General features: G+C 45.6%; 2 protein-coding genes across 8 annotated transcripts; one reads left to right on the top strand and one right to left on the bottom strand.

Moving 5' to 3' along the window:
* Nucleotides 1-78,289: 78,289 nt before the first annotated feature.
* Nucleotides 78,290-83,641, bottom strand: PPP1R11 (protein phosphatase 1 regulatory inhibitor subunit 11). Its single transcript, XM_077286319.1, has 3 exons — nt 83,417-83,641; nt 82,933-83,041; nt 78,290-79,708 (listed from the first exon to the last, which is right to left on the bottom strand). The coding sequence occupies exons 1-3, from the start codon at nt 83,492-83,494 to the stop codon at nt 79,536-79,538; spliced, it is 360 nt and encodes a 119-aa protein (XP_077142434.1). The 5' UTR covers nt 83,495-83,641; the 3' UTR covers nt 78,290-79,535.
* Nucleotides 83,642-83,757: 116 nt separating this feature from the next.
* On the top strand, nt 83,758-116,492 carry MGAT1 (alpha-1,3-mannosyl-glycoprotein 2-beta-N-acetylglucosaminyltransferase). Of its 7 annotated transcripts, none has more exons than XM_077286311.1 (5): nt 84,053-84,324; nt 96,913-96,976; nt 106,509-106,686; nt 110,785-111,678; nt 115,204-116,492. In XM_077286311.1, the coding sequence occupies exons 4-5, from the start codon at nt 111,085-111,087 to the stop codon at nt 115,954-115,956; spliced, it is 1,347 nt and encodes a 448-aa protein (XP_077142426.1). In that variant the 5' UTR covers nt 84,053-84,324; nt 96,913-96,976; nt 106,509-106,686; nt 110,785-111,084; the 3' UTR covers nt 115,957-116,492. The 7 variants fall into 7 exon arrangements, with proteins under 7 accessions (XP_077142431.1, XP_077142426.1, XP_077142430.1 ...); XM_077286312.1 differs by having other exon boundaries at nt 84,143-84,324; nt 96,913-96,980; XM_077286316.1 differs by lacking the exons at nt 84,053-84,324; nt 106,509-106,686 and adding an exon at nt 83,758-83,896.
* Nucleotides 116,493-144,179: the final 27,687 nt, after the last annotated feature.

Here is a 144,179-nt window from a genome sequence, read left to right as displayed (position 1 = left end):
ACTTCTATCAATATTGCAACAAGCAACACACCGGCCACACGGAACGCATCCACTCCTACGACTACCCTGATTTAGAAATGTTACCCTAGGTACATCCTCATAATGGGTTTTAGTGAGGAGATCACGTAAATTTTTGGATCTCCTGAATGTTATTGGTGGTCTGTCAGGTAGAAATTTGGCCAAGGTCGGATCAGCCTGTAATACATGCCAGGATCTAGTGAGGGCCGATCGTACTGATGCAGAGTAACAATTAAAGTTAGTAATACATCTACTCTGATTATCCGAATGTCTACTATTATTGGTATGTTTATACAGTAGATCATTACGAGGAGAGTATTTGGCCCTATTATAGGCCCTCTTCAGAGTACGACGACTGTATCCCCGCTCAAGTAATGTATGCTGCTCCGTGTACAGGGTGTAATGTATGCTCCTCCCTGTGCAGGGTGTAATGTATGCTCCTCCGTGTACAGGGTGTAATGTACGCTCCTCCATGTACAGGGTGTAATGTATGCTCTTCATGTGCAGGGTGTAATGTACTCTCCTCTGTATACAGGGTGTAATGTACATCGCTCATCTGTGTACAGGGTGTAATGTATGCTGCTCCGTGTACAGGGTGTAAGTATGCTCCTCCGTGTACAGGGTGTAATGTATGCTCCTCCCTGTGCAGGGTGTAAGTATGCTCCTCCATGTGCAGGGTGTAATGTACGCTCCTCTGTATACAGGGTGTAATGTATGCTGCTCTGCGTACAGGGTGTAAGTATGCTCCTCCATGTGCAGGGTGTAATGTACGCTCCTCTGTATACAGGGTGTAATGTACATCGCTCATCTGTGTACAAGGTGTAATGTACGCTCCTCCGTGTACAGGGTGTAATGTACGCTCCTCTGTGTACGGGGTGTAATTTATGCTCATCCATGTGCAGGGTGTAATGTACGCTCCTCTGTATACAGGGTGTAATGTACATCGCTCATCTGTGTACAAGGTGTAATGTACGCTCCTCCGTGTACAGGGTGTAATGTACGCTCCTCTGTGTACGGGGTGTAATTTATGCTCCTCGGTGTAAGGGTGTAATGTACGCTCCTCTGTATACAGGGTGTAATGTACGCTCCTCCATGTACAGGGTGTAATGTAGGCTCTTCCGTGTACGGGGTGTAATGTACGCTCCTCTGTGAACAGGGTGTAATGTACGCTCCTCCATGTACAGGGTGTAATGTACGCTCCTCCGTGTACAGGGTGTAATATACGCTCCTCCGTGTACAGGGTGTAATGTATGCTCCTCCATGTGCAGGGTGTAATGTATGCTCCTCCGTGTACAGGGTGTAATGTATGCTGCTCCGTGTACAGGGTGTAAGTATGCTCCTCCATGTGCAGGGTGTAATGTACGCTCCTCTGTATACAGGGTGTAATGTACGCTCCTCCATGTACAGGGTGTAATGTACGCGCCTCCGTGTACGGGGTGCAATGTACGCTCATCTGTGTACAGGGTGTAATGTACAGTACGTCCTCCGTGTACAGGGTGTAATTTATGCTCCTCGGTGTAAGGGTGTAATGTACGCTCCTCTGTTGTTATGACCCCAATGGCAGAGGGTCTCAGGAATAAATACCAAGTCTGCAAACATAAAAAACCAGCTCATAGGGCAGTGGTAACTGGGCTGACCATATATCTAATCCTAGCACCACAAATAGAAGTAGCCGGGGAACGTGCCTACGTTGGTTCTAGACGTCTCGCGCCAGCCGGAGAACTAACTAACCCTAGAAGGGAAAAGAAAAGACCTTTCTTGCCTCCAGAGAAAAGACCCCCAAAGTTGGATACAAGCCCCCAACAAATAATAACGGTGAGGCAAGAGGAAAAGACAAACATAAGAATGAGCTAGGTATTTAACAAAGAGAGGCCCACTAGCTAATAGCAGAATATAGTAAGATGACTTATATGGTCAGCAAAAACCCTATTAAAATATCCACGCTGGATATTCAAGAACCCCCGAACCGTCTAACGGCCGGGGGGAGAACACCAGCCCCCTAGAGCTTCCAGCAAAGTCAGAAATTACATTTAGTACAAGCTGGACAAAAATAGAAGCAAAGCAAGTAACTCAAAAAACAAAGAAGCAGGACTTAGCTTAATTTTGCAAGAGCCCGGACCAGCAGACAGGAGCAACAGAAGGATCTGATTACAACGATGCCAGGCACTGGACTAAGGATCCAGGAAGTTTATATAGCGACACCCCTGGACTAACGACCCAGGTGAGTGCCAAACTGAAGAAAGACAATCCCAGAGTCATATCACTAGTGACCACAAGAGGGAGCCAAAAAGTCTAATTCACAACAGTACCCCCCCCTTAAGGAGGGGTCACCGAACCCTCACCAAGACCACCAGGACGATCAGGATGAGCAGCGTGAAAGGCACGAACTAAATCGGCCGCATGCACATCAGAGGCAACCACCCAGGAATTATCCTCCTGACCATAGCCCTTCCACTTGACCAGATACTGAAGCCTCCGCCTAGAGAGACGAGAATCCAAGATCTTCTCCACCACGTACTCCAACTCGCCCTCAACCAACACCGGAGCAGGAGGCTCAACAGAAGGAACCACAGGTACAACGTACCGCCGCAACAAAGACCTATGGAACACGTTGTGAATGGCAAACGACACCGGAAGATCCAAGCGAAAGGACACAGGATTAAGGATTTCCAATATCTTGTAAGGACCGATGAAGCGAGGCTTAAATTTAGGAGAGGAGACCTTCATAGGAACAAATCGAGCAGACAGCCATACCAAATCCCCAACACGAAGTCGGGGACCCACACCGCGGCGGCGGTTGGCAAAACACTGAGCCTTCTCTTGTGACAACTTTAAGTTGTCCACCACATGATTCCAGATCTGCTGCAACCTATCCACCACAGAATCCACCCCAGGACAGTCAGAAGGCTCCACATGTCCCGAGGAAAAACGAGGATGGAAACCAGAGTTACAGAAAAATGGCGAAACCAATGTAGCGGAACTAGCCCGATTATTAAGGGCAAACTCAGCCAGCGGCAAGAAGGTCACCCAATCATCCTGATCCGCAGAAACAAAACACCTCAAATAAGCCTCCAGAGTCTGATTAGTTCGCTGCGTTTGTCCATTAGTCTGAGGATGAAAGGCAGACGAAAACGACAACTCAATGCCCATCCTAGCACAAAAGGATCGCCAGAACCTGGAAACAAACTGGGATCCTCTGTCAGACACAATATTCTCAGGAATGCCGTGTAAACGAACCACATTCTGAAAGAACACAGGAACCAGATCGGAAGAGGAAGGCAGCTTAGGCAAAGGCACCAAATGGACCATCTTAGAAAAGCGATCACATACCACCCAGATGACAGACATGCCCTGAGACACCGGGAGATCTGAAATGAAATCCATGGAAATGTGTGTCCAAGGCCTCTTCGGGACAGGCAAGGGCAAGAGCAACCCGCTGGCACGAGAACAGCAAGGCTTAGCTCGAGCACAAGTCCCACAGGACTGCACAAACGACCACACATCCCGTGACAAGGAAGGCCACCAAAAGGACCTAGCCACCAGATCTCTGGTGCCAAAAATTCCCGGATGCCCTGCCAACACCGAGGAATGAACCTCGGAAATGACTCTGCTGGTCCACTTATCAGGAACAAACAGTCTGTCAGGTGGACAAGAGTCAGGTCTACCAGCCTGAAATCTCTGCAACACACGTCGCAAATCCGGAGAAATGGCTGACAAGATAACTCCCTCTTTAAGAATACCAACCGGTTCTGCGACTCCCGGAGAGTCAGGCACAAAGCTCCTTGAAAGAGCATCAGCCTTCACATTCTTTGAACCTGGTAAATACGAGACCACAAAGTCAAAACGGGAGAAAAACAATGACCAGCGGGCCTGTCTAGGATTCAGGCGTTTAGCAGACTCGAGATACATCAAATTTTTGTGATCAGTCAAGACCACCACACGATGCTTAGCACCCTCGAGCCAATGACGCCACTCCTCAAATGCCCACTTCATGGCCAACAACTCCCGATTGCCAACATCATAATTCCGCTCAGCAGGCGAAAACTTCCTCGAGAAAAAGGCACAAGGTCTCATCACAGAGCAACCAGGACCTCTCTGCGACAAAACGGCCCCTGCCCCAATCTCAGAAGCATCCACTTCAACCTGAAAGGGAAGTGAGACATCAGGCTGGCACAAAACAGGCGCCGAAGTAAACCGGCGCTTCAACTCCTGGAAAGCCTCCACGGCTGCAGGAGCCCAGTTAGCAACATCAGAACCTTTCTTGGTCATATCCGTCAAAGGTTTAACAATGCTAGAAAAATTAGCAATAAAACGACGGTAGAAGTTAGCAAAACCCAAGAACTTCTGAAGACTCTTAACTGACGTGGGTTGAGTCCAATCATGAATAGCTCGGACCTTGACTGGGTCCATCTCCACCGCAGAAGGGGAAAAAATAAACCCCAAAAAGGGAACCTTCTGTACTCCAAAGAGACACTTTGAGCTCTTAACAAATAAAGCATTCTCACGCAAAACCTGAAACACCATCCTGACCTGCTCTACATGCGAGTCCCAGTCATCAGAAAAAAACAGAATATCATCCAGATAAACGATCATAAATTTATCCAGATACTTCCGGAAAATATCATGCATAAAGGACTGAAACCCTGAAGGAGCATTAGAGAGCCCAAAAGGCATCACCAAGTACTCAAAATGACCTTCGGGCGTATTAAATGCGGTTTTCCATTCATCTCCTCGCTTAATGCGCACAAGGTTGTACGCACCACGAAGATCTATCTTGGTGAACCACTTGGCACCTTTAATTCGGGCAAAGAAGTCTGACAACAGAGGCAAAGGATACTGAAATTTAACAGTGATTTTATTCAAAAGCCGATAGTCAATACAAGGTCTCAAAGATCCGTCCTTCTTGGCCACAAAAAAAAATCCCGCACCAAGAGGGGAAGAGGAAGGACGGATATGCCCCTTCTCCAGAAATTCCTTGATATACGAACGCATTGCGGTATGCTCAGGTACAGACAGATTAAATAGTCTTCCCTTAGGAAATTTGCTACCTGGAATCAAATCTATGGCACAGTCACAGTCCCTATGAGGAGGCAAAGCACTGGACCTGGACTCGCTGAACACATCCTGATAATCAGACAAATACTCAGGAACTTCCGAAGGAGTAGAGGAAGCAATAGACACCGGCGGGGAATCACCATGAATACCCTGACAGCCCCAACTTGACACAGACATTGCCTTCCAATCCAAGACTGGATTATGAGTCTGTAACCATGGCAAACCCAAAACGACCAAATCATGCATCTTATGCAGAACAAGAAAACAAATCACCTCCCGATGTTCAGGAGTCATGCACATGGTTACCCCCCAAAGTTAGATACAAGCCCCCAACAAATAATAACGGTGAGGCAAGAGGAAAAGACAAACATAAGAATGAGCTAGGTATTTAGCAAAGAGAGGCCCACTAGCTAATAGCAGAATATAGTAAGATGACTTATATGGTCAGCAAAAACCCTATTAAAATATCCACGCTGGATATTCAAGAACCCCCGAACCGACTAACGGCCGGGGGGAGAACACCAGCCCCCTAGAGCTTCCAGCAAAGTCAGAAATCACATTTAGTACAAGCTGGACAAAAATAGAAGCAAAGCAAGTAACTCAAAAAACAAAGAAGCAGGACTTAGCTTAATTTTGCAAGAGCCCGGACCAGCAGATAGGAGCAACAGAAGGATCTGATTACAACGATGCCAGGCACTGGACTAAGGATCCAGGAAGTTTAAATAGCGACACCCCTGGACTAACGACCCAGGTGAGTGCCAAACTGAAGAAAGACAATCCCAGAGTCATATCACTAGTGACCACAAGAGGGAGCCAAAAAGTCTAATTCACAACATCTGTATACAGGGTGTAATGTACGCTCCTCCATGTACAGGGTGTAATGTACGCTCTTCCGTGTACAGGGTGTAATGTACGCTCTTCCGTGTACAGGGTGTAATGTATGCTCCTCCATGTGCAGGGTGTAATGTATGCTGCTCCGTGTACAGGGTGTAATGTATGCTGCTCCGTGTACAGGGTGTAAGTATGCTCCCCCTTATGTGCAGGGTGTAATGTACGCTCCTCTGTATACAGGGTGTAATGTACGATCCTCCATGTACAGGGTGTAATGTACGCGCCTCCGTGTATGGGGTGTAATGTACGCTCATCTGTGTACAGGGTGTAATGTACAGTACGTCCTCCGTGTACAGGGTGTAATGTACGTCCTCCATGTACAGGGTGTAATGTAGGCTCTTCCGTGTACGGGGTGTAATGTACGCTCCTCTGTGAACAGGGTGTAATGTACGCTCCTCCATGTACAGGGTGTAATGTACGCTCCTCCGTGTACAGGGTGTAATGTACGCTCTTCCGTGTACAGGGTGTAATGTATGCTCCTCCATGTGCAGGGTGTAATGTATGCTGCTCCGTGTACAGGGTGTAATGTATGCTGCTCCGTGTACAGGGTGTAAGTATGCTCCTCCATGTGCAGGGTGTAATGTACGCTCCACTGTATACAGGGTGTAATGTACGCTCCTCCATGTACAGGGTGTAATGTACGCTCCTCCGTGTACAGGGTGTAATGTACGCTCTTCCGTGTACAGGGTGTAATGTATGCTCCTCCATGTGCAGGGTGTAATGTATACTGCTCCGTGTACAGGGTGTAATGTATGCTGCTCCGTGTACAGGGTGTAAGTATGCTCCTCCATGTGCAGGGTGTAATGTACGCTCCTCTGTATACAGGGTGTAATGTACGCTCCTCCATATACAGGGTGTAATGTACGCGCCTCCGTGTACTGTACGCTCATCTGTGTACAGGGTGTAATGTACAGTACGTCCTCCGTGTACAGGGTGTAATGTACGTCCTCCATGTACAGGGTGTAATGTACGCTCTACCATGTACAGGGTGTAATGTACGCTCCTCTGTGAACAGGGTGTAATGTACGTCCTCGGTGTACAGGGTGTAATGTACGCTCCTCCGTGTACAGGGTGTAATGTACATCGCTCATCCGTGTACAGGGTGTAATGTACGCTCCTCCATGTACAGGGTGTAATGTACGCGCCTCCGTGTACGGGGTGTAATGTACGCTCATCTGTGTACAGGGTGTAATGTACAGTACGTCCTCCGTGTACAGGGTGTAAGTATGCTCCTCCATGTGCAGGGTGTAATGTACGCTCCTCTGTATACAGGGTGTAATGTACGCTCCTCCATGTACAGGGTGTAATGTACGCGCCTCCGTGTACGGGGTGTAATGTACGCTCATCTGTGTACAGGGTGTAATGTACAGTACGTCCTCCGTGTACAGGGTGTAATGTACGTCCTCCATGTACAGGGTGTAATGTACGCTCTACCATGTACAGGGTGTAATGTACGCTCCTCTGTGAACAGGGTGTAATGTACGTCCTCGGTGTACAGGGTGTAATGTACGCTCCTCCGTGTACAGGGTGTAATGTACATCGCTCATCCGTGTACAGGGTGTAATGTACGCTCCTCCATGTACAGGGTGTAATGTACGCGCCTCCGTGTACGGGGTGTAATGTACGCTCATCTGTGTACAGGGTGTAATGTATGCTGCTCCGTGTACAGGGTGTAAGTATGCTCCTCCATGTGCAGGGTGTAATGTACGCTCCTCTGTATACAGGGTGTAATGTACGCTCCTCCATATACAGGGTGTAATGTACGCGCCTCCGTGTACTGTACGCTCATCTGTGTACAGGGTGTAATGTACAGTACGTCCTCCATGTGCAGGGTGTAATGTACGCTCCTCTGTATACAGGGTGTAATGTACGCTCCTCCATATACAGGGTGTAATGTACGCGCCTCCGTGTACTGTACGCTCATCTGTGTACAGGGTGTAATGTACAGTACGTCCTCCGTGTACAGGGTGTAATGTACGTCCTCCATGTACAGGGTGTAATGTACGCTCTACCATGTACAGGGTGTAATGTACGCTCCTCTGTGAACAGGGTGTAATGTACGTCCTCGGTGTACAGGGTGTAATGTACGCTCCTCCGTGTACAGGGTGTAATGTACATCGCTCATCCGTGTACAGGGTGTAATGTACGCTCCTCCATGTACAGGGTGTAATGTACGCGCCTCCGTGTACGGGGTGTAATGTACGCTCATCTGTGTACAGGGTGTAATGTACAGTACGTCCTCCGTGTACAGGGTGTAAGTATGCTCCTCCATGTGCAGGGTGTAATGTACGCTCCTCTGTATACAGGGTGTAATGTACGCTCCTCCATGTACAGGGTGTAATGTACGCGCCTCCGTGTACGGGGTGTAATGTACGCTCATCTGTGTACAGGGTGTAATGTACAGTACGTCCTCCGTGTACAGGGTGTAATGTACGTCCTCCATGTACAGGGTGTAATGTACGCTCTACCATGTACAGGGTGTAATGTACGCTCCTCTGTGAACAGGGTGTAATGTACGTCCTCGGTGTACAGGGTGTAATGTACGCTCCTCCGTGTACAGGGTGTAATGTACATCGCTCATCCGTGTACAGGGTGTAATGTACGCTCCTCCATGTACAGGGTGTAATGTACGCGCCTCCGTGTACGGGGTGTAATGTACGCTCATCTGTGTACAGGGTGTAATGTATGCTGCTCCGTGTACAGGGTGTAATGTATGCTGCTCCGTGTACAGGGTGTAATGTATGCTGCTCCGTGTACAGGGTGTAATGTATGCTGCTCCGTGTACAGGGTGTAATGTATGCTGCTCCGTGTACAGGGTGTAATGTATGCTCCTCCATGTGCAGGGTGTAATGTACGCTCCTCTGTATACAGGGTGTAATGTACGCTCCTCGGTGTTCAGGGTGTAATGTACGCTCCTCTGTGAACAAGGTGTAATGTACGCTCCTCGGTGTACAGGGTGTAATGTACAGTACGTCCTCGGTGTACAGGGTGTAATGTACAGTACGTCCTCCGTGTACAGGGTGTAATGTACGTCCTCGGTGTACAGGGTGTAATGTACATCGCTCATCCGTGTACAGGGTGTAATGTACTCTCCTCTCTGTAATGATCAGTGTTGGGTGGGGAAACTTTGTCTCAGATTTGTCTCCTGCACACTATAACTTATTACAGGTGTCTATTATAACACAGCAGAGGTCACACCACTGTCGCTGTCTATTACACACTTGTGTTGTGTTCTCACTATGGCGCACATGACTTGCAGCTTCCCTGGATTTTTGCATCTCGTAGATGACAACGTACAGATATATAAACTACAAGGACGACACATGACATAGACAAGACGGAATAACAAGGAATATAAGGTACAATCACTGGCCGCCTCCATACTCACCAGAATACACCGCAGACACATAGAGGAGCAGCACAGTGAGGGGCGACATCATCCTGCCCTGATACATGGGCCCTGAGGAGAAGGCCTCAAGTATCACGAGAAACAAACACGATGTAACAGTGTCACAAGCAATGTGCATCGGAGGGCTCAGCTCTGATTGGACGGGAGGTGCAGCTTCCTCCAATAACAAAATGAATCTGCATGTGGTCAGCAGTTACTGGGCGGAAAGTGAGACACCGGAGAAAGTGAAAGTTGTGAGAGCTGTAGGGCTCCTTCCACATCACAGTTTTCCAAGAAGCATCGTTTTTCCTCGTGGAGATTGACATGCTAAGCATGCCGAGATGAGGAGACTTAAAGCCGCAATGCTCCTCTGGGAAATATGCTAATTATGCAAATTGTCTCTTCAGAGAGGAAGAGAACTAGAGCTCTAGTGCCACCTATTGGAAGGTAGCAGTCCTGTAGGATTGTTACCTTCCAATAGGTGGCACTAGAGTTCTAGTTCTCTTCCTCTCTGGAGACACAAAGTTCTGTAACTTTTGAAACCTTCATGTTTTTATATTGTAGACACAAGAAAATGATCTGTTGTAAAAGTGATGCGAACGGATGGATTTTGAAGCAAGTATATCTGTTTATTTTTAACATGTTGCATTCGCTTAATCTTCTTAAAACGCATTCAACTTTTTTTTAACCCCTTCATGACCCCAGCTTTTTTCAGTTTTGCTTTTTCATTTTTCACCCCCCTCCTTCCCAGAGCCATAACTTTTTTATTTTTCCATCAACATGGCCATGTGAGGGCTTATTTTTTGTGGGACAAGTTGTCCTTTTGAACGACATCATTGGTTTTACCATGCCGTGTACTAGAAAACGGGAAGAAATTTCCAAGCGCGGTGAAATTGCAAAAAAAAGTGCAATCCCACACTTGTTTTTTCTTGTTTTTTTGCTACGTTCACTAAATGCTAAGGCTGACCTGCCATTGTGATTTTCCAGGTCATTACGAGTTCATAGACACCAAACATATCTAGGTTATTTTTTATCTAAGTGGTAAAAAAATTCCAAACTTTTCTTAAAAAAAAAATAAGCGCAATTTTCCAATGCCGGTAGCGTCTCCATTTTTCATGATCTGGGGTCGGGTGAGGTCTTATTTTTTGCGTGCTGAGCTGAAGTTCTTAATTATACCATTTTGGTGCAGATACTTTCTTTTGATCGCCCGTTATTGCATTGAAATGCAATGTCGCGGCGACCAAAAAAACGTAATTTTGGCGTTTCAAATTTTTTTCTCATTACGCCGGATAGCAATCAGGTTAATCCTTTTTATTATTGATAGATTGGGCGATTCTGAACGTGACGATACCAAATATGTGTATATTTGATTTTTTTATTATTTTATTTTGAATGGGGAGAAAGGAGGATGATTTAAACTTTAATGTTTTTTTTATTTTTTTCATATTTTTAAAATATATATATTTTTTTGCCATGCTTCAATAGCCTCCATAAGAGGCTAGAAGCTGGCACAACTCGATCAGCTCTGCTACATAGGAGCGATGCTCCGATCGCTCCTATGTAGTAGAATTACTGCATTGCTACGAGCGCCGACCACTGGGTGGCGCTCACAGCAATATGGCATCAACAACCATAGAGGTCTTCAATAGACCTCTGATTGTCATGCCGACCCATCGCTGACCCCCAATCATGTGATGCGCTCATTCCCAGCCCAATGGCCAGAAGCACTAGTTAAGTGCTGCTGTCAGCGTTTAACAGCGGCATTTAACTAGTTAATTGCCGCGGGTTGGTCGCGATTCCACCCAGCCCTATTGCGAGCACATCAAAGTGGAGGTTCTGACCTCGGACGTACTATCCCGTTTGAGATCAGAAACAGGTTAAGACTTGAAGGGGTTTTCCACGAACAAAAGTTCATTTTATTCACTAGTTCTTGTAATAAATATAAGTTTCACAATTGGATGTGATTTAAACAAATGTTCCTGTGCGGAGATAATCTTATAAATGTGCCCAATTGGATCAGAGTCTTACTCCACTTTTACAGATTCACAATAAAACATACAAAAAATGAAAACAAAATGGATTTTCCTGTGAAATATGTTAAGAAACATCCTTTCCAGGGTAATGACTTGTATATAAGACAAAATAACCAAAAATGCTCCTCCACACCTTGGGCTATGCTCACACGTAGCATTTTTGATGGGTTTTTGAACTTTAGCATTGCTTTAAAATCACATCATCAGACACATCCTGTTTCATTTATGAAGGAGAAACTCTGAAAGTCATAAAGCCTATTTTTATAGGGGCATCAGTCAGCCTTTACTATCCTTAAAGGGCCTGCAATCTGCCCTCACTATTCTTAGAGAGCCATCAGCCGGCTATGCTTTGTTGTTCCCATTATTAAACAGTGGGTCTCCTATACTGTTATTGCGTATGCAGTGAGTAGAGGGCTGACCAAAATTTGGACGAACCCCAATACCCCTTTGAAGAGACATATGGAGCGCCCCCACTGCCGCAGGGCCGAGGGGTACCCGGTACCGGGCCTCTGAGTCTCTGCTCTGGGGTTGTCACGGTGGCTAGACCCGGTCCGTGACCCTGCTGAGGGGCGTCCAGTGAAAGGTGGTGGTAAATGGTGGTGATGTTGCGGTGCCGCGTAGGTCGTAGTAATAACAAGGACACCAGGTTGCAGTTTCTTTACCTCTTTACTGAAGGTTTTAGAATCCTCAGTCCAGAGCGCTGTCAACAGGGCTGTCTGAGACCGGCCGGTCCAAAGGCACATCAGGAGTTCTCTTTACAGGTGGGAATCAGTGTCTACCTTCTAGCGCTGTGTATTGTAGTCCTTCCCTGCTGAGCTCCCGGGATAGTCCTCACAACTGATTCTGTCTGTCTCTGATGTTCATTCTCTCCGTCCCCCAGATGATATGGTAGGACGCACCCGTATGACGGGGTAGGCCTGGAGTTCTTCCGGGACCCTAGAGTCGCCCCTCTCCCACAGCTGCCTCCGTTGTCTGCTTAGGTGATTTGTGTGGGACAGCCAACCTAGAATTGGCTGTCCGGCCGTGGTTTGCAGTAGTACTTAGAGTCTCTTACTTGCTCGGCGTTCCGGCCACCGACTGTTTGCGCCTCAGAAGGATGTTGCCTCGGTCTAACAGCACGACTCCTTCTGGTCCTAATTCCTCTTTACTGTATTCCCGTTGTGCACTGGTTAGTTCTGCTCTTAGGAGTCTGCCAGGATCCCATCCCTGACAGGTCCTCTCACTAGCTCTTCCCAGTTACTTCTCTCTCTGTCTTCCTGTCCAACCCCCAGTTTTACCAGAGTGTGAGGAGTGGCCTACTAGATAGAACCACCCCCCCTGGTGGCCGGAGTGTGAAGTGTAGTGTGAGTGTTACCTGGTCAGGTGAACTCCTTTAGTGCAATCAGACGTAACATCACTCCCCTTAGTGGCAGAGCGACGTTACTGCAACGACCAGGACTCTGGGGCGCTGCACATACAGGAGGGTCTCCTGAAAACAATGTTCCCATTATTAGGAAGTGGGTCTCCCATACTGATTGCTAATTCAGGGAATTCAAGGGCTGCCAAAAATTTGGAGGTACTCCAATGTCCCTTGGAAGAAACATGGAGAAGGGCCTCATAAAAAAAATGTTCCCATTAGAAAGGAGCGGGTCTTCTAGATTTGTAATGCCCATGCACTAAGTGTATGGGCTGACAAACATTTACCCCTCGGAGATATACATGAACATACTGTATACCAATTTTTTTTTTACAGGCATCATAAACACCCTTTAAAAAAATTATGTGGGTGTTGCATAGCGGACCATGGTCACCCTGGTGATATGGTGGTGGAGGAGGAGGAGGACTGCAAATAGCCAAAATCAGGAAGCGTATACCCATGTGTGGGTGTGAAGACGTGCATGGGAATAGACCTCCCCAAAAAAGACCCTGGATTTGAGTTTATGTTATGCTGCTATCATAAGGTGGTGTTGAGAAGTCTGGCCCAATCCAGCCTTTCCTCATTTCTATAACAGGGGATTGGCTTGCACACACAACAGCGGAAGAAACAGTGGTGTCACCTGCAGACACTGTTCCTGGACCCTGGGGTTCGGCCCACAAAGTCGGGTGCTTTGCTGCCATGTGCCTGATCATCCTGGTGGTGGTCAGGCTGGTAGTTTTGCTACTGCTGCTGATGAGTGCATGGCAGGTGGTGAAAATGGCCTTTTTGGGGTTATCGGAAGAGTCTTTAAAAAACAACCAGACTCGGGAAGACCTAACAGTTGTACAGGCAACCTCCGTCGTGTTGGTGTTACAGGGAATGGTTGCCCACCTTCTGTCTACGGCCACCACACTGCTTCTTCCTGCCTTTTGGGGTGCTACGCCTCCTTCCCCTGTGTGCTGCTGTCCTAGCTCTGCATATCCTCCTGCCAGGTTGGGTTACTATATCATCCACCACCTCGTCTTCCACTTCCGCACCCTCGTCCTCCTCCTTACTTTCTGGCAATTGTGTCTCTTCATCAAACACCTCTTGTGACGCTTTCCCACCGTCGCCTTCATGTGACCATGGCTGCTCAAATATTTGGGCATTGCTACATGCAATCTCCTCTTGCCCTGCTTCAAGTAGATCAGACAGGAGGCCAGAATCTATAAATGGAAAAGTGAACAGCTCTTCGGAGTGTCCAAGTGTGAGATTAGTTGTCTCCGGGCACTCAGCATAGTGGGAGGAAGGAGGATCATTTTAAGGAATATGCGGTCCAGACTCATGGCTACTGAGACTTGACCGTGTGAAAAACAGGGTGGTGGTGATGGTGGCAAAGTGACTGGAAGCATTGTCCGCTATCCAACCAACAACGTTTTGACACTGCTCTGGGTTCAATAGTGGTGTGCTGCGGTCCCCTAGTAATTGGGACAGGATGGTCAGGCGAGAAGATGTGGATACTTGTCGTGGCACAATTTCAGCTTACCCACAGCCTCGGCCTCTGCATGCATCATCACCATAATGTCCAGTTCCCCATCCCTTGCCACATGCCTTGCCCATTTTAAATGGAGGACAATATTTTCCACGTTCACTACAAATGGCTGAATTTCGAGCATATGTGATCTATGTGACGGAAAACCACAGTTTTAAACAGCTGGCCTGTAAGTAACTATTTTTAACAGCAAACTGGTGTCAATAACTTCGCTAACACACTGCAATAAAATTTAAATGGAGGCCAGAAATGGCAGAATTTTGAGCACACGTTTATGTGATCCGTGTGACAGACAAACCACAGTTTTAAATATCTGGCCTGTAGGTAACTATTTTTAACAGCAAACTGGTGTCAATAACTTCACTAACACACTGAAACAAAATTTAAATGGAGGCCAGAAATGGCAGATTTTTTAGCACACATTTATGTGATCCATGTGACAGACAAACTACAATAAATAGATGGATTTTTAGCACTGTAATAAGGAAAGGATCTGGCTGTATTCTGCAGTGCCAACAAGCAAATGGAACAGAAAATGGTGTTCTCTGGATTGCTTTTTAAGCAAATAATCAGGATTAAGATCCAAAAAAAAATTATTCCTGGCCCCTGATACCTGGGGCTATGTCTAGAAATATCTGTAAAAGCAGCAGCAGCAGCAGACAGAACTGGAATAGACCCTCTTGCTATATGCACTGCAGTCTGCCACATACACTGCCTGCCTGCCTAGCACTGATAAGTATGCAGCTGGATTAGTCCTCAGAAGGACTGTTAGATGAGATGATATGTGTCTAATATATTGTGGTATACCTACACTAACTAAGACACAAGCAAATCTCTTGCTAGCTCAGCAGCAACTCTTCCAACATTGCCTGATTCCAGAGTAGACTGTGACGAGCATGGCGGCATCAGGTCTGGTATAGACCTGATGATGCTGTGCGGCCGGCCAATCACTAATATAAGGTACAAATGTGGTGGCGGGAGTATGATTCAAAAGTTGGAAATGTGGTCACCAATAGGAGGACTGAGATCCCTCATTCAGACCCCATTTCCAATGAAACAATCGGTACCGGAATTATCCGTGTCCGTGTGCCCCTACGTTTCTTGTGTACATCAGTGTGTCACACTTGCGGCACACGTGTGCCGACCATGTTCCCACTGGGTACCACACGCACCGTGCTGGGTACCACACGTACCAGCATCTGGTGCTGAAGCTGCGATTCATATCTTCTCTCCAGCAGCGTTTGCTGCAGAGAAGATATGAATAATAGTGTTTAAAAGACAGATCTATGTGTCCGCCGCCCTCCCACCCCCTGTGCGCCCCCCCCCCCCGCTGGTCCGAAAATACTTACCCGCCTCCCTCGCTGCTTCCTGGTCTGGCCGCGGCTTCTAGTGTATGCGGTCACGTGGGGCCGCTCATTTACACTCATGAATAGGCGGCTCCACCCCTATTGGAGGTGGAGCCACATATTCATGAGTGTAATCGGCGGCCCCACGTGACCGCATACAGTAGAGAAGCCGCGGCCAGACCAGGAAGAAGCTACAGCCAACGAGGGAGCGGGTGAGTATTTTCAGGACAGCGGGGGGGCGCACAGGGGGTGGGGGGGCGGCGGACACATAGATCTGTCTTTTAAACACTATTATTCATATCTTCTCTGCAGCAAATGCTGCTGGAGAGAAGATATGAATCGCGGCTTCAGCACCATGTGGGGGGGACAGCGCTTACTGTAGCGCTGTCTCCTGCACGCAAACGGACTGCAGACGGAGAAGGTCCGTGTGTGGTCCGTGTTTTACACGGACCCATTGACTTTAATGGGTCCGTGTAATACGTGTGCTCCCACAAACACTGACATGTCTCCGTGTTTGGCACACGGAGACACGGTCCGCAAAAAATCAATGACATCTGCACAGATGCATTGATTTTAATGGGTCTACGTGTGTCAGTGTCTCCGGTACGTGAGGAAACTGTCACCTCACGTACTGGAGACACTGACGTGTGAAACTGGCCTTAGACACACAGAAGCAAATACCTGTGGTGAGGACAATAATTGCTTCCGTATATACACTAGTGATTGAACCCAGGTTAATAAGACAGTGTACCAAGATGTGTTGAAGGCTGTAAAACATCTATCGGAAAAATAGTAAGGAAATGAAGGAGTAAATGTACATTTGGCATAAACGGAAAACAAATGAATAATACTTGGTGCGCCCATAAACCTGGTCACATATGCGTTCTCCCAGAAGGAGTATTCTTAGTTTGCGGACATCGTGCCTGGGTAAGCCCAGACATAAGAGGGTTTACTCTTGCCAAACTAACTCCAGCCACTTTCACGGTATGAGCACACTTTGCAGATTTGCCTGTTGAATTTTCTGTGCAGAGTCTTCCCTCTCTTGCCAGAAAACGCAGGTGCGGATTTGCTGCGTTTTTTGTGCGCTTTTTTCATGCATTTTTTCATGCGGATTTGTCTCCGTTTTTGTAACCTAAATAAAGCTAACATACTTAAAAAAAAATGTGATGTAATTTCTTCATTTACATACTCAAGTGAAAAATACTGTTTACACAGATAGATAGAAACATAGATAGATAATAGATAGCTAGATAATGGATAGATGATAGATAGATAGATAGATAGATAGATAGATAGATAGATAGATAGATAGATAGATAGATAGATAGATAGATAGATAATAGATAGATGGATAGATAGATAGATAATAGATTGTGATGAGCGAGTATACTCGTTGCTCGGGTTTTCCTGAGCATGCTCGGGTGGTCTCCGAGTATTTGTTAGTGTTCGGAGATTTAGTTTTCATCACCTCAGCTGAATGATTTACAGCTACTAGCCAGCCTGAGCACATGTGGGGGTTGCCTGGTTGCTAGGGAATCCCCACATGTAATCAAACTGTCTAATAGTGATGAGCGAGTGTAGTCACTGCTCGTACTGATGAGTATTTGTTAGTGTTCGGAGATTATTATTATTTATTATTATTATTATAGCGCCATTTATTCCATGGCGCTTTACATGTGAGGAGGGGTATACATAATAAAATCAAGTACAATAATCTTGAACAATACAAGTCACAACTGGTCCAGGAGGAGAGAGGACCCTGCCCGCGAGGGCTCACAGTCTACAAGGGATGGGTGAGGATACAGTAGCTGAGGATAGAGCTGGTTGTGCAGTGGTTTAGTCGATCGGTGGTCACTGCAGGTTGTAGGCTTGTCGGAAGAGGTAGGTCTTCAGGTTCTTTTTGAAGGTTTTGATGGTAGGCGAGAGTCTGATATGTTGTGGTAGAGAGTTCCAGAGTAGGGGTGATGGACGAGAGAAATCTTGTATGCGATTGTGGGATTTCCCTAGCAACCAGGCAACTCCCACATGTACTCACCCTGGCTAGTAGCTGTAAATCATTCAGCTGTGGCGATGAAAACTAAATCTCCGAACACTAACAAATACTCGGAGACCACACGAGTAACGAGTACACTCGCTCATCACTACTGTCTAAGGCCATGTGCACACGTTCAGGATTTTTCGCGCTTTTTTCCCGTTTTTTCACTATAAAAACGTGATAAAAACGCGAAAAAAACGCTTACATATGCCTTCTATTATTTACAGGGTATTCCGCATTTTTTGTGCAAATTTTGCGATTTTTTCCGCGAAAAAATCGCATCGCGGAAAAAAAGCAACATGTTCATTAAAAATGCGGAATTGCGGGGATTCCGCACACCTAGGAGTGCATTGATCTGCTTACTTCCCACACGGGGCTGTGCACACCATGCGGGAAGTAAGCAGATTATGTGCGGTTGGTACCCAGGGTGGAGGAGAGGAGACTCTCCTCCACGGACTGGGCACCATATAATTGGTCAAAAAAAAGAATTAAAATAAAAAATAGTCCTATACTCACCCTCTGATGGCCCCCAAAGTGTTCCCGCCTCTCCGGTGCATGCTCTATCTTCGGTTCCTACAGATGGTGTGGTTCAGGACCTGTGATGACGTCACTGTCTTGTGATTGGTCGCGTGACCGCTCATGTGACTCACGCGACCAATCACAAGCCGCGACGTCATCACAGGTCCTGAACCACATCGGCATCTATAGGAACGGACGCCGCTGAGGAGATCGTCTGGGTGAGTATAACCATTTTTTTTTTTTTATTATTATTTTTAAACATTCTATCTTTTACTATAGATGCTGCATAAGCAGCATCTATAGTAACAAGTTGGTCACACTTGTCAAACTGCATGTTTGACAAGTGTGACCAACTTGTCAGTCAGTTTTCCAAGCGATGCTACAGATCGCTTGGAAAACTTTAGCATTCTGCAAGCTAATTACGCTTGCAGAATGCTAAATAAACGCAAAAAAAACGGGAAAAAAACGCAAAAAAAAAATGCGGATTTCTTGCAGAAAATTTCCGGTTTTCTTCAGGAAATTTCTGCAAGAAATCCGGACGTGTGCACATACCCTTACAGTCGCAAATCATCCAGCTACTGCGAGGACAACTAAATCTCCTTGAAGTCATAAATACTCAGAGACCACCCGAACGTGCTCGGGAAAACCAGAGCAACGAGTACACTCGCTCATCACTAATAATTAGTGTTGAGCGATACCTTCCGATATTCAAAAGTATCGAAATCGGATTGGATCTGCCGATATTCCAAAAATATCGGATATCGCCGATACCCGATACCAATGCAAGTCAATGGGACAAAAATATCGGAATTAAAATAAACCCTTTCTTTCCTTGTAGGTTAATTCTACATGAAGGAAAACAACTAAGAATAATGTAGAATGTATTGGGGGAGGTGGAGGAGACATTAAAGGCATAGAGGTTTAGGCAAATCAAATGGAATAGCAGGAATGTTTTTTTTGTTTTTTTAAAAGACGTTCGGAGTTACAAAGATATTGACTATGTTAAGATTTTTTATATTTTGTTAGATATTTATGTTTCACTACTTCCATGCTCTTCACCTTCTTTTTTACTTCTCCCACACTTTCTTCTTCATCATCCTCAGCAGCAGAATCTTTTTCATCAACTTCTTCTTCACCTTATTCATCTTCTTCTTCTTCTTCACCTTCTTCCTATTATTCTTTTTTTTACATTCTTCATATTCTTTTTATTCAACTATTATTCTTCTTCATATTCTACTTCTTGATCTTCTTCATATTCTTCTTCTTCATCATATTCTTATTTGTGACAGGCATTCCTGTAGTTGTTATCTATAAAAGTTTGAAGATTACACCTTCCATTCTGCCTGTCACAAAAGATTTACGACAGGATTTGTCCGCATTCAGTTTGGCCTGCAGCAGCAGGTCTTTTCCAGGGGCACCACGAGGAGGGACGGACTCACCCCATACACTGCTTAGTCTTCTTCTGCCTATAATTTAGATAATATCTTTTGCTCTGATTTTTTGTCTTATGCTTAATGTTCTTCTGCTTTTTGTTCTGCAGCTTCTTGTCCTTCTGCTTCTTGGTCTTCAAGGTCGTCGTCTCCAGGGTCGTTGTCTCCGGGGTCGTCGTCTTCTTCGGGGTGGTCTTCGGGGTCAAAGTCTCCAGGGTCGTCGTCTCAGGGGTCGCTGTCTCTGGGGTCGTCATCATCTATGGGGTGGTCTTCATCTTTAGGGTCTTGAACTTGGAAATGCAGCAGAAGGTACAAGAAGGCTGAGGAACGGCCGAGAACCAGCTGACGGTACTGGAACCCAGATGGCTACCCGAAGGTACAAGAACCAATGGAACTACCGAGGACCAGTTGACCGTACTGGAACTTGGTTACTAAGCAGGAGGTACCCGTGCCAGAAAGCACTACCAAGGACCACCAGACGTTGGTGGAACTCGGATACCCAGAAGGCGGCACCCAAGCCAAAGGCTCTGCCCGGAACCAGCTGACTGTACTGGAACCAGGATGGGGAGCAGAAAGTACAAGAGCAAAATACACTGCCGAGAACCAGCTGACGGTACTGGAACCCGGATGGGTAGCCAAAGGTACAAGAGCCAATGGAACTACCGAGGACCAGCTGACGGTACTGGAACCCGGTTACTAAGCAGAAGGTACCCGTGCCAGAAAGCATTACCAAGGACCACCAGACATTGGTGGAACTCGGATACCCAGAAGGAGGCACCTAAGCCAAAGGCTCTGCCCGGAACCAGCTGACGGTACTGGAACCAGGGGGACCTATTCAAGCTTGTCTTTCTAAGAACCAGGTAATGGTGCTGGAACTCAGATAGGCAGCAGAAGGCCCACAGGATAAAAAAAAATTGCTAGGCCGCAAGCCGCCGTAGTTACCGAAAAACCACAGTCCTACAGGGGGAGCTTGTCCTATTGGCACTACGGAACCAGCCTTCACTGCCAGTTCCCACAGCCCACATAGGAAGCACCTAAACTGCAGGCACCATAGAGTCGGCTAACCCGACCGCAACACGACAGGACAACGTATTGGAGGCAAAGTGACCTTGACACTACACGGAAACAGCTGGCGTGCTGGAACCGGGCTGGGCAGGAGGGAGTACCCGTGCCAAAGACACTTCTGAGCAGCAACTGGCGGTGTTGGAGCCCAGGGAATAAAGGAGAAGCAGAGTGTAGGCTGAGGCCTAATTGGAGCAAGTTGAAAGGGAACCTTTAACCCCCCCCCAGGTGTTTGCAACTAAAAAAGCCACCTTGTGCAGCACTAATGCTGCACAAGCAAAAGCTCTTTTAATTATGCTCCTTGCACACGCTGAAGTTAACACTAATAAAATGTGTCCCCTCATACCCTGAAACTGTCCCAGAGGCGGGACTTTCCTTCTTAATGAGACGCAGCACAGCCGTCATTCGCACCCCCTTGGCGCCGTGCGCCGACTCCTCAGCAATATTTGAATCTGTCCAGGAGCCTGCGCTGTTATGTTATCCCTTTGCCATGCGCAGTTAGCGCTGCCCGTCTTTAGACATCATTTGTTGTCAGGCTGGCTGCGCCTGGGCGGCCGCCCTGCCAGAGATCCCACCACGCAGTGTCTTCTGATTTTTTCACACTGAGGAGCTGGGATTGATGGGCATGCGCAGTGCATGTCTTCACCTCTCACTCCTCTCCTTCTGCCTTCTTCAGAGTGTGCCGCGTCAGCTGATCCCTAATTGCATGCCACGGCCGTGACGCGGAACAGTGTGAAGAAGGTGGAAGGAGATGAGTGAGAGGCGAAGATATGCTCTGCGCATGCCCATGAATCCCAGCCCCGCAGTGTGAATAAATCTGAAGACACTGCGGGGCTGGGATTCATGGGCATGCACAGTGCATCTCTCCGCCTCTCACTCATCTCCTTCCGCCTTCTTCAGACTGTGCCGCGTCAGCTGATCCCTAATCTCATGCCACGGCCGTGACGCGGAACAGTCGGAAGAAGGCGGAAGGAGATGAGTGAGAGGCGAAGATATGCACTGCGCATGCCCATGAATCTCAGCCCCGCAGTGTGAATAAATCTGACGACACTGAATTTTGGGGCTGAAAGTGCCCCTCTTGGCTTTTACTCGAGTCATGGTCGGCGGGTGAGGGGGAGAGAGGACTGTCACATACTCACCTGCTCCCGGCGCTCCTAACGCTGTCCCAGCCTGTCCCATGGTCTCCCGCGCTGCAGCTCTTCCTCTATTCAGCGGTCACTACGTGGTACCGCTCATTAAAGTAATGAATATGGACTCCACTCCCATAGGGGTGAAGCCGCATATTCATTACTCTAATGAGCGGTACCATGTGACCGCTTATTACAGGAAGAAGCTGCGGTTCTATGGGACAGGCAGGGACAGCGTCAGGAGTGCCAGGAGCAGGTGAGTATTTCATAGTCACCTGTCCGCGTTCCATCCGCCGGGCGCCGCTCCGTCTTCCCGTCCTCTTGCTGTGACTGTGCAGGTCAGAGGGCGCAATGACGTACTAGTGTGCGCGCCGCCCTCTGCCTGAACAGTCAGTGCGGAGAGACGGGACGCTGAGGTGCAGCGACGAGAGGTGAGTATGTGATTTTTTTTTATTGCAGCAGCAGCATTACATAAAGAATTGCATGGAGCATTATATGGGGCATCTATGGGGCCATAACTGCATGGAGCATTATATGGGGCCATAACTGCATGGAGCATTATATGGGGCATCTATGGGGCCATAACTGCATGGAGCATTATATGGGGCATCTATGGGGCCATAACTGCATGGAGCATTATATGGGGCATTTATGGGGCCATAACTGCATGGAGCATTATATGGGGCATTTATGGGGCCATAACTGCATGGAGCATTATATGGGGCATCTATAGGGCCATAACTGCTTGGAGCATTATATGGGGCATCTATGGGGCCATAACAGGATGGAGCATTATATGGGGCATTTATGGGGCCATAACTGCATGGAGCATTATATGGAGTATCTATGGGGCCATAACTGCATGGAGCATTATATGGGGCATCTATGGGGCCATAACTGCATGGAGCATTATATGGGATATCTATGGGGCCATAACTGCATGGAGCATTATATGGGGCATCTATGGGGCCATAACTGCATGGAGCATTATATGGGACATCTATGGGGCCATAACTGCATGGAGCATTATATGGGACATCTATGGGGCCATAACTGCATGGAGCATTATATGGGGCATCTATGGGGCCATAACTGCATGGAGCATTATACTACGTGGCTGGGCAATATACTACGTGACTGGGCAATATACTACGTGGCTGGACAATATACTACGTGGCTGGCCAATATACTACGTGACTGGGCAATATACTACGTGGACATTCATATACTAGAATACCCGATGTGTTAGAATCGGGCCACCATCTAGTGTATATATATATATATATATATATATATATATATATATATATATATATATATATATATATATATATACCTATACTATGTGTAGACATTAATTTTATCTGTTCTATTCTAACCTTTCAGTGTGATTTTCCTGTACACCGCACTGAATTGCCGGCTTTGCTATAGAACACCGCTGTGTATTTCTCGCAAGTCACACTGATGGTCCATGTGTAATCCGTATTTTTGTCGCACCCATAGACTTGCATTGGCGATTCTCGGCCGAGATACGCTGACAATCACAGCATGCTGCGATTTCACTTGGATCCTGAATACGGCTGAGAAAACAACGGATAATAGGAGCTGCCCCATAGATTAACATTGGGACAAGTGCTATGCGATTTTTTATAGCATTGCACTCGTCCGTATTATGGTCTAGTGTGACTCCGGCCATAACAGAAGAATTTTTTGTGGCCTCTGGATCAGGCCTCTACAGCTTAACTTCAACCCAACCAAATGACAAAGTGTGCAGGTTGTCAACTAAAAAATTATTTTTTAATGTGCCTTAGGTCTGCAGACAGGTTCATATCACCGCCACAAAATGACATTGTGAGATGCAGCAGGCTGTTTCACATTTAGCAACAGAAAAAATTATAACTTTTTTTCAATGTCTGTCTGCAGACAGTTTTATATCACCACATCAATAAATTACAAGGTGGAATACAGCAGGCTGTTTAATATTTTTTCACTAGCTACATGTGAATTATTATTTTATTATTATTATTATTTATTTATATAGCACCATTAATTCCATGGTGCTGTACATCAGAAGGGGTTACATCAAAATACAAATATCACTTACAGTAAACAAAACTAACAACGACAAACTGGTACAGAGGGAAGAGGACCCTGCTCTTGCGGGCTTACATTCTACAGGATTATGGGGAAGGAGACAGTAGGTCGAGGGTTGCAGTAGCTCCAATAGTGTTGAGGTGGCCGTGTGGTCTTTACAGGCTGTAAGCTTCTTTGAAGAGATGGGTTTTCAGGTTTCTTTTGAAGGATCCAAAAGTAGTGGATAACCGGATGTGTTGGGGCACTGAATTCCAGAGGATGGGTGATATTCGGGAGAAGTCTTGGATGCGATTGGGTGAGGAGCGAATAAGCATGGAGGAGAGGAGGAGGTCTTGGGAGGACCGGAGATTACGTGAGGGAAGATATTGAGAGATTAGTGTGGAAATATACGGAGGAGAAAGATTGTGGATGGCTTTGTAGGTCAGTGTTAGTAATTTAAACTGGATACGCTGAGAAATTGGGAGCCAGTGAAGGGATTTGCAAAGAGGGGAAGCAGGAGTGTAGCGAGGAGAGAGATTAATTAGTCGGGCAGCAGAGTTAAGGATGGACTGGAGGGGTGCGAGAGTGTTAGAAGGTAGGCCACAGAGGAGTATGTTGCAGTAGTCGAGGCGGGAGATGACTAAGGCATGCACGAGCATTTTGGTAGAGTGTGGGTTGAGGAAAGGACGGATTCTGGAAATATTTTTGAGCTGGAGGCGACAGGAGGTGGCGAGAGCTTGGATGTGTGGTTTGAAGGACAGGGCAGAGTCAAGGGTTACTCCGAGGCAGCGGATTTTGGGGACAGGGGAAAGTGTGATTTCATTTATTTTGACAGATAGATCAGGTAGGGAAGATATGCGAGATGGAGGAAAGATAATTAGTTCAGATTTGTCCACATTGAGCTTGAGGAAGCGAGAGGAGAAGAAGGAGGATATGGCTGATAGACACTCTGGGACTCTGGAGATCAGAGAGGTGACATCTGGGCCAGAGAGGTAGATCTGAGTGTCATCGGCATATAGATGGTACTGGAAGCCATAGGACCTTATGAGTTGTCCCATGCCGAGTGTATATATTGATAAGAGTAAGGGTCCTAGGACAGAGCCTTGAGGGACACCAACAGAGAGGGGGCGAGATGAAGAGGTAGTATGTGAGAAGGAAACGCTAAATGTGCGGTTGGCAAGGTATGAGGAGATCCAAGATAGGGCAATGTCTTTGACCCCAAAGGAAGAGAGGATCTGTAGTAGGAGGCAGTGGTCAACTGTGTCGAAGGCAGAGGACAAGTCTAGGAGGAGGAGTATAGAGAATTGTCTGTTAGCTTTGGCTGTAAGTAAGTCATTAGTAATTTTGGTCAGGGCAGTCTCAGTGGAATGGTGGGGACGGAAGCCAGATTGTAGGTTGTCGAAGAGAGTTAGATGCAAAGTGAGAGGAAAGTTCAGCATGGACGTGCTGCTCAAGGAGTTTGGATGCAAATGGGAGCAAAGATATGGGGCGATAGCTGGACGTAGCGCTTGGGTCAAGGGATGGCTTTTTGAGGATAGGTGTGATTGTGGCATGTTTGAAGGCAGAGGGGAAGGTACCAGAAGTTAGTGAAAGGTTGAAGAGATGGGTTAGGGATGGGATTAGTGTGGTGTTGAGGTTGGGGAGGAGGTGGGATGGGATGGGGTCAAGTGCACAAGTGGTGAGGTGCGATTTGGAGAGAAGATGAGCAAGCTCCCCTTCAGAGATTTTGGAGAGTGAAGTTATGGGGTTTGGGCATTGGTCTCTCATACAAAGGGGTTGTGGTGGTTGGACAACAAAGACTTGCCTTGTTTGGTCTATCTTATTTTTGAAGTGCGTGGCAAAGTCCTCGGCAACGATTAGGGGAGTCGGAGGGGGCAGTGGTGGGCGGAGGAGGGAGTTAAAAGTGTTGAACAACTGTTTGGGGTTGTGGGATAAGGAAGATACGAGGGTTGTGAAGTAGGCCTGTTTAGCAGAGGTGAGAGCTGATTTGAATGCCAGTGTTGCTTGTTTGAGTGCAGTGAAATCATCTTGTGAATGTGTTTTCTTCCAACGCCGTTCTGCAATTCTGGACACTTGCCGAAGCTTTTTAGTGATGTTATTGTGCCAGGGTTGTCTATTGGTTCGTCGCACTCTGCTATGCATGACAGGGGCAACTGTGTCAATAGCTGATGCAAGAGTGGCATTGTAGAAAGCAGTGGCAGTGTCTGTGTCGTGGAGTGAGGATATAGAGGACAGTGGTAGGATAGAGTCAGAGAATGTGTGGGTGTCTAGGTGTGCGAGATTCCTGCGTGGGTGCGCATGGTGCTGGACATGGGTGACAGGTAAGGAGGACAGAGATGAGAAAGTGAGTAGATGGTGGTCAGATAGAGGGAGAGGGGAGGTGGTGAAGTTAGATAGGGAGCATAAACGGGTGAAGACCAGGTCTAATGTGTGTCCGTCTGTGTGGGTGGCTGAGGAGGACCACTGAGTAAGTCCAAAAGATGAAGTAAGGGACAGAAGCTTGGAGGCTGCTGACTGGTGGGTGTCAATGGGGATATTGAAGTCACCCATGATGATGGTAGGAATGTCAGCAGAGAGAAAGTGAAGGAGCCAGAATTGGTCAATAAAGGCAGTGGTCGGGCCCGGAGGTCGGTATATGATGGCCATTTGGAGGTTGTAGGGGGAGTAGATGCGGACAGAGTGGACTTCAAAAGAGGGGAGGATAAGAGAGGGTAGAGGTGGGATTGGGTTAAAGGTACAGTTGGAAGAAAGGAGAAGGCCCACTCCTCCACCATGTTTGTTGCCAGGGCGAGGAGTGTGGGTGAAGTGGAGGCCACCGTAACAAAGTGCAGCAGGGGAGACTGTGTCAGAGGGTGTCAGCCATGTTTCAGTGATGCCCAGAAAGAAAAGATTACGAGAGGTAAAGAGGTCATGAATCACGTGCAGTTTATTGCAGATGGAGCGGGCATTCCATAGTGATCCAGAGAGAGGGTGCAAAGGGGTGGGCGTCATGGGCACGGATTTGAGGTGGGCAAGATTTCGGGTGTTTATATAGGGTTGGGAGCGATAGGAGGGGGTAGTAATGGGAGGTATGAGCTGTGGGGGTCCAGGATTGGGAGATATGTCTCCAGCACTGAGGAGAAGCAGAGAGAGACAGAGCAGGTGGGAGAAGGAGAGTGGGCAGCTTGTTTTGTGTGTTATTAGGAGAGATCTGAGGTTGAGGAGCAGGTCAGCAGAGGAGGTCAGGTGGGGAGGCAGGAGGGAAGGAGAGATTATTACTTGGTTAGGGGGTGCTGGAGTTTGAGGATAGCGAAGGAGAGTGAGGAGCAGGGGAGCCAGAACTGTTAGAGCGTATGTCAGCATGATGAGAATAAGTATGGGGAAATGGAATGAAATTTAGTTCAGTTATTAACAGTGGTTAGTCTTACCTTCTGTTCATTTCTGGCATATTTCTGCTAGAATATTTGCAGTTATCCTTTTAGCGACATCCTTCTAGAGACAGACCAAGGTCCAGACAGACCAGTGTCTCTGAATTTATAACAGGCTAAGAGCTCAGGAAATAGGCCAGGTGTGATCAGGAGGGAGGGGCAGCAGGAAGACTGGTCACAGACACAGGAGGGGATTAATTAGAAGTCAGAAGGGAAAATGCAAGGGGAAATAGATCAAAATGGAAAGATAAAGCCAAAACTGTGTATTGGCATCAAGGAATTAAAATGAGAAAACATGCAGGGGAATGGAGGAAAAAAAAACAAAAAAAAACAGTTAAGCAGCCGTTATGAATGTTAGAATGCTATACTCACACATTGAGCACTATACAGTAGAAGCAGTGCACAACACACTTGTAGGACACGTGCCCTGTTGGCTTTGTCTCTGGACCTCAGTATTGGGAAAAAAAAAAAATTCCGGAAGGTGAATTTTACAGCCACACTGGACACTAGCTAGCTACACTATCTGACTGATATACAACCGCCTAACTAGCTAGCTAAAATCTTGCTGTTATCAGTGTCAAAATGGCGCTAAAACAAGATGTCTGCTATTTATATGGAGAGGAACATGTGATTTCAGCAGCCAATGACACAAGCCGTAGTGTCAGGACATTGTGGGTGATTGGCCAGCCACAATGTGCACACATAAAGTTAGGGAAAAAAAAGGCTGCTGTGCTGTGCTTACAAGAACACCACACCTCTGAGCTCTGCAAACCCCCTCCCCTCATCAAACACGTGCCAAACGCTCATGATACCCACCATTATCGGTGATAAAGTGCTGAAAATATTTTTGTGGCAATGCAAATATTTTCACTTTTGCTGAATGTTACCGATTTTTACCGATTTTATAAAATTTGGCTTGAGTTTCCGATCACGAATCCGAATGTGCCATATTCGTGCCGAAATAATGTTTGGCAATCGCTTTCTGAACAAATTCGCTCATCATCACTTTTGACCAAAAGGAATTTTTTTCCTTTCCCCACAATCCATCATCCAAAAGTTTTCAATTAGTAAAATAATTGGAAAGACTGATTAATAGAGACAGAGATTTGCGATCTCGTAGCTTTATTATGTCCTTAAATTAAAAGTATAAAAATAAATAGATCCCAGATATATCAAAAGCGTGGAGAGGAGAGAGGGCGCCCCCTGTCATTATACAGAAGCATTACTACTGACATCCATGAGCAGCGACCTCTGTGTCCGCATACAACAATTATATACAGTACAATGAGTAGAGAAGAGCAAACAGAGTCTAAGCAAAATGATTTGTTGCAAATTTCTTAATAAATTAAGATTCTAATGAATATGAAATTTTGGGGATTCAGTTTTTGCAAATTCACTGAAATGACAGCCAGTTTGCAGCTATTTTGCTGACTTTTCACAACCAAGAAAGAGTTTTTAAAAGTCACTAAACTGATCTGTTGTACTCCTCTGTCTTTGGTCCCCCTTATTTTTGTCCTGTCTTGCCGCTCAGTCCTCTAATTGTTCCTTTTCGGCTTTTTTTTTTTTGCTCCAGGTCTCTGCTCCAGGTCAGAGTTTTGGGTTTTTTGTGGATTCAGATTCATTAATATCTAAATTTTGGGGGGAAATTGGCAGCAAAATCAGTTTGTTTGAATTTATTCAATGTGAGTCAATTTCAATTAATTAACCCCCACAATTGGAATCGAATTTCAGGAGATTAACACAACTCTAATGGTAAGACATGATAACAGTAAAGTCAGGAGGATGGAATCGGGTCATGTAAAGGAGAAAGCTTCCTATATTGTCTTCCACCTCTTCCTTATGTTCCTGAGTAGTTTCCTCATTAATTATTAGACCAGGTACATGAAGGTGACCACCACCTCGGGGCTTAGGTATCAAGTCGTGGTCACCTACTAGAGCAGGACTTCATCTCTACCTCCTTCATACTTGCTCAGTGTATAGGAAGCATGACATCACAACAGGTGGTGATATCATCCATACATAATTTCCAGGAAAATGTCTTAAGTATTTACAAAAAAAAAAAGGAAAAAAATTCTCTAAAATTCAGAGATTGTCCTTCTACATCACCCCCTGTGACAAAGTCTCCATCATTATTTCTGTCCAGTTGTATCCAGATTAGAGGGTAACAGACTACACAAATGACATTAGTTCTTGGTAGATGATCCCGTCTGTCCCCTGTGAGTTCGTCGTCATCCAATCTCATGACCGATGTCTTCTCGGTCTTACTCATCTCTGGGGATGTACCACTGTGGGCCGGTGATCGAGTCGGTGTAATCTGTGTCATGAAGGTTTCTGCAACACAAGACAGGAAGGTGAACAAGGATCAGAAGTAGGGATGGGGTCACAATGAGTTTACCTACATGAGCAGATTCCCCTCAAAATCCACATCAAAGAGTATCTGAATTGGTTCCATGGGAATTTTGAAGCAGATTTCTTGTGATCAAATGCTAAAGCTATACACACACGCAATATTTGAGGGTTTTTTTTACGTCAGTCTGCTCCTAAATCTGTTTTTCAAAAACTGTTCTATATCATTTCTATGGGAAGTCCACACTCCTATTCACATGATAAGTTCCTTACCATTTTTTTTTCCCCTAAAAAAAGTATTGAAAAAACGTTCCGTGGAACAAAAAATAAGTTCACTTCACTCCTTTGACAATAATCCTGATGGAATATGCTCCAAATGAGGCACCGTCCAATAAAAAATGCAGCAAAAACTTCCAAAACGCTTCAAAGCCACAAAGGGAAAAGTAAAACTCCCGAAAAAGTCAACACTACAAGCGAGCACAAACCTAATATGGAAGGATGAGGGACCCCTACAATTTTGTATCAAGGACCTGTAGATGATGTTTGTGCCACCTTATGGTGCTTCTGTAAGACAATATATCCTGTGCTACAGGCAATGATCTTACCAGGCCCAGACTATGGAACAAGAAACCATACGGCACAACACATTGACGTCTTATCTGGGTCTTAGCTTGGTGTTTTCATGTTGACTGCCAAGGAGATATTCTGAGATACCCCATCCTCTCCAGAGGCGACTTCATAGCCATCTGGAGCTCATGCTTGCTGTACACCATACCGTAGGCCTTTGCACTATCCAATCTTCCCCTCCCTTCCTTAGCACATCATCCTATACTGCAACATATCCATCTTCTTCATGGAACATCCAAACCCCAATCGAAGAGCACTTGTTGGCTTTCACCCGCACTGTATGGGTACAACCCTTTGGTCAGACTGGTAGGTTGGGAGTAATAATGGAAAATATTGCAGGATCGTTCCCTGACACCAATTTTAATGACTGCATAAAAGGTCTCCAAGATCCAGTCTTGAAGAACAGGTTTCGAGTTTCAGAATTTTTTAAAGATAAACATAAGAATCTTTGAAGTATAAACGTTGGAAATACTTTTAGGAAATTCATAACTAAGACCCACCGTGAACTTATCTCAGCCTTCCCACATTTACGTAAAGGTATTACCACCAGGACGATCACAAGGATGATGAGGAGCACAGCTAGAAGTGTGGAGACCCCTCCGATAACCCCCGGTCTGTTGATCCGAGTCTGACAGTCGTTTCCAAAATACCAGAAATGTTTGGTATCGTGACATCTACGGACAGAGGAAATGATGACAGAGAGCAGGAATTACGATTGGTGATGTTGTGGAAGATCTTTCAAGGTTGTTGGGTTTAGTTTACAGATATTCAAAAATTTCTGTAAATGACTGAGCCTTTACGTTCCAGATGGAGCGGCCTGATAACATTTCTGCCCATCTCTCAAACCCCAAGTAGCCTTCCTATATCATCTACCTTCTCTATACTAAAGATCTTTTGTTGCTCATAGTTGTACTTATCATATTTTTTGTAGCCATTTTTTATTATGATTTTTTATCTTCATCGTCCCTTCCATATCTCTGCTGTATCACAGCGCATTTATATTGTAATATTTGTACTTACACACACTCGGGACCTGTTTGTGGTAACCTGCAGTCTCCGTAGTGGCAGTTCATCTCTCCAGGCGCTCCTGGTGTACAGACGGACACACAGCGAAATTTTGAGTCTGTATTATCGGGGAAGTAGTATTTAGAAAACCCAGGAGGTGCAGCCGAATGGCAGAAATCTGAAATAAAATCAAAGTGAGAGAATCCACCATCAAATGTGAAAAAGATGACAGAAGTAAAATCATAATTATATATCCCCCAAAGTAAGTATAACATAACAATGGAGCCATAAGTCCCAGTGCTTCTAGTAATCACAAACCTTTCACATGACAGTGTATGGCCCAACACTTTCCACTGAAACCATCCCCTATATTAATTAATTAATTTTTCTCCTCACAGTCTCCCATACCCCTTAACTTATAATAATAATACACAGGAGACTTTATTTTCTGGATATAATTGGCCACAGCGGCCATTTATTAACAAACAACAATAACCAATGAAAGAATTGGGGGAGGTCCTTGGGGCTCCAAGATCCGGCACATACAGTTAGGTCCATATATATTTGGACAGAGACAACATTTTTCTAATTTTGGTTATAGACATTACCACAATGAATTTTAAACAAAACAATTCAGATGCAGTTGAAGTTCAGACTTTCAGCTTTTAAAATTATTGAATCTGTCCAATTACTTTTGGTCCCTTTAAAAACAGGGTGGCACATGTTAAGGAGCTGAAACTCCTAAACCCTTCATCCAATTTTAATGTGGATACCCTCAAATGAAAGCTCAAAGTCTGAACTTCAACTGCATCTGAATTGTTTTGTTTAAAATTCATTGTGGTAATGTCTAAAACCAAAATTAGAAAAATGTTCTCTCTGTCCAAATATATATGGACCTAACTGTATATGACAAAGTATGTTAATAGAATAATTTTACCCTCAACCGTAACCCCAAGCTCGAGGGGTACACCCTGTATTATACCCCAGAGCTGCACTCACTATTCTGCTGGTGCAGTCACTGTGTACATACATTACATTACTGATCATGTACTGATCCTGAGTTATATCCTGTATTATACCCCAGACCTGCACTCACTATTCTGCTTGTTGCAGTCACTGTGTACATACATTACATTACTGATCCTGAGTTACATCCTGTATTATACTCCAGAGCTGCACTCACTATTCTGCTGGTCACTGTGTACATATGCAGCGCCCCAGAGACCTGGTCGTTGCAGTAACGTCGCTCTGCTGCTAAGGGGAGTGATGGTACGTCTGATTGCACTAAAAGAGTTCACCTGACCAGGTATCACAGTCACACATTACACTTCACACTCTGGCCACCAGGGGGAGCAAAAGGTTCTATGTATTAGGCCACTCCTCACACTCTGGTAAAACTGGGGGTTGGATAGGAAGTTAGGGAGAAGCTGACTGGGTTTTGCCCAGGTAACATCTAGTGAGAGGAGAGCGTTACTTGGGAAGAATCAGGGGGGTCCCTGTCAGGGGTGGGATCCTGGCAGAGGCCTAGCAAAGGACAGATCGTTACGGAGCCGTGCCTGCACCTCATTGCAGCGGCATCTTAAGAAAGGACACGAAGCGAAGGATATTGTGGAGAAGTGAGAAACGAGATCACAGCACAAAGGAGATAGGACCAGAAGGAGTCGTGTCCCGAGATCGGCAACATCCTACTGAGGCGCGTAGCCGGCGGCCGGAACGTCGAGGAATTAATAGGCTCTACGCATTACTTTGAACTACGGCAGGGCAGTTAACTTTAGGTTGGCTGTCTCACCTTTAACCTAATGAAGACAACGGAGGCAATTGTGGGAGAGGGGCGTCTCTAGGGTCCATATAAAATAACTCCAGGCCTACCCCGTCATACGGGTGCGTCCTATCCATATCATCTGGGGGACGGAGAGAAAGAACAGAAACATACACGACAGTTGTGAGGACTATCCCGTGGTGCTCAGCAGGGAGGTACTACAACACCCAGGCACTAGTAGGTAGGCTACTGATTTCCACCTGCAAAGGGAACTCTGGATGTGCCTTTGGACCGGCCGGTCTCAGCCAGCCCTGTTAACAGTGCTCTGGATTGCGGATGCCGAAGCCTTCAGTAAAGAGGTAAAGAGACTGCAACCCTGTGTCCTCGTTATTTACTGCGACCTAAACCGTCACCTACATCTTTAATTGGACGCCCCTTAGCAGGGCCACGGACCGGGTCGGGCCACCGTGACATCCCCAGAACAGAGGGACCCGGTACCGAGTACCCCACTGCCCTGCGTTTGGGGGCCGCTCCAAACTCATTACATTACTGATCCTGAGTTACATCCTGTATTATACTCCAGAGCTGCACTCACTATTCTGCTGGTGCAGTCACTGTGTACATATGCAGCGCCCCAGAGTCCTGGTCATTGCAGTATTGTCGCTCTGCCGCTAAGGGGAGTGATGTTATGTCTGATGGCACTTAAGGAGTTCACCTGACCAGGTATCACAGTCACACACTACACTTCACACTCTGGCCACCAGGGGGAGCAAAGGGTTCTATGTATTAGGCCACTCCTCACACTCTGGTAAAACTGGGGGTTGGATAGGAAGTTAGGGAGGAGCTGACTGGGTTTTGCCCAGGTAACATCTAGTGAGAGGAGAGCGTTACTTGGGAAGATTCAGGGGGGTCTCTGTCAGGGGTGGGATCCTGACAGTGGCCTATCAAAAGGACAGATCGTTACGGAGCCATGCCTGCACTTCATTGCGGCGGCATCCTAAGAAAGGACACGAAGCGAAGTATATTGTGGAGAAGTGAGAAACGAGATCACAGCACAAAGGCAATAGTGCAGCGCCCCAGAGTCCTGGTCGTTGCAGTACTGATGCTCCGCCGCTAAGGGGAGTGATGGTACGTCTGATGGCACTGAAGGATTTCACCTGACCAGGTATCACAGACACCAATACACTTCATAGTCTGGCCTCCAGGGGGAGCTAAGGGTGCTATGTATTAGGCCACTCCTCACAATCTGGTAAAACTGGGGGTTAGATAGGAAGTGAGAGAGAAAGCTGACTGGGTTGGAACCAGGCAACATCCTGTGGCAGAGGGTGTTGCAGGGGAAGATTCAGGGGGGTCCCTGTCAGGGGTGGGATCCTGACAGAGGCCTAGCCAACAGAAAGAACGTTACGGGACCATGCCTGCACTTCATTGCGGCGGTACCCCAAGAAAGGACTAGAAGCGAGGTTTATTGTGAAGAGTGAGAAACGAGATCAACGCAACAAGGAGAAAACACCAGTAGGAGTCGTGCTGTAAGATCGAGGCAACATCCTACTGAGGCACGTAGCCGGTGGCCGGAAACGCCGAGGAAGTACTGGCTCCAAACCTTACTTCAAACCAACGGCAGGACAGTCAGTTATAGGCGGGCTGTCTCACCTAAATCACCTAAGCAGACATAGGGGGCAACAGTGGGAGAGGGGCGACTCTAGGGTCCCGGAAGAACTCCAGGCCTACCCGTCATACGGGTGCGTTCTATCCATATCATCTGGGGGACGGAGAAGATCATCAGAATCAGTTGTGAGGGAACATCAGAAATAGACACAACAATAGTGAGGACTATCCCGTGGTGCTCACCAGGGAAGGACTACAACACACAAGCGCTAGAAGGAAGGCACAGATTTCCACCTGCAAAGGGAACTCTGGAGGTGCCATCGGACCGGCCGGTCTCAGACAGCCCTGTTAACCGTACTCTGGATTGAGGATCCTGAAGCCTTCAGTAAAGAGGTAAAGAGACTGCAACCCTGTGTCCTCGTTATTCATCGCACCCTGCACCACACATCATCATTCTCAACTTTTACTGGACGCCCCTTAGCAGGGTCACGGACCGGGTCTTGCCACCGTGACAATCCCAGAACCGAGACAGAGAGGCCCAGTACTGGGTACCCCTCGGCCCTGCGTCTGGGGGCGCTCCAATAGAACCAGAAGGAGTCGTGCCACGAGATCGGCAACATTCTTCTGAGGCGCGTAGCCGGCGGCCGGAACGCCGAGGAAGTAATAGACTCCACCCATTACTTTAAACTACGGCAGGGCAGTTAACTTTAGGTTGGTTGTCTCACTTTTTTCACCTAATGAAGACAACGGAGGCAATTGTGGGAGAGGGGCGTCTCTAGGGTCCCTATAAAATAACTCCAGGCCTCCCCCGTCATACGGGTGCGTCCTATCCATATCATCTGGGGGACGGAGAGAGAAAGAACGGAAACATACACGACAGTTGTGAGGACTATCCCGTGGTGCTCAGCAGGGAAGTACTACAACACCCAGGCGCTAGTAGGTAGGCTACTGATTTCCACCTGCAAAGGGAACTCTGGATGTGCCTTCGGACCGGCCGGTCTCAGCCAGCCCTGTTAGCAGTGCTCTGGATTGCGGATCCCGAAGCCTTCAGTAAAGAGGAAAGAGACTGCAACCCTGTGTCCTTGTCATTTACTGCAACCTACACCACCACCTACACCTTTTATTGGGCGCCCCTTAGCAGGGCCACGGACCGGGTCGGGCCACCGTGACATCCTCAGAACCGAGAGACCCGGTACCGAGTACCCCGCTGCCCTGCGTCTGGGGGCCGCTCCACATACATTACATTACTGATCCTGAGTTACATCCTGTATTATACCCCAGAGCTGCACTCACTATTCTGCTGGTGCAGTCACTGTGTACATGCATTACATTACTGATCCCGAGTTACTTCCTGTATTATACTCCATAGCTGCACTCACTATTCTACTGGTGCAGTCACTGCATACATACATTACATTATTGATCCTGAGTTACATCCTGTATTATACTCCAGAGCTGCACTCACTATTCTGCTGGTGCAGGCAATGTGTACATACATTACATTACTGATCCTGAGTTACATCCTGTGTTATACTCCAGAGCTGCACTCTCTATTCTGCTGGTGCAGTCACTGTGTACATACATTACATTACTGATCCTGAGTTACATCCTGTGTTATACTCCAGAGCTGAACACACTATTCTGCTTGTTGCTTTTGGTAACATACAGTGTCCACTCCTGTAAGGCAGGCGGTCAGTTGGGTTATTCCACATGAGATAACTGTACAGATCCCAGTGTACAGACACTCATCTAATAGTACATGTTAGGATGGATATTTTCACTCTGGAGCCTGCAGAATGTGATTTAAGCTCTGCAGTATAATGCAGCTCATATTGGTTCATTGTTCAAGTGTATTTTATTTAGAAAAAAGTAAATTGCTCATAAAACAAATGCCACTTTCTAGAGGCTCTGCTGTAGGTTGGCCGTGATGTCCGTTACTTGGCCGCTGCTGAACTTTGTTCTGGCCAAGACTACATGGCCTCCCAACAGCATCGTCATTAGTCTCTTTATAGCCTTTATTTGAAGTATCTGAACGGTTACCACTGGTGACCGTGAATATTGTGTGGATGTACGTGGAGACTACCCCAATGTATAGAAGGGCTTCTCCACGGTCCGTCCACCAATCGCACAATTTTGCGAAGAACCTCGGCTCTCACCTGTATAATTGATTTCACCCGGAGTTGCACGAATAGAGGAATTACGAAAGCAGAGCAGATCTGGAGAAGATGGAAACCATGAGTTTGTTAATGTTCCACAACATGGAGGGACAAGCTTTGTTAATTAATACAACACTTACAGATAATATTTAATTACAGTCTATAAAATACTGGAGAAAGTTCTAGAATTGTTTGTGGGCTTTAGAAGAAATCAACTTTGCTTTACACCAGCTAACTGGCATTGGGCACCACAGAGGAACCAATTGTGAAAAATCCACCATAAATGTTCCCCAACAACAGTCATCTCCCAATATATGTCAACCTCCAATGATTATAGCATTACTCATGTGATAGATACCGTGATGTTGCTGGTGCTGGTCACATTCTGGTTTGGACTCATTGGCGGCGCGGAGAGTATGTACCATATCGTTCACTGTTGTGTTCAGGTTGTGGCTCAACACCTGCTGGGTGCCAATGGGGAGGGTGATCAGAGCCAAGTAGCTCACATCTATGCTTCCTTTCCTATCACAAAGAGAAAAAAATGATGATGTTCCTTCCTTCATATACAGAGCCACACCAGTCCACAGGTTGCATGTGGTATTGCATATCAGTTACATTCACTTCAATGAAACTGAACTGTGATACCACATACAACCTGTGGATGAAAAAATGAAAAAAATCATAAGAAATTTATTTTCTTTTTTTTATATACGGAATAGCATGAAAGTTTTTATTACTAATTTCCCAGATAATGGAGCAAAAAATAATCAAAAAATCATATGTATCCAAAAATTGTACAAATAAAATCTTCAGCTCGAAAACTTAAGCCCTCAGACAGTCCATCGATGGAAAAGTGAGAAAATTGTGGGTCTCAGATTATGGAGACACAAACTAAATTTTGCAAAAAAAATTGAGAAGAAATAAAATGTAAATGAAAAAAATAAATTCAGCATCATTTTTACCAAACAGTCATATTATTGGTGGAATTCAAAACTCCAACTCGTCCCGTAAAAAAAAAAAGTCCTTTTACATTTTTCTTGCTGGAAAAATAAAAAAGGGCTACAGCTCTTAGAGATAAAGGGAGGGGAAAAAAAAGACGGGATCCAGTTTTAACCTACAAAAGTTGTAACCTAAGCAATCACTTTCTGAAATTTCTCTACTTTTGATTTGTGTTATTCTTCTGTGCACAAAACTACAGAATTTCGATCGATCGTCATTCCTCACCTGAAAACAATGTTTGATAATCCTTTGAATTCTGTAACATTTCTGAAAATCCCACGTATCTAAACCAACAAGGAGAAATTTGGTCAACAATTATCTTTTTCAAAAAAAAAATTTCTGATAAATATTTATGTAACTTGAGATCAATATCTGAACAAAAATAATCTACGGCAAGTGGGAAAAATACCCCGACCACATCCTGAGGTCAATAAGTTTTGTTGCTGTTATTTTTCATTGATGATGAATTCTTTCTAAAAGAGATGCCTAAAGAAAAATAGTGTAACCTATTTTATAAAACTAAAAAACTCCAAACCTACAGCCACCAAGGTCCTATACCAACGATTCCCAACCGAGGCCTCTGTGGATCCCTGAGGTTTTTACAAACAGGGTTATTGGTTTTCAGGAGAAGCGCAGCACCGAGATATATCTCTTTTACAGTAACAATTACATTGTTGTAAGGGTTCGTCAAGAGAGGAACATCTTTTCCACAATTTGAAGAATGTCGACAAATTTTTTCACCGTAAAGAATCATCAGAACAATTGAAGGAACAAGACAAAGAGGAAGACCAGCAGCCTGATGGCTTGGCGGAGAAGACACTGGTGGACCTGTCTACGCTTGCACAAAATCGATCTTCCTACAGATCATTCATCTATCAAGTCACCATGGCTCGAGAATGAGATGTAGGCAGTTAAATAATAAAGAATCATATAAAACATGGGAAAGAGACCTAAGAACCACCACAAGTGATTAACGAAGCTGCCAAAAGTCAAATTAGTCAGTTCATTTGAGTTTGACCAGGAAATTCGACTCCTATTGAAATACTTCGATGCAAACCAAATGTTCAACCTCAGGCAATGTACTTTGCACATCCAGGACGGATTCCAACACATTTTCAACAGGGTAATTACCATACGAAAAAAGGAAGTGAGGAGAAAGTAGTAGTAAAAACAATATATTTATTAATGAAATTTGTTCTAAAAGGTATATAGACATAACATAGTGAACAATATTTTAAACAAAAAACGGGGAACGGAAAAACCTCCAAATACCAAGGAGGCTTACCCAGCACTATATCATATCTTATTTAAGTACAATAGTGTGCGGTGCGCCAAGAAGACTATCCCTATTGCAGTGTATATGTTATAGGGAGAAGGTATGTATATCTCCTATGTATATTGTAATGCCGGACCGGATATATCCAGGGAGGTGGCAGCAATTTGCCCTAAACCCTGGAGAGTGACAAAGGCACTATGTATACCGGAAAAAGTATGGCAGTCAAAGTTACCATAAAATCAATTACCTGCAATGTGAGTCTTTGTTCTGTGCGCTCCGGTCTTAGTGCTGTGAGGGCCTCCCGCGCCCGACTAGCGCCGTTTCGCAGTAATGCTTCTTCAAAATGGGGCCCCCTTTTTTGAAGAAGCATTACTGCGAAACGGCGCTAGTCGGGCGCGGGAGGCCCTCACAGCACTAAGACCGGAGCGCACAGAACAAAGACTCACATTGCAGGTAATTGATTTTATGGTAACTTTGACTGCCATACTTTTTCCGATATACATAGTGCCTTTGTCACTCTCCAGGGTTTAGGGCAAATTGCTGCCACCTCCCTGGATATATCCGGTCCGGCATTACAATATACATAGGAGATATACATACCTTCTCCCTATAACATATACACTGCAATAGGGATAGTCTTCTTGGCGCACCGCACACTATTGTACTTAAATAAGATATGATATAGTGCTGGGTAAGCCTCCTTGGTATTTGGAGGTTTTTCCGTTCCCCGTTTTTTGTTTAAAATATTGTTCACTATGTTATGTCTATATACCTTTTAGAACAAATTTCATTAATAAATATATTGTTTTTACTACTACTTTCTCCTCACTTCCTTTTTTCGTATGGTAATTACCATGTTGAAAATGTGTTGGAATTCTATGATGAAGTGACCCCAGCCATACTATATATAGGACTATGGGATTAAACATCCAGGACGGAGAACATCATACCAGGAAGGGGAGACATTACACCATGAAGGGGCCCAGGATGGAGATATTATACTTGGATGGGGTACATTATTACTGTAAAAGGCTCAGGATCGAGGACAGTATATCAGGAAAATGTCCAGGATAGTGAACATTATTACATTAAGGGGCTGGGATCAGGGACATTAGTACAGAATGGGGGACATGAGAGGGCGAACATGTATGTCTTCACAGGATTTGGAACGCTACAAGTACTCATGCATCTCATGAACATACAGTTTAAGCCACTGGTAAGGGCATCACAGCGTGTTGCCCAAAGCCAACGCAGGTTGCAATATCCAAAATTCATAAGGGTATGACATCCCTCACCTGAGGTCTATTCAGCTCCAGAAGCTCCTGCTTAGAGTAAGGCCTGTTTCACAAGTCAGTGGCTCCGGTACGTGTGGTGACAGTTTTCTCACGTACCGGAGACACTGACTCACGTAGACACATTAAAATCAAAGTGTCTCTGCACAGGTCAGCGTGTTTTCACGGACCGTGTGTCCGTTTGAAAAACACGGACACATGTCAGTGTTCGTGGGAGCGCACGGATCACACGGACCCATTAAAGTCAATGGGTGCGGGTCAACACGTACCGCACACGGATGCCGCCCGTGTGCCGACTGAGGACCACACGGACCATGCAGGAGACAGCGCTAGAGTTAAGCGATGTCCCCCCTGCGTGTGGTGCTGAAGCCGGCATTCATTCCTTCTCCCCAGCAGCGTTCGCTGGAGAGAAGGAATAAAAAATGAAGTTTTTTTTATTATTTTTGTGTTTAAAATAAAGTTCCTGGTCACCTCCCACCCCCTATTCAACCATCTACAATCCAGCAAAATGTCACGCAATGCGAATCACTAAAAAAAAATCTAATTTTGTAAGAAGCTGAATTATTTGCAAATTCGAGGTATATTTGATTTTCCTCAAACAGATTCACTTGTCTCGAATCACAACCAGTTCCCGTATGAAAACATGACTCCTCCATATGGAATTGACCTTTTTGGTAGAAGCTGTAGAAATCTCCCTGCGTCCAATTAAAGGCAGAAGGGGTGAGACAACTGGAGGCAACTCGCACTGACTGACAGGGACATGAAGGAAAAGAAAAGAGGGGAAGGAGAAAAATGGGAGACTGTGAACATGCTGGTGTAATCCCAAAAAGCCCCAAGGTATGTTGCTGGTTGAATGATCGTAACTTCGACACGGCTGGGTCATTCAATTTCAAGCGATCCCAAACTGAAAAAAAATTTTTTATCTGATATCTTAAGATATTTATTTTCTTTGGTGTTTTTTGAAGTGCTCCTTCAGTGAATTAAAAATAATACGTTTTGAATTTTTATCTTTATTAGTTATTTTTTATAAATTTCTAAAGTTTAAAAGAAACCTGAATTTTGGGCTTGTATGACTTTACATTTGTTATCATATTTCGGGCTAGAAAGAGATGGGAGAGGCATCATTCTCTTCAGAATTGTACTGGCTTTAATTTGATGTTTCACAAGGCTATGTTTGTTGATATTTTGTTTTGGAGGAGTCAAATTCTAAATTTGGACGTGCGATTTTGGAAAAACTATATGTTAAACATTTTTTGAAAAGGGCACATGTGTTACACATTTGTTCAGGGATTCAAGTCGGGATGTCAGTAACATCATATTTTGAAGCGTAATTTTCTAAATGCAGTCTCATCCTAATCATATATGGTCCACCACATACTGCCCCCATCGATTTAAACCCTGTAAAGAAGTATTTTTGTAAACACCTCTTGTTGCCATCTGTGTCTGTAAGGGGCGCTAGTGTCAACCGCTCACTGGACATCACGTGACCCCATTTGCAGCCGCCGCTGATGTCCGCTGATGTCACATCAACTTCCGGATCTCCTGGATTCCATTGGGCGTGACCCAATATTGTGCATCCTTCCTGATTGACTGGGCTATTTGCGGTGATCCACCGCATGTCACAGCCCAGTATCCAGCGCACATTTTGATGTGATGAGCGAGTTTACTTGTTGCTCGGATTTTCCCAAGCACGCTTGGGTGGTCTCTGAGTATTTATGACTGCTCGGAGATTTAGTTTTCATCACTGCAGCTAAATGATTTGCGACTGTAAGGGCTCCTTTCCACTTGCGAGATAAACGTCCGTGTCTCGCATGTGAAAACCAAGCTCTGGCGCCGGCACTTGGGAGCGGAGCGTGCGACTGCATGTATTGATATGCAGCCGCACTCTCCACTCTGGAGTGCCGGCGCCAGAGCTTGGTTTTCACATGCGAGACACGGACGTTTATCTCGCAAGTGGAAAGGAGCCCTTAGACAGTTTGATTACATGTGGGGATTCCCTAGCAACCCGGCAACCCCCACATGTGCTCAGCCTGGCTAGTAGCTGTAAATCATTCAGCTGAGGTGATGAAAACTAAATCTCCGAACACTAACAAATACTTGGAGGTCACCCGAGCGTGCTCAGAAAAACCCGAACAACGATTATACTCGCTCATCACTATTAGTCGGCGCTCATAGCAAGTGAGGCATTCTGCTACATGCAGGTGATCTGATCATTGCCTGTATGTAGCAGAGCCAATCGGGTTATGTAGCTTCTAGACTCCCATGGAGACTATTGAAGCATGCCAAAAGTAAAAAAAATGTTTTTAAAAATATTAAAAAATAAAAAAAATATAAGGTTCAAATTACCCCCCTTTCGCCCCATTCAAAATAAAAAATAAAGAAAATCAAATATACACTCACCGGCCACTTTATTAGGTACACCTGTCCAACTTCTTGTTAACACTTAATTTCTAATCAGCCAATCACATGGCGGCAACTCAGTGCATTTAGGCATGTAGACATGGTCAAGACAATCTCCTGCAGTTCAAACCGAGCATCAGTATGGGGAAGAAAGGTGATTTGAGTGCCTTTGAACGTGGCATGGTTGTTGGTGCCAGAAGGGCTGGTCTGAGTATTTCAGAAACTGCTGATCTACTGGGATTTTCACGCACAACCATCTCTAGGGTTTACAGAGAATGGTCCGAAAAAGAAAAAAAATCCAGTGAGCGGCAGTTCTGTGGGCGGAAATGCCTTGTTGATGCCAGAGGTCAGAGGAGAATGGGCAGACTGGTTCGAGCTGATAGAAAGGCAACAGTGACTCAAATCGCCACCCGTTACAACCAAGGTAGGCCTAAGAGCATCTCTGAACGCACAGTGCGTCGAACTTTGAGGCAGATGGGCTACAGCAGCAGAAGACCACACCGGGTACCACTCCTTTCAGCTAAGAACAGGAAACTGAGGCTACAATTTGTACAAGCTCATCGAAATTGGACAGTAGAAGATTGGAAAAACGTTGCTTGGTCTGATGAGTCTCGATTTCTGCTGCGACATTCGGATGGTAGGGTCAGAATTTGGCGTAAACATGAAAGCATGGATCCATCCTGCCTTGTATGGAGCATCTTTGGGATGTGCAGCCGACAAATCTGCGGCAACTGTGTGATGCCATCATGTCAATATGGACCAAAATCTCTGAGGAATGCTTCCAGCACCTTGTTGAATCTATGCCACGAAGAATTGAGGCAGTTCTGAAGGCAAAAGGGGGTCCAACCCGTTACTAGCATGGTGTACCTAATAAAGTGGCCGGTGAGTGTACATATATTTGGTATTGCTCCATCCAGAATCGCCCGATCTATCAGTATAAAAAAAGAATTAATCAAATCGGTAAACGTCGTAGCGAGAAAAAAAATCGAAACGCCAGAATTAAGTTTTTTGGGTATCTGCAACATTGCAATAAAATGCAATAACCGGTGATCAAAAGACTGTATATACACCAAAAGGTATCAATAAAAATGTTAGATCGGCGCATAAAAAATAAGCCCTCACTCGGCCCTAGATCCCGAAAAATAGAGACGCTACGGGTCTCGGAAAATGGCAACATTCTTTTTTTTTTTTTTTACAAACTTTGGAATTTTTTTTCACCACTTAAATAAAAAAGAACCCAAACATGTTTGGTGTCTATGAACTTGTAGTGACCTGGAGAATCATAATAGCAGGAAAGTTTTAGCATTTAGCGAACATGGTAAAAAAACATCCAAAAAACAATTGTGGGATTGCATTTTTTCGCAATTTTACCGCATTTGGAATTTTTTTCCCATTTTCCAGTGCATGATATGGTAAAATAAATGGTGCCATTCAAAAGTACAACTCGTCCTGCAAAAAAAAGCCCTCACATGGCCACATTGTTGGAAATAAAAAAGTTATGGCCGTGGGAAGAAGGGGAGCAAAAAATGGAAACACAGAAAAGAAAATAGCCCTTGTCCTTAAGGGGTTAATCCAACCTTGGCCATGAGGCTTGTAACAAGAAGTTCTGAAGGCCAGGGTATAGCTTTAGCAGCTGTCACTTTCCCTGCTCGCTCTGATCTTTATGGGGTCATTTTTGTTTTACCAAATGTGTTGGTGTTGGTTTTGTCACACTTAGGTATTCCATGTTCTTCTCCTCCTTCCTCACAGGCTGCACTGCCCTCCTGTCCACATAATGGCTGCTGGTGGAGAAGCATGTGCCCAGGCCTCCTGCAATTAAAATAGCTTTCCTGTGTGAAGTGCTTTACAATTGGAGGAGGCTGATGGACACGTGTGGTCACAGGCGCCATTATAAGAACAGGAAAGGAGTCCAGCCTGTGAGGACGATGTACTAATAAGTGGAGAACCTGTAAGACTTCTATATCAGTAAGTGCCACATTATCATGTCCTCAACTCATCTTCTAAACTAAAAATAAAGTAGGCAACCCTTTATGTAAGTAAACAATGACAAGTTTGTAGGAGTTTTAGGGACATTGGAACATTTTTGGAATTACGAAATTAAAAAACTGAAATGATGGGTGATGGCTTTAATATCTGTTCCATCAGCTGTTGATTAGCTTTGGTAACTATTCCTAAACATCAATGGAATTGATGACAAGTGAATAACGCTAAGATTCCTCACCTCTTCCCTAAATTCGTTGGCCATAGTCTTGTAGTCAACGCTGGTCGTATCATTAAGTTTCTCGGTATAATTGCGGTTGTAAATCTTCAGATGAAATGTTGCTGTCACGTTGACGTCACCTGGTAAATGTAGCAAGAACATCATCAAAGGCTCAATATCTCACATTGTAATGGAGCTTGGTGGCGCAAGGAATCGTGAGGACTGGTCAGGTTCATTCTACTGCACATCGATATGATTCCTGTAGACTTCAACTGGCTGAACATTGTGATATATAAAAGCGGTGATAGAACCCTGGCCATTGCTGGTATATCTGAAGAGCATAACCCCAAAAATCTGAAAATTAATTTCTATTGTACAACGCATTTCGGAGTCATTCTGCCATCATCTACATATCAGGCTTTGAATGAAGATACTGAACGTTGAATTTTCTAAGAAGTTTAACCTCAGCCGGTGCTGGTATATCGGAAGATCATAATCCAATAGATCCGAAAATGAAAGATTAATTGTACAACACGTTTCCAAGTTGCTCGGTGTCCTTCATCAGATGCATATCTGCAGGCTTCGATTAAAGATAGAGAGAAGGAAAAACATAATTTCAGCATTGAAAAACAACAGTTTAACTTTGGTCAGTGTTGGTGCATCTGAAAAGTGAAATGCAATGAATCCTAAAATTAAGCTTTAATTGTACAACACGTTTCCAAGTTGTTCTGACTCCTTCATCATGTGCATGTTCAATAACAAGCCAGTTCCCCATTTATGCACATAAAAATTATCACTGGTCAACAGCATTTTTGGTGCCAAAGATATTTCATCGAATTTAGGGTATTTTTGGGGTGCTGATTCTGAATATGTCATCAGTTTTGCCAGATTGGCTCAAGTTTTTGAGATTTTTGGTATCTTATTTATAGCACTTGTTGGTAAATGCGACACATCATCTCATTAATTTCTTTGGATTAGTACTTGAACTGAGCAGTTCTCAATATAGTTTTGTGTTAATTAGTGTTCTAAAAGTTTGTTCATAGCTTGATTTTTGCACTAACTTTATGTTGTTGTCTGTTTTCCAGTGAAAAGCATGAACTCATCAAGAAGAAGTTGTCTTAACGATCCAGACTCATTCTGTTACATTTGTGGTGAATACACACTGCCAAAACATAGAAGAAACATAACAGACTTCGTAAAAAAAGTGTATTTTGCCTATTTTGGGGTTTTGCTTGGGGACCAAGACAAGTTTTGGGCACCACACATAGTGTGCAAAGCATGTATCGAATTATTACGAAAATGGAGCAAAGGACAAAGAAAAAGCTTCAAATTTGGTGTTCCAATGGTGTGGAGAGAGCCAAAAAATCATCATGATGACTGTTATTTATGGTAAACACAGGTACAGGCACATCTTCACAATGAGGGACAGGCCTTCTTGCAGATTCCATGTTACTCCCATTTTCGTTTCTTATGCTTATTGAATCCTTGCACTTGCACTGCACAAAAATAACAGTCATCATGATGATTTTTTGGCTCTCTCCACACCATTGGAACACCAAATTTGAAGCTTTTTCTTTGTCCTTTGCTCCATTTTCGTAATAATTCGATACATGCTTTGCACACTATGTGTGGTGCCCAAAACTTGTCTTGGTCCCCAAGCATAACCCCAAAATAGGCAAAATACACTTTTTTTACGAAGTCTGTTATGTTTCTTCTATGTTTTGGCAGTGTGTATTCACCACAAATGTAACAGAATGAGTCTGGATCGTTAAGACAACTTCTTCTTGATGAGTTCATGCTTTTCACTGGAAAACAGACAACAACATAAAGTTAGTGCAAAAATCAAGCTATGAACAAACTTTTAGAACACTAATTAACACAAAACTATATTGAGAACTGCTCAGTTCAAGTACTAATCCAAAGAAATTAATGAGATGATGTGTCGCATTTACCAACAAATGCTATAAATAAGATACCAAAAATCTCAAAAACTTGAGCCAATCTGGCAAAACTGATGACATATTCAGAATCAGCACCCCAAAAATACCCTAAATTCATTAAAATATTTTGGACACCGGGAAAAATTTTTTTTTTTGTTGACCTGTGTTATGTAATAGCCACATGACAATTAAAAATACATACATTTTTTCCAAAACATACAATTATTATATAAAAATGTCCAAATGTGTACATATCCTCATGTTCCCTATATAGAAAAAAAACAATTGATTGGGGGACTTGCTTGTTATTATATTTACCTGACTAAAGAGTCACAGTGACTCGGAAACGCGCTGTACAATAATAGTTAAATTAACAGATTTATTGGAATTGGATTATGCCCTTAAACTGACCAGGCTTAAACTGCTTTTCCTTGTCAGTGTCTTCATTTGGAGCCTGAAGCTATGTATCTGACAGGATAGTAAAAATGACTCCGAAACGCGTTGTGCAATAAAAGTTTCATTTTTTTATTTATACCAACAGTGGGCCAGGTCAATCTGGGGTTTTCATGCTGAAATTCATCTTTCCTTCCTTCATCAGTTTCTTCTTGTCAGAGCCTGAGGTTTACTGGCCGAGTAGTTGGAGCGGCAGCTGGGAGCACCATTGATTGGGACCAAATGTGCTTCAAAGAGTTGTCCTTGTGTCTCCACAACTTGTATAGGTGAAAGAATAACTTACCCTATGTGCTTTTCTTCATCAGTATCTTCATTCAGAGTCTCAAGATATGTATCTAACAGAAGAGTACGAATGACTCTGAAAAGCTTTGGACAATAGAAGTTTCATTTTCCGATTTATTGGATTATGCTCTTCAGACATATCAGGAGTGGACAGGGTTAAATGGCTGTTTTTATGCTGAAATTCAAATTTTCCAGGTCAGTATCTTCATTCAGAGCCTGGGGTTTACTGGCCGGGTGAGTGGAGCAGCAGCTAGCACCATTGATTATTACCAAATGTGCCTCACAAAGTTGTCCTTGTCTTTGCACAACTTGAATAGGTGAGAGAATAACTCACCCTCTGTTGTTATTTTTTGGGGGTCTCAAAGGTCCATCGGAAGACGACCCCCTATGAAGGCCACAGTGGGGCAAGTTTAATATGGGATGATACATCAGTACCAACTAGACCCTTTTGATGATATCGATGATCCAGTCCCCATTCCAATTTAACCCTCATCAATCAATGTGAATTTCTAGAACCCATAACTATTGGTCACCTCATAAATCAGATGATCAACTGGAGGGTGTTTGAAGTTATACGATGCCAATGCCTGAGAGTTAACCGGAAAGCAGCAAAAATTGAAGTACACCAGAACGTTCTTTATTTTTTCTTGGCTAAATTATGAAACATGTTGTCTCATCTATTGGGCCTGTGGCCATAATATGAGCCATAGGGCAAAGGGTAAATATAAATTGATGAAAAGTGTCCCCCCCAAAAATTGGACCTTATTTCCCTAAGCAGCCAATCACAGCACAGCTATTGTTTTTCAAGGACACTATATAAAATGAAAGCTTTGGTTTGATTGGTCACTATAGGGAACACAGACATTTTTTAGACCGTTTATCAGTCGACCCAATGTACTTACTAATATTAATAGACGCTTCTGAAAATTGACAACGAGAGCCTTGAAAGATCTTTGGGCAGACACAACGCGTTCCATTGAAAACACCTCCATTCAAACAAACTGAAAAAATAAAGCTGTGAGTGAATTTCAAACTGTGAGTAATAACAGTCGATGAAAAACCAATTGCAGCCAATAACACTCACCTGGCGTGGTGGGAACTTCAGTTGTAGATGAAGTGTGGACTGTAGTCAGATTTGTGGTAAAGACTGTTCTCTTGGTTGTAGGATGGATGGTTTCATCACTTAGCGTACGGGATGGTCCCTCAGTCGTATGGATTGTAGTCCCACTTACAGTCGGATGAGTTTTTACGGTTGTAGTGCTAACAGCCGTAAGTGAAGAATTGGATATGTCCCCACTTTTGGTTGGAATAGTTTTCTCAGCAGTATGAAAGTTAATTTCACTTACAATCGGAATAGTTTTCTCGGTTGCAGTATAGATTTTAGCAGAACTTATTATTGTAGTAGCACGCTCAGTTGTAGTATGGGCTGTGTTCTCAGTTACTATAGGTACAATGCTCTCAGCTGTAGTATGGGCTGTATTCTCAGTTACTATAGGTACAATACTCTCAGCTGTAGTATGGGCTGTATTCTCAGTTACTATAGGTACAATACTCTCAGTTGTAGTATGGGCTGTATTCTCAGTTACTATAGGTACAATGCTCTCAGCTGTAGTATGGGCTGTATTCTCAGTTACTATAGGTACAATGCTCTCAGCTGTAGTATGGGCTGTATTCTCAGTTACTATAGGTACAATGCTCTCAGCTGTAGTATGGGCTGTATTCTCAGTTACTATAGGTACAATGCTCTCAGTTGTAGTATGGGCTGTATTCTCAGTTACTATAGGTACAATACTCTCAGTTGTAGTACGGGCTGTGTTCTCAGTTACTATAGGTACAATGCTCTCAGTTGTAGTACGGGCTGTATTCTCAGTTACTATAGGTACAATGCTCTCAGTTGTAGTATGGGTTGTGTTCTCAGTTACTATAGATACAATGCTCTCAGTTGTAGTAAGGGTTGTGTTCTCAGTTACTATAGGTACAATGCTCTCAGTTGTAGTATGGGCTGTGTTCTCAGTTAGTATAGGTACAATGCTCTTAGTTGTAGTATGGGTTGTGTTCTCAGTTACTATAGGTACAATGCTCTCAGTTGTAGTATGGGCTGTATTCTCAGTTACTATAGGTACAATGCTCTCAGTTGTAGTATGGGCTGTATTCTCAGTTACTATAGATACAATACTCTCGATTGTAGTATGGGTTGTGTTCTCAGTTACTATAGGTACAATACCCGCGATTGTAGTATGGGTTGTGTTCTCAGTTACTATAGGTACAATGCTCTCAGTTGTAGTATGGGTTGTGTTCTCAGTTACTATAGGTACAATACTCTCGATTGTAGTATGGGCTGTATTCTCAGTTACTATAGGTGCAATGCTCTCAGCTGTAGTATGGGCTGTATTCTCAGTTACTATAGGTACAATGCTCTCAGTTGTATTATGGGCTGTGTTCTCAGTTACTATAGATACAATTCTCTCAGTTGTAGTATGGGTTGTGTTCTCAGTTACTATAGGTACAATACTCTCAGTTGTAGTATGGGTTGTGTTCTCAGTTACTATAGGTACAATGCTCTCAGTTGTAGTATGGGTTGTGTTCTCAGTTACTATAGGTACAATACTCTCGATTGTAGTATGGGTTGAATTCTCGCTTACTATGGGAATGGTTCTCCAAGTTATAGTATGGGTTGTGTTCTCAGTTACTATAGGAACAATACTCTCAGTTGTAGTATGGATTGTATTCTCAGTTACTATAGGTACAATGCTCTCAGTTGTAGTATGGGTTGTGTTCTCTGTTACTTCAGGTACGATGCTCTCAGTTGTAGTATGGGTTGTGTTCTCAGTTACTACAGGTACAATGCTCTCAGTTGTAGTATGGGTTGTGTTCTCAGTTACTACAGGTACAACACTCTCAGTTGTAGTATGGGCTGTGTTCTCAGTTACTATAGGTACAATACTCTCAGTTGTAGTATGGGTTGTATTCTCAGTTACTATAGGTACAATGCTCTCAGTTGCAGTATGGGTTGCGTTCTCAGTTACTACAGGTACAATGCTCTCAGTTGTAGTATGGGTTGTGTTCTCAGTTACTACAGGTACAATACTCTCAGTTGTAGTATGGGCTGTGTTCTCAGTTACTATAGGTACAATACTCTCAGTTGTAGTATGGGTTGTATTCTCAGTTACTATAGGTACAATGCTCTCAGTTGCAGTATGGGTTGCGTTCTCAGTTACTACAGGTACAATGCTCTCAGTTGTAGTATGGGCTGTGTTTTCAGTTATTACAGGTACAATTCTCTCAGTTGTAGTATGGGTTGTGCTCTCAGTTACTACAGGTATAATACTCTCAGTTGTAGTATGGGTTGTGTTCTCAGTTGCTATAGGTACAATGCTCTCAGTTGTAGTATGGGTTGTGTTCTCAGTTACTATAGATACAATGCTCTCAGTTGTAGTAAGGGTTGTGTTTTCAGTTACTACAGGTACAATGCTCTCAGTTGTAGTATGGGCTGTGTTTTCAGTTATTACAGGTACAAAGCTCTCAGTTGTAGTATGGGTTGTGTTCTCAGTTACTACAGGTACAATGCTCTCAGTTGTAGTATGGGCTGTGTTCTCAGTTACTATAGATACAATGCTCTCAGTTGTAGTAAGGGTTGTGTTTTCAGTTACTACAGGTACAATGCTCTCAGTTGTAGTATGGGCTGTGTTCTTAGTTACTACAGGTACAAAGCTCTCAGTTGTAGTATGGGTTGTGTTTTCAGTTACTACAGGTACAATACTCTCAGTTGCAGTATGGGTTGTGTTCTCAGTTACTACAGGTACAATACTCTCAGTTGTGGTATGGGTTGTGTTCTCAGTTACTACAGGTACAATACTCTCAGTTGTAGTATGGGTTGTGTTCTCAGTTACTATAGATACAGTGCTCTCAGTTGTAGTATGGGTTGTGTTCTCAGTTACTATAGATACAGTGCTCTCAGTTGTAGTTTGGGTTGTGTTCTCAGTTACTATAGGTACAATATTCTCAGTTGCAGTATGGATTGTATTCTCACTTGATATAGGTACAGAAATCTTAGTTGTAGTATGGGTTGTGTTCTCAGTTACTACAGGTACAATGGTCTCAGTTGTAGTATGGGCTGTGTTTTCAGTTACTATAGGTACAATACTCTCAGTTGTAGTATGGGTTGAATTCTCGCTTACTATGGGAATGGTTCTCCAAGTTATAGTATTGGTTGTGCTCTCAGTTATTATAGGTACAATATTCTCAGTTGCAGTATGGATTGTATTTTCACTTGATATAGGTACATAAATCTTAATTGTAGTATGGATTGTGTTCTCAGTTACTACATGTACAATGCTCTCAGTTGTAGTATGGGCTGTGTTCTCAGTTACTTCAGGTACAATACTCTCAGTTGTAGTATGTGTTGTGTTCTCAGTTACTATAGATACAGTGCTCTCAGTTGTAGTATGGGTTGTGTTCTCAGTTACTACAGGTACAATACTCCCAGTTGTAGTATGGGTTGTGTTCTCAGTTACTATAGGTACAATATTCTCAGTTGCAGTATGGATTGTATTCTCACTTGATATAGGTACAGAAATCTTAGTTGTAGTATGGGTTGTGTTCTCAGTTACTACAGGTACAATGGTCTCAGTTGTAGTATGGGCTGTGTTTTCAGTTACTACAGGTACAATGCTCTCAGTTGTAGAATGGGTCGCGTTCTCAGTTACTACAGGTACAGTGTTCTCAGTTGTAGTAAAGGTTGTGTTCTCAGTTACTATAGGTACAATACTCTCAGTTGTAGTATGGGTTGTGTTTTCAGTTACTATATGTACAATACTCTCAGTTGTAGTATGGTTTGTCCTCTCATTTACTACAGGTACAATGCTCTCAGTTGTAGTATGGGTTGTGTTCTCAGTTACTGTAGGTACAATACTCTTGGTTGTAGTATGGGTTGTTTTCTTAGTTACTATAGGTACAATGCTCTCAGTTGTAGCATGGGTTGTGTTCTCAGTTACTATAGGTACAATACTCTTGGTTGTAGTATGGGTTGTTTTCTTAGTTACTATAGGTACAATATTGTCGGTTGTAGTATTGGTTGTATTCTCAGTTACTATAGTATGGGATATGTTCTCATGTGCAGTAGGACCAGTATCCTCCGCTGTAGTATGGGATAGGGTCTCATATTCAGTAGGACTAGTATCCTCCTCTGTAGTATGGGATATGCTCTCATGTGCAGTAGGACCAGTATCCTCCGCTGTAGTATGGGATAGGGTCTCATATTCAGTAGGTCTAGTATCCTTCACTATAGTATGGGTTATGATCTCATGTACAGTAAATTCGATATCCTCCTCTGTAGTATGGGATGTGTTCTCATGTACAGTAGGTCCAGTATCCTCCTCTGTAATATGGGATATGTTCTCATGTGCAGTAGGTCCAGTATCCTCCTCTGTAGTATGGGATAGGTTCACATATGCAGTAGGACCAGTATCCGCCCCTGTAGTATGGGATAGGTTCTCATATTCAGTAGGACCAGTATCCTCCTCTGTAATATGGGATAGGTTCTCATGTACAGTAGGTCCAGTGTCCTCCTCTGCAGTATGGGATATGCTCTCATGTGCAGTAGGACCAGTATCCTCCTCTGTAATATGGGATATGTTCTCATGTGCAGTAGGTCCAGTATCCTCCTCTGCAGTATGGGATATGCTCTCATGTGCAGTAGGAAAAGTATTCTCCTCTGCAGTATGGGATATGCTCTCATGTGCAGTAGGAAAAGTATCCTCCTCTGTAGTATGGGATATGCTCTCATGTACAGTAGGTCCAGTATCCTCCTCTGTAGTATGGGATAGGATCTCCGGTGCAGTAGGACCAGTATCCTCCTCTGTATTATGGGATAGGTTCTCATGTACAGTAGGAGTAGTCTCCTCCTTAGTATGGAATATGCGCTCATGTACAATAGGTCCAGTGTCCTCCTCTGTAGTGTGGGATAGGTTCTCATGTGCAGTAGGAACTGTATCCTCCTTTGTAGTATGGGATATGCTCTCATGTACAGTAGGTTCAGTATCCTCCTCTGCAGTATGGGATATGCTCTCATGTGCAGTAGGAAAAGTATTCTCCTCTGCAGTATGGGATATGCTCTCATGTGCAGTAGGAAAAGTATCCTCCTCTGTAGTATGGGATATGCTCTCATGTACAGTAGGTCCAGTATCCTCCTCTGTAGTATGGGATAGGTTCTCCGGTGCAGTAGGACCAGTATCCTCCTCTGTATTATGGGATAGGTTCTCATGTGCAGTAGGACCAGCATCCTCCTCTGTAGAATGGGATAGGTTCTCATATTCAGTAGGACCAGTATCCTCCTCTGTAGTATGGGATATGTTCTCATGTGCAGTAGGTCCAGTATCCTCCTCTGTAGTATGGGATAGGTTCTCATGTGCAGTAGGTCCAGTATCCTCCTCTGTAGTATGGGATAGGTTCTCATGTGCAGTAGGTCCAGTATCCTCCTCTGTAGTATGGTATATGCTCTCATGTGCAGTAGGTCCAGTATCCTCTTCTGTAGTATGGGATCGGTTCTCTGGTGCAGTAGGTCCAGTATCCTCCTCTGTAGTATGGGATATGCTCTCATGTGCAGTACGACCAGTATCCTCCTCTGTAGTATGGGATAGGTTCTCATGTGCAGTAGGACCAGTATCCTCCTCTGTAGTATGGGATAGGTTCTCATGTGCAGTAGGTCCAGTATCCTCCTCTGTAGTATGGGATATGCTGTCATGTGCAGTAGGACCAGTATCCTCCTCTGTTGTATGGGATAGGTTCTCATGTGCAGTACGACCAGTATCCTCCTCTGCAGTATGAGATATGTTCTTATATACAGTAGGACCAGTATCCTCTGTAGTATGGGATATGCTCTCAGGTGCAGTAGGACCAGTATCCTCTGTAATATGGGATATGCTCTCATGTGCAGTAGGACCAGTGTCCTCACTGTTTATAACTGGATCCATAGTCCTAGGTTTAGTTGCGTTAAGAGACATCTCCACCGCGCTCTCTTCTGATGGTGAGTTATCTGCATCACATATCAGACATGCTGCTCGCCCGCGGTCACTGTTACCTAGGGAGTGGGGAACAATACAATTATAACAAACTAGATGGCAGCCCGATTCTAAAGAATCGGGAGTCTAGAATCCATATATACTTTATTTATTAAAATGTAAGAATAATACAATTAATAAATAATAGTAAGAAAGAACAAAAAATGGCTGCACTCACCAGCTCTTGACAATTCTTGACAGTACGGCACATTTCTGATTGGTCGCTTGCGGCAGGTGGCAACCAATCAGAAAAGTGCCGCGCACCACGAAGGCATATATCTTTGTCCACCCTGAGCGGGTGTAGGACGCTGGTGACGTCACTTATCTCCGGACATTATCTCCGGACAAAGCCACGGAAGTTGGCACAAATTGCCGGAAGTAGTATTCTAGGCAATTATATATTAGATTTTAATGTTATCAGTGTTTACCTTTGAACGTTTATATTGTATTGTCCTGTCACCAGCCATGTGTACGATTATCGGCCGAAAGCCTCTCTGGAACCAATAATCACCCCATGTAAAGGTATCTTTATAAGTTAAAGATTCAGAATACTATGACTTTTATCATATCCTGAACAGTCAAGTTTTTTATGAACCGTTAAGGTTTTCTGGTTGAAGTAAAAAAAACTCTGAGTGTTTACAGTTTGAAACCATAAAATGTTGAAAAATTATGTCATTCTTGAGTATATCACTTAATGGTGCTCATAAACGTGTCAAATTTGATCTATAATATACTTTAATATACGTTACTTTAATCTTTAATATACTTAAGAACAGGGCCCCAGACATCACACAGGGGGTCTGAAACACCGCACAGTGGTCCAAAATATCGCTGTGCTCTGCCTGGGGCCCCATATGCTGCCTGGGGCCCCTGTGCTCTGCCTGGGGCCCCTGTGCTCTGCCTGGGGCCCCATGTTCTGCCTGGGGCCCCTGTGCTCTGCCTGGGGCCACTGTGCTCTGCCTGGGGCCCCATGTTCTGCCTGGGGCCACTGTGCTCTGCCTGGGGCCCCATAAGCTGCCTGGGGCCCCTGTGCTCTGCCTGGGACCACTGTGCTCTGCCTGGGGCCCCATATGCTGCCTGGGGCCCCTGTGCTCTGCCTGGGGCCACTGTGCTCTGCCTGGGGCCCCATATGCTGCCTGGGGCCCCTGTGCTCTGCCTGGGGCCCCATATGCTGCCTGGGGCCCCTGTGCTCTGCCTGGGGCCCCATAGGCTGCCTGGGGCCCCTGTGCTCTACCTGGGACCACTGTGCTCTGCCTGGGGCCCCTGTGCTCTGCCTGGGGCCCCATGTTCCGCCTGGGGCCCCTGTGCTCTGCCTGGGGCCACTGTGCTCTGCCTGGGGCCCTATATGCTGCCTGGGGCCCCTGTGCTCTGCCTGGGGCCCCATATGCTGCCTGGGGCCCCTGTGCTCTGCCTGGGGCCCCATAGGCTGCCTGGGGCCCCTGTGCTCTACCTGGGACCACTGTGCTCTGCCTGGGGCCCCATATGCTGCCTGGGGCCCCTGTGCTCTGCCTGGGGCCCCATGTTCTGCCTGGGGCCCCTGTGCTCTGCCTGGGGCCCCATGTTCTGCCTGGGGCCACTGTGCTCTGCCTGGGGCCCCATAGGCTGCCTGGGGCCCCTGTGCTCTGCCTGGGACCACTGTGCTCTGCCTGGGGCCCCATATGCTGCCTGGGGCCCCTGTGCTCTGCCTGGGGCCCCTGTGCTCTGCCTGGGGCCCCATATGCTGCCTGGGGCCCCTGTGCTCTGCCTGGGGCCCCATATGCTGCCTGGGGCCCCTGTGCTCTGCCTGGGGCCCCTGTGCTCTGCCTGGGGCCCCATGTTCTGCCTGGGGCCACTGTGCTCTGCCTGGGGCCCCATAAGCTGCCTGGGGCCCCTGTGCTCTGCCTGGGGCCACTGTGCTCTGCCTGGGGCCCCATATGCTGCCTGGGGCCACTGTGCTCTGCCTGGGGCCCCATATGCTGCCTGGGGCCCCTGTGCTCTGCCTGGGGCCCCATATGCTGCCTGGGGCCCCTGTGCTCTGCCTGGGGCCCCATGTTCTGCCTGGGGCCCCTGTGCTCTGCCTGGGGCCACTGTGCTCTGCCTGGGGCCCCATATGCTGCCTGGGGCCCCTGTGCTCTGCCTGGGGCCCCATATGCTGCCTGGGGCCCCTGTGCTCTGCCTGGGGCGCCTGTGCTCTGCCTGGGGCCCCATATGCTGCCTGGGGCCCCTGTGCTCTGCCTGGGGCCCCTGTGCTCTGCCTGGGGCCCCATGTTCTGCCTGGGGCCCCTGTGCTCTGCCTGGGGCCACTGTGCTCTGCCTGGGGCCCCTGTGCTCTGCCTGGGGCCCCATGTTCTGCCTGGGGCCCCATGTTCTGCCTGGGGCCCCTGTGCTCTGCCTGGGGCCACTGTGCTCTGCCTGGGGCCCCATATGCTGCCTGGGGCCCCATATGCTGCCTGGGGCCCCTGTGCTCTGCCTGGGGCCCCATATGCTGCCTGGGGCCCCTGTGCTCTGCCTGGGGCCACTGTGCTCTGCCTGGGGCCCCATAGGCTGCCTGGGGCCCCTGTGCTCTGCCTGGGACCACTGTGCTCTGCCTGGGGCCCCATATGCTGCCTGGGGCCCCTGTGCTCTGCCTGGGGCCACTGTGCTCTGCCTGGGGCCCCATATGCTGCCTGGGGCCCCTGTGCTCTGCCTGGGTGTAGGACACTGGTGACGTCACTTATCTCCGGACATTAGCTCCGGACATTAGCTCCGGACATTAGCTCCGGACATTAGCTCCGGACAAAGCCACGGAAGTTGGCACAAATTGCAGGAAGTAGTATTCTAGGCAATTATATATTAGATAAACCCAACTACTGTTACAGGGTGATCTCCAGGCTATACATCCAGACTGCTGTTATAGGGGGCTCCAGGCTATACATCCAGACAGCTCTTATAGGGGGGCTCCAGGCTATGCATCCAGACTGCTGTTATAGGGGGTTCCAGACTACACATCCAGACTGCTGTTATAGGGGACTCCAGACTACACATCCAGACTGCTGTTATAGGGGGTTCCAGACTACACATCCAGACTGCTGTTATAGGGGACTCCAGACTACACATCCAGACTGCTGTTATAGGGGGGCTCCAGACTACACATCCAGACAGCTGTTATAGGGGTCTTCAGAATACACATCCAGACTGCTGTTATAGGGGGGCTCCAGACTACACATCCAGACTGCTGTTATAGGGGGGTTCCAGACTACACACCCAGACTGCTTTTATAGGGGGCTCCAGACTACACATCCAGACTGCTGTTATAGGGGGCTCCAGACTACACATCCAGACTGCTGTTATAGGGGGGCTCCAGACTACACATCCAGACTGCTGTTATAGGGGGCTCCAGACTACACATCCAGACTGCTGTTATAGGGGGGCTCCAGACTACACATCCAGACTGCTGTTATAGGCGGTTCCAGACTACACATCCAGACTGCTGTTATAGGAGGGCTCCAGACTGCACATCCAGACTGCTATTATAGGGGGCTCCAGACTGCACATCCAGACTGCTGTTATAGGGGGGCTCCAGACTACACATCCAGACTGCTGTTATAGGCGGTTCCAGACTACACATCCAGACTGCTGTTATAGGAGGGCTCCAGACTGCACATCCAGACTGCTGTTATAGGGGGCTCCAGACTACACATTCAGACTGCTGTTATAGCTGGTTCCAGACTACACATCCAGACTGCTGTTATAGGGGGGCTACAGACTACACATCCAGACTGCTGTTATAGGGGGCTCCAGATTACACAGCCAGACTGCTGTTATAGTGGGCTTCAGACTACAAATGCACACTGCTGTTATAGGGGGCTCCAGACTACACATCCAGACTGCTGTTATAGGGGGCTCCAGACTATACATCCAGACTGCTGTTACAGGGGGCTCCAGACTACACAGCCAGACTGCTGTTATAGGGGGCTCCAGACAACACATCCAGACTGCTGTTATAGGGGGGTTCCAGACTACACACCCAGACTGCTTTTATAGGGGGCTCCAGACTACACATCCAGACTGCTGTTATAGGGGGGCTCCAGACTACACATCCAGACTGCTGTTATAGGGGGCTCCAGACTACACATCCAGACTGCTGTTATAGGGGGGCTCCAGACTACACATCCAGACTGCTTTTATAGGCGGTTCCAGACTACACATCCAGACTGCTGTTATAGGAGGGCTCCAGACTGCACACCCAGACTGCTGTTACAGGGGGCTCCAGACTACACATCCAGACTGCTGTTATAGGGGATTCCAGGCTACACATCCAGACTGCTGTTATAGGGGGACTGCAGACTAGACACCCAGACTGCTGTTATAGGGGGCTCCAGACTGCACATCCAGACTGCTGTTATAGGGGGCTCCAGACTACACATTCAGACTGCTGTTATAGCTGGTTCCAGACTACACATCCAGACTGCTGTTATAGGGGGGCTACAGACTACACATCCAGACTGCTGTTATAGGGGGCTCCAGATTACACAGCCAGACTGCTGTTATAGTGGGCTTCAGACTACAAATGCACACTGCTGTTATAGGGGGCTCAAGACTACACATCCAGACTGCTGTTATAGGGGGGCTCCAGACTACACATCCAGACTCCTGTTACAGGGGGCTCCAGACTACACAGCCAGACTGCTGTTATAGGGGGCTCCAGACAGCACATCCAGACTGCTGTTATAGGGGGGTTCCAGACTACACACCCAGACTGCTTTTATAGGGGGCTCCAGACTACACATCCAGACTGCTGTTATAGGGGGCTCCAGACTACACATCCAGACTGCTGTTATAGGGGGGCTCCAGACTACACATCCAGACTGCTGTTATAGGGGGCTCCAGACTACACATCCAGACTGCTGTTATAGGGGGGCTCCAGACTACACATCCAGACTGCTGTTATAGGCGGTTCCAGACTACACATCCAGACTGCTGTTATAGGAGGGCTCCAGACTGCACACCCAGACTGCTGTTACAGGGGGCTCCAGACTACACATCCAGACTGCTGTTATAGGGGGCTCAAGACTACACATCCAGACTGCTGTTATAGGGGGCTCCAGACTATACATCCAGACTGCTGTTACAGGGGGCTCCAGACTACACAGCCAGACTGCTGTTGTAGGGGGCTCCAGACAACACATCCAGACTGCTGTTATAGGGGAGCTCCAGACTACACATCCAGACTGCTGTTATAGGGGGCTCCAGACTACACATCCAGACTGCTATTATAGTGGGCTCCATACTACACATCCAGACTGCTGTTATAGGGGGGCTACAGACTACACATCCAGACTGCTGTTATAGGGGGCTCCAGACAACACATCCAGACTGCTGTTATAGGGGGCTCTAGACTGCACATCCAGACTGCTGTTATAGGTGGCTCCAGAGTGCACATCCAGACTGCTGTTATAGGGGGCTCCAGACTACACATCCAGACTGCTGTTATAGGAGGGCTCCAGACTGCACATCCAGACTGCTGTTATAGGGGGCTCCAGACTGCACATCCAGACGGCTGTTATAGGGGGGCTCCAGACTACACATTCAGACTGCTGTTATAGGCGGTTCCAGACTACACATCCAGACTGCTGTTATAGGAGGGCTCCAGACTGCACATCCAGACTGCTGTTATAGGGGGCTCCAGACTACAGATTCAGACTGCTGTTATAGCTGGTTCCAGACTACACATCCAGACTGCTGTTATAGGGGGCTCCAGATTACACAGCCAGACTGCTGTTATAGTGGGCTTCAGACTACAAATGCACACTGCTGTTATAGGGGGGTTCCAGACTACACACCCAGACTGCTTTTATAGGGGGCTCCAGACTACACATCCAGACTGCTGTTATAGGGGGCTCCAGACTACACATCCAGACTGCTGTTATAGGGGGGCTCCAGACTACACATCCAGACTGCTGTTATAGGGGGCTCCAGACTACACATCCAGACTGCTGTTATAGGGGGGCTCCAGACTACACATCCAGACTGCTGTTATAGGCGGTTCCAGACTACACATCCAGACTGCTGTTATAGCAGGGCTCCAGACTGCACACCCAGACTGCTGTTACAGGGGGCTCCAGACTACACATCCAGACTGCTGTTATAGGGGGTTCCAGGCTATACATCCAGACTGCTGTTATAGGGGGGCTCCAGAATACACATCCAGACTGCTGTTATAGGGGGTTCCAGACTACACATCCAGACTGCTGTTATAGGGGGGCTCCAGACTACACATCCAGACTGCTGTTATAGGCAGGTACAGACTACACATCCAGACTGCTGTTAAAGGGGGGCTCCAGACTGCACATCCAGACTGCTGTTATAGGGTGCTCCAGACTACACATCCAGACTGCTGTTATAGGGGGGCTCCAGACTACACATCCAGACTGCTGTTATAGGGGGTTCCAGGCTATACATCCAGACTGCTGTTATAGGGGCGCTCCAGACTACACATCCAGACTGCTGTTATAGGCGGTTCCAGACTACACATCCAGACTGCTGTTATAGCAGGGCTCCAGACTGCACACCCAGACTGCTGTTATAGCGGAGCTCCAGACTACACATCCATACTGCTGTTATAGGGGGGCTCCAGGCTATACATCCAGACTGCTGTTATAGGGGGCTCCAGACTACACATCCAGACTGCTGTTATAGGGGGCTCCAGACTACACACCCAGACTGCTGTTATAGGGGGCTCCAGACTACACATCCAGACTGCTGTTATAGGGGGGCTCCAGAATACACATCCAGACTGCTGTTATAGGGGGTTCCAGACTACACATCCAGACTGCTGTTATAGGGGTCTCCAGACTACACATCCAGACTGCTGTTATAGGCGGTTCCAGACTACACATCCAGACTGCTGTTATAGGGGGGCTCCAGACTGCACATCTAGACTGCTGTTATATGGGGCTCCAGACTACACATCCAGACTGCTGTTATAGGGGGGCTCCAGACTACACATCCAGACTGCTGTTATAGGGGGTTCCAGGCTATACATCCAGACTGCTGTTATAGGGAGGCTCCAGACTACACATCCAGACTGCTGTTATAGGGGGCTTCAGACAACACATCCAGACTGCTGTTATAGCGGAGCTCCAGACTACACATCCATACTGCTGTTATAGGGGGGCTCCAGACTGCACATCCAGACTGCTGTTATAGGGAGCTTCAGACAACACATCCAGACTGCTGTTATAGGGGAGCTCCAGACTACAAATCCAGACTGCTGTTATAGAGGGCTCCAGACTACACAACCAGACTGCTGTTATAGGGGGGCTCCAGACTACACATCCAGACTGCTGTTATAGGGGGTTCCAGGCTATACATCCAGACTGCTGTTATAGGGGGCTCCAGACAACACATCCAGTCTGCTGTTATAGGGGGGTTCCAGACTACATACCCAGACTGCTGTTATAGGAGGCTCCAGACTACACATCCAGACTGCTGTTATAGGGGGCTCCAGACTACACATTCAGACTGCTGTTATAGGGGTGATCCAGACTACACACCCAGACTGCTGTTATAGGGGGATCCAGACTACACATCCAGACTGCTGTTATAGGGGGGCTCCAGAATACACATCCAGACTGCTGTTATAGGGGGTTCCAGACTACACATCCAGACTGCTGTTGTAGGGGGGGCTCCAGACTACACATTCAGACTGCTGTTATAGGGGTGATCCAGACTACACACCCAGACTGCTGTTATAGGGGGATCCAGACTACAAATTCAGACTGCTGTTATAGGAGGCTCCAGACTACACATCCAGACTGCTGTTATAGGGGGCTCCAGACTACACATTCAGACTGCTGTTGTAGGGGGGGCTCCAGACTACACATTCAGACTGCTGTTATAGGGGGGCTCCAGACTACACATCCAGACTGCTGTTATAGGGGGGCTCCAGAATACACATCCAGACTGCTGTTATAGGGGGTTCCAGACTACACATCCAGACTGCCGTTATAGGGGGGCTCCAGACTACACATCCAGACTGCTGTTATGGGGGGCTCCAGACTATACATCCAAACTGCTGTTATAGGGGGGCTCCAGACTACACACCCAGACTGCTGTTATAGGGGGCTCCAGACTACACATTCAGACTGCTGTTATAGGGGACTCCAGACTACACATCCACACTGCTGTTATAGGGGGCTTCAGACTACATCTCCAAACTGCTGTTATAGGGGGGCTCCAGACTACACATCCAGACTGCTGTTATAGGGGGCTCCAGACTATACATCGACTGCTGTTATAGGGGGGCTCCAGACTACACATCTAGGCTGCTGTTATAGGGGAGGGGGCTTCAGACTACACATCCAGAGTGCTGTTATAGGGGGGCTCCAGACTACACATCCAGACTGCTGTTATAGGGGGCTCCAGACTATACATCGACTGCTGTTATAGGGGGGCTCCAGACTACACATCTAGGCTGCTGTTATAGGGGAGGGGGCTTCAGACTACACATCCAGAGTGCTGTTATAGGGGGGCTCCAGACTACACATGCACACTGCTGTTATAGGGGGCTTCAGACTACACATTCAGACTGCTGTTATAGGGGGGCTCCAGACTACACACCCAGACTGCTGTTATAGGGGGGCTCCAGACTACAAATTCAGACTGCTGTTATAGGGGGGCTTCGGACTACACCTCCAGACTGCTGTTATAGGGGGGCTCCAGACTACACATCCAGACTGCTGTTATAGGGGGGGCTCCAGACTACACATTCAGACTGCTGTTATAGGGGGCTCCAGACTACACATCCAGACTGCTGTTATAGGGGGGCTCCAGACTACACATTCAGACTGCTGTTATAGGGGGGCTCCAGACTACACACCCAGACTGCTGTTATAGGGGGGCTCCAGACTACACATTCAGACTGCTGTTATAGGGGGGCTCCAGACTACACATCCAGACTTCTGTTATAGGGGGCTCCAGACTATACATCGACTGCTGTTATAGGGGGGCTCCAGACTACACATCTAGGCTGCTGTTATAGGGGAGGGGGCTTCAGACAACACATCCAGAGTGCTCTTATAGGGGGGCTTCAGACAACACATCCAGAGTGCTCTTATAGGGGGGCTCCAGACTACACATCCAGACTGCAATTATAGGGGGGCTCCAGACTACACATTCAGACTGCTGTTATAGGGGGGTCTCCAGACTGCACATCCAGACTGCTGTTATAGGTGGGGCTCCAGACTACACATCCAGAGTGCTCTTATAGGGGGCTTCAGACTACACATGCACACTGCTGTTATAGGGGGCTCCAGACTACACATGTACACTGCTGTTATAGGGGGCTCCAGACTACACAGACTGCTGTTATAGGGGGCTCCAGACTACACATCCAGACTGCTGTTATAGGGGGATCTCCAGACTGCACATCCACACTGCTGTTATAGGGAGTAACATATTTTTGGATTTATTATACTTTCTTAGTGGCTTATTACTTTTTTGCTATCACTTTTGTGCAGGAAGTAAATCTAGAAATGTACCTGCAATATCTCCTGTGTGAGTAATATGGTTTTATAAAATCATTTCATCGCATTATTTCCATATCGGCCATGATTTATGTGTCAAGTATTCTGCTCCACCTTAAAATATCAGAACAGTCACTACCAAGAAAAGTGGCCAAGTAATGCGGTCACCGCTTATCTATATGGGCGAGAGTAAAAAGCTTCAAGAAAACATCTTGGGACAAATGGACGACAAGGCAGGGCAAGTAAATACAGCTATTTGTGGCAACAGTGTCATGACCCAGTTTTATAAAGAAAAAGAACAATGAAGAATCATCATCTCCTCCATAATAAACACCAGACGACTGACCCTGAAGAAGGCGGCGCCTGACGCCATTGCTGTGATACAGTCACATTCTGGTATGGCTCCAGTTTTGCACTTTATATAATTATGTTTAGTACCTCCATCTGATGGATGTGGATTAATATTATCAGTTATGCATTTTGTGTCTTATATTCTGATCCACGTGCCTCTATACAGGTAATATATGACATGTTGCACTGACACTTGTTCGATATCATATCACTTGGTACATCATGACTACGCATATATTTTTATCGCATTTTGGCAATTATCATTGTTCATTTATATCCCAGCTCTGGAAATTATTTGCACGGTGTATCACTTATTGTACTATATTGCTTGCTTTTATCATCTCTGCCATGTCGTCTTTTTGTCCATTGTAGTTCTGCTCCTCCGCATAGAAGGTAGCATCTACAGCCTCTATGGATCACAGTACATAGCATACTACAGAATATCATTCTGATCCATATTATATAAGATGTCCTTTACAGCCTCTATATATTTGAATACATAGTAAGCTGTAGAATGACAATTTACACCTTGGTATAGAAGGTGGCATTTACAGTCTCTATGTAACTCAGTACATAGCATACTACAGAATGTCATTCTAATCCTCATTATATAAGATGTCTTCTACAGCCTCTATATATTACAATACATAGGAAGCTGCAGAATGACAATCTGCACCTCAGTATAGAAGGTGCCATCTACAGCCTCTATGTATCACAGTACATAGCATACTACAGAATGTCATTCTGATACGCATTATATAAGATGTCTTCTACAGCCTCTATATATTACAATACATAGGAAGCTGCAGAATGACAATCTGCACCTCAGTATAGAAGGTGCCATCTACAGCCTCTATGTATCACAGTACATAGCATACTACAGAATGTCATTCTGATACGCATTATATAAAATGTATTCTACAGCCTCTATATATTACAATACATAGGAAGCTGAAGAATGACAATTTCCACTTCAGAATAGAAGGTAGCATCTACAGTCTCTATGTATCACAGTACATAATATACTTCAAAATGTAGTTTTGCTCCTTTGTGTTAAAGGTGGCATGTATCACATAGTAGACAGCATAGTAGACAGCAGAATGCTGCTTCTTAGTACAACCCCTGGCAAAAATTATGGCATCTCCGGCTTTGGAGGATATTTATTCTGTTGTTTAATTTTGTAGAAAAAAAAGCAGATCACAGACATGAAACAAAACTAAAGTCATTTCAAAAGGCAACTTTCCAGCTTTAAGAAACAGTAAAAGAAATCAAGAACAAAAAATGTGGTAGTCAGTAATGGTTACTTTTTTTAACCAAGCATAGGGGAAAAATTATGGAATCACTCAATTCTGAAGAAAAAATTATGGAATCACCCTGTAAATTTTCATTCCCAGAACTAACACTTGTACCAAATTAGATCTGCTCGTTAGTCTGCATCTACAAAGGAGTGATCACACCTTGGAGAGCTGTTGCCCCAAGTGGACTGACATGAATCATGGCTCCAACACAAGAGATGTTAATTGAAACAAAGAAGATTATCAAACTCTTAAAAGAGGGTAAATCATCACGCAATGTTGCAAAAGATGTTGGTTGTTCACAGTCAGCTGTGTCTAAAATCTGCACCAAATACAAACAACATGGGAAGGTTGTTAAAGGCAAACATACTGGTAGACCAAGGAACAAATCAAAGCATCAAGACCGGAAACTTAAAGCAATATGTCTCTAAAACAGGAAATGCACAACAAAACAAATGAGGAACGAATGGGAGGAAACTGGAGTCAAAGTCTGTGACCGAACTGTAAGAAACCGCCTAAAGGAAATGGGATTTACATACAGAAAAGCTAAAACGAAAGCCATCATTAACACCTAAACAGAAAAAAACAAGGTTACAATGGGCTAAGGAAAAGCAATCGTCAACTGTGGATTACTGGATGAAAGTCATATTCAGTGATGAATCGCGAGACTGTATTGGGCAAGGTGATGATGCTGGAACTTTTGTTTGGTGCCGTTCCAATGAGATTTATAAAGATGACTGCCTGAAGAGAACATGCAAATTTCTACAGTCATTGATGATATGGGGCTGCATGTCAGGTAAAGGCACTGGGGAGATGGCTGCCATTACATCTTCAATAAATGCACACGTTTATGTTGATATTTTGGACACTTTTCTTATCCCATCAATTGAAAGGATGTTTGGGGATGATGAAATAATTTTTCAAGATGATAATGCATCCTGCCTAGAGCAAAAACTGTGAAAATAGAATTATTCGTACCGTTCATTCGGTTTCTAGGAGCCTTCCGTGACAACCGCAGGAGGTTGTCTCCATACCCTAATGGGGGACAGGAAGCACAAGAGGTTAAAAAGCCCCTCCCACCTCCCATTAACCAGTGACTTACAACTGAACCCATAGCACCGGTTACCTTTTAGGTTCTCAGAAAAAATATCCAAGAACATCGGGAGGGAATTAACGCTGTCGTGGAAGGCTCCTAGAAACCGAATTAAGGGTAAGAATAATTCTATTTTCTCTAGTTGCCTTCCACGACAGCCTCAGGAGGAATGCCAACCAATTCTGTATTTAGGGAGGGACCACAGCCTGGAGAACTTTCCGGCCAAAGACTAGATCCCGGTTGGACCAGAAGTCCAATCTATAATGTTTAGTGAATGTGTGTAGAGAAGACCATGTTGCAGCCCTGCAAATCTGCTCCGTGGATGCACCAGCCCTTTCAGCCCAGGAGACGGAGGTAGATCTGGTGGAATGAGCCTTTAGGCCTGCAGGTACCGCGACATTCTGAGCTAAATATGTTTCAGTTATGGCCTTTTTTATCCAGTTGGCAATAGTACTCTTCGCTACTTTTTTGCCTTTGTTTCGGCCAGATAAATGAACGAAGAGATTGTGGTCAATTCTGAAAACTTTAGTTTGTTCCAAATAGTGTAAAACTATACGACGTACATCCAAAGTATGGAATCTATGGTCTTCCGGATTTGTGGGATTGTGACAGAACGATGGAAGGACTATATCCTGTGATCGGTGAAACTCTGACACCACCTTTGGAAGAAAACATGGATCAGGTCGGAACACAATGGAATCGTCCCTTATGCTGAGATAAGGTTCTCTGATTGAAAGGGCTTGTATTTCCCCCACTCGTCTTGCGGTGGATATGGAAACTAAGAAGGCGGTCTTGCAGGACAGCAGCTGCGAGGAACAAGAGGATAGTGGCTCAAATGGAGCAGCCGTAAGGCCCTTTAGGACTATGTTTAAGTCCCATGATGGCACAAAGATTTGTTGCTTTGGATGATGCCTTGATGCTAAGACAAAAAACCTTTTTATCCAACGATGACCTGCCAGGTCTTGATCAAAGATAGAACTCAAGGCTGATACTTGAACTTTTAATGTACTCGGTTTTAACCCCAATTCCAGCCCTTTTTGTAAAAAGTCTAATATTTGTGAGATATTAGGGTGGAAGGGGTCAGGATTACAAGGGTGACACCACGAGGAGAACCTTTTCCAAATTTTGCTATATATAGCGTTAGTGACAGGTTTCCTGGATTTTTGTAAAGTGGAGATCACCGATTCTGAGAGCCCTTTAGCTCTTAGCACCTGGGCTTCAATAGCCAGGCTGCCAGTTTGAATTTTTCGGGGTTCGGATGATGAAAGGGACCCTGCAGGAGAAGATCATCTGACGTTTGTAGAAAGACTGGACCATCCACTTGTAATTCCCTGATGAGGTGGTACCAGCTCCTCTTCGGCCATGCTGGAGCTACCAGGATAGTCTGGACCTGATCGTCTCGGATCTTCCTAAGGGTCTTTGCAAGCAACGGTATTGGAGGAAATATGTACGATAACGGGAACCTCCATGTATGGGCAAAAGCGTCTACTCCCTGAGATTTGTCTCTGGGGTTTAGAGAGAAATAAGTCTCGACCTGTGCATTCTGACTTGAAGCTAACAGATCTATGTCGGGAAGGCCCCATCTGTTCGTCAACATCCTGAAAATGTCTGTCTTCAGGCTCCATTCTCCTGGTTGTAAGTCGTGACGACTTAGGAGATCTGCTTGAACATTCACCGACCCTTTGAGGTGTATTGCTGATAATGAGAGATGTTTTTCTGCCCATCAAAAATTTCTGCTTGACACGACTCTCAGGTAATTGAATTTTGGACTCCCTTGGTGTTTGAGATGCGCTACAGTCGTTATATTGTCCGATTACACTCTGACATGTTGACCTACAATTAGACTGTTGGTGGCTAGAAGGGCCCTCTCCACTGCCATCAATTCTCTGAGGTTGGAGGAACTGGAGCTTTCTTTGTGATTCCAGTGACCCTGGAATGGGACTTGCGATACAACGGCACCCCAGCCCCTTCGACTGGCATCTGTTGTTACTGTCACCAGTGGAGTTTGTACCCAGTCCACGCCTTTGAGAAGGTTTGTTTGGATCACCCACCAGGCTAAGGAGGCTTTTACCTTCCCTGGAGTGTATACTCTTCTTTTTAGGAAGTTTGGATTTCCATTAAAGTTTTCCAGAATGTGTGCCTGCAGAACTCTGGAATGGGCCTGAGCCCACTGGACTGATTGTATTCCGGGTCGTCATTGACCCTAGAAGAGACATCGCTGTCCGCAGAGTAGGGGACCTTTGTTTTTTGAAGTCTAGGACTTTGGATACCAATTTCTTCCGGTGATCTTCTGGTAAGAAAGACTTTTGGTTCCCTGAGTCCAACAGGACTCCCAAAAATTGTATCATCTTTGAAGGCAAAAGATGAGATTTCTTTAGATTGGGTATCCAACCCAAGAGTTGTAGGATGTTTAGAGTTCTGGCAACTCTCTGATTGAGAATTTCGGCTGAAGGACCAATGATTAGAAGGTCGTCCAAGTAGGGTACTATGGCGATGCTTTGGCTTCTGATGTGAGATACAGCTTCCGCCATGACTCTGGAGAAAACCCTGGCAGCCAAGGAGATCCCGAAGGAATTAGCCATCCCCTCCCCCTCCGCAGTCCCGGGCAGGCGTGCGAGGATGCAGCGTGCCCCACACTCCGTTCAGAGGTCCGGAATCCCGGAAGTACAGCGCTCCTGTACAGGAGAGCCCGACCCGGAAGTGAAGCGCCGAAGCACCACGTGACTTCCGGGTCGCCGAACAGCGTGCACAGGAGGGGGAGACGCCGGAGAGCTCAGGGAGGCCTCCGGGAGCGAATCGCTGGTCCGCTTTACCCCCGCAAGGGGATGCAGGAGGACCAGGACAGCGGTCCCAGAATCCAAGGAGACGGGAGCAGAAAGCGGAGGAGGAAGCCCAGGGCCCGACCACCACTGCCCGGCAAAAGTTTACAGGTACCACTGCCAGAGCCGGCCGCGCAGCGTACCAGGAACCTCTCCATGCCCCATGGGGAACAGGAAAGACACTGGTTAATGGGAGGTGGGAGGGGCTTTTTAACCTCTTGTGCTTCCTGTCCCCCATTAGGGTATGGAGACAACCTCCTTAGGCTGTCGTGGAAGGCAACTACAGTAGAGAAAACATTCCTTGAAAAATCTAATCCTTAGTACAGTAGGTGGTTTCTACAGCCTCCATGTATCACAGTACATAGCATACTGCTACTGAGGCGGCAGCTTGGGTGGTGGTGAGGCAGCAGAATGGTTATTGCAGGCTGTAGGCTTTCCTGAAGAGATGGGTTTTCAGGTTCCGTCTGACGAATCCGAGGGTGGTGGATAATCGGATGTGTTGAGGCACGGAATTCCAGAGGATGGGGGATATTCGGGAGAAATCTTGGAGGTGGTGGTGTGAGGAACGAATAAGTGTGTAGGAGGTCTTGTGAGGATCGAATATTACGTGAGGGAAGATATTGGGAGATTAGTTCAGAGATATAGAGAGGGGACAGGTTGTGGATGGCTTTGTAGGTCAGTGTTAGGCCACGGTCACATGTTCAGTATTTGATCAGTATTTTACCTCAGTATTTGTAAGCCAAAACCAGGAGTGGGTGAAAAATACATAAGTGGTGACGTGTTTATATTATACTTTCCCTCTGATTGTTCCACTCCTGGTTTTGGCTTCCAAATACTGATGTAAAATAATGACCAAATACTGATAGTGTGACCGTAGCCTTAGCAGTTTGAACTGGATTTGTTGGGGAATTGGAGCAAGTGGAGGGATTTGCAGAGGGGAGAAGCAGGGGAGTAGCAAGGAGAGAGGTGGATTAGCCAGGCAGCAGAGTTGGGAACAGACTGGAGCGGTGCAAGAGAGTTAGCGGGGAGGCCACAGAGGAGGGTGTTGCAGTAATCGAGGCGGGAGATGATGAGGGCATGCACAAGAGTTTTGGTAGATTGTGGGCTGAGGAAGGAACAGATTCTGGCAATATTTTTGAGTTGGAGGCGACAGGAGGTGGCATTATAGATGCAGAGTTCAAAATGTGCTGAAGTTCTCATGTACCTTATCTAGAGGTTGCACAGAGGCGTCTTGTAATGATTTGTACTATTCAGCCATATGGGGCTCAGTTTATGGGAGGGTGCTGAATGTATGCAGATATTCTTCTGTAGAAGCAATGCTCGCAAAGAAAACCTCTGCACATACCACGCCCCATTATTTTGTTGTCAAGTCAGAGCACCTGATTAGCAGTCATTACTAAGGTTTCATGAGGTCTAAACCCATCCTGCCACTGGGACCCATCACCGATCCTGAGAACAAGACTAAAGAATGCCCTGGTAGACTTGGGATGTGGCTACAGCTCTATTTTCTGTATATGAGACCCCCCCGGGAGTCCCATAATAATAATTTTATTTATATAGCGCCAACATATTCCGCAGCACTTTACATTTTAGAGGGGACTTGTGCAGACAATAAAAGACATTACAGCTTAACAATAAGAACATAGATCAACAGATACCAAGAGGAATGAGGGCCCTGCTCGCAAGCTACAATCTATGAGGAAACACAAGAGGTGGATGGTAACAATTGCTTTCGTTGTTCAGACCAGCCACAGTGTAAGAAATCGGGTGTTCATGTAATGCTGCATGAACCGATTATCAGCCTAAGTATGTAACCGTACAGACACAGAGGACTATTAACTGCATAAAGTGTATGAAAACATGATATGAGGAACCTGGTTATGGTGAAAATGTTGAATGGGCCACAGAGGGATAGTTAAGTTAATGCGTTGAGGCGGTAGGCCAGTCTGAAGAAATGTTTTTAGGGCAAGCTTAAAACTGTGGGGATTTTGGATTAATCGAATTGTCCTAGGTAGTGCATTCCAAAGAATTGGCGCAGCACGTGAGAAGTCTTGGAGACGGGAGTGTGAGGTTCTGATTAATGCTGTTAACCTTAGGTCATTAGCAGAACAGAGGGCACGGGTAGGGTGGTAGACTGAGACCAGGGAGGAGATGTGGGGTGGTGCTGAACCGTGGAGTGCTTCGTGGGCGAGAGTGATAAGTTTATTTTGAACTCTTGGAGTGGATGGGTAACCAGTGTAATGACTGGCCCAAGGTAGAGGCATCGGTGTAAGGGTTGGCAAGGAATATGATCCTGGCTGCAGCATTCAGGACAGAATAGTGAGAGGGAAAGAGATCTATAGAGAGATGTGATAGTCTAGGTGAGAATGGATAAGAGTCGCAGTAAGTTTCTGCAGAGTCAAAGGTTAGATAAGGTTGAATTCTAGAAATGTTTTTGAGGAGTAGGTGACATGAGCGAGCCAGTGATCGGATGTGGGGGGAGAATGAAAGATCTGAATCAAGAGTGACTCCAAGACAACGGACGTGGTGCTGGGGAGTAATGGTAGAACCACACATGGAAATGGCAATGTCAGGAATAGGTAGGTTAGTGAAGGGAGGAAACACGAGGTCAGTTTTTGACAGGTTCAGTTTTAGACACAGTGAGGACATGATGGAGACAGCGGTAAGACAATCACTGGTATCTGTAGTAATGGGAGGTGGTGATGTCAGGAGACAATGTGTATAATTGGGTCGTCGGCATAGAGATGGGACTGAAAACCAAATCTACTGATTGTTTGTCCAATAGGGGCAGTATACAGAGAGGAGGAGAGAACCTAGGACTGATAATTGAGGAACCTCGATAGTAAGATGAGAGGAGGAACCAGCAAAAGATACAGTGGTCAGAGGTAGGAGGAGAATCAGGAGAGCGGAGTCCTTGAGGCTGATGGAGCAGATCATAGTGAGGAGGAGCTGAAGATCCACCGTGTTGAATGCAGCAGAGAGATCCAGCAGATCAGCAGGGAGCAGTGACCATGAGATTCAGCTGTCAGTAGATCATTACAGACTTTGGTGAAGACAGTTTCAGTAGAGTGTAAAGAGCGGAAACCGGTTTGTAAAGGGTCAAGAAGAGAGTGATCTGATAGCAAATTAGACCGGAGTGGACCAGGCATTCCAGTTTAGAGATGAAGGGACGAATCGAGACAGGTCTATAGCTAGCAGTGCAGTTCTGGTTGAGGGATGGTTTTTAGGTAATAGATGTATGCTGGCATGTTTAAATGAGGAGGGAAAGATACCGGAAGAGAGAGAGAGGGGGTTGAATATTTTTGTTGGGTGAGTTGTGACAGCAGGGGAAAGGGACTGGAGGAGATGTGAGGGAATAGGGCAACTGGTGCAAGTCATAGGGCGGGAAGATGCGAGGAGCCTGGTCACTTCTTCCCATAGACAACACATGGAGCGGTGGAGCAGACACCGTATATTTCCAATAGGCATTTCAGACCCCAATGCTCGGGCGGTCAAGCAGCAAGTTACCTATCCTGTGATAAGTCTCTAGTCTTTGGGTTAATGGGGATTTTATTATGGTGCAGCATACACTTGCAAAAAAGCTTCCCTAAAGTGCAAGTAAAAAATGCCATTAAAGCATAACAAAACTGTTTAAAAAATGTGGTGCTTTATTTACAAGTGTTTTAGAACACAGAAAAGGTAACTGTGAGAGCGGTCACATCCTCTACGTATCACTGTACATAGCAATGAGTAAGCTGTGACTCGGGCAGCAAGCTTGTCCTCTGATCCTTTTCTCTCATTTATTCATCTTTTAAGTTGATCTATGACCAGATTAAACTTCAGCATTCATTTGGTAATACACCAGGATAGCGAAGGTCTGGAGTTGCTGCCATCAGTTGAGCGCTATGATGTACAGTGATAACTAGAGGCTGCAGAAGAGGAAACAAAACAGAGCCACATCTAAGGGTTCAAACAGCGGAATTTGGAGTTTTCTTCCATCTCAGAAAATCATTAACCCCTGCAACATCTTACAAAGACTTCTAGATTCTAAGGACCCCCTCCCCCACAATAGTAACCATCAGTACAGTACTCACCAGATGAGCCTTGTATGTAGAGTACAGAAAACCACAGCAGGCAGCCGCAGAGCGCACTCACGGCAGCACCGAGCGACATGCCGGGGGTTACGGGATGCCAGGAGTGCAGAGATCAGAGCTGACAATCCTTACCAGCTCCTCACAGAATTCATGAATAAGGAAATATTTCCTAAATTATTCTCTATAAACTCCGCCCTGTCGCAGAGGCCAAGTGTAAAGTTAGGGAGGAACTCTGATAAGGGAGCCATATTCGTCACTCAGCAAACAAAATCTGTAATCATTCGATTCGAGAAAATATGTTGCGTGCAGAGATTTCTGCAGATGTGATTTGCTCTTGCATGTTTACGTCCTTCGATTTGCTAAATATAAATGAAAAAAAAAATGTCTCTTTAATTTAGAGAGTGTGCGGGTTCAGACGATTATTGAAAAGCAAAGGCCATTGATGCGCCTCCTACTGGAAAAAAGCACAAGGTCCTGGTGGAATCCTTACTTGGTTCACAAATACAGCTTTCTAACTCCCCGAGATGGATTCACTGCTTAACTATTCAGTACTAATGTATAATGTCCTTCATGGTGTTGCTTTCTACTGTTTTATCTCACCCCAGTCCTGGATTTACACCTATATTGCTAGCTATTAAGATGCAAGCTGCTGCTAATTAGCATTTACCTCTCCCAAGTTCTGTATTCATGGCTACACTACTCAGTACTGCTGTATGATGTCCTCTATAGCAGAGGTGTCAAACTGCATTCCTCGAGGGCCGCCAACAGGTCATGTTTTCAGGATTTCCTTGTATTGCACAGGTGATAATTTAATCACCTGCACAGAATGATTCCAGCACCTTGTGGAATGCTAAGGAAATCCTGAAAACATGACCTGTTGGCGGCCCTCGAGTAATGCAGTTTGACACCTCTGCTCTATAGCTTAAAGCTGGATTCACAGCAGTACTGTTGTATTATATTAATTTAAAAGTCCTTGTTAGTGTAATACTCCTATAATAATAGGTACACACTCGAAAAAATTCATGAAGCAATTGATAATACCCTAGGCGCAACAGTGAAAAATGTTGAAGACATTACGTTTTTATCATGGTTAGCAATTATTATTGTCCGAGTCCTATGTACCTCCATCTTTTTACTCTTGCACCTTTCTAAATTTTAACTTTACTTTGTTTTATAATGTCATTAATAAAATAAATGAATTTCAAATTTATCTGTACTCCATTTTGCACCTGGGGTATTAACAATCGCTTCAGTACTGTTGTAGTCTGTCCTACAGGCCACGATCACACGCTCAGTATTTCATCAGTATTTGTGAGCCAAAATCAGGAGAGGCATAATCTGGGGAAAAGTATCATTGAAACACATCACCACTTCTGCATTTTGCTTCCACTCCTGGTTTCCACAATCAGTGATGGTTTGGGGAGCCATGTCATCTGCTGGTGTAGGTCCACTGTGTTCAATCAAGATCAAAGTCAGCGCAGCCGTCTACCAGGAAATGTTAGAGCACTTCATGCTTCCCTCTGCCGACAAGCTTTTTGGAGATGGAGATTTCATTCTCCAGCAGGACTTGGCCCCTGTCCACACTGCCAAAAGTACCAACACCTGGCTTACAAGCAACAGTATCACTGGGCTTGATTGGCAGCAAACTCATCTGACCTTAACCCCATAGAGAATCTATGGAGTATTGTCAAGAGGAAGATGAGACACCAGACCCAACAATGCATGCAGACGAGCTGAAGGCCGCTATCAAAGCAACCTGGGCTTCCATAGCCCCTCAGCAGTGCCACAGGCTGATCGCCTCCATGCCATGACGCATTGATGCAAGGAGCCCCGACCAAGTACTGAGTGTATTTACTGAGCATACATTTCAGGACAACATTTCGGATTTTAAAAATCATTTTTCAAGCTGGTGTTAGAAAGTATTCTAATTTACTGAGATAATGACTTTTGGGTTTTCATTGGCTGTAAGCCATAATCATCAACATTAACAAAAATAAACACGTGAAATAGATCACTCTGTGTGTAATGACTCTGTAGGAGTTTCACTTTTTGTATTGAAGAACTGAAATAAATTAACTTTTTGATATTCTAATTTTGCGAGATGCACCTGTATGTTACGCCAGTGCTGGATGCACAGCTTAATAATGCCCTTCATGCAGATACTTCGTACTTATCACTCCCCAGAGCTGGAACCATAGCTACTCAGCACAATACTTCTACAGCTTCTAGTATACACTCCCTGACAGAAGTTATGTCGCTTATCCATGTTATGTAAATAAAAGCTTATAACCTGACGTTAAATTCATCCATTGGTTGTATAATTTATTCTTTTGAAAGCTGAAACCCTCCGAAATGTGGTTTAGATTAAGAAAATAAATTGGCATCAATGCAGAAATATTGATCATTTAATGGACACAGAATGGTCAGATTTTGGCAAGACAAAAGTATTGTCGCCTGGTCATATAATGCACCCAGTCCTAGTTTACATCCTCACCTGTGCTCAGTAAATGATCGGTTAATTAGTGTGTGTGTATAAAAAGAAACCCAGCACCCCAGACCTTCACTTGAACCGCAACATGAGCGCTGAGAACATGCCAAAAATCCACCCTGCGACCAAAGCCTGGATTATCAAGAGGCTGAAGACCAGATCCACTGCAGAGGTGGCTGGCACCTTTAATGTGTCTCAGCGTCAAGTACAAAGAATTATAAAAAGATTTGAAGAGACTGGAGATGTGTTTGACAAGCCCAGATCCCGCAGACAACTGCTCAGGAGGAACGTTTGTTGGTTAGAAAATCCAAAGCAAGCCCCTCTTCCACTGCAGCAGAGCTCCAACAGGCCTGGTCACCTCAAGTCCCTGTGTCAACTAGAACAGTTTGTAGGATTATGCCTCGAAATGTCCTCCATAGTCGACTCAGTGCCCAGAAGACAGCACTAAAAAGGCAAATAAAAAAACGTGTGGCATTTGCAAAGTCCCACAGCCTGCTAAACAGATGGACCCTGAAAAAGTGGCAGAAGGTGGATTTCTCTGATGAACCTTCAGTAGAATTACACCACAGCCGCTGCAAATACTGCACGAGACCTAATGGAGCCTGTATGGATCCAAAATACACCCAGAAAACAACTAAATTTGGTGGTGGAAAGATCATGGTCTGGGGTTACATTCAGTATGAGGGTGTGCGAAACATTTACAAGGTGGAAGGCAATATCAATAGCCTAAAATATCAAGAAGTATTAGCTACCTCTTATATTCCAAATCATAAAAGGGGTCAAATTCTGCAGCAGGATGGTGCTCCATCTCATACATCCATCTCTACAACAAAGTTCCTCCAGGCAAAAAAGATCAAGGAGCTCAAGGACTGGCCAGCCCAGTCACCAGACATGAACATCATTGAGCATGTTTGGGGTAGGATGAAAGAGGAAGCTTGGAAGACAAAACCAAAGAATCTAGATGAACTCTGGGAGGCATGTAAGACTGCATTCTTTGCTATTTCTGATGACTTCATTAATAAATTGTGTGAATCATTGTTGAATCGCATGGATGCAGTCCTTCAAGCTCATGGAAGTCACACAAAATATTAAATATGATTCTAATAGCACCACAACTTCATTCACCATATGTGAATATGTTATGCAACATATATTTGTATTTTAAGTTAATTATTTGTTTGAATATCACATTACTTTCTGTGGGCGATAAAACTTTTGTCTTGCCAAAATCTGACCATTCTGTGTCCATTATCTGATCAATATTTCTGCATTGATGCCAATTTATTTTCTTAACCTAAACCACATTACGGAGAGTTTCAGCTTTCAAAAGAATAATTTATACAACCAATGGATGAATTTAACGTCAGGTTATAAGCTTTTATTTACATAACATGGATAAGCGACATAATCATACACTCCCTGACAGAAGTTCTCATCCAAATTCTGGATTCACAGCTACACTGCTCAGTACTGTTATCGTATGTACGTCATGTTGGTGATCTTTAGCGATTTATATCAGCCAAGTGCTGGATTCACCGCTACACTGCTCAGTACTTCTGTATATTGTCATCCATGCAACTGCAGTTTCTGAACATGTGCTAACTATAAACAGTGTAGCAGAAATATTTGATGACTCTCTGTGGGAGACATCAGAGCCGCTAACCTCTACCCACTAACTGAGACACAAGTGAAAATTAGGGACTGAGCCTGAGGAGGGAAAAATGCACATAATGGGCAGAAATAATGATATTCCTCATCAAGGAAAGAATTGAGTGTTTATGGACGCCACGTACAGGTAGGTGATGATGTCTGCAACAATAACTGACAGGTTTCAATAGACTGATCATTCAGCTTCTCTGGGGGTTTGTTTGTGCATGTAACTATGGAAACGCAAGTCCGCAGAGGAGCTGTAAACGCAAAATGAAAGGCGGTAACCACAACAGAATAGCCGAGGAAGAAACATTTCAGAACATGGCTACCAAACAGAAATCATTTAATTCCAAGAAGAAGAAATAAAAATAAAACCACAATATACAGATTTCTATAAAGAGCGAACGGAATAATAATATAGAGGGGACCCATGCTAACGGGGTCACTAAGCCCAACCTTATATCAATGTGCATCTCAACAAAACTCGACTGGTTGGATATGTGCAGAGAGGAGCAGAGAAAGAAAGGACCCGGCCGTGGCGTCACCCGCAGACTGAGCCCACCACGAGCCCCATGGTTGTGTTCAGTCTACAGCTGAGGTCGGGTCGCCCAAACCCGGCCGTGACACCAGTTCTGGTGTCATGTAATTTTTTTTTTTTTTTTTTTTTTTTAAAGGGCATCACCCTCTTAAAATAAATGAACGAAAGTCCTGGAGTCGCCCAGGAATTTGAGAAGAGAGGGTGACAACCAATATTAAGGGTTTTTTTTACAATAATGTGCTGTGAGTGATCGCCGGTGGTGCTGGAGAAGGGCAGTTTGCCTGCAGTGGCCTCTACAGGAAGAATGTGGTATGACATGGTGGGTATGATGCGATAATATAAAGAGGGTCTCTTTTTTGGGTCTGTGAACATGCAAAAAATGTAAAGGGGTCGGTCAGGGTTTTTTGTTTTTCACATGGTTGCCCTCTTCAAAAAAATCATTACAGGTTGTGTGTGGGGCGCTGCAGCTCCGTTCCATTGAAGTGACAGCTGCAGACCTGCAATACAACCCACAACCTGTAGTGAAGGGTAGCGCTCTTTTTGGAAAGAGGTAGCCATGTTTATCCAACCCTGGACAGCCCCTTTAAAGGGGACATTCCTCACATTGTAATACGTTAAGGTAAGGCAGATGTAGGGAATTTCTAGAAATACATTCAGTCGCATATATGATGTTATATTAGTCAGAAGCCGCTGGATATCAGCCGGGAGGCGCCATGCATGTACATTCAATGAGTTAGCGGCTGGCGGAAGAGCCACGATATCATCAGGGCAAGAATGACAGAGCACATGTGCGAGAACGACCACCGACCGGCTAAATAATGGGGTCTCATCAATGAATCCCCCCTACCGGGCTGTCTACCATTGGGTCACCCGCTCTACACTGACTCTCCATACAATGACATCAATACAGAAGCCGCTCTCTGCCCGTGTGACCGTCGTGGAGAGGGACGGTCACAACATGAGGCAGCAGAGGTCACTGGGGACTGCAATGTATAAGATGCACTCGGTCACTCTTCCCCCCCCCCCCCGGTGCCTCAGTGCTGCATGCTGCCGGCACTGTCGTGGCTGGGTGGAGGTGTATCTTGGCCCCCAGGAGTCCTCTTTTTGTGGCCCCGAATACAGTGAGCACTATCGCAGCAGTCGTCATCATCTTCGCTCTCAGTTGAACTCTCTCCGAATGCCCTCGGCTTCTCGTAGATGCAGCAGCCTGAAGAAGAAAGCAGGAATCATAAGAGGAGAGAAGAGACTCCCGTCACATCCGTCTACAGAGACTTGTATATACTCTACGCCTGAACTATTCACAGAAACAGGGAGGCAGCACTATCTGTGCCATAATTTACAGGGAGAGTGGGAAACATGAAGGCAGTACCAGCTGTGACAGCATTTACAGAAAGAGACAGACATGAAGGAAATAACATCTGTGCCAACATTACTTACAGTGGGAGAGACAGGGAGGTAGCACTATCTGTGCCACAATTTACAAAGGGAGATACAAGGATCCAGTACCATCCATTTCTGAATAAATTACTGAGGGACAAACAGGGAGGCAGTACCACCTGTGCCGGCATTTACAGAGAGATTGTACTGCTTCCTTATCTGTGCCGACATCAGTTACAGAGGGAGAAGCAGGGAAGCAGTACCATCTGTGCCTGAAAAAATTACAATCAGAGACAGGGATTCAGTAGCATCTGTGCCAACAATCATTTACAGAGGGAGAGACAAGAGGCCGGTACTATCTGTGCTTGATAAATTTACACAGAGACAGGGAGGCAACACCAACTCTGCCAACATAGGAGCGGGGAGTCTCCATTTCTCACTGTTCCCCTGTAGTCTGTGCACGACGGATACTTTTAATTCTTGCTTTTAGGTAATGGAATATGGTGGTGCGGATTAAAGGGGTTTTCAGAATTAGACAAAATCTGACACAGAAAAGGGTATATTAAAAATAAATTATTTGCCCTTCAAATCGCCGGCTGCTCCACCTGCTCCGGTGGCTTCTTCTGTCCCTGCAGTCACTTGACTGCTGCAGTCAATCACTGCCATTATCTGCGTGTACGTCACATGACTGCTACAGCCAATCACTGCATCTACAGCCTGAAGGGTTAATTGAAGCCGCAGAGGATTGAATTGCTAAGCAGTGATTACTCCTGTAAGGATGGGGTCTATGGGACCCTCCGATGTCCCTCATACACGCGCTGCAGACCACTAGAGCCTACCGTGTCCCCTACACCCGACAGTTCACCCTCATCTCCCGGCAGCTTCTAGGAAGAATTCCCTGTTTCCATAGTAACCAGATGAAGACGTTCCATGAACGCCCACCATCAGATGTCACCGGAGCTCACTTTCCTAATGTAGCCAAGCAGGATGAATCACGGAGACGTGTCAGGACGGGCCTGGAGAGCCGCCAGACCGGCCATATTGGGGAAATTAGGGAAAAACCATGTTGCCGTGGTAACAACCATCCACCATAAAAAGCACCGACGACTCCTGTGCTGAAGTCACTGCTGTCCTCCATCTATGGAAACCGAAGAGTTAAAGGGATAATAAATCACAAATCAGGCAAGAGCTTGCCCTCTGCTAGGGGAGGTCCTCACTGTGCGACCTGTGGGGGTCCAACCCAAGACCCTCTGAACGAGGAGGATCCAGCGCAGCGGGTCACACTGCAGCTTCCTGAAAGTAGATGTCCGCGGTGTCTCCGTGTACAGAACATGAAAGCCACGGCTTTCCCAAAAGTCAGAGCCCCCCACGATTGCATGAGCGCAAATGTGTTCTCAGCAGTGAGGGGTGAAGGGGGAGAAGAGCGGCCGCCGGGAGTCACTTGTCCCTTATGGGGACCACATACAGAGCCCCCCACATACACAGCGAGCCCCCTCCTCCCCCACATACACAGAGGGCCCCCTCCTCCCCCACATACACAGCGGTCTGGTAAGGCTACACCAAAATTAACCCATTCATCACCAAATGATTTTGCGTCCTTTTTTCCCCCCACAGTCACGGCCGTGTGAGGGGTCAGGATTCTTTTGAGACGACGTTTTATCTATTTTGGGCAGCACAATATTTTTATTGTATTTTTGGGCTGGAGGGAAAGCAGCGATTCTGGGGTACAGGGCGGCCTCTACCGGGTTATAGACGTTTTTATTTTTACAGCAATGCGGCTTTTATTTTTCCTTCTTATTGCAAAAAAATTATCTGGTGGGAATCAATTCTTTAGGAAAAATATTTAATTTTTTGTGCCCCTCGTGCAGACCGCCCACCGCCGCCCCCCGATTACACCTCCCGTGCAGACCGCCCCGATTACACCTCCCGTGCAGACCGCCCACCGCCGCCCCGATTACACCTCCCGTGCAGACCGCCCACCGCCGCCCCGATTACACCTCCCGTGCAGACCGCCCACTGTCTCCCCGATTACACCTCCCGTGCAGACCGCCCACTGCCGCCCCGATTACACCTCCCGTGCAGACCCCCACAGCTGCCCCGATTACACCTCCCGTGCAGACCGCCCACTGCCGCCCCGATTACACCTCCCGTGCAGACCGCCCACCGCCGCCCCGATTACACCTCCCGTGCAGACCGCCCACCGCCGCCCCGATTACACCTCCCGTGCAGACCACCCACCGCCGCCCTGATTACACCTCCCGTGCAGACCACCCACCGCCGCCCCGATTACACCTCCCGTGCAGACCGCCCACCGCCGCCCCGATTACACCTCCCGTGCAGACCGCCCACCGCCGCCCCGATTACACCTCCCGTGCAGACCCCCACAGCTGCCCTGATTACACCTCCCGTGCAGACCACCCACCGCCGCCCTGATTACACCTCCCGTGCAGACCACCCACCGCCGCCCCGATTACACCTCCCGTGCAGACCGCCCACCGCCGCCCCGATTACACCTCCCGTGCAGACCGCCCACCGCCGCCCCGATTACACCTCCCGTGCAGACCGCCCACCGCCGCCCCGATTACACCTCCCGTGCAGACCGCCCACCGCCGCCCCGATTACACCTCCCGTGCAGACCGCCCACCGCCGCCCCGATTACACCTCCCGTGCAGACCGCCCACCGCCGCCCCGATTACACCTCCCGTGCAGACCGCCCACCGCCGCCCCGATTACACCTCCCGTGCAGACCCCCACAGCTGCCCTGATTACACCTCCCGTGCAGACCACCCACCGCCGCCCTGATTACACCTCCCGTGCAGACCACCCACCGCCGCCCCGATTACACCTCCCGTGCAGACCGCCCACTGCCGCCCCGATTACACCTCCCGTGCAGACCCCCACAGCTGCCCTGATTACACCTCCCGTGCAGACCGCCCACCGCCGCCCTGATTACACCTCCCGTGCAGACCGCCCACCGCCGCCCTGATTACACCTCCCGTGCAGACCGCCCACCATGTCGCACATTGACGTTATGCAATCGCGCCCCCCTCTCACATTTGGAGGAGCGCCGGCCCAGGTTCTCGTTGTCCACCGTGTCACACGTCCACTCCACCTTCTTGTCCGGTTTCCTCTTCCGCAGTTTTATGGTCAGAGAGCGCGGCTCCTGCGGACAGAGGGAGACAAACAGTTAATGCTCCTCCAGATTCGGGGTCTCTGACCATTGAGGATGGTGTTATCCCTCATCCCTCCTGCAGAGGCGCTGCAGGGACGCGTTTCCCAGGGTCACCGGTGCTATAAAGGCCTCATACAGGAACGTCCCACATCGGGACCCCGAAATCACACATTTGGCTACAACTGTAGTGGACATGTAAAGTGCGAGGACCTGGACCCCCTGGAATGGGTGGGACCCCCAGCCATTAGATACAGACATGTCATTGTAGGAAAGCCCCTTTAACAGAGCAGCCCCCTTTAAGGAGAAGCTGGCGTCAAATGTACTCAGCGCTGATTGCGTCACTCGCCGTGTGATGACGTCACTCACCGGCTGCGCCTCGCTCTCGGTGGTCACGGTACTGGACGCAGCTCCGCCCCCCACCGCCGTCCCGGAGGATTCCGCCATGTCACTGGATGCTGGAGTCGCCCCGGATTCCGATACAGCTGGAGACGCGTCAAATTCCGCCTGCAGGAGGACAAACCGTTCGCTTCTCCCACTTCCGGCGCTCTATCCGGCCACTTCCGCTCTTCTCACTGCTCCCAGGAGCCGCTGCCCTCTCGTTGTTGCTTTATCTATGGGGGGAGCGACGTTCCGCGCTTCCGGTCCTCCGGTTGTACTCGCTGAGATTCCTGCAGACCTGAGATTCCTGCAGACCGCGCGTCACAATTCCTCACAGTCTCCTCCTGCCGTTATCAGTCACTTCTGCCCGGAACCATCATGGTGGACGCGTTATTCTAGACTGTGACGTAAGGCTGACACTAGAGAACGCTGCGCACAGAGAAGGCGTCTCCTCGGCTTCTATTACAGGTATGTCTCGACGCCATTTTACTGGAGATTAAATCACATTGTAACAATGTAAGAGGCGTCAGTAAAATGGCTCCGCGGTGAGGACAGGTAGGCTGACATCTATGATAGGCGTGACAGGCAGCCAATGGCGTGTTCTGATTGTTGAACTGACCAATCACAGCTCTAGCCTTGTAGGTTTCCTCTGCACTGATAATTCCGCGCCTCACTAGAGATCCCACATATCCCTCCACCAAGTCCCACGCACTTGAGCCCTCGGTCGCCGTCTTGCGAGAGGGAATCGAAGTACCCGTTGCCATAGCGACAGCGTCCTGGTAGCAGCTTCCGGCGGAAGTGGAAACGACAAGGGGGAGGAGGGAGAGGTAGAGAGGAGGCAAAAGAGAGAGAAGCGCCAGGAGCCTGAGGCAGGGAAGGCACCACGTGACCCCGGGGTAGGTGGCGCTGACGTCACGCTGTCGTGACGCCATCTCTGACTTTGTGGTTGTTTATTGACGTCATCTGTTTCTTGTATGTGACGTTCACCCTGGACCCTGAGCTGTGGGGTCAGAGCTGCTGCTTGAGGGGCTTCAGGGGCTGTGGTGGTGGGGGGTCTGCTGTCCCCTGGTGTACTACAAGTCCCAGCAGCCCCACAGACTGCCTCAGTGTGTCCTGTAGGACGGCGCTGCCCCTTGAATGGTCCTCACATTGAGGGCACAACATTACTGTGTCCGCAGGGTCTCTGCTCCACTGTTCTGGGGGTCTGCCCTATATATGCTGTTTACTGCCCAGGACGGTGATGGAGGGTTCAGGGGGCTGTGCTTCATACTGAGGACTCCTGAGCCCCCCTGACTGCAGGTGGCACGGGGGGTGCAGTGCGTTGTGACGGGGGGGGGGGGTGCAGTGCGTTGTGATGGGGGGGGGGCACAGTGCAGTGCTACAGGTGAAAGGGGCGCAGTGCTACGGGGGGCGCAGTGCCGCTCTAATGTTGGTGACGGGCGGGTGCAGTGCTACAGGTGACGGCGGCGCGGCAGAGGGTGCAGTGCGGTGCTATGGGTGATGTGCAGTGCTACGGGGGGGCGCAGTGCTATGGGTGATGGGGTGCAGTGCGGTGCTATGGGTGATGGGGGGGTGCGGTGCTATGAGTGATGGGGGGTGCGGTGCTATGGGTGATGGGTGGGTGCGGTGCTACGGGGGGGCACAGTGCGGTGCTATGGGGGGTTGGTGCGGTGCTACGGGGGGGCGCAGTGCTGTGCTATGGGTGATGGGGGGGGTGCGGTGCTATGGGTGATGGGGTGCAGTGCGGTGCTATGGGTGATGGGGGGGTGCAGTGCGGTGCTATGGGTGATGGGGGGGTGCGGTGCTACGGGGGGGGGGGGGGGTCGCAGTGTGGTGCGCAAGAGAACATCATACTTATTGGGTCCTGACTGCCCCAGTGAGTGTGGTGCCCTATTCATGGTCGGCCAGGCGCAGCGCCGCACATTCCTCGGGGACCGTCCCTGATACTGCCGCTTCGTCCCATTCATTAGAGGGGGTTTCCATGGCCGTCCATTCTCCCATCTCTCGGACATTAGGGGCCACCTCTGGGGAGCTGTGATACTCGGGTAATTGTGTGTTGATGTGTTTGACCTCCTCACCGTTTCTCCAGATCTCTACCTGCTGTCGGTGACTTGGATCATTGCTGCATCCATAGGCCGAGAGCCTGTCCTCCTTTTATGTCTCACAGCTGAGGGTTTGTTACAGGGCTGTGCAGCCAGTATAAAATGCACAGACTCCTAACCTATAGAATACGCTGGGTTCAGTGCAGGATGAGCTGTAAATGATTTCATAATAATTTGGGAAAGTTCTGAAATGTCCTGTAAATGTCTGATCTGTTCCTGATCGGAGGATCGTAGCTGAGATGAATCTGTGCAGTTTCAGTAGTGACCAGTGGAGTCGGGGAAATCGAGGAGTCGGCGGTTTGTCTTGCTGACTGCACGGCCCTGATATTATCTGTGGACGAAGCGCTCCTTGTGGTGTGAGGTCTGAGCAAAGCAGCAGAGCTCACCCCTTCTGCCAGTTCTGAGCTATGAGCGCCTCTGACCGGTGCCAGTCCGGGATAGTAATCCTCCCTGTGGACTAATGGGGGGGTGGTCGACCTTTCTAGTAATCCTCACTGGTCTGATTGGGGTGATATATCCCGGGTCTGGATGACACATGGCCGCTGCTCTGATTGCATTGTGTGGTCAGGAGAGATTCCAGGTGGAAGCGGCGTCTGCGTACCAGGCCGATCACAAGCGATCCAACCCAAGCATCTGCATCTATGGGGCAGGGCTCACACTGCTGGGGGCTACAGCCTTGTGTTTAAAGGGATGGGCCAAGCACTATGGGCCCCAGACTTCTCCCTTCCTCTCTTTTTGTCACTTGGCTTTTGTTCACATCACATTTGCTGTCTTCATCCGTAAATACTTCAGAGGTCTAATGCAAACATTTTCAAAGAGCTCTACACTGTGTGCAGAATTATTAGGCAAGTTGTATTTTAGAGGATTTTTATTAATGATCAACAACTATGTTCTCAATCAACCCAAAAGACTCATAAATATCAAAGCTTAATATTTTTGGAAGTTGGAGTGGGTTTTTTTAGATTTGGCTATCTTAGGCTGCGTGTCCACGTTCAGGATGGCCGGCGGTATCGCCGGAGCGGCAAAGCCCCGCCCCCTTCTGGGACACGATGATGCCGGACGTGTTAACTGTACACATCCGGGATCATCACCCCCCTCCCATAGGGCCCTGTGTTATGCCTTGCGGGGACGCTGCGTCCCCGCAAGGTGTACGGACATGCTGCGATCTGAAAAGACGCGCAGCATGTCCGGAGTCGCAGGCCCGCCGCGTGCGTGTTTCCACGCATAGTGGACATGGGATTTCAAAAAATCCCCTCCACTATGCTGGAACATCTGGACGCTGCGTGTTTGACGCTGCAGCTCTGCGCAGCGTCAAACAAGCAGCGTTTACTGACCGTGGACACACACCCTTAGGAAGATATCTGTTTGTGCAGGTAACTATTACTGTGCAGAATTATTAGGCAACTTAATAAAAACCAAATATATTCCCATCTCTCGTTTATTTTCACCAGGTAAACCAATATAACTGCACAAAATTTAGAAATAAACATTTCTGACATGCAAAAACAAAACCCCCCAAAAATGAGTGCCCAATATAGCCCCCTTTCTTTATGATGACACTCGGAAGCCTTCCATCCATAGATTCTGTCAGTTGCTTGATCTGTTTAGGACCAACATTGCGTGCAGCAGACACTGTTCCGAGAGGTGGACTGTTTTCCCTCCCTGTAGATCTCACATTTTGAGGGACCACAGGTTCTCTATCAGGTTCAGATCAGGTGAACAAGGAGGCCATGTCATTATTTTTTTTTCTTTGAGACCTTTACTGGCCAGCTACGCTGTGGAGTAGTTGGAGGCATCTGATGGAGCATTGTCCTGCATGAAAATCATATTTTTCTTGAACGATACCGACTTCTTCCTGTACCACTGCTTGAAGAAGTTGTCTTCCAGAAACTGGCAGTAGGTCTCGGAGTTGAGCTTCACTCCATCCTCAACCCGAAAAGGTCCCACAAGTTCATCTTTGATGATCCCAGCCCATACCAGTAACCCACCTCCAACTTGCTAGCGTCTGAGTCGGAGTGGAGCTCTCTGCCCTTTACTGATCCAGCCTCTGGCCCATCAAGAGTCACTCTCATTTCATCAGTCCATAAAACCTTTGAAAAGTCAGTCTTAAGATATTTCTTGGCCCAGTCTTGACGTTTTATCTTATGTTTCTTGTACAAAGGTGGTCGTTTTTCAGTCTTCCTTACCTTGGCCAAGTCCCTGAGTATCGCACACCTTGTGCTTTTTATTACTCCAGTAATGTTGCAGCTCTGAAATATGGCAAAACTGGTGGCAAATGGCATCTTGGCAGCTTCACGCTTGATTTTCCTCAATTCATGGGCAGTTATTTTGCGCCTTTTTTGCCCAACACGCTTCTTGCGACCCTGTTGGCTATTTTCCATGAAACACTTGATTGTTCGGTGATCACGCTTCAAAAGTTTGGCAATTTCAAGACTGCTGCATCCCTCTGCAAGACATCTCACAATTTTGGACTTTTCAGAGCCCGTCAAATCTCTCTTCTGACCCATTTTGCCAAAGGAAAGGAAGTTGCCTAATAATTAAGCACACCTTATATAGGGTTCTGATGTCATTAGACAACACCCCTCCTCATTACAGAGATGCAAATCACCTGATTTACTTAATTGGTAGTTGGCTCTCAAGTCAAGCCTGAACAGCTTGGAGGAGGACAACATGTATAAAGGGTATCATGTGATCAAAATACAAGTTGCCTAATAATTCTGCACACAGTGTAATCACCCAACAGATGCTTAATGGGGTGGTCCCAAAATATCACCTATCCATAGTATAGGTGATCTCGAAGACCCCCACACCCGATGATGGCAATGGAGGCGAATGTCCCCTGTGGGAATGGAGCAGGAGTGAAGATGCCCGAACATCGCAGCCTTCATTTCTCTGTATTGATGAGGGTCTGGCTCCCACATCTGACCACTGCTCATATAAAGGACGAATGGATGGTGGTCACACGTGCACTCCCGCGCCATTAACATGGGAGTTTAGGACCCTCAGCGATCATACCTTTATCGTCTGTTCTGTCCGTTATTCATCATAAACAGACTTTTTGGGAGTAGGAAGGATATTTCATATATCAGAGCGGAAACCATCACAGATCGGCAGAGACGCTGCTAATGGCACATAGCAGCTTGTCCTGGAAACCCTCCCAGTGGCTGAGAAGAGCAGCTGCCAGGTAGAAGCCTCGGAGTAGTGGAGAAAGGGTTAGAAGTGTCTCAAAGTATAAAACAATCCCTGCAGATATCTCCCCTTGTCCCTGAGATGCCTTGGATGGAAGGTGCGTTAGGACCCAGCTTTCATGTTCGGAGCAGATCTGCACAACTCATTCTGGTACTTTCTCTTGGTACATTCTCCGTCCTTGAATCCACGAGAACGTCACCACAGCAGCCACACATGTTCTGGATGCCGCCTCTGCTTCCCCAGTGGCAGTCGTATATCACTGCTCTGGATGCCGCCTCTGCTTCCCCAGTGGCAGTCATACATGACCGCTCTGGATGCCGCCTCTGCTTCCCCAGTGGCAGTCGTACATCGCCGCACTGGATGCCTCCTCTGCTTCCCCAGTGGCAGTCGTACATCGCTGTTCTGGATGCCGCCTCTGCTTCCCCAGTGGCAGTCGTACATTGCTGTTCTGGATGCCGCCTCTGCTTCCCCAGTGGCAGTCCTACATCGCTGTTCTGGATGCCGCCTCTGCTTCCCCAGTGGCAGTCGTACATCGCCGCACTGGATGCCTCCTCTGCTTCCCCAGTGGCAGTCGTACATCGCTGTTCTGGATGCCGCCTCTGCTTCCCCAGTGGCAGTCGTACATTGCTGTTCTGGATGCCGCCTCTGCTTCCCCAGTGGCAGTCGTACATCGCTGTTCTGGATGCTGCCTCTGCTTCCCCAGTGGCAGTCGTACATTGCTGTTCTGGATGCCGCCTCTGCTTCCCCAGTGGCAGTCGTACATCACCGCTCTGGATGCCTCCTCTGCTTCCCCAGTGGCAGTCGTAGATCTCCGCACTGGATGCCGCCTCTGCTTCCCCAGTGGCAGTCGTACATCGCTGTTCTGGATGCCGCTTCTGCTTCCCCAGTGGCAGTCGTACATCGCTGTTCTGAATGCCGCCTCTGCTTCCCCAGTGGCAGTCGTACATCGCTGTTCTGGATGCCGCCTCTGCTTCCCCAGTGGCAGTCCTAAATCGCTGTTCTGGATGCCGCCTCTGCTTCCCCAGTGGCAGTCGTAGATCTCCTCACTGGATGCCTCCTCTGCTTCCCCAGTGGCAGTCGTACATCTCCGCACTGGATGCCTCCTCTGCTTCCCCAGTGGCAGTCCTACATCGCTGTTCTGGATGCCTCCTCTGCTTCCCCAGTGGCAGTCGTAGATCTCCGCACTGGATGCCGCCTCTGCTTCCCCAGTGGCAGTCGTAGATCTCCGCACTGGATGCCGCCTCTGCTTCCCCAGTGGCAGTCGTAGATCTCCGCACTGGATGCCTCCTCTGCTTCCCCAGTGGCAGTCGTACATCTCCGCACTGGATGCCTCCTCTGCTTCCCCAGTGGCAGTCCTACATCGCTGTTCTGGATGCCTCCTCTGCTTCCCCAGTGGCAGTCGTAGATCTCCGCACTGGATGCCTCCTCTGCTTCCCCAGTGGCAGTCGTACATCACTGTTCTGGATGCCGCCTCTGCTTCCCCAGTGGCAGTCCTACATCGCTGTTCTGGATGCCTCCTCTGCTTCCCCAGTGGCAGTCGTAGATCTCCGCACTGGATGCCTCCTCTGCTTCCCCAGTGGCAGTCGTACATCGCTGTTCTGGATGCCGCCTCTGCTTCCCCAGTGGCAGTCCTACATCGCTGTTCTGGATGCCGCCTCTGCTTCCCCAGTGGTAGTCGTACATCACCGCTCTGGATGCCGCCTCTGCTTCCTCAGTGGCAGTCCTACATCGCTGTTCTGGATGCCGCCTCTGCTTCCCCAGTGGTAGTCGTACATCACCGCTCTGGATGCCGCTTCTGATCCTGGAACACCTTTGATCAATATTTCATGGATCCAGCTGAAATCCACTCAGAGGGAAGCGTAGAAGCTGCTCTTTGCTTATTTTCTTTCCTTTTGAAACCAACTATTACGTCTCTACGTTTTCTGCTCTTCATTGTGAAAATTAAATCACGTTGGTGTAAATGAGCGTTTCCACAATACGGACATGTTGCTGTTGTCGGCCTTGCAGACACCATGTTTTCTAATCCTGGATCCTTTAAGTGTGGTCAAACTCTAGAGGGATTGGGTGGATGAACAGTCAGATTTTCATCCATTTCCAGCCATATCTGACTGGACTCGCCGCTCGATGGCAGACATCTGGTGTAATTCTGCCTTTCCATATTGATTAGTTTCGGTCGCTCCATGCCGATCTGCATCGCAGAAGTGAGAGCTCAGACAAGGCCACCGAGGACTGCAGATATTGATCGTTCAGATAACTATGATAGCTGTGATCACCTATCACCATCATTGATGAGAACAGACGTTACAAGACTTCCTGTGACCTGAGCAGTCAAGCACACGCATAAACATGCACCTCCATTAACTTCTGTGGGAACCGTAATGCTCATGCTTTACCACCACCCAAGAGGCAGTATACCGTTGTGGTCATGCATGCAAATTACTGCTCCAGTCACACGGGGGGGAGTATGGGACAGCAGAGATGTGTAAGCGACTGATATCTTGCTGCAGGAGAACGGTTACACACAGGAATAGCACAGGAGAGCTGAGCGTGCAGTAACCAGGATTCACTGGACTAAGCTTGGAAGTAGTGGCCGGACTAAAGTCAGGCGTAGCTGAGAAGATAGCTAGATCCTGGACTGCAGAAGGGGCCAGCTCCTGGAAAAGCAGGGCAGTCATACGTCTCAGGTGGAGGAGCGGGCCATTGTAGCTTATGCCAGTCTGGGGCCTTCTTCCACTAACCGTCTGTAAATGATGTACCACCCTACAAAGACTTCAAACCAGTGTTGGTGTGAGGACCTCTTTGCAGGCCTTATTCTTCTGTTGCCTATTTTTGGGTAATAAAACTGCTACAGAAACACGTCCTCTCCTCCGCCCCAGTCCCACGACTTTACTTTCCTACCTCTTATTTAATGCTACAATCCATGTAGAAATGTTCTGTGAATTGATGCATTCCAGTCACCGGGAGTAGATGGTTTTGGTCTCAATCTCTTCCGTTCTCGTCGCTCTGGATCTGCCAACCTGCAGTTTGAGACACACAAGACTTCAGGGGGCTGAAAATTAGCCGAAACCCGGAATGTTTTAATTTCCTGGACACGGGAAGCTTTGTGGAGGGGCATCAGGCATATTCCCAATACTAAGAGCAGTCTGCTCCATCAGTCCGAGAACTTGTCAGCCATGTTTCTGTTTCTCCTGATGGTCCGTCCTCGATGCTACAGATCTGTCTTCCGCTTCGATAGACGGACAGATCAGTGCTCCCTTATGGCCGTTCATGGCTCAGGTCGCTGCACATGCACTTCTTAAGCTACGTTCACATTTGCGTTGTTGGGCGCAGCGTCGGCGACGCAACGTAAAACGCATGCACAATGCAGCGTTTTGTGACGCATGCGTCCGACGTTTACATGAAATTTGACGCTCAAAAAACTGCATCATGTAGCGTCGGCTGCGGCCTGACTGTTGCGCCCAAATGACGCATGCGTCACAAAACGCTTGACAACGCATACCGGCGCATGTTCATGCGCCCCCCCATGTTAAAGATAGGGGCGCATGACGCATGCGTCGGTATCCGTCGACGGCGCTGCGCCCAACAACGCAAATGTGAACGTTACCTTACTGATGGTCTCCTCACCTGGTAACGTACAGGTCCTTATTACTTTATACATTACCAGAGAAAGGAGCCCATCAGCAGGATGCGCAGTGATGCAGGAAGTACTGTGTGGAGTATCTGTGCTTGCTCTCCATGACACCTCTCTCTGTAATGATAAAATCTGTTTATTACTGAATGTCGGAGCAGTTGGTTTCCACCTAATGCTCCTCAGCGGCTGCTTTCCGCTCGCCCTGCTCCTCGTGCCGCTGCGGCAGTTCTCGCTGACGATACTTGTGGTTACAGAAGACGAACTGGTTCTGGTGGTTTCTGTGTGGAAGGAAATATCTGCAGAAGTGAGAACTGTTCACACTCCGGAACTGAGTGATACCCACATCTCACATCCGTACCAAGAGGCAACATAAATACTGAGTGACGCCAGGCGGCCGCGGCTTTAAAGGGGATTTTCAACCTAAGTTTTAAGTCCCTTATATTTTTTCGCACGGATATAAAAGTAATGTGGGTTTTATGCTCTGGTCACACACACAACCTGCCGTATAATGCCTTACTGAGCGACTATTGGGTGAGCTCCCACAATGCACTGCAGCCTGGTGACAGGAAGGCAGCAGGACTCTGAGCACAGCTTTGGCTGTGAATGGAGCATTACTCCTGCTGAAACTGGGGATCAGTATGTGACTGGTAAATAAATAAATAAATTAAAAAAAAAATAATATATATATATATATATATATATATATATATATATATATATATATATATATATATATATATATATATATATATATATATATATATATATATATATATATATATATATATATATATATATATATATATATATATATAGTACAGGCCAGAAGTTTGGACACATCTTCTCATTTAAACATTTTTCTGTATTTTCATGACTATGAAAACTGTACATTCACCCTGAAGGCATCAAAACTATGAAATAACACATGTGGAATTATATACTTAACAAAAAAGTGTGAAACAACTGAAATTATGTCTTATACCTTATACCTGTCTAGGTTCTTCAAAGTAGCCACCTTTTGCTCTGATTACTGCTTTGCACACTCTTGGCATTCTCTTGATGAGCTTCAAGAGGTAGTCACCGGGAATGGTCTTCCAACAATCTTGAAGGTGTTCCCAGAGATGCTTAGCACTTGTTGGCCCTTTTGCCTTCACTCTGCGGTCCAGCTCGCCCCAAACCATCTTGATTGGGTTCAGGTCTGGTGACTGTGGAGGCCAGGTCATCTGGCGTAGCACCCCATCACTCTCCTTCTTGGTCAAATAGCCCTTACACAGCCTGGAGGTGTGTTTGGGGTCATTGTCCTGTTGAAAAATAAATAATGGTCCAACTAAACGCAAACCGGATGAAATATCATGCCTCTGCAAGATGCTGTGGTAGCCATGCTGGTTCAGTATGCCTTCAATTTTTAATAAATCCCCAACAGTGTCACCAGCAAAGCACCCCCACACCATCACACCTCCTCCATGCTTCACGGTGGGAACCAGGCATGTAGAGTCCATCCATATCACCTTTTTTGCGTCGCACAAAGGCACCGTGGTTGGAACCAAAGATTTCAAATTTGGACTCATCAGACCAAAGCACAGATTTCCACTGGTCTAATGTCCATTCCTTGTGTTCTTTAGCCCTAACAAGTCTCTTCTGCTTGTTGCCTGTCCTTAGCAGTGGTTTCCTAGCAGCTGTTTTACCATGAAGGCCTGCTGCACAAAGTCTCCTCTTAAGGCTACTTTCACACTAGCATTGTTTGCTGTACGTCGCAATGCGTCGTTTAGGAGAAAAAACGCATCCTGCAAAGTTGTCCGCAGGATGCGTTTTTTCCCCATAGATTTACATTAGCGACGCACTGCGACGTATGGCCACACGTCGCAATCGTCGTGCGACGGTTGCGTCGTGTTTTGGCGGACCGTCGGCACAAAAAACGTTACATGTAATGTTTTTTTGCGCGTCGTGTCCGCCATTTTCGACCGCGCATGCGCGGCCGAAATTCCACCCCCTCCTCCCCGGACCTTACAATGGGGCAGCGGAAGAGTTGTAAGACTGCTTCCGCTGCCCACGTCGGGCATCACTTTCACAACGTGCGTTGGCCCCGTGCCGACGCTAGTATGAAAGAAGCCTATCAGTTGTTGTAGAGATGTGTCTGCTGCTAGAACTCTGTGTGGCATTGACCTGGTCTCTAATCTGAGCTGCTGTTAACCTGCGAGGCTGGTGACTCGGATAAACTTATCCTCAGAAGCAGAGGTGACTCTTGGTCTTCCTTTCCTGGGGCTGTCCTCATGTGAGCCAGTTTCTTTGTAGTGCTTGATGTTTTTTGCCACTGCACTTGGAGACACTTTCAAAGTTCTCCCAATTTTTCGGACTGACTGACCTTCATTTCTTAAAGTAATGATGGCCACTCGTTTTTCTTTACTTAGCTGCTTTTTTCTTGCCATAATACAAATTCTAACAGTCTATTCAGTAGGACTATCAGCTGTGTATCCACCAGACTTCTGCACAACACAACTGATGGTCCCAACCCCATTTATAAGGCAAGAAATCCCACTTCTTAAACCTGACAGGTCACACCTGTGAAGTGAAAACCATTCCCGGTGACTACCTCTTGAAGCTCATCAAGAGAATGCCAAGAGTGTGCAAAGCAGTCATCAAAGCAAAAGGTGGCTACTTTGAAGAACCTAGAATATAAGACCTAATTTCATTTGTTTCACACTTTTTTGTTAAGTATATAATTCCACATGTGTTAATCCATAGTTTTGATGCCTTCAGGGTGAATGTACAATTTTCATAGTCATGAAAATACAGAAAAATCTTTAATTGAGAAGGTGTGTCCAAACGTTTGGTCTGTACTGTGTATGCATGTGTGTGTGTGTGTGTGTGTGTGTTGTGTGTGTGTGTGTGTATATGTATGTTAATCTTAAGCTTAATGTTTTATAAAAATTGTTGTTTTTTTTTGGCCAACAGCTATTTCAGTTTCATATATCTAATAACTGTTGGACACAGTAATGTTTCTGCCTTGAATTGAGGTTTATTGTACTAACAGAAAATGTGCAATCTGCATTCAAACAAAATTTGACAGGTGCATAAGTATGGGCACCTCACCAGAAAAGTGACATTTATTTAGCAGATCCTCCTTTTGCAAAAATAACAGCTTCTAGTCGCTTCCTGTAGCGTTTAATGAGTTCCTGGATGAAGGTATTTTTTACCATTCCTCTTTACAAAACAATTCCAGTTCAATTAAGTTTGATGGTCGCCGAGCATGGACAGCCCTCTTCAAATGATCCCACAGATGTTCAATGATATTCAGGTCTGGGGACTGGGATGGCCATTCCAGAACAGTGTAATTGTTCCTCTGCATGAATGCCTGAGTAGATTTGGAGCGGTGTTTTGGATCATTGTCTTGCTGAAAGTTCCATCCCCTGCGTAACTTCAACTTTGTCACTGATTCATGAACATTATTGTCAAGAATCTGCTGATACTGAGAGGAATCCATGCGTCCCTCAACTTTAACAAGATGGAACCTCCACCAAATTTTACTGTGGGTAGCAAGTGTTTTTCTTGGCATGCTGTGTTTTTTTTGCCGCCATGCATAACGCCTTTTTGTATGACCAAACAACTCAATCTTGGTTTCATCAGTCCACAGGACCTTCCAAAAAGAAATTGGCTTCTCCAAATGTGCTTTTGCATACCTCAGCCGACTCTGTTTGTGGCGTGCTTGCAGAAACGGCTTCTTTCGCATCACTCTCCCATACAGCTTCTCCTTGTGCAAAGTGCGTTGTATAGTTGACCGATGCACAGTGACACCATCTGCAGCAAGTTGATGCTGCAGCTCTCTGGAGGTGGTCTGAGGATTGTCCTTGACTGATCTCACCATTCTTCTTCTCTGCCTTTCTGATGTTTTTCTTGGCCTGCCACTTCTGGCCTCAACAAGAACTGTACCTGTGTTCTTCCATTTCCTTACTATGTTCCTCACAGTGGAAATTGACAGGTTAAATCTCTGAGACAGCTTTTTGTATCCTTCCCCTGAACAACTATGTTGAATAATCTTTGTTTTTAGATCATTTGACAGTTGTTTGGAGGAGCCCATGATGCCACTCTTCAGAGGAGATTCAAACAGGAGAACAACTTGCAAGTGGCCACTTTAAGTAGCTTTTCTCATGATTGCATACACCTGGCTATGAAGTTCAAAGCTCAATGAGGTTACAAAACTAAAAAAAGTGCTTTAGTAAGTCAGTAAAAAGTAGGTAGGAGTATTTAAAACAAGAAAATGATAAGGGTGCCCATACTTATGCACCTGTCAAATTTTGTTTGAATGCAGATTGCACATTTTCTGTTAGTACAATAAACCTCATTTCAAGGCAGAAACATTACTGTGTCCAACAGTTATTGGATATATGAAACTGAAATAGCTGTTGCAAAAAAAACTATTTTTATAAAACATTAAGCTTAAGATTAATAGGGGTGTCCAAACTTTTTTTTATTTTCTGGGATGTGCAGTGACTTGTCACTGTTTTTACTTGTACTGTATGTGACTGTACTAATGGACATTTCTTTTTCTTTTTTTTTCTTTATAGAGAGAAATGACATCAAAATGAGGAAAAATCACTGGAGACCCGGGCACGACGATGGCACTCTGGGGCAAGTGAGACAATCCTGTTTTGTGTGTGCGCTTAAAAAAAAAAAAACAAAGCAAAAAAACACAACAACTCTGCAGCTCACTGTATAGATACCGTATATACTCGAGTATAAGCCGAGATTTTCAGCCCAAAAAAATGGGCTGAAAGTGCCCCTCTCGGCTTATACTCGTGTCATGGAAGGCGGGGGGGTCGGCGGGTGAGGGGGAGCGACGCCTGTCAAATACTCACCTGCTCCCAGCACTCCTGATGCAGTCCCTGCATGTCCCACGGTCTTCGGGCGCGGCAGCTTCCCCTGTTCAGCGGTCACTGGTACCGCTCATTAAAGTTATGAATATGGACTCCACTCCCATAGGGGTGGAGCCGCATATTCATTACTGTAATGAGCGGTACCACATGACCGCTCTCTACAGGAAGAAGCTGCCGCGCCCGAAGACCGTGGGACATGCAGGGACTGCGCCAGGAGCAGAGGGCGCGATGACTTATTAGTGTGCGCGCCGCTCTCTGCCTGAACAGTCAGTGCGGAGAGACAGGACGCTGAGGAGCAGCTGACAGCGATGAGAGGTAAGTATGTCATTTTTTTTTTTTTTTTTTTTTGTGCAGCAGCAGCATTACATGTGGCACAATGCTGTATGGAGCGTCTATGGGGCCATAAAGAACTGCATGGAGCATTATATGTGGCATCTATGGGGCTATAACTGCATGGAGCATTATATGGGGCATCTATGGGGCCATAACTGCATGGAGCATTATATGGGGCATCTATGTGGGCCATAACTGCATGGAGCATTATATGGAGCATCTATGGGGCCATAAAGAACTGCATAGAGCATTATATGGGGCATCTATGGGGACATAACTGCATGGAACATTATATGGGGCATCTATGGGGCCATAATGAAGTGCATGGAGCATTACATGGGGCCATAAAGAACTGCATGGAGCATTATATGGAGCATCTATGGGGCCATAAAGAACTGCATGGAGCATTATATGGGGCATTTATGGGGCCATAAAGAACTGCATGGAGCATTATATGGAGCATCTATGGGGCCATAAAGAACTGCATGGAGCATTATATGGGGCATCTATGGGGCCATAACTGCATGGAGCGTTATATGGGGCATCTATGTGGGCCATAACTGCATGGAGCATTATATGGAGCATCTATGGGGCCATAAAGAACTGCATAGAGCATTATATGGGGCATCTATGGGGCCATAACTGCATGGAGCATTATATGGGGCATCTATGGGGCCATAATGAAGTGCATGGAGCATTACATGGGGCCATAAAGAACTGCATGGAGCATTATATGGAGCATCTATGGGGCCATAAAGAACTGCATGGAGCATTATATGGGGCATTTATGGGGCCATAAAGAACTGCATGGAGCATTATATGGAGCATCTATGGGGCCATAAAGAACTGCATGGAGCATTATATGGGGCATCTATGGGGCCATAACTGCATGGAGCATTATATGGAGCATCTATGGGGCCATAAAGAACTGAATGGAGCATTATATGGGGCATCTTATGGGGCCATAAAGAACTGCATGGCGCATTATATGGGGCCTATTTTGTATGGAGCATCTTATGGGGCCATAATTAACAGGATGGAGCATTATATGGGGCTCCTGATTCAATATGGATATTCAAAAACACTTAACCTACTGATGTCTCAATTAATTTTACTTTTATTGGTATCTATTTTTATTTTTGACATTTACCTTTAGCTGCTGCATTTTCCACCCTAGGCTTATACTCGCGTCATTAAGTTTTCCCAGTTTTTTGTTGCAAAATTAGGGGGTCGGCTTATACTCGGGTCGTCTTATACTCAAGTGTATATGGTACATAAGATTCTACATGCAGCCACCACTAGGGGGAGCTCCCTGTATACCGAGATACATGATTAGATCCTGTCCGCAGCCACCACTAGGGGGAGCTCCCTGTATACGGAGATACATGGTAAGATTCTGTCTGCAGCCACCACTAGGGGGAGCTCCCTGTATAGAGATATATGATAAGATCCTGTCAGCAGTCACCACTAGGGGGAGCTCCCTGTATATCGAGATACATGATAAGATTCTGTCTGCAGCCACCACTAGGAGGAGCTCCCTGTATACAGAGATACATGATAAGATTCTGTCTGCAGCCACCACTAGGGGGAGCTCCCTGTATATAGAGATACATGATAAGATCCTGTCAGCAGTCACCACTAGGGGGAGCTCCCTGTATACAGAGATACATGATAAGATTCTGTCTGCAGCCACCACTAGAGGGAGCTCCCTGTATATAGAGATACATGATAAGATTCTGTCTGCAGTCACCACTAGGGGGAGCTCCCTGTATATAGAGATACATGATAAGATTCTGTCTGCAGCCACCACTAGGGGGAGCTCCCTGTATATAGAGATACATGATAAGATTCTGTCTGCAGCCACCACTAGGGGAGCTCCCTGTATATAGAGATACATGATAAGATTCTGTCTGCAGTCACCACTAGGGGGAGCTCCCTGTATACAGAGATACATGATAAGATTCTGTCTGCAGCCACCACTAGGGGGAGCTCCCTGTATATAGAGATACATGATAAGATTCTGTCTGCAGTCACCACTAGGGGGAGCTCCCTGTATATAGAGATACATGATAAGATTCTGTCTGCAGCCACCACTAGGGGGAGCTCCCTGTATACAGAGATACATGATAAGATTCTGTCTGCAGCCACCACTAGAGGGAGCTCCCTGTATATAGAGATACATGATAAGATTCTGTCTGCAGTCACCACTAGGGGGAGCTCCCTGTATATAGAGATACATGATAAGATTCTGTCTGCAGCCACCACTAGGGGGAGCTCCCTGTATATAGAGATACATGATAAGATTCTGTCTGCAGCCACCACTAGGGGAGCTCCCTGTATATAGAGATACATGATAAGATTCTGTCTGCAGTCACCACTAGGGGGAGCTCCCTGTATACAGAGATACATGATAAGATTCTGTCTGCAGCCACCACTAGGGGGAGCTCCCTGTATATAGAGATACATGATAAGATTCTGTCTGCAGTCACCACTAGGGGGAGCTCCCTGTATATAGAGATACATGATAAGATTCTGTCTGCAGCCACCACTAGGGGGAGCTCCCTGTATACAGAGATACATGATAAGATTCTGTCTGCAGCCACCACTAGAGGGAGCTCCCTGTATATAGAGATACATGATAAGATTCTGTCTGCAGTCACCACTAGGGGGAGCTCCCTGTATATAGAGATACATGATAAGATTCTGTCTGCAGCCACCACTAGGGGGAGCTCCCTGTATATAGAGATACATGATAAGATTCTGTCTGCAGCCACCACTAGGGGAGCTCCCTGTATATAGAGATACATGATAAGATTCTGTCTGCAGTCACCACTAGGGGGAGCTCCCTGTATACAGAGATACATGATAAGATTCTGTCTGCAGCCACCACTAGGGGAGCTCCCTGTAGTGAGAACCTACAACTTGTGTTTTTTCTGTGCAGATTTGTAACTGTAGGGTTTCTTAGTAGCAGCACAGTGATTGAGATCTCTGACGTCTCGCGCTGTTGTTGATCTTTTTCTTTGCTGTTTTGCAGCAGATGTGACGCGTTTACTAATGAGTGGAGAGAAACCTGCGTGAGTGTGCATATGTTGGCATCTTTTCTCCCAACACATCGGCTCTGCTCCATTGCTTCTGCAGGTTTAGGGTGTCGGAGTGGTAATGATCTCCGCCCCTGTGTTGGCCCATTATTCCTTCTTCCATTGATTAGTCGGACTGTGTACATGTCTGCAGTGTCTCCACCAATCCTTAAAGGGAACCTGTGACCCCCAAAATGGAAGGTGAGCTAAGCCCACCGCCACCAGGTGCTTATCTACAGCATTCTGTAATGCATTCTGTAATGCTGTAGATAAGCCCCCGATGTTACCTGAAAGATGAGAAAAAGACGTTAGATTATACTCACCGATGGGTGTCGCGGTCCGGGGCCTCCCATCTTCTTACGATGATGTCCTCTTCTTGTCTTCACGCTGCGGCTCCGGCGCAGGCGTACTTTATCTCCTTGTTGAGGGCAGAGCAAAGTACTGCAGTGCGCAGGCCCCGGGAAAGGTCAGAGAGGCCCAGCACCTGCGCACTGCAGTACTTTGCTCTGCCCTCAACAAGGAGATAAAGTACGCCTGCGCCGGAGCCGCAGCGTGAAGACAAGAAGAGGACGTCATCGTAAGAAGATGGGAGGCCCCAGACCGGACCGCGACACCCATCGGATCGGACCGCCCCTGGGTGAGTATAATATAACCCCTTTTTCTCATCTTTCTGGATACATCAGGGGCTTTTCTATAGCATTACAGAATGCTGTAGATAAGCCCCTGATGCTGGTGGTCTTAGCTCACCTTCCATTTTGGGGGTGACAGGTTCCCTTTAACATTAATGTCCAGTCCTGCCCCCCACAAGAGACGCCATGTGAGAGCACCCCAAAAGTCAGTCTTATATGGCTCCTCAGTGAAATGTTGAGGGCCCCCGGCTCCCAGAGTAGCGGCGTATTGTGTACTTGTGCATTGTCATACTGCTGGGGTGTGTGCTATCTGCTCCTCCTGGGCTTCCTGGTTCATGATGAAAATGCCAGAACCACAGTGAGGACTGACACTTGAGGAGGGAAGGGGTTAACCCTGTGTAACAATGCAGTGTTTGGATCTGTGATCCGCCTCGTGGCTTCGGTCCTGTTCACGGTCCATTACGGACCTGGTTTTGGGCGTTACCGGATCTGGTAGCCGTCTGCTGCCATTTACGAGCTGCGTGCTTCAGGTGCAGAGTTGTTTAGACGTCGGTCACAGATTGTACTTTGCTCTTGTTCCTGGAATGACGGCAATAGCGAGGCAGGAAGAGAACTGTCCCCAGTCCGGGTGCTCAGAGCGCGGGGACTTGGTACAGCTGGTCTCAGTCGGATCTGTCTGCCGCACTCAGGACGCAGCGCTCACCCCCAATAGGTTCCTGCCCAACCCCCACAGAGTTCAGACAATCATGGACCGGAAAAGCGTCGGCTCCGCTCTGCCGTCATCGCTGAGATCTGGTGTGAGTGCAGCACACTTTGTGCCGCCATGTTGAGAGCAGTAACCTCTTGTCGTCCTGCTGTCGCAGCGGTTTTCTAGGGGAGAGCCGTCACTCCCATCACCATTTTGGGTTGCATATGACCACTTAATACTTCTTATTCATTTTTTTCTAATGTGAGAGGATTAAAAAAAGCAATTCTATTATGTGATAAAAAAATGAAATGGTTTGCTCTGCAGGAGAAATATTGCGCTCTGTGGTTACACTCTCCGTGTTTTCGGCCGTGGCGCTAACTTAAGGTCTTATGCTGCAATTGCTTTTGTGGCATTTTTATTAGTAGCGTTTTGAGTATGCACAACATTGTAACTTGTTGATCTTTACACGTTTGGTACAGAAGTAGTGCTTGTGTACTGGGGGAGTCGTGTCTGGATATCTAGGACTCCTGACAACACTGTGATTAGGGTTACTACTGACCTGGTCCTGACGTGGTGTTTGGGGTTGGGAACTTCCCCTCCAAACATCCAGGACTCCTGACAACAGCATCAGTGTGATTAGGGCTGGTCCTGACAGTGTTTGGGGTTGGGAACATCCTCTTCTGGATATCCATGTTTCCCGACAGTAGTACCTGTGTAATTAATTATGGTCCGGACATGGTGCTTGGGGTTGCGAGTGTGCGCTCCCAACCCCAGAGACTCTTGTCAGCAGTGCCAGTGTGATTAGATGTCTGGAGTTGGAGCATCCTCTCTGTATGTCCATGATTCCTGACTGTAATATCTGTGTGGTTAGGACATTCCCTGACATGGTGTTTGGGGTTGGAGCTTCCTCGGTACTTCCAGGACTCCTGACAGCAGTATTAGTGTGATTAGAGCTGGTCCTGAAATGGTGTTTGGGGTTGGAGTGACCTCTCTGTACATCCAGGACTCCTGACAGCAGTGCCAGTGTGATTAGTGCTGGTCCTAACATGGTGTTTGGGGTTGGAGTGACCTCTCTGTACATCCAGGACTCCTGATAGCAGTGCCTGTGTGATTAGTGCTGGTCCTGACATGGTGTTTGGGGTTGGAGCTTCCTCTGTACTTCCAGGACTCCTGACAGCAGTGCCGGTTGTTGTGAACTCTGTTTTCAGGCTCCCTCTTGTGGTCACAGGTGGTATTGTGTGACTTTTGTTTTGGGCTCCCCCTGGTGGCTTTGTTTGTTATCCTGCGGGTCTGTGGCTGATCAGCTGCCTCGTTATTCACTTGGGAGTTTCCTATTTAGCTCTGTTTCACTTCCACTTGTTGTCGGCTGTCAATGTATTCAGTGCTATTCTGATTACTCCTGATTATCTTCGGTTTCAGTCTCTTCAGGAGAAGCTAAGTTCTGTTTAATTATTTTTTGCTCATCAGTCTGCAATATGATTTCTGTGTGTGATGAGTTTAGTCCAGCTTGCTAATATGTGATTTCTTGCTGCTGGTTTGCTCTGGGGTACAGAGTTGCTTCCCCCGCACCGTTAGTTGGTGCTGGGGCTCAAGCAATCTCTGCGTGGATATTTTGAATAGGGTTTTTAATTGACCGCACAGTTCCCTTTCTATTTTCTGCTTTCTAGTGTTAGCGGGCCTCATTTGCTAAATCTAATTTCATCTCTGCGTTTGTGCTTTCCCCTTAACTCACCGTTAATATTTGTGGGGGGCTATTCTATATCTTTGGGGTCATTTCACTGAGGCAAGTGAGGACTTTCGTTCCCTCTAGGAATAGTCAGTTTCTCAGGCCGTGAAGATACGTCTAGGATTTTCAGGTAACGTTCCATGGCTACCTATAGTTGTTTGCGGATAGGATCAGGTTGCGGTCAATTCAGTTACCACTTCCCCAGAGTTTGTAGTCTGTTTAGTTACTTAGCTAGTCCTACTTGCGATCCTTGCCACTAGGATCATAACAGCCGGTGTGATTAGGGCTGGTCCTAACACGGTGTTTGGGGTTGGAGTGACCTCTCTGTACATCCAGGACTCCTGATAGCAGTGCTGGTCCTAACACGGTGTTTGGGGTTGGAGTGACCTCTCTGTACATCCAGGACTCCTGATAGCAGTGCCGGTGTGATTAGTGCTGGTCCTAACATGGTGTTTGGGGTTGGAGTGACCTCTCTGTAAATCCAGGACTCCTGACAGCAGTATTAGTGTGATTAGGGCTGGTCCTGACATGGTGTTTGGGGTTGGAGCTTCCTCGGTACTTCCAGGACTCCTGACAGCAGTATTAGTGTGATTAGAGCTGGTCCTGACATGGTGTTTGGGGTTGGAGTGGCCTCTCTGTGCATCCAGGACTCCTGACAGCAGTGCCGGTGTGATTAGTGCTGGTCCTAACATGGTGTTTGGGGTTGGAGTGACCTCTCTGTGCATCCAGGACTCTTGACAGCAGTATTAGTGTGATTGGGGCTGGTCCTGACATGGTGTTTGGGGTTGGAGCTTCCTCGGTTCTTCCAGGACTCCTGACAGCAGTGCCGGTGTGATTAGTGCTGGTCCTGACATGGTGTTTGGGGTTAGAGCTTCCTCGGTACTTCCAGGACTCCTGACAGCAGTATTAGTGTGATTAGAGCTGGTCCTGAAATGGTGTTTGGGGTTGGAGTGGCCTCTCTGTACATCCAGGACTCCTGACAGCAGTATTAGTGTGATTAGGGCTGGTCCTGAAATGGTGTTTGGGGTTGGAGTGACCTCTCTGTACATCCAGGACTCCTGACAGCAGTGCCAATGTGATTAGTGCTGGTCCTAACATGGTGTTTGGGGTTGGAGTGACCTCTCTGTACATCCAGGCATCCAGGACTCCTGACAGCAGTATTAGTGTGATTAGGGCTGGTCCTGACATGGTGTTTGGGGTTGGAGTGGCCTCTTTGTACATCCAGGACTCCTGACAGCAGTGTCAGTGTGATTAGTTCTGGTCCTGACATGGTGTTTGGGGTTGGAGCTTCCTCGGTACATCCAGGACTCCTGACAGCAGTATTAGGCCGGGGACACACTGGTGCGAGATACGGCCGAGTCTCGCTGGTTAAAAGCAAGCTGTGGCACCTGCACTCCGGAGCGGAGCGTGCAGCTGCATAGCAATACATGGAGCTGCACGCTCCGCTCCGGAGTGCCGCTGCCACTGCTTGCTTTTAACCAGCGAGGCTCGGCCGTATCTCTCACCAGTGTGTCCCCGGCCTTAGTGTGATTAGTGCTGGTCCTGACATGGTGTTTGGGGTTGGAGTGACCTCTCTGTACATCCAGGACTCCTGACAGCAGTTCCGGTGTGATTAGTGCTGGTCCTGACATGGTCTTTGGGGTTAGAGCTTCCTCGGTACTTCCAGGACTCCTGACAGCAGTGCCGGTGTAATTAGTGCTGGTCCTGACATGGTGTTTGGGGTTGGAGTGACCTCTCTGTAAATCCAGGACTCCTGACAGCAGTGCCGGTGTGATTAGGGCTGGTCCTGACATGGTGTCTGGGGTTGGAGCTTCCTCTGTACATCCAGGACTCCTGACAGCAGTGCCGGTGTGATTAGTGCTGGTCCTGGCATGGTGTTTGGGGATGGAGCTTCCTCGCTACTTCCTTCCAGGACTCCTGACAGCAGTGCCGGTGTGATAAGGGCTATTAGTGACCCGGTTACATGAGTGCTGCCGGATCTGCTCCTCTACAGTGTTCTGCTTATAATGGGGGCCGGTTTCGCTGCTCTGCTGCTTCTTGGCTTACCAGTATCAGTAGACTGTAGAAGTAATAACTGTCAGCACAAAAACCCTGATGACAGCAACTCTGAAACACAATACTCTGGATTCACATTTGGCATCTGCAGCAATTTTTTTTTCTTAATTTTTTTATCTTTTTCCAGCTGAATGTTACTTTAGATTCCATAACAAAATATAAGTCCATGAACGCCATGTATTTTTGCACTTTTGTAGCATTTTAGTACGTGACAATTTTTTTTTAAAAAAAATTTATTGATTTTTTTTTTTTTTTTCTTTCTGGGCCTTTTTTTTTCTACATGATATTCCTGAAAACACCTTTAAACTTTTTTTTTTTTCTACTTTTTTTTTTTTAAACTTTTGCAAAGGTTTAGAAAGCTGCAAACTAATGTGTGTATGAGGGTCTGTCTCTTGACACCTTAGGTAATCGGTGGACACTAAGTAGTGGGTTCAGGGGGGGGATCGGATGGAGCGCAGATCAGTTTCAGCTCTTGTTCTAGACCAGTGAATATAGGACGAGTCTTCCCCTCGGGACCCACAGAGATGTGGCTGTAATGTAATCCGGGCCGATCTCCGCTATCTGATCCCCGGCCTCCATGCAGCAGCACCCAGTAAGGTGTCCTATAGGTGCTCGGCCCTATGCTCCACCATACACAGGCTGTGAACTTTGCACACCCGGTTTGTGTAGTTCTGCATGTGACTGGAGCGTGTCGGTCTTGGAGTGGATAATGAGAGAACCGCCTTCTTGGGGCTGTCTCTTTCATGTGTGACTGTGTCTGTAATCTAATGCTTTTTCAGCTGACTTCCTGAGCAGTGCAGGAAGAAGCCAGACAGTCTGCGAGAGAGCAAGAGACAGCAGTGAAGGGGTGAGAGTCAGCTCTAGGGAAGGAAGAGGGCAAGACACCGACCAGAAGAGAAAAAGTTTGGAAAGTTGTGCAAGAAGTTCCTCCGGCGAGGCGATCCCTGAGATCTACAGGTTGGATTATACCGTACTTTCTATTCCTCCTTCGTAGCTGACTCGCTCAATCGCTCTCCTCCTTTTTTCCTCTGGTCATTTCTTGTATTTATATCCTTTTGATCTTTTTAGTTTTCTCTTACAGCTGTCTCTTTGATTCGCCTGTACTCTCTCACTGCCTACATCGGTCAGTCCCTACCCTCTAACGTAAGCAGCCCCTCAAGCTGGCGGACCCTCCTGTCTAGGGGGCTCTAGTCTGGCAGACAGGGTTAAAGCTGGAAGAGACATTATTCTATGGGGGTGTTCAGGTCAAGAATGTCTCTTTATTTTAGGGGAAAAATAAATATCTGCACATTTGATGGCAAAATTGTAGAATTTTGTGAGATTCCTTGAGCAGCTCCGATCTGGTCACAGACATTAGTTGGGGTCTGCCGGCAGATAGATGGCCGCATAGTCCTGTAATTTGTAGACGTTGAGGAAGAACAAGAAATGTTAAAACCGAGGTTTGTCCTGATCGAGGATTCATTCATCTGCATGCTGCATTACCGGACACTGCCTACGGGAAAGAATGGCGCTGTGTCAGGGAGAAGGTGAAATCAGAAACTAATCATCTGGACAACCTCTTTATCAGGATCCCTCCTCTATTGGGGTCTGTCATTCTAGAAGACCACCAGGCACGATCTGTTCCCTTTGTGGGAAGCTGCCTTCACCCAGCCGGACCAGGTCTTGAGTGGTGTCAGTTCTTGGTGGTCTTCCTTTCATTTGAACAATTTATTTATTTTTCTCTAATTTGTGAAAGTTTTAGCTCCTTCTCCGCATGACCCCTTGTAAGGGGGATGCTGGGAGTTGTAGTTTCTTAGTCCTGTGGAAAGGCACTGATTGCCTAAGGTCATGGACGTGATAACCTTCCCTGCTCCGTTTCCTGTTTTTGTGGTTTGACTCCTGCGCTCGCTTGTCTCGGTCTCCGCAAGCATCCGTATGGTAGCATGACACTTCCTCATCTCCTGATCACATGATCACCTGGATTTCTCCTTCTCCCTCCGCTGCTTTTACTCCTCTCTAATCTGGTGAACCTGCTATTTAAAACACTTAATCTCTTATTAAAAGAGTCGTTAATCTGAGCTGGGGGAGGGGTAGATGAACAGTCCCCAAAGACAAGAATGCCAGGAAGCCGACAGGTGCTCATATACAGCGGCTGAGCGCGCTGTGAGAAAAGTTCACTACTTTTCTAGTTCTTATTTCATAAGGAGTGAAGACTTTCCATGTGACTAGTTTGTTAGAGGAAGCTCCATCCCCTACTCTGTTGATCCAGACTTAGTTGTTGTCTTCATGGTCGTCTTTGTCTTTTTTTTTTTTTTTTTGTACCACCTGTTTGCAGGGAATTGTCTGTTTGGTTTGGCAGCTTTCCAGACCACAGCTCGGCAGATGTCGAAAATCCCCTAATAGATCATAATACTTAGAATCGTGGTGCCTCTTGTCGGGCAGGCCAGCATAATCAGAGATCCAACCACAAGTGATTGTTCATTCTGTTGTCAGTCATCACATCTTGTATGCAAAAGTTAAAGGGAGGAGCAGAAACCAGCTATCAAACTGATGATTTGTAATGTAAGGAGGACAGCAACAATGAAATTAATGATCAGGAAGGGAAGAAGGCAACGATGGGGCCGACGACTGTTAGAGGGGGAGAACTCGACCGTCGCAATGTCAGCGTGGGAGAGGGCAAAGAACGGGTCAATGACAGCTAGAATGGGGAGAGCAAGGATCTGGCCAACAGCTAGAAGGGTTAGGGCAACGATCAATCCGACAATGGCTAGCGGGGGAGAATTTGACCGTCGCGTAGTGGGGGGGAGAGGAATGATCGTGCCGACGACCGCTAGAAGCAGAGAGGGAAATGATTGTGCCGATGACCGCTAGAATCAGGGAGGGCAACGATCGGGCCGCCGACTGCTGGAGTGAGGGAAACCATCGGACCGACGAGGGGAAGAGAGCATCAATCTGGCCGCGACTGCTAGAGGGGGAGAGGGCAACAGGAAAAAAGAGACAGGAAAAAAACTACGATGGAACATGCAATTGGTGAGAGAGGGAAGAGACCAACAACCATTAGTAAGTTCCGTTATGACTGAAAAGCTGAAGTTCTAACACGTAAATAATAGTAACGAAATGTAAATGGACTTGCAGTAATAAGGATCTAGTCAGGCAGATGAAATAATTATAAGAAGCACCAAAAGAACCTCATCTTCACCAACTACAGGTCACTTAATCACAATGCTACTTGTCAGGGAGCTCCGTGAAGGCAACTCTTCCAAATTTGCATTTTCAGCTGAAGTTCTACCTGTTCTTTAAGGTCTTTCTCCACTGGGCGATAATCCTCAGAGCAGTTGCTTACATAAACATTTGGTTTTGATCCTTTCCTACTGCAATAATGTCCACCAATCCCATCAACAAACGATAATTTGACCCATTGTCGTCTTACGTATGTTTTATGCAGACCTAAAAATCATAATTTTTCACCAGCGCATTCCGTCATGTAAGCAGGGGCTACGCTACCAACAGTGATATAAAGGCGGGGGAAGAAGCAATTAATCAAACCCATGATCGAACCTATGACAAATGAGAATACCATTTTTTACATCGATAAATCTTTTATGCGGACATGAGAATTGTCATTTGTTAACTGCGCATCCTGTCATATAAGTAGTATGTGCTACCAACAGCAATGTAAACTGCGAGGGAGGGATGGAAACCACTCATGACTAAGCGAAGTGGGAGAAAACAATGATCGAGCCGGTAAGGGAGGGAAGAGAAACAAACGATTAGTAATTCAGTGGTACAAACCAATTATCAAACCCACATGAGAGAAAGAAACCAACGATCAAATCATTGATGGGTTAGAGAGGGGGAGAATCCAACTATCAAACAAGCAACTAGTAATGGGGAGAAGCCAAGGATCAGTAATGGAGGTGGAGAAACCAGTGACGCTAATGGGTAAGGGAGAGAGAGAATCCAATGTTTAACCAGAAATGGGTATGGGAGGCAGAGAATCCAACGATCAAATGAATGATTGGAAAGGTAGAGCTCAATGATCGAACCCGCGATGGTGAAGGAAGGAGGAGAGCAGCGATCAAGACAATGATGAAAGGTGAGGAAGAGAGCAAAAATCAACCAAATGGTGGCTGTGAAACTGGGAGAGCGAAACATTGACATCTTTTATGGAGAAGGAGAATGCAATGAGCAAAGCAACAATGGGGTGGGGGGACAGGGACAGAGCAAAGAGCGAACCAATGCTAACTTATGGAGGAGGAAAATGCAACGAGCGAACCAACGATGGATGGGGGAGAGGAGAAGCCTAAAATGGATTGTAGGTTCAATCATTTGTATGAAAAAATTTGAAGTCGTAAGATGTAAATGATAGTAAGCGATTATAAATCGACTTGCAGTAATACGTGCTAGAAAAATTGTCTTTTGGCTCTTTTGTCATTAGCTGCCATGCGGAAGCCTTTTCTGGGTGCCTTTCTCTTGTTTGCTTGTTGACTTTGTTCATAATTTGTCTGTTTTTCCACTAATCGCTAAAGTGTCTGATTTACATGTCATAGGGTTACAAAACCCACGGTCGTTGACTGCAGATCCGGCCATTTACTGCTGCATTAATCTCCTTACTCATTTCCTTGCTCTGTAATTCCGGATTGTGGCTGCAGGATCCCATTCCCATGACGTGAGGGTGTACTGCCAGTTTACATGGCAACATCTCTGGGACTCCATAAACTGGAAATAGTCTCCAGTGCGGAGGATTATATGGCCTAATAATTACTAGGCACTGTGTAGATCATTTGGATGTGAGGCAGAAGGTGCGTCGTACCTCAGTCACAGCCCAGATTGCTTGGATTACTTCTATTTGGATTACTGGTCATAAACTCTTGAGTGACTGGTGGAATATGTGACCTGATTAGTAATGTCCTCTCTGACTCGCTCTACCCATTTTGGTCAGAAGTCGATGGTTATGGCCGTTTTAGTGGCTCCATGCAAACAGAACTGCGATGACTTGAATGTCTCCCCTGTATTTTTGTCTGACTTGTTACCAGTAGATCTGTGTCCTGATCTCTTCACTTTTCTTTTTTACAGGTCGGTGGATGTCCGGTTGCTTTCTTTGAAGACGATCCATCTAGTCATGCGACATTGAGAAGTGGAGGATGTCTTCAGTATTTCTTTTGTAAATGCCCCTTTGATGCTTTGTGGAGCATCTGCTCTATATAGGAGTCAGACGTTTAACATTTCCCGACTGTTTGGACCACTGGTGTATTTGTAAAGCGCCAACCACAAGGGTCAAACAGCAAATCTTCAGTCTTCCGTGATTTTGAAAGTGGCACATCCATTGCTTTGAGAGCTCGCCCATCTAAGTACTTACTGGGACCCCCCAGGGGAATGCCGCGCAAGGTTAGCGTGGCGGCCTGGGGGGCGGCCCTGTTTATTTCATGGAATGCCATTCTTCTACTCTACCTCATGAGCCGTCCAAAGACTCCCGACGCTTCAGACCTTACGGCACATGTAATCAGACTTGCTGAAGAAGCAGAAGCTGAGTTAGAGAAACAGAAGGGGCTTCTCCAACAAATCCATCACTATAGCGGGTTGCTTAACCGCCGGCCCGCTCCGCCAAATGCTGCCCATGGACCTGAGTTGCCTCAGCGGCTCCTAAATGCCTCTCTTCCATCGCCAACACCTGTGGCCTCTGACTCTCAGTCACCAGTCATTCCAGTTCTTGTTGTAGCATGTGATCGGCCCTCTGTGAGGAAGTGCCTGGACTCGCTGCTCAAGTTCCGGCCCTCAGCAGAGCAGTTTCCCATCGTTGTAAGCCAGGACTGCGGCCATGCCGAAACTGCAAGAGTTATTAACTCCTACGGAGATGCTATCACTCACATCAATCAGCCTGACCTCTCCGAGGTCCCTGCTCCCCCAGAACATAGAAAGTTTCAGGGCTATTATAAAATCTCCAGGCACTATAGATGGGCGCTTAACCAGGTATGTCTGCATATCGTACATGCAACTTTGTGTTTATCCTTTCCAGGCACCTTCTTCACCACAATATCTCCCATGTAGAGTGAGTCCACAGCGTCCTCACACCAGAATACTTCAACAGAAAATTCTTTGACCAGCATCAACCCATAACCTGACCTTTATTAAGCCACCAAGTCGGAAAGAGCAATGCTTAAAGGGGTGTTACTTTCGCAGTAAAGGCCCCGTCTCACATAGCGAGATCGCTGCTGAGTCACAAGTTTTGTGACGCAACAGCGACCTCAGTAGCGATCTCGCTATGTGTGACACGTACCAGCGATCAGGCCCCTGCTGCGAGATCGCTGGTCGTGTCGGAATGGCCTGGACCTTTTTTTGGTCGTTGAGGTCCCGCTGACATCGCTCAATCGGTGTGTGTGACACCGATCCAGCGATGTCTTCACTGGTAACCAGGGTAAACATCGGGTTACTAAGCGCAGGGCCGCGCTTAGTAACCCGATGTTTACCCTGGTTACCAAAAAAAACAAACAGTACATACTCACCATCTGTTGCCCGTCAGGTCCCTTGGCGTCTGCTTCCTGCTCTGACTGCCGCCGTAAAGTGAGAGCACAGCAGTGACGTCACCGCTGCGCTCTGCTCTCACTGTACGGCGGCATACAGTCAGAGCGGGAAGCAGACGCCAAGGGACCTGACGGGCAACAGATGGTGAGTATGTAGTGTTTGTTTTTTTTGGTAACCAGGGTAAACATCGGGTTACTAAGCGCGGCCCTGCGCTTAGTAACCCGATGTTTACCCTGGTTACCCGGGTGCTGCAGGGGGACTTCGGCATCGTTGAAGACAGTTTCAACGATGCCGAAGTCGTTCCCCTGATCGTTGGTCGCTGGAGAGAGCTGTCTGTGTGACAGCTCCCCAGCGACCACACAGCGACAAAACAGCGACGCTGCAGCGATCAGCATCGTTGTCTGTATCGCTGCAGCGTCGCTGTGTGAGACGGGGCCTTAAGTGGTGGCAAATGAATAGGAAATGCTGTGACTTTAATTGAGTTAATTGGCTTAAAAAAAAGAACAAACACATACATATGGTAGGGAAGTGTACTCCACTGCCCCTTTAATGATTGCCAGCAGTCTGCCCTCCATCAAGCCTGAGAGTAAGGGGCTGTTGTGTTCCTCCTCGGTTTTTCTTCTGCACAGGGCTGTCCCAGCCGCCTACTACTGTGCAGTTGAAGGGAAAGCAGCTCTGGATCTTCATCTTAGCCCTTCATTCTTAGGATTGGTGGAGGTCCCAGAGATCGGACCCCTAGCTGTATCCTTAACGGTCATCATTGACAGTCCAGCGTGCCTAAAACCCACCAGGTACCATCGAAATTTCACTACTGCTATTTTCGCTTCTCCTATTGCTTAAATTGGGCAGGAAGGTCAGTGTATTCATCATCATTCACAGATAAGACATGGTGCTCACCTCCTAAACAGAGATCATTTTATAAGCCTGGGCTTAAGAAAGGTAAGTGTTCTGTGCACCTTCCTAATTGTAAGTACTCCTCTGAGCGTGGTCGCCTTCTAGTGACCTTTCCATGATCAAAGTGTAAGTACAGTGCGTAATCTGAAAGAATAAAGAGAGAACATATTTGCCTATCGGCTACTGTGCAAATGTTTGAGGCAGGTGTGGTGAAAATGCTGCAGAGTAAGAAACATTCAAAAATAGAAGTAGTAATAGGCTATCGATTAACAAAATAGAAAGTGACAGAACAAAAGAGAAATCTAAATCCCTTCAATATTTGATGGCAGCCCTTTACCTTCATCACTGCTAGTTACAGTTCCACAGGTTAAGAAGTGACTCGGCAGGAGATTATTCCAAACATCTTGGAGACCTGACCCCAGATCTTCTGTGTATGAGGCTTGTGCGGATCCTTCTGTCTCTTCTTGTGACATCCTGGATGATGTGAGATCAAGGCTCCAGGGCCGGATCATCACTTCCAGTTCTCCTTCTTTAAGACATTAGCTCCAGTTTATTCAATCGTACGATGACCCCAAAAATCCAGCCAATCAGACGCCTCCTGATGGTATTACATGATGAATAAGTAACTGCCAGGATTTCTCAGTATTGAGGACATCAATAATTCTGACCAAATCCCCAACTCCATTTTGCTGAAATGCAGCCACAAACTTGCAGGACCCTCCACCACGATGCACCATTCCCGCAGACCCTCATTATTGTGTGTCCAGCCCCTTTGGAACAATCTGCTTCAGGTAGTCAAATATATCACATTGTGACTCCTCGGTCCAGCGCTCCTGCTGACATTTTTCTGCACCCCAGTTCCTATGTTTTCATATATAGTTGAGTCACTAGTTCTTGTGTCCAAGTAGAAAGTGTTTTTGTTTGTTTTTTTTACTGCAATTCTTCCATGAAGGCCACTTCTGTCCCGACTTCCCCAAACAGTAGGTGTACATATCTAGATGCTGCCAGTTCTTAGCTGATGGCACTGCTGGACACCTTTTTGATTTGAAATGGAAGTAACACGATGTCTCATCTGCTGCACTAAGTTTCCTTGGCTGAATTCTGTGACTGTTGCCCATTTCTTGGTGTCTTCAATGCTGAGAAATACAAGCGGATACTAATCCATCATGTAATACCATCGGGAAGCTCCCGATTAGCTCCAAATTAATTTTGCAGCCGGACAACAACCCCAAACATCCAACCAGTGTCATTAAGAACGAGGAGTCCTGGGGATGATGATCCAGCCACACAGAGCCCTGATCTCACATTATCCAGTCTGTCTGGGATCACATGAAGATACAGAAGGATCCGCACAAGTTTCAGACACAGAAGATCTGGGGTCAGTTCTCCAGGATGTTTGGCACAACCTCCTGCTGAGTTTCTTCAAAATCTGTGTGCAAGTGACCGAGAAGAATTGATGTGTGATGCTGTTGTGATTGTAAAGGGCGGTCACACTAGATATTGGTGGGATTTAGATTCCTCTTTTGTTAATGCAAAGTGAATAAACATTTTTTTATTATTTTTTTTTTAATAATCTTTTTTTTGCATCATTTGTTCAACACTTGCCTAAAACTTTTGCACTGTACTGTATCTCAGAAACAGAAGGGGATTGTAGCATTTTTACATGTGGGGATAAGTTACTCTGTAAATCCATTTCACTCTTTCTCTTGTTCCAATCCTGACATTATACTTCAGAGCAGTAATCGCAACTCTGCTGGTTGCTTTCTGAAACAAACTTGTTGACAGACACAATTATAACAATTTTGTTAAACCTCAATAAGGAAGGTGATCTTTCTCCAACATTAGTCTAGTCTAATAATCCAGAATCACAGGAGAATCAAAGTCCTCAGAGATTTTACTTGTGACACTAGGAGTATTGAGAATGAAGCTCGGGAGCATAGTACAGCCTGTAGGTAATGTAACATGTTCACCACACAGTGCTTTAACACCAGTATGAGTTCTCTAGTGAGGTCTGCTTCTCCAGAAAAAAAGAATATGGTAAATAAAGATGGCATCTGACAACTCGCTTATCTTTTTCAGATCTTTAAGGTCATGGGTTACAAGTCTGTCATCGTAGTAGAAGATGATCTGGAAGTGGCTCCTGATTTCTACGAATACTTCCTCAGTACACATTACCTTCTACTAAAGGATCCCACACTGTGGTGCATCTCTGCTTGGAATGATAATGGGAAAGAGGCCCTGGTGGAAGCCAAGGGCAGCTCCATCCTTCATCGTTCTGACTTTTTTCCAGGCCTTGGGTGGCTGCTGCTTCGGGAGCTATGGGAAGAACTTGAGGTTAAGTGGCCAGCAGCCTTTTGGGATGATTGGGTCAGGCGACCTGAGCAGAGACTTGGTAGGGCATGTGTACGGCCTGAGTTGCCTCGCACCAGAACCTTTGGAAGGAAAGGCGTCAGCCAGGGTCAGTTTTTTGACCAGCATCTGAGATTCATCAAACTGAACCAGGACCCAGTGGCCTTCACAAAAATAGACCTTTCATACCTCTTAAAAGAAAAGTATGATCCCTGGTTTATGGAACAAGTTTATGGGTCATCCAAAGTTCGGGCAGAAGAAGTTCTTCAAGGACAAGTGCCCGGTGGTAGGACGGTAAGGGTGGAATACACAACTAGAGACACTTTTAAGGCTTTGGCCAGGGCCTTTGGTGTAATGGATGACCTGAAGTCAGGGGTGGCGCGTGTAGCTTACATGGGAGTTGTTTCTTTTACTCATAGGGGTAGAAGGGTGTTTTTGGCACCTCCTCAAAACTGGGGAGGATATGATCCATCATGGACATAATGTTTCTCCACGTTTAGGAGAAAACTTGAAAAAAAAAGTGAGACAGGGAATAAAAAGTTATTTTTTCTGCAAGAGGTTCAGAGGGTCCAATATGCTTAGGTGCTATTTACTATGAGAAATTTGTACCTTTAGGAAGTTTATGGCTTGCGTGAGCTGTGGTGGAACACGACCCACCACATATGTAAGCTTTTTGAAGGGTGGTGCAAACGCATTATGAAGGAATTCAGGAACTACTTCGGACAGTCATGAAGATGACCAACAGCTTGGGGACTTCACTGTGGTTACACAGCTACAGCTACGCACTCAGGAAGAGATCACCTCTGCCAACAATGGTTCCTGGCTTCGGAGGGGAGCCACCTCTCTCAACGTCTCCTTCCGTTTTATTAATTCACCTCAATAAAGTGACCTTTATAGCCAAATGAGTCTGAGTCCTAGAGGCAAACTACAACATGGATGTCTTTGCACATATACAGTGTGTGGATGTTTTTTCTTTTGCTTATAAAAAAAATTGAATGTATAATTCTAAGTGTCCTAAACTGTATTCCTGTATTATTGATTGCCTTGTATTCTAAGCTTTTGTATTGGTTGTCTCTTGTACAGTGGCCTTGGTCTAAGGCTGAGCACGGACTGGGATTTCCCAGACCTGCGAATCTCCTGACCCAAACACAGCAGGCTCAGGCATATATAAGACTCCTGACTTTGGGTCAGGAGGTTTGTGGACTATCTTGAAACCATGTTCCGTATTTTGACCATGCAACTCTGATATCTGAATTGAGCCTAAAGCAGCCGTATTCCAAAATTGCTCCAGAGCATGACTGGTAGAGGTATCTCACCAGTGTTTATGGTTCTCGAACGTTTTCATGAATTGGTGATTAATACAGATGGCGTAAATGAGCATGAAACTTGATGAAAAGTCATTTTAGCGACTGAAACATCTACCACTAGCCATACGCTGGTGATTATGGATGGCTGAATACTCTAATTTAGATATTTTTTTGCTGACAATCTGCAGCTTTCGTCACCCGAAGGGTAGGACCTACTGCATCTATCTGCCGAAGAGTTGGTCATCCGTGTTTAATTCATTCACTTGTCTAGTGCTCATCAAACTGACTGAGGGAAGCCCGGACCACAGATTGTGGCAGAGAGAGGTTAGCTATTTCGACTGAATTGTTATACAATCTTTCACAGACCGATCTCTAAAAATCCCCAAAATATGACCAGTTTAAAGATGACTTGTCCCTTGTTTAAAAAAGTGAGTGAAATACCTTGTAAAAATACATGATTCTGCCTCCCTTTTTTTTTTTTTTTCTTTTATTTGCTGTTTTGCTCCATTGCAGCGATATTCACATTTGCTACTTTTGAAGTACACTATGTGAAATTTCTGCTTGCAGACCAACTGAGCATTTCTTCAGTGTCTTCTCTCCCCTGCCTTGTAGACTCTGCCAATCACAGTTGATCTAATGACCACAACCATATTACCTACTGGTAAACCAATACCCTGGTAAAGATGAAGTACACTTTCCTTCATAAAACATAATATTTTATTAATATTAGTATAATAAAAACATTTTGAAAGGTGCTAGAAAAGAAAAGAGGGACACTATCCCATGGTATACATTGCAATCCGGGACATACAGTTAGGTCCATATATATTTGGACAGAGACATTTTTTTAATTTTGGTTATAGACATTACCACAATGAATTTTAAACAAAACAATTCAGATACAGTTGAAGTTCAGACTTTCAGCTTTCATTTGAGGGTATCCCCATTAAAATTGGATGAAGGGTTTAGGAGTTTCAGCTCCTTAACATGTGCCACCCTGTTTTTAAAGAGACCAAAAGTAATTGGAAAGATTAAATAATTTTAAATAAAATGTTCATTTTTAGTACTTGGTTGAAAACCCTTTGTTGGCAATGACTGCCTGAAGTCTTGAACTCATGGACATCACCAGACGCTGTGTTTCCTCCTTTTTGATGCTCTGCCAGGCCTTCACTGCAGTGGTTTTCAGTTGCTGTTTGTTTGTGGGCCTTTCTGTCTGAAGTTTAGTCTTTAACAAGTGACATGCATGCTCAATTGGGATGAGATCAGGTGACTGACTTGGCCATTCAAGAATATTCCACTTCTTTGCTTTAATAAACTCCTGGGTTGCTTTGGCTTTATGTTTTGGGTCATTGTCCATCTGTAGTATGAAACGACGACCAATCAGTTTGGCTGGATCTGAGCACACAGTATGGCTCTGAATACCTCAGAATTCATTCGGCTGCTTCTGTCCTGTGTCACATCATCAATAAACACTAGTGACCTAGTGCCACTGGCAGCCATGCATGCCCAAGCCATCACACTGCCTCCGCCGTGGTTTACAGACGATGTGGTATGCTTTGGATCATGAGCTGGACCACGCCTTCGCCATACTTTTCTCTTTCCATCATTCTGGTAGAGGTTGATCTTGGTTTCATCTGTCCAAAGAATGTTCTTCCAGAACTGTGCTGGCTTTTTTAGCCTTTTTATTCTTGATGCTTATGAGTGGCTTTCACCGTGCAGTGAACCCTCTGTATTTACTTTCATGCAGTCTTTTCTTTATGGTAGATTTGGATATTGTTACGCCGACCTCCTGGAGAGTGTTGGTCACTTGGTTGGCTGTTGTGAAGGGGTTTCTCTTCACCATGGAGATTATTCTGCGATCATCCACCACTGTTGTCTTCCGTGGGCGCCCAGGTCTTTTTGCATTGATGAGTTCACCAGTGCTTTCTTTCTCAGGATGTACCAAACTGTAGACTTTGCCACTCCTAATATTGTAGCAATTTCTTGGATGGGTTTTTCCTGTTTTCGCAGCTTAAGGATGGCTTGTTTCACCTGCATGGAGAGCTCCTTTCACCGCATGTTTACTTCACAGCAAAACCTTCCAAATGCAAGCACCACACCTCAAATCAACTCCAGGCCTTTTATCTGCTTAATTGAGAATGACATAACGAAGGGATTGCCCACACCAGTCTATGAAATAGCCTTGGAGTCAATTGTCCAATTACTTTTGGTTCCTTTAAAAACAGGGTGGCACATGTTAAGGAGCTGAAACTCCTAAACCCTTAATCAAATTTTAATGTAGATACCCTCAAATGAAAGCTGAAAGTTTGAACTTCAACTGCATCTGAATTGTTTTGTTTAAAATTCATTGTGGTAATGTCTATAACCAAAATTAGAAAAATGTTGTCTCTGTCCAAATATATATGGACCTAACTGTAAATACATGGAACTCCACAATAATGATCACTATAAGGGCTGTCCCACAAGTCCAGATAATTCCGGTACCGGAATAAATCGGTACCGGAGTTATCCGTGTCCGTGTGCCTGGGAACTCACGTAGGCCATACATGCGGCACACGTGTGCCGCCCGTATGGCGAGTGGGTACCACACGGAGCGTGTGGTACCCTGCATCGCGCTGAAGCCGCGATTCATATGTTCCCAGTAGCAGCGTTTGCTGCAGAGAAAATATGAATAATAGTGTTTAAAATAAAGATCTATGTGTCCACCGCCCTCCCACCCCCTATGCGCCCCCCCCCCCCCCCCCCCCCCCGCTGTTCTGAAAATACTTACCCGCCTCCCTCGCTGCTTCCTGGTCTGGCCGCGGCTTCTAGTGTATGCGGTCACGTGGGGCCGATCATTTACAGTCATGAATATGTGGCTCCACCTCCCATAGGGGCGGAGCCGACTATTCATGATTGTAAATGAGCGGCCCCACGTGACCGCATACAGTAGAAGGCGCGAGGCAGAGAGGAAGGAGTGACAGCCAACGTGGGAGCGGGTGAGTATTTTCTGAACAGCGGGGGGGGGGGGCGCACAGGGGGTGGGGGGGCGGCGGACACATAGATCTTTATTTTAAACACTATTATTCATATTTTCTCTGCAGCAAACGCTGCTGCAGGGAACATATGAATCGCGGCTTCAGCACCATGTGGGGGGGACAGCGCTTACTGTAGCGCTGTCTCCTGCACGCACACGGACCCCAGACGGAGAACGTCCGTGTGAGGTCCGTGTTTTACACGGACCCATTGACTTTAATGGGTCCGTGTAATACGTGCGCTCCCACGAACACTGACATGTCTCCGTGTTTGGCACACGGAGACACGGTCCGCAAAAAATCAATGACATCTGAACAGATGCATTGATTTTTATGGGTCTACGTGTGTCAGTGTCTCCGGTACGTGAGGAAACTGTCACCTCACGTACCGGAGCCACTGACGTGTGAAACCGGCCTAAGGTCCAAAAAAAACAGGATAAAGAACCAGTGCTACTGAAGCTGCAATGTCTGCATACTATATTGGTTTTTTTTTGTTTTTTTTTAAAGCCTGTTAAGTTTTTATGGACTAACGTGTGGTTGCATTGCTATAATGCATTCCTGTCAGGGAAATTGTGTTCACAATCAGATGGCATGATGGTGGAGCATGTTTTACCTGTTAGTATTGATCGCTATGGATACAATGGCATCCCTCTGCCCTGACGCGCGTTTCGCTCTGCTTTTTCAGGAGGTGTTTAAGGGCAGTGCTGGTGTTAAGGTTTAAATACCCAAAGCAGCCAATGGGGAGGAAGTGTGTTAGCGTGCCTGCAAACCATTATGACACATGCGCCCGCTCGACTAGCTCGCGTTGCCAATGGTGACCATGAGCTTTGGTCACGTGGACGTGCGTGCACCATCATGCCTTCGGGCCCGCCGCCCACTAACAACCGCTGATCATGTTCAAAGCAACCCAGCGGCCATTGTTTGCACACTGTTTGCAGGCGAGGCTACACACCCCAAGATGCTACAGGAGGAGCCCAGTGACCCATTGTAAGTATAAAGTATTGCGATTAATACAATCCTGGAATAAGGATATTGAACTGGGTGGAAACCGTTGTGGTTCTACTGAGGGATATTAGAAATACATGAAACCAGTGAGAGTGTACCAATTATTACCAATTGGGTAATAAATACTCAGTAAATGATAAGAAATAAATCTAGTGGTAATGTTCCAAAACTAGTGAATTTGGTGATTATGAAGCAAGGTGTCTTCAGTTATCCCAATTAGTCTTTTTAAAATGTGAACACCTTGCTTCGTAATCACCAACCAATTGTATCATCACCTTATTTAGAACATTACCACTATCTTTAATTTAGACATGGCCGCTTCAGTAGCACTGGTTCTTTATCCTGCGTTTTTTGGACCTTATAGTGATCATTATTGTGGAGTTCCGTGTACTTTTTATGATGTTTTTATTATATTTATAGTTAATAAAATTTTATGTTTTTTGTAGGAAAGTGTACTTCGTCTTGACCTGGGTATTGGTTTGTCAATAGGTAATTTGGTTTTGGTTATTAGAGTATTAGCTGAAGTATAGCTCATCTAATTGGGGTAAGTTTGATATTAAGAGGACAAAAATATGTTACAATCCCAGTTGATGTAGCAGGGCGCAGCCGAGCTATGGGTGGCAGCATCTGGGAAGGGTGAAAGCGCCCATCATCCCCAGAGAAGACTGAAGAAAGGCCCAGTTGGCCTGCAAGCAGAAATTTCACCTAGTGCTCTCCAGAAGTAACAAATGTGAATATCTCTACAGTAAAACAAGACAGACCAAAATGCAAGAGTGTGGCTGAATAGGGAACTCTGCTATTTATTTTTTTAGGGAGCAAGTGACATATCCTCACTAAAAGGATCCTTGAACTTGAAGCTGAAAAGTGACTCTACATTTCATCATATATGTTCACCCTCTTCAGTGACCCGTTTTGTCTGCTGCTGCTTCCTCCATTGCAGCCGCAATTCTGGTTAATCTGCATATGAAATGGCCACCACGTAGCAAAGAGTGAAGCGGTAAGTCTGCAGCACAACTCTACAGCATAGCAAAGCATGGAAGGGTGTAGACTTACTGGCCACCTCGTGGTGGCCATCTTGTATGGAAGAGGACTGGGATGTGTTCTCGGGTGGAGGCAAACATTGGGCACCAGGTAGGGTGACTGTACATCAAGTCTCACAGAAAAAACAATAGTCAATGAGTTATCAATTTATCAGTCTCACAGAGCAAAACCCCCAAAATACTAAAAAAAATCTCTATTAACAATTACTAAAAAACATAGTGCATACAAAACCATCACCAGAATAAACACTTGAAAATAGAAAACAAACCTAGGGGGGTGCCTGTCCCTGGTAGCCTAACACTTGTCAGTACCCTACCTGCCAGCGGAGGTTGGCACCCTGCGCAGTGGCGCCCCCGCTCACCGTCGACTGTCCCTCCTGATAGACTGTCTGATAGACCCTATCAAGGCAGGGAAAAGGAAAATGTAAGTGTGTGGTTCTGTAAGGAGGGTTTAATATGTGTGGGTAGATACTGTCCCTCACACTTGCCCTACCTGTCAGCGGGGGTTGGCACCCTGAACCTGCGCAATGGCGCCCCCACTCCTCGACGGCTGTCCCAATACTGGTAACCTTAGTAGCAAAAATCGAGACCCTTAATGTCGTAGGGTACTGAAAAACGTGTGAGCGAAGTGAACACAAAAAAAAACCACCACAATGGGGATTTTCTTAGGGATATAATGATCCAAATAATTTATTAGGTTGTGTACTAGATAGCACAATTTTAGGCTGCCCTGAATCCAACAAAAATGTGTTGCCTCTAAGGCTGGTTTCACATTTGCGTTTAAAAATGCAGCGTTTAAAAAAAACGCAGGTGGTGAAAAAACGCGTGCAAACGCTGCGTTTTTTAGACGCATGTGTTTTTGCATGCGGTAAAAAAAAGCGGCGTTTTGATGCGTTTACATGCGTGTTTTCATGCGTTTGCGTTTTTGAAACGCATGCTGAGAAGTGTGTGACAGCTGCCAATCATCAAAATCAACTAGAAAACCCACTATAAACAGAAATAGCTAGGTATAGGGTTAGGATCCCTAGGGTTAGGGGTAGCTTTTTATTAGAAGAATGTCCTGGTCACCAGGTCACTGATAAGCCACCCCCCACCATCAAGGTGATAAAGGGATCCAAACCCTAACCCTAGCGATCCATAGGGATGTTGACCTGGTGACCAGGACATTCTTCTAATAAAAAGCTTTGTTCAGTGTGGACACCCCAAGATATACGGTATTGCTATAGAGTACTAAAAATATTAACTCGTAGAGTATTCACTGTCATATTGTTAGGGGTAGGGTTAGGATCCCTTAATCACCTTGATGGTGGGGGTGGCTTATCAGGGTGTATTCTTGGTTTTTTCTATAAAAACGCATGCGTTTACATTGACAACAATACGTTTTTTTGCCGCAAAAAAACGCCTCTAGAAATTACTACATGTTGCATTTCTGCGACAGAACGCATGCAGCAAAAAAACGTTTTTTTTCTGTACAAACGCTGCAGATCAAAACGCAAGTGTGAAACCAGCCTTAGTCTTATTCAGGCTATTCAGCCTCAATAATGAACCATATATTGCACAAATGCCCACATTCATAAAAACTACTCCCAAAAGTGATGTCCTGGTTCACACACTTTTTAAGTAATGGGGTCATGAAGCAAACATACTTGTTTCTCTAGCTTCAAAATACTGTGACCCACAATCTGCCAAAAGAGGCAAATCCCTCAATTTAACAAATACTTTAAACTCATGTTTCAATAGATAGGCATAAAAAATCAGTCTCATAGCTCATCGGTCTCATAGCTCGACGCGTTTCTCCTCCCAAAGGAGGTTCATCAGGAGCATATTTAACAATAATATGAGACCGCTACTTAGTGCCTGTGGGCACTGAACCTGGAAGGTACATACCTGGTGCGTGAGTCCTGTACCGTGATGGACAACACAAAGCTAAGTAGCGGTCTCTTATATTATTGTTAAATATGCTCCTGATGAACCTCCTTTGGGAGGAGAAACGCGTCGAGCTATGAGACTGATTTTTTATGCCTATCTATTGAAACGTGAGTTTAAAGTATTTGTTAAATTGAGGGATTTGCCTCTTGGCAGATTGTGGGTCACAGTATTTTGAAGCTGGAGAAACAAGTATGTTTGCTTCATGACCCCATTACTTAAAAAGTGTGTGAACCAGGACATCACTTTGGGGAGTAGTTTTTATGAATGTGGGCATTTGTGCAATATATGGTACATTATTGAGGCTGAATAGCCTGATTAAGACTTACAGGCAACACATTTTTGTTGGATTCAGGGCAACCTACAATTGTGCTATCTAGTACACAGCTTAATAAATTATTTGGATCATTATATCCCTAAGAAAATCCCCATTGTGGTGTGTTTTTTTTTTGTGTTTTTTTTGTGTTCACTACGCTCTCACGTTTTTCAGTACCCTACGACATTAAGGGTCTCGATTTTTGCTACTAAGGTTACCAGTATTGGGACAGCCGTCGAGGAGTGGGGGCGCCATTGCGCAGGTTCAGGGTGCCAACCCCCGCTGACAGGTAGGGCAAGTGTGAGGGACAGTATCTACCCACACATATTAAACCCTCCTTACAGAACCACACACTTACATTTTCCTTTTCCCTGCCTTGATAGGGTCTATCAGATCAGGAGGGACAGTTGACGGTGAGCGGGGGCGCCACTGCGCAGGATTAGGGTGCCATCCTCCGCTGGCAGGTAGGGTACTGACAAGTGTTAGGCTACCAGGGACAGGCACCCCCCTAGGTTTGTTTTCTATTTTCAAGTGTTTATTCTGGTGATGGTTTTGTATGCACTATGTTTTTTAGTAATTGTTAATAAAGATATTTTTTTAGTATTTTTGGTGACTGTACATCACTAATATGCAGTTATGTTTGAGTGCTAGGTTGAAGGACCGCTTTAAAGGCCCCATCCATAGAGTAATTTTGGTAGAACCTGCTGATATCAACAGGTTGAGCTGACGCTCTGTATATGGGGGCACCAGCCGACTGATCGTCAAGGGAGATGTTAATCACACGTCTGATTTTGCACTACTACTTGCTTTATTCTGAGGATAAGCCGCCGGCTTACATATCTGTCAGCGGATCTCTGGTGTATGGGAGAGATGCCATGTGATGTGTATGGCCGGAGTCAGGTTTATTGGGGTAGTTATTGATGAAATATGACACATGTTTTCCCATCATTCTACTAAGTGGTCAGTTCTCAGTTTGCATTAATATTGTATGCCAATGTCTCCTGTTCTCTAGCCTTATGCCTGTACAATGGGAATTGCAAACATTATGTAACCATGATGAATTTTGGCTCATTTACTGATCTTTTTACAGAAAAAAATAGGTTGTATCCAAGTTCTTGTAGGATAGTTTATAACATGACGTGAGTGTCTGGTTCGGGCGACTACATGGAGGAGGCCAGATCTGGGTATTTCTGCACCTTTCCTCTAGCCGCTGAATAGCTACTGTAGACTAGTGCTGGGAGAGGTGGATACTCGTACTCTGTGTATGTGGATTCTTAAAGGTAAAATCTAAAGGAATCACTTAGCTCTTTGACCTCTTGGATCTGAATTCCCAGTAAATCAATACAACATGCATGCGACGGCAGTAGTAGTAGAGCTAAACTATGAACTGTGACGTCCTCTCACTATCCAGATTCACCACATAATGGCTACTGCATTCCCTGCTTCTGCTTTTATACAGGCTATGATAGGCCTTCCAGAATGGCTATATTCTTTGTTGAGATAGCTGCAAGGAATTACTGAGAAGCCCACCGGGGCAGAGGTGAGGTCATGTGATCTATTTCTGGCTCATGTCATCTTCTGCTGTGTGTAAAATTACAGAGTCCATTGTAAGCTGTTTCCAAAAAGTGAAAGTTGTTTGAAATTGTTGAGTTCACCACGTTCCTAACCATTTGGCACAAAATGGATTTGCTCATTTCTATGACAAAGTATACAAGATAAAACAAGTTTTCCGTGAAGGCTACAACTGCAACCACTAAGATCTGGACACACTCGGCTTAGATCTTCCTAGAGTTCTAGGACGGAGGTCCTCAATCTTGTAATCAGATTACCGCCGTTTGTGATTTTTGGGAATTTATACTGGGTTTCCATTGTAGCAAAATGGATAGATAAGATTGAAACAAATGCAGAAATGCACATTCCTGAGTGGATTTTTACAGTTTGCTGTTGTGGACCGGTTGAGGGTTCTTTTTGAATTTTCTCTATGGAGCTCAATGAAAAAGTCAAAATCCATAACAAAATAAATAATCAGTAGTTCAGGTTTTTGGTAGCACTCACTCGTTCCTCCCAATAGTCCATGTATCTTGGCTTTTGGAGACCACCTTCACAGCACTGTCACAGATTGATAGGTCATTACCAGTGTCCCAACTGGTTCGAGCGTTACCACGGAAGATCGGTAGATGAGTACATCTATTTTGGCCATCTGCAGCAATAGAAGAGAATGGACTATTTCTAGAGATGATGTCATTGTGAAAGGAAGCTTGGGTCCTACAAGGATGTGAGCATTCGCCTTTATTGGACATTCAAAGCGCTTCGGTTCTACAGGTTAACAATTCATCGGATACAATTCATATTGGCCCTGTAGAGCGAGCCTTCATCAGGGATCAGGCTGAATCTATAAAGTCGAAAAAAAGTATCTGATGAACGCTCAAAAATGTGTCAAAATACATTGTATGTTCACAGGGCCGGACTGGCCATCTGGCAATTTTGGCAAATGCCAGAAGGGCCTGTCTGGTCGTGGGCTGCTTTGTCTGTTACTTTGTTAACAGAATCGGTGTTCTCAAGACTCCCATACTGTTAAGAGTTGTGACGGAACACAAAGTCGCTGACTCTGGCACTTACCCCAGCGGTATCATTACAAATATTGGTCTTGTAGAAAATCTTCCTTTCCTCCATCCAGGGTAATATTAGTAATATATTTCCATCTGGTTCATGGGGATGGGGACAACATGGGCCTATGTGATTTCAAATGCCAGGACTGAATTTCAGCCCCAGTCCGTACCTGTATGTTCAGTAGAATTGTTCCCGAACTTTTAGGTTCCAAGCTTCCTCTCACCGAGGCACCGCCACTAGAAATAGTCCATTTTCTATCCTACAATGTTGAGATTGGTGGTTGAGTTGGAAGATTCCCTCATTCGGGCTATAGCGGCACCAAAGCGTTTGTCTTTCAAGGCTGATTTGCTGCTGCTGAAATGTTCCACAACGAATCCATTATGTGGGAATTTGCCCTAACAGAAAACTATTACTCCATATTCTGAGCAAATGATTTGCAGACGAGCAGTATGACGTTAATTATCAGCAGCCGTTAGGTGAATATTTGGCTTGGCTCTGCTTTTTCTGCTTTTTTTCCCCTCTATTCTCACTGAACCACAACAGCTGTATATAATGTAACCTCCTGCTCTTCCCACTGCTGGTTTTTCGTTGCAAAATCTCCACATACGTGGCGTAATCCCAGTGTCCCGCCACAGCTGATCACAGAACTGATGATAATTAGTGTGACAGAGGAGAGCATGAGGAATACCACCCTACTGTGTTCTGTAAGGGTGAGACCACAGATATCCAGTCACTCTCAGGTTGTTTCTGTCGTTTTATAGATTTTATACATCTGCTACTTTACATGAATGAGATTTCATGGTTCATATGTCCGACTGGCACAACTCTGCCTTTCCTAAATACTAGCGCCATACTAGTGATAGACTTGTGCCTTCAAGACATGTAAGTAGTATTATAATAGTTATATTGTGCATATTAGCAGTATTATACTACTTATATTCTTGTACATAGGGGGCAGTGTTATAGTAGTTATATTCTTGCACATAAGAGCAGTATTTTAGTAGTTATATTCTTGTACATGGGGCAGTATTATAGTAGTTATATTCTTGTACATAGGGGCAGTATTATAGTAGTTATATTCTTGTACATAGGGGACAGTATTCTAGTAGTTATATTCTAGTACATAGGGGCAGTATTATAGTAGTTATATTCTTGTGCATAGGGGGCAGTATTATAGTAGTTATATTCTTGTACATTGGGGAAGTATTATAGTAGTTATATTCTTGTACATAGGGGGAAGTATTATAGTAGTTATATTCTTGTACATAGGAGCAGTATTATAGAAGTTATATTCTTGTACATAGGGGCAGTATTATAGTAGTTATATTCTTGTACATAGGGGGAAGTATTATAGTAGTTATATTTTTGTGCATAGTTACAATGTTATAGTAGTTATATTCCAGTATATAGGCGCAGTATTGTAGTAGTTATATTCTTGTACATAGGGGGCAGTATTATAGTAGTTATATTCTTGTTCATAGGGGGCAGTATTATAGTAGTTATATTCTTGTACATATGAGCAGTATTATAGTAGTTATATTCTTGAACGTAGGAGCAGTATTATAGTAGTTATATTCTTGCACATAGGAGCAGTATTATAGTAGTTATATTCTTGTACATAGGGACAGTATTATGGTAATTATATTCTTGTATATAGGGGCATTATTTTAATAGTTATAGTCTTGTACATAGGGACAGTGTTATAGTAATTATATTCTTGTACATGGGTGCAGTATTATAATAGTTATATTCTTGTATATACAGGCAGTATTACAGTAGTTATATTCTTGCACATAGGAGCAGTATTATAGCAGTTATATTTTTGTACCTAGGAGCAATATTATAGTAGTTATATTCTAGTATATAGTGGCAGTATTGTAGTAGATATATTCTTGTACATAGGGGGTGGTATTATAGTAGTTTTATTCTTGTACATAGGGAGCAGTATTATAGTTTATATTCCTGTACATAGGGGCAGTATTATAGTAATGATATTCTTGTATACAGGGGCATTATTATAATAGTTATATTCTTGTACATACGGCCAGTATTATACTAGTTATATTCTTGTACATAGGAGCAGTATTATAGTAGTTATATTTTTGTACATAAGAGCAATATTATCGTAGTTATATTCCAGTATATAGGGGCAGTATTATAGTAGTTATATTCTTGTACATAGAGGCAGTATTATAGTAATTATATACTTGTATATAGGGGCATTATTATAATAGTTATATTCTTGTACATAGGGACAGTATTATAGTAATTATGTTCTTGTACATGGGTGCAGTATTATAATAGTTATATTCTTGTACATACGGGCAGTATTTTAGTAGTTATATTCTAGTACATAAGGGCAGTATTATACTAGATATATTCTTGTACATAGGAGCAGTATTGTAGTAGTTATATTTTTGTGCATAGGAGCAATATTATAGTAGTTATATTCCAATATATAGGGGCAGTATTGTAGTAGTTATATTCTTGTACATAGGGGGCTGTCTTATAGTAGTTATATTCTTATACATAGGAGCAGTATTATAGTAGTTATATTCTTGTACATATAGGGCAGTATTATAGTAGTTATATTCTTGTACATATGAGCAGTATTATAGTAGTTATATTCTTGTATATGGAGCAGTATTATAGTAGTTATATTCTTGTACATAGGAGTATTATAGTAGTTATATTATTGTACATAGGAGCAGTATTATAGTAGTTATATTCTTGTACATCAGGAGCAGTATTATAGTAGTTATATTCTTGTAATTCTTGTACATGGGGCAGTACTATAGTAGTTATATTCTTGTACATAGGGGCAGTATTATAGTAGTTATATTCCTGTACATAGGAGCAGTATTATAGTAGTTACATTCTTGTACATGGGGCAGTACTATAGTAGTTATATTCTTGTACATAGGGGAAGTATTATAGTACACCAAACCAAAACACAAGGATTCCTAAAATATAACTTTTAATAATCAAAGTTAAAATACACAGTTCTGAATTGAAGACAATACAATATAAAAATTACAAGGGAATTAACTGACCCCTGTCAAAACCCTAATCCTATCCACTACCTATATGCGGGGGTAGGCACCCTAATTTTCTGCGGTTGGCGCCCCCACTCATCGATGGCTGGCCCTACAGGCCCTACAATTGCCCTATTATACCAATAAGGTAGTGTCACAATTATGAACCCAAAACCAAAAATATCATAACAAATAATCAAAATAGTATAAATAAATAAGAAAAAATTAGTAAAAACAAACTAAACAAAAAAACAAAAATTCATGTTCTTTTGCCCAAGCTGCGGATTCTCAATAGACTGTTCGTATATCATGTATCCTTGGGGGTATATAGTACGATAAGCAGGTAGAGAGCCCCAGTTACTTCATTTATAATGATCTACAGACCAAAAAATTAACATAAAAAATTAGCAAAAAACAATCTAAATAAATGAGAAAAAATTAGAAAAACCAAACAAAACAAAACAAACGCAAAAATTAGTTTTTGCCCGGACTGAGACCCCCAAATCACATGTCCAGTATTTTTGGGGTATTTGATGCAGAAAATAGATAGAAAAACCCCAATCACCTTATTTACTGTAATCTGCAAATTTTAACCAAAATATCATAAAAAATAAACAAAAATTGTATGAAAACCATATAATAAAAAAATAATCAAAACAAACAAAACAAAAAAAACTGAAAAATAGTTCAATAACCAACAGCTTGAATGCCCCAATAGGGTATATAGACCAGGTGTAACCTTTTGGGCCAATAGAAAAAGGGAATATTATTGTCCCATTTATGCACAAAAGACTCAGTTATGGAAAACCACTTAAAAGACCAAAAAAGATGTCTATACACGGTTCTCACACAGTGGTGGGATGTCCATATAGAAAGCCTCCTTCAATATCAAGGCTAACTCAAAAATAGTCATTTCAAAAAGTGGAAATACCAGAGTATAATGCAGTCCTTATCCCAAAATTATGGGTATATCCTGTAGAAGAGTTTATTCCAATGGCAGTATTATATATAGGCCAAATTAAAACGTACTTGACACGGAGAAGAGATGAGGATATGACCCGTCCAGTATGTTGAAATCCTTCAATCTTGTTATAAAGCTAAATCCAGCAGTCATATAGGTGGCCATGCATCATGCCACATTTGGCACTTCACTCATCTGATCCACAGAGAGCTTTTATTCCCACGGGGGGGGAAACGCGTTGGGCACTGTAAGGGACGATATCCTGGATTAAGATGTCCTAATGGCTGGACTGGTATTCGCAGCATGGCTAAAGGATTCTATCTACATCAGATGAGTAAAAGGGTTGATTTGACCATCTTGGTGACATGGCGGCTGAATTGATATCCGCAGCATAGAATAAAAGCTTTCTGTGGATCAGATGAGTGAAGTGCCAAATGTGACATAAGGATCGGTATTAATCTATAGGATATGGCCATCTAAACTGCTGTTGCATCGATATGCCTGATATGCCTGATGTGGCTGAATGACTATCTTTTGTGGCATGATGCATGGCCACCTATATGACTGCTGGATTTAGCTTTATAACAAGATTGAAGAATTTCAACATCCTGGACGGGTCATATCCTCATCTCTTCTCCGTGTCAAGTACGTTTTAATTTGGCCTATATATAATACTGCCATTGGAATAAACTCTTCTACAGGATATACCCATAATTTTGGGATAAGGACTGCATTATACTCTGGTATTTCCACTTTTTGAAATGACTATTTTTGAGTTAGCCTTGATATTGAAGGAGGCTTTCTATATGGACATCCCACCACTGTGTGAGAACCGTGTATAGACATCTTTTTTGGTCTTTTAAGTGGTTTTCCATAACTGAGTCTTTTGTGCATAAATGGGACAATAATATTCCCTTTTTCTATTGGCCCAAAAGGTTACACCTGGTCTATATACCCTATTGGGGCATTCAAGCTGTTGGTTATTGAACTATTTTTCAGTTTTTTTTGTTTTGTTTGTTTTGATTATTTTTTTATTATATGGTTTTCATACAATTTTTGTTTATTTTTTATGATATTTTGGTTAAAATTTGCAGATTACAGTAAATAAGGTGATTGGGGTTTTTCTATCTATTTTCTGCATCAAATACCCCAAAAATACTGGACATGTGATTTGGGGGTCTCAGTCCGGGCAAAAAACTAATTTTTGCGTTTGTTTTGTTTTGTTTGGTTTTTCTAATTTTTTCTCATTTATTTAGATTGTTTTTTGCTAATTTTTTATGTTAATTTTTTGGTCTGTAGATCATTATAAATGAAGTAACTGGGGCTCTCTACCTGCTTATCGTACTATATACCCCCAAGGATACATGATATACGAACAGTCTATTGAGAATCCGCAGCTTGGGCAAAAGAACATGAATTTTTGTTTTTTTGTTTAGTTTGTTTTTACTAATTTTTTCTTATTTATTTATACTATTTTGATTATTTGTTATGATATTTTTGGTTTTGGGTTCATAATTGTGACACTACCTTATTGGTATAATAGGGCAATTGTAGGGCCTGTAGGGCCAGCCATCGATGAGTGGGGGCGCCAACCGCAGAAAATTAGGGTGCCTACCCCCGCATATAGGTAGTGGATAGGATTAGGGTTTTGACAGGGGTCAGTTAATTCCCTTGTAATTTTTATATTGTATTGTCTTCAATTCAGAACTGTGTATTTTAACTTTGATTATTAAAAGTTATATTTTAGGAATCCTTGTGTTTTGGTTTGGTGTAGTTGTCTAGGATTCCATTGCTATTTGCTTTTTGGTGTTTGAAGTATTATAGTAGTTATATTCTTGTACATATGGGCAGTATTATAGTAGTTATATTCTTGTACATAGGAGCAGTATTATAGTAGTTATATTCATGTGTATAGGAGCAGTATTATAGTAGTTATATTCTTGTACATGGGGCAGTACTAAAGTAGTAATATTCTTGTACATAGGAGCAGTATTATAGTAGTTATATTCTTGTATATAGGAGCAGTATTATAGTAGTTATATTCTTGTACATGGGGCAGTACTATAGTAGTTATATTCTTGTACATAGGGGCAGTATTATACTAGTTGTATTCTTGTACATAGGGGCAGTATTATAGTAGTTATACTCTTCTACATGGGGCAGTACTATAGTAGTTATATTCTTGTACATATTGGCAGTATTATGGTAGTTATATTCTTGTACATAGGAGCAGTATTATAATAGTTATATTCTTGTACATAGGGGCAGTATTATAGTAGTTGTATTCTTGTACATAGGAGCAGTATTATACTACTTATATTCCTGTACATAAGAGGCAGCATTATAGTAGTTATATTCTTGTACATATTGGCAGTATTATAGTAGTTATATTCTTGTACATAGGGGCAGTATTATAGTAGTTATATTCTTGTACCTAGGAGCAGTATTTTACTACTTATATTCCTGCACATAAGGGGCAGTATTATAGTAGTTATATTCTTGTACATAGGAGCAGTATTATAGTAGTTCTGGAAAGTCCATAAAATGAAAGAACGCACCTCCGCACTGTTGATATCTCAATGTCCCCAAAAAGATCTCTCTTTTTTTCTCTTATAATCCAGCACCTGTAAGATCGACAATGGCTTTGCAAATCCTCCACACCTATACTGTGGGGTGCGACTTCCAGAAAATGTGTGCAAAATCCAATGAAACAATAAAAAAGGAAATGGAAGCGCACTTACCCTGGTGGGATGCACATCACTTTATTTGGACATTATAAAAAGCAGACAGCAGGGAGGGATGTGGTCAGCTACGGACAACGGCCGTTTCGTGCTTGATGGCACTTCAACGGGTCCTGACGCTGAATGGATTAAGGGAGTGTTTTATAGACCCAACGAGTCCAAAAACTCCTCCCCACCTGTGCTCAAAACATAAACAGTGCTACATTTAAAAACAACAAAAGTGAATTAAAAACCCAAATCTCTGAACATGAATCATAATGGAATTAGACATTAGAAGAAACAAAATAAATGCTACAAGAAAACAGACATATCGACCTTTTCGTTTAGGCCTGACGGTCCTGCTGCGTCTGCGCGCAGAATCCATCTAGCCTCTCTGCGTAGTAGGAGGCGGCACAAGTCGCCGCCTCCCTCTGGCAGGGAGCCCCGCTCTAGACCAGCAAATTTTAATACTTGGGGATTGCCTGCGTGGTAAGTACGAATATGATCTATTAATCTCGGAGCTCCTTTACCAGTTTTAACAGAATTAAAATGCTCCCTAATGCGAACAAATAAAGGGCGGATCGTTTTGCCAATATAAAAATGCCTACAAGGGCAGAATAGAATATAGACAATATGAGTGGTCCTGCAAGATATAAAGTCGCGTACTAGATGTTGTATATGCCCCACTCTGACTCTATTACCTGTATGATGGTATATACAGAAATTGCAGTCTCCGCATTTAAAATTTCCTTTAGGGATACTATCCACAAGCCAATTATTTTTGTCAGTCACAAAACGGTTACGTACTATACTATCCCTAATATTTATACTTCTGCGGCTAGCAAACAGGGGTCCCCTATCAACAATTTCTTTTAAATCATTGTCCTGCCGCAGAATCTGCCAATTCTTACGGATGACTGCTCTGATGTGATTGTCAAGCGGGCCAAATTTAAAACTGAAGGCAAATTTTTTATCATGCCTTTTTGGGGGGATGATAGAGATGTCTGTAGTCACTGCCCTATCATAGGCATTATTTAGAATTGATAGGGGGTATCCACGTTTTTTAAATCTATCAACTAGATCGACTGACTGCTGCGCAAAACCCCTTGGGTCATTATTAATTCTTTTCACCCTGAGAAATTGGCTATAAGGTAAAGATCTTTTCATGTAGGGTGGGTGGGCACTGTCAAAATGTAATAATGCATTCGATGCCGAAGGCTTTCGATATACTTCAGTGGAGATACCCCTTTCTTTCATTTGTAATTTTACGTCCAAAAAAAACAAATTGGTTCCTCCAAATTGTGAGGTGAACCCCATGTTCATGGTGTTGGATGTCCCCAGGTACCGCACAAATTCTGCAAATGTATCCTGGTGTCCATCCCACATCATGAACATGTCATCGACATATCTAGCATAAAGCTTGATATGTCGAAGAAAGGGGTTATTGGAGGAGTAAATGAACTCCTCTTCTAACCTGGCAAGAAAGAGGTTGGCCAGGGTACATGCGAAGGGGGTACCCATCGCGGTACCCACCGTCTGCAGGTACCACTGGCCATCAAATTGGAAAGCATTATGCTCTAAAATATAGGAAAGTCCCTCACAAATGAAATTAACGGTATCGAGTCCAGTGGGTGAGTTCTCCAAAATGCATCTAATTGTATCTACCCCTAATTTTTTGGGGATTCTTGTATATAGACTCTCGATATCTATCGAAGTCAAAGCATATGTCTCGTGCCATCCAAACCCTTTTAATATTTTAAAAAAATCTCCCGTATCTTTAATGTACGAGGGTACATCTCGCAAGAGGGGACGCAGCAGCCAGTCAATGTAGGAAGAAAGCGGTTCTGTGAGGGAACCCTCCCCTGACACTATAGGTCGACCGGGTGGGGTTACTACAGATTTGTGCAGTTTAGGTATATGATATCAGTGTGGTCTTCTCTGAAAAATCTGGTAGAAGTTTCTCAGCTTGTTTAGGAGAAAATACCCTTTTTTCTACATAGCGTCTTAAAAGAGACCGCAATGAATTCTTAAATTTCACAGTAGGATCCCCTTTTAATTTGGAGTATGTTTTCTCATCCGACAATTGTCGTAATGCCTCTGTTCTATAGTATTCTCTTGTCATCAAAACTATGTTTCCCCCTTTATCGGCACTGCGGACAATCACATCAGACCAGCCCCGTATTTCTGCCAATGCTCGCTTTTCCTTAGGCTGCAGATTCTCTATGGGCTGCTCATATATTAGTGCCTCTAAATAATGCCTATGATAGGGCAGTGACTACAGACATCTCTATCATCCCCCAAAAAAGGCATGATAAAAAATTTGTCTTCAGTTTTAAATTTGGCCCGCTTGACAATCACATCAGAGCAGTCATCCGTAAGAATTGGCAGATTCTGCGGCAGGACAATGATTTAAAAGAAATTGTTGATAGGGGACCCCTGTTTGCTAGCCGCAGAAGTAGAAATATTAGGGATAGTATAGTACGTAACCGTTTTGTGACTGACAAAAATAATTGGCTTGTGGATAGTATCCCTAAAGGAAATTTTAAATGCGGAGACTGCAATTTCTGTATATACCATCATACAGGTAATAGAGTCAGAGTGGGGCATATACAACATCTAGTACGCGACTTTATATCTTGCAGGACCACTCATATTGTCTATATTCTATTCTGCCCTTGTAGGCATTTTTATATTGGCAAAACGATCCGCCCTTTATTTGTTCGCATTAGGGAGCATTTTAATTCTGTTAAAACTGGTAAAGGAGCTCCGAGATTAATAGATCATATTCGTACTTACCACGCAGGCAATCCCCAAGTATTAAAATTTGCTGGTCTAGAGCGGGGCTCCCTGCCAGAGGGAGGCGGCGACTTGTGCCGCCTCCTACTAGGCAGAGAGGCTAGATGGATTCTGCGCGCAGACGCAGCAGGACCGTCAGGACTAAACGAAAAGGTCGATATGTCTGTTTTCTTGTAGCATTTATTTTGTTTCTTCCAATGTCTAATTCCATTATGATTCATGTTCAGAGATTTTGGTTTTTAATTCACTTTCGTTGTTTTTAAATGTAGCACTGTTTATGTTTTGAGCACAGGTGGGGAGGAGTTTTTGGACTCGTTGGGTCTATAAAACACTCCCTTAATCCATTCAGCGTCAGGACCCGTTGAAGTGCCATCAAGCACGAAACGGCCGTTGTCCGTAGCTGACCACATCCCTCCCTGCTGTCTGCTTTTTATAATGTCCAAATAAAGTGATGTGCATCCCACCAGGGTAAGTGCGCTTCCATTTCCTTTTTTATTGTTTCATTATAGTCGTTATATTCTTGTACATAGGGGCAGTATTATAGTAGTTATATTCTTGTTCATATTGGCAGTATTATAGTAGTTATATTCTTGTACATAGGAGCAGTATTATAGTAGTTATATTCTTGTACATAGGGGCAGTATTATAGTAGTTATATTCTTGTATGTTGTGAAATTGGATTTTGGGCTCCCCCGGTGGCCACTGGTGGAATTGAACTGGTGTGCATCATCCCCTCTGTTCACCTGTTCCCATCAGGATGTGGGAGTCGCTATTTAACCTTGCTCCTCTGTCACTTCCATGCCGGTCAACATTGTAATCAGAAGCCTTTCTGTGCATGTTCCTGCTGCTAGACAACTCCCAGCTAAGTTGGACTTTAGTCCTCGTTTGTTTTTGCATTTTGTTCCAGTTCACAGCTGTAGTTTCGTTTCTGTGTCTGGAAAGCTCTTGTGATCTGAAATTGCCACTCTGATGTTATGAGTTAATACTAGAGTCTTAAAGTAATTTCAGGATGGTATTTTGATAGGGTTTTCAGCTGACCATGAAAGTGCCCTTTCTGTCTTCCTGCTATCTAGTAAGCGGACCTCAATTTTGCTAAACCTATTTTCATACTACGTTTGTCATTTCTTCTAAAATCACCGCCAATATATGTGGGGGCCTCTGTCTGCCTATCGGGGAAATTTCTCTAGAGGTGAGCCAGGACTATATTTTCCTCTGCCAGGATTAGTTAGTCCTCCGGCCGGCGCTGGGCGTCTAGGGATAAAAAACGTAGGCAACGCTACCCGGCTACTGTTAGTTGTGCGGCAGGTTTAGTTCATGGTCAGTTTAGTTTCCATCCTTCCAAGAGCTAGTACTTATGTTTGCTGGGCTATGTTCTCTTGCCATTGAGAACCATAACACTTGTACATACGAGCAGTATTATACTACTTATATTCCTGTACATAAGGGGCAGTATTATATTAGTTATATTCTTGTACATATTGGCAGTATTATAGTAGTTATATTCTTGTACATAGGAGCAGTATTATTGTAGTTATATTCTTGTACATAGGGGCAGTATTATAGTAGTTATATTCTTGTACCTAGGAGCAGTATTCTACTACTTATATTCCTGTACATAAGGAACAGTATTATAGTCGTTATATTCTTTGTTGTGAATTTGCTTTTTGCTCCCTCTAGTGGTTACTGGTTTTTTGACTCTGGTTTTTCTGTCATTCCTTTTATCCGCACCTGGGTCGTTAGTTAGGGGTGTTGCTATATAAGCTCCCTGGACCTTCAGTTCAATGCCTGGCAACGTAGTTATCAGAGCTAGTCTGCTGTGCTCTTGTCTACTGATCCTGGTTCCAGTTATATCAGCTAAGTCTGCTTTTTGCTTTTTGCTTTTTGTTTTGGTTTTGTATTTTTGTCCAGCTTTTTCCTAATCTATATCCTGACCTTTGCTGGAAGCTCTAGGGGGCTGGTGTTCTCCCCCCGGACCGTTAGACGGTTCGGGGGTTCTTGAATTTCCAGTGTGGATTTTGATAGGGTTTTTGTTGACCATATAAGTTACCTTTCTTTATTCTGCTATCAGTAAGCGGGCCTCTCTGTGCTAAACCTGGTTCATTTCTGTGTTTGTCATTTCCTCTTACCTCACCGTTATTATTTGTGGGGGGCTTCTATCCAGCTTTGGGGTCCCCTTCTCTGGAGGCAAGAAAGGTCTTTGTTTTCCTCTACTAGGGGTAGCTAGTTTCTCCGGCTGGCGCGTGTCATCTAGAATCAACGTAGGAATGATCCCCGGCTACTTCTAGTGTTGGCGTTAGGAGTAGATATATGGTCAACCCAGTTACCACTGCCCTATGAGCTGGATTTTTGTATTCTGCAGACTTCCACGTTCCTCTGAGACCCTCGCCATTGGGGTCATAACAGTTTGCCAGGCCAGTATTAAATGTTTAATGCATTGCAGAAGAGGGATTATAAGAAAGAAGATTCTGAGTTTTTTTTTTTTCTTCTTCCCCTTTACCTCAGAGTGGTTATGCTTGCTGCAGACATGAATGTCCAGACCTTGATTACAAGTGTGGACCAGCTGGCTACTCGTGTGCAGGGCATACAAGACTATGTTATCAGAAATCCTAGGTCAGAACCTAAAATACCGATTCCTGAACTGTTTTCCGGAGACAGGTTTAAGTTTAGGAATTTCATGAATAATTGTAAATTGTTTTTGTCCCTGAGACCCTGTTCATCTGGAGACTCTGCTCAGCAAGTAAAAATTGTTATTTCGTTCTTACGGGGCGACCCTCAGGATTGGGCTTTTTCGCTGGCGCCAGGAGATCCGGCATTGGCTGATATTGATGCGTTTTTTCTGGCGCTCGGTTTACTTTATGAGGAACCCAATCTTGAGATTCAGGCAGAAAAGGCCTTGCTGGCTATGTCTCAGGGGCAGGACGAGGCTGAAGTGTATTGCCAAAAATTTCGGAAATGGTCCGTGCTGACACATTGGAACGAGTGTGCACTGGCCGCTAATTTTAGAAATGGCCTTTCCGAAGCCATTAAGAATGTTATGGTGGGTTTTCCCATTCCCACAGGTCTGAATGATACTATGGCACTGGCTATTCAAATTGACCGGCGGTTGCGGGAGCGCAAAACCGCAAATTCCCTCATGGTGTTGTCTGAACAGACACCTAATTCGGTGCAATGTGATAGAAAAACCGCAAATTCCCTCATGGTGTTGTCTGAACAGACACCTGATTTAATGCAATGTGATAGAATCCTGACTAGAAATGAGCGGAAAATTCATAGACGCCGGAATGGCTTGTGCTACTACTGTGGTGATTCTACACATGTTATCTCAGCATGCTCTAAACGTATAGCTAAGGTTGTTAGTCCTGTCACCGTTGGTAATTTGCAACCTAAATTTATTCTGTCTGTAACTTTGATTTGCTCACTGTCGTCTTATCCTGTCATGGCGTTTGTAGATTCAGGTGCTGCCCTGAGTCTTATGGATCTGTCATTTGCTAAGTGCTGTGGTTTTACTCTTGAACCATTAGTAAATCCTATTCCTCTTAGGGGTATTGATGCTACGCCATTGGCAGCAAATAAACCGCAGTATTGAACACAGGTTACCATGTGCATGACTCCTGAACACCGCGAGGTGATACGTTTCCTGGTTTTACATAAAATGCATGATTTGGTTGTTTTAGGGCTGCCATGGTTACAGACCCATAATCCAGTCCTGGACTGGAAGGCTATGTCAGTCTCAAGTTGGGGCTGTCGTGGTATTCATGGGGATTCCCTGCCTGTGTCTATTGCTTCTTCTACGCCTTCGGAAGTTCCTGAGTATTTGTCTGATTATCAGGATGTCTTCAGTGAGTCTGAGTCCAGTGCACTGCCTCCTCATAGGGACTGTGACTGTGCTATAGATTTGATCCCAGGCAGTAAATTTCCTAAGGGAAGACTGTTTAATCTGTCGGTACCTGAACATACCGCTATGCGTTCATATATCAAGGAGTCTCTGGAGAAAGGACATATTCGTCCGTCTTCTTCCCCTCTTGGTGCGGGATTCTTTTTTGTGGCAAAAAAGGACGGATCTTTGAGGCCTTGTATTGATTATCGGCTTTTAAATAAGATCACTGTCAAATTTCAGTATCCTTTACCGCTGTTGTCTGACTTGTTTGCCCGGATTAAAGGTGCCAAGTGGTTCACCAAGATAGACCTTCGTGGTGCGTACAACCTTGTGCGCATTAAGCAAGGTGATGAATGGAAAACCGCATTCAATACGCCCGAAGGTCATTTTGAGTACTTGGTGATGCCTTTTGGGCTCTCCAATGCGCCTTCAGTTTTTCAGTCCTTTATGCATGACATTTTCCGGAAGTATCTGGATAAATTTTTGATTGTTTATCTGGATGATATTTTGGTTTTTTCTGAGAATTGGGATTCGCATGTGGAGCAGGTCAGGTTGGTCTTTAAAATTTTGCGTGAAAATTCTTTGTTTGTCAAGGGCTCAAAATGTCTCTTTGGTGTACAGAAGGTTCCCTTTTTGGGGTTCATTTTTTCCCCTTCTGCTGTGGAGATGGACCCAGTCAAGGTCCGAGCTATTCTTGATTGGACTCAGCCCTCGTCAGTTAAGAGTCTTCAGAAGTTCTTGGGTTTCGCTAACTTCTACCGTCGTTTTATCGCTAATTTTTCTAGCATTGTGAAACCTTTGACGGATATGACCAAGAAGGGCTCCGATGTAGCTAACTGGGCTCCTGCTGCCGTGGAGGCTTTCCAGGAGTTGAAACGCCGGTTTACTTCGGCGCCTGTTTTGTGCCAGCCCGATGTCTAACTTCCCTTTCAGGTTGAGGTGGATGCTTCAGAGATTGGAGCAGGGGCCGTTTTGTCGCAGAGAGGCCCTGGTTGCTCTGTTATGAAACCTTGTGCCTTTTTCTCTAGGAAGTTTTCGCCTGCCGAGCGAAATTATGATGTGGGCAATCGGGAGTTGTTGGCCATGAAATGGGCATTTGAGGAGTGGCGTCATTGGCTCGAGGGTGCTAAGCATCGTGTGGTGGTCTTGACTGATCACAAAAATCTGATGTATCTCGAGTCTGCTAAACGCCTTAATCCGAGACAGGCCCGCTGGTCATTGTTTTTCTCCCGCTTTGATTTTGTTGTCTCGTATTTACCAGGTTCAAAGAATGTGAAGGCCGATGCTCTTTCTAGGAGCTTTGTGCCTGATGCTCCTGAAGTCGCTGATCCTGTTGGTATTCTTAAAGATGGAGTTATCTTGTCAGCTATTTCTCCGAATCTGCGACGTGTGTTGCAGAGATTTCAGGCTGATAGGCCTGAGTCTTGTCCACCTGACAGACTGTTTGTCCCGGATAAGTGGACCAGCAGAGTCATTTCCGAGGTTCATTCCTCGGTGTTGGCAGGTCACCCGGGAATTTTTGGCACCAGAGATCTGGTGGCCAGGTCCTTTTGGTGGCCTTCCTTGTCAAGGGATGTGCGGTCATTTGTGCAGTCCTGTGGGACTTGTGCTCGAGCTAAGCCTTGCTGTTCTCGTGCCAGCGGTTTGCTCTTGCCCTTGCCTGTCCCGAAGAGACCTTGGACACATATCTCCATGGATTTCATTTCTGATCTTCCGCTATCTCAGGGCATGTCCGTTATCTGGGTGATATGTGATCGCTTCTCCAAGATGGTCCATTTGGTTCCTTTGCCTAAGCTGCCTTCCTCTTCCGATCTGGTTCCTGTGTTTTTCCAGAACGTGGTTCGTTTGCACGGCATCCCTGAGAATATTGTGTCAGACAGAGGATCCCAGTTCGTTTCCAGGTTCTGGCGATCCTTTTGTAGTAGGATGGGCATTGATTTGTCGTTTTCGTCTGCTTTCCATCCTCAGACTAATGGACAGACGGAGCGAACCAATCAGACTTTGGAGGCTTATTTGAGGTGTTTTGTCTCTGCTGATCAGGACGATTGGGTGACATTCTTGCCGTTGGCTGAGTTTGCCCTTAATAATCGGGCTAGTTCCGCCACCTTGGTTTCGCCTTTTTTCTGCAACTCTGGTTTCCATCCTCGCTTTTCTTCGGGTCATGTGGAGCCTTCTGACTGTCCTGGGGTGGATTCTGTGGTGGATAGGTTGCAGCGGATCTGGAATCATGTGGTGGACAACTTGAAGTTGTCACAGGAGAGGGCTCAGCGCTTTGCCAACCGCCGCCGCGGTGTGGGTCCCCGACTACGCGTTGGGGATTTGGTATGGCTTTCTTCCCGCTTTGTTCCTATGAAGGTCTCCTCTCCCAAATTTAAACCTCGTTTTATTGGGCCTTACAAGATATTGGAAATCCTTAATCCTGTATCTTTTCGTCTGGATCTTCCTGTGTCGTTTGCTATTCACAATGTATTTCATAGGTCCTTGTTGCGGCGGTACATTGTGCCTGTAGTTCCTTCTGCTGAGCCTCCTGCTCCGGTGTTGGTTGAGGGCGAGTTGGAGTACGTGGTGGAGAAGATCTTGGATTCTCGCCTCTCCAGGCGGAGGCTTCAGTACCTGGTCAAGTGGAAGGGCTATGGTCAGGAGGATAATTCCTGGGTGGTCGCCTCTGATGTTCATGCGGCCGATTTAGTTCGTGCCTTTCATGCCGCTCATCCTGATCGCCCTGGTGGTCGTGGTGAGGGTTCGGTGACCCCTCACTAAGGGGGGGGTACTGTTGTGAATTTGCTTTTTGCTCCCTCTAGTGGTTACTGGTTTTTTGACTCTGGTTTTTCTGTCATTCCTTTTATCCGCACCTGGGTCGTTAGTTAGGGGTGTTGCTATATAAGCTCCCTGGACCTTCAGTTCAATGCCTGGCAACGTAGTTATCAGAGCTAGTCTGCTGTGCTCTTGTCTACTGATCCTGGTTCCAGTTATATCAGCTAAGTCTGCTTTTTGCTTTTTGCTTTTTGTTTTGGTTTTGTATTTTTGTCCAGCTTTTTCCTAATCTATATCCTGACCTTTGCTGGAAGCTCTAGGGGGCTGGTGTTCTCCCCCCGGACCGTTAGACGGTTCGGGGGTTCTTGAATTTCCAGTGTGGATTTTGATAGGGTTTTTGTTGACCATATAAGTTACCTTTCTTTATTCTGCTATCAGTAAGCGGGCCTCTCTGTGCTAAACCTGGTTCATTTCTGTGTTTGTCATTTCCTCTTACCTCACCGTTATTATTTGTGGGGGGCTTCTATCCAGCTTTGGGGTCCCCTTCTCTGGAGGCAAGAAAGGTCTTTGTTTTCCTCTACTAGGGGTAGCTAGTTTCTCCGGCTGGCGCGTGTCATCTAGAATCAACGTAGGAATGATCCCCGGCTACTTCTAGTGTTGGCGTTAGGAGTAGATATATGGTCAACCCAGTTACCACTGCCCTATGAGCTGGATTTTTGTATTCTGCAGACTTCCACGTTCCTCTGAGACCCTCGCCATTGGGGTCATAACAATTCTTGTACATAGGGGCAGTATTATAGTAGTTATATTGTTGTACATAGGGGCAGTATTATAGTAGTTATATTCTTGTACATACGGGCAGTATTATAGTAGTTATATTCTTGTGCATAGGGGCAGTATTATAGTAGTTATATTCTTGTACATAGGGTTAGTATTACAAGTTATATTCTTGTACATAGCGGCAGTATTATAGTAGTTATATTCTTGTACATAGGGGCAGTATTATAGTAGTTATATTCTTGTACATAGGGGCAGTAGTGTAGTAGTTAAATTCTTGTACAGACGGGCAGTATTATAGCAGTTATATTCTTGTACATAGGGGGCAGTATTATAGTAGTTATGTTCTTGTACATACGGGCAGTATTATAGTAGTTATATTCTTGTACATAGGGGCAGTATTATAGTAGTTATATTCTTGTACATAGGGGGCAGTATTATAGTAGTTATATTCTTGTGCATAGGGGGCAGTATTATAGTAGTTATATACTTGTACATTGGGGAAGTATTATAGTAGTTATATTCTTGTACATAGGAGCAGTATCATAGAAGTTTTATTCTTGTACAT

Source organism: Ranitomeya variabilis, chromosome 2 (assembly GCF_051348905.1).
Source record: "Ranitomeya variabilis isolate aRanVar5 chromosome 2, aRanVar5.hap1, whole genome shotgun sequence".
In the NCBI taxonomy this organism is placed as follows: Eukaryota; Metazoa; Chordata; class Amphibia; order Anura; family Dendrobatidae; genus Ranitomeya; species Ranitomeya variabilis.
Note: the sequence above shows the minus strand (reverse complement) of the source record. Positions and strands in the feature narration are given on the sequence as shown.

What these genes read in the sequence shown, in the direction of transcription:
- PPP1R11 (XM_077286319.1), bottom strand. Translation starts at nt 83,494, where the DNA reads ATGGCGGAATCCTCCGGGACGGCGGTGGGGGGCGGAGCTGCGTCCAGT. An exon ending in CCGAGAGCGAGGCGCAGCCG is followed by an intron (nt 83,042 to 83,416) that starts GTGAGTGACGTC and finishes CTCTGTCCGCAG; the next exon opens with GAGCCGCGCTCTCTGACCAT. An exon ending in GGGCCGGCGCTCCTCCAAAT is followed by an intron (nt 79,709 to 82,932) that starts GTGAGAGGGGGG and finishes TTTCTTCTTCAG; the next exon opens with GCTGCTGCATCTACGAGAAG.
- MGAT1 (XM_077286316.1), top strand. Translation starts at nt 111,085, where the DNA reads ATGCCGCGCAAGGTTAGCGTGGCGGCCTGGGGGGCGGCCCTGTTTATT. An exon ending in ATAGATGGGCGCTTAACCAG is followed by an intron (nt 111,679 to 115,203) that starts GTATGTCTGCAT and finishes TATCTTTTTCAG; the next exon opens with ATCTTTAAGGTCATGGGTTA.